At 39.9% G+C, this 132346-nt stretch overlaps 7 protein-coding genes across 16 annotated transcripts; 6 read left to right on the top strand and 1 right to left on the bottom strand.

The window, feature by feature from the left end:
• Positions 1 to 7748: 7748 nt before the first annotated feature.
• Positions 7749 to 9362, top strand: LOC131235548 (uncharacterized). The gene is made up of 2 exons (XM_058232740.1): positions 7749 to 7947; positions 9004 to 9362. Exons 1-2 carry the CDS (start codon positions 7903 to 7905, stop codon positions 9319 to 9321), a joined length of 363 nt encoding a protein of 120 aa, XP_058088723.1. The 5' UTR covers positions 7749 to 7902; the 3' UTR covers positions 9322 to 9362.
• Positions 9363 to 13040: 3678 nt separating this feature from the next.
• On the top strand, positions 13041 to 17838 carry LOC131234835 (beta-glucosidase 44-like). Its single transcript, XM_058231814.1, has 11 exons — positions 13041 to 13232; positions 14554 to 14612; positions 14788 to 14863; positions 14988 to 15059; positions 15274 to 15361; positions 15718 to 15970; positions 16211 to 16326; positions 16648 to 16862; positions 16954 to 16985; positions 17238 to 17340; positions 17505 to 17838. The coding sequence occupies exons 3-11, from the start codon at positions 14803 to 14805 to the stop codon at positions 17786 to 17788; spliced, it is 1224 nt and encodes a 407-aa protein (XP_058087797.1). The 5' UTR covers positions 13041 to 13232; positions 14554 to 14612; positions 14788 to 14802; the 3' UTR covers positions 17789 to 17838.
• A 30972-nt stretch (positions 17839 to 48810) lies between these two features.
• Positions 48811 to 58761, top strand: LOC131234316 (beta-glucuronosyltransferase GlcAT14A). Of its 3 annotated transcripts, none has more exons than XR_009165676.1 (5): positions 48811 to 49767; positions 55475 to 55550; positions 55645 to 55760; positions 56181 to 56771; positions 58412 to 58761. XR_009165676.1 is itself a non-coding variant. In XM_058231102.1 (4 exons), exons 1-4 carry the CDS (start codon positions 49266 to 49268, stop codon positions 56693 to 56695), a joined length of 1209 nt encoding a protein of 402 aa, XP_058087085.1. In that variant the 5' UTR covers positions 48812 to 49265; the 3' UTR covers positions 56696 to 56913. The 3 variants fall into 3 exon arrangements, 1 of the variants encoding a protein (XP_058087085.1); XR_009165675.1 differs by having other exon boundaries at positions 48812 to 49767; positions 58426 to 58761; XM_058231102.1 differs by lacking the exon at positions 58412 to 58761 and having other exon boundaries at positions 48812 to 49767; positions 56181 to 56913.
• A 1414-nt stretch (positions 58762 to 60175) lies between these two features.
• LOC131234314 (pentatricopeptide repeat-containing protein At1g71060, mitochondrial-like) lies at positions 60176 to 62847 on the top strand. Its single transcript, XM_058231100.1, has one exon. The coding sequence runs from the start codon at positions 60768 to 60770 to the stop codon at positions 62475 to 62477; it is 1710 nt and encodes a 569-aa protein (XP_058087083.1). The 5' UTR covers positions 60176 to 60767; the 3' UTR covers positions 62478 to 62847.
• A 1520-nt stretch (positions 62848 to 64367) lies between these two features.
• Positions 64368 to 75429, bottom strand: LOC131234315 (ATP-dependent Clp protease proteolytic subunit 3, chloroplastic). Its single transcript, XM_058231101.1, has 5 exons — positions 75088 to 75429; positions 71154 to 71268; positions 68067 to 68242; positions 65074 to 65169; positions 64368 to 64967 (listed from the first exon to the last, which is right to left on the bottom strand). Exons 1-5 carry the CDS (start codon positions 75358 to 75360, stop codon positions 64674 to 64676), a joined length of 954 nt encoding a protein of 317 aa, XP_058087084.1. The 5' UTR covers positions 75361 to 75429; the 3' UTR covers positions 64368 to 64673.
• Positions 75430 to 78158: 2729 nt separating this feature from the next.
• LOC131234396 (uncharacterized) lies at positions 78159 to 96472 on the top strand. Of its 5 annotated transcripts, XR_009165700.1 has the most exons (15): positions 78159 to 78293; positions 81633 to 82718; positions 82813 to 82847; positions 82934 to 83012; positions 83160 to 83238; positions 83402 to 83485; positions 83653 to 83843; positions 83953 to 84009; positions 86072 to 86234; positions 87657 to 87879; positions 90510 to 90638; positions 91258 to 91383; positions 94383 to 94434; positions 95897 to 96202; positions 96299 to 96472. XR_009165700.1 is itself a non-coding variant. In XM_058231241.1 (14 exons), the coding sequence occupies exons 2-14, from the start codon at positions 81798 to 81800 to the stop codon at positions 96047 to 96049; spliced, it is 2292 nt and encodes a 763-aa protein (XP_058087224.1). In that variant the 5' UTR covers positions 78159 to 78293; positions 81680 to 81797; the 3' UTR covers positions 96050 to 96472. The 5 variants fall into 5 exon arrangements, 4 of the variants coding, with proteins under 4 accessions (XP_058087224.1, XP_058087226.1, XP_058087225.1 ...); XM_058231241.1 differs by having other exon boundaries at positions 81680 to 82718; positions 95897 to 96472; XM_058231243.1 differs by having other exon boundaries at positions 83677 to 83843; positions 95897 to 96472.
• A 5903-nt stretch (positions 96473 to 102375) lies between these two features.
• On the top strand, positions 102376 to 110365 carry LOC131235135 (peroxisome biogenesis protein 3-2-like). Of its 4 annotated transcripts, none has more exons than XM_058232274.1 (7): positions 102376 to 102866; positions 102960 to 103106; positions 103607 to 103839; positions 104933 to 105063; positions 107155 to 107282; positions 108073 to 108312; positions 109940 to 110365. In XM_058232274.1, exons 1-7 carry the CDS (start codon positions 102853 to 102855, stop codon positions 110184 to 110186), a joined length of 1140 nt encoding a protein of 379 aa, XP_058088257.1. In that variant the 5' UTR covers positions 102376 to 102852; the 3' UTR covers positions 110187 to 110365. The 4 variants fall into 4 exon arrangements, with proteins under 4 accessions (XP_058088257.1, XP_058088260.1, XP_058088256.1 ...); XM_058232273.1 differs by having other exon boundaries at positions 102379 to 102866; positions 102945 to 103106; XM_058232275.1 differs by having other exon boundaries at positions 102387 to 102866; positions 102945 to 103106; positions 103607 to 103806.
• Positions 110366 to 132346: the final 21981 nt, after the last annotated feature.

Genomic DNA, 132346 nt, shown 5'->3' with positions numbered 1-132346 from the left:
ACTATGAACTTAGTTAATCCAAATTTTAATTGTCGTGCACATGAAATTATGCCGCCTAGTTCATTTTAGAAATGCTCTAATTAACTAAACTAGCTATATACCGCTCGTTAGTAGGCCACTAAACCCCAGGCTATAGAAAGGCGTTCGTCTTAGCGGGTTTAACGTCCATCGCGGGACGGCGAGTTAAAATCCCTTTTTCGAATTGCTTAACTTGGACTTGCAAGGCTAATGCATAAAATGTGTGAATATTTTTGAAATTAATTAAAAACTTAAGTTAATTGTCTACATCTGATTTTTGTCAAAGTTGTGGCTTTCGGACCGTTAGATAATGACCAAAATTAGGGAACTGATTAAAATTAATACATTGCTCATATCGATATAGTTATAGACCCGATCGACTCTCGGTGACCATCGATTTGAGTTAAGGCATTCTCAATTGATCGGCACGTTCGATCATCAAATGATTGTGTCTAAACATAGATCGCCTAGTAGGACACTAATCCCCTGGCTTAAATTGACTTGTACACCTCATGTTGGGTCCCATTGGTTGGGAACAACCTTCCCTAGGGTTAGTATAATGAATAAGTGGCCATTGAAGCTATTTGTGCATATTCTGGCACTATAAACCCCATTTTATTTCACACACCCTTTCCCCATACGAATTTGCTTTTGCCAATGGAGAGAAAGAGAGAAAGAGAGAGAACGAAGAGAAGAAGAGTGAGAGTAGGAGTGGAGAAGTTTTGGTTATTTCTTTCATCAATTTTCTCAAATCAAAACCCAAGTCTCAATTGTTTTTCTCCGCCGAATCCACCCCACTCGCGATTGTGAGGTAAGAAACAAACCATACTTTCCAATCTAGGTTTTTTTTTTTTTTTTTTTTTTTTTCAGGATGAATTGCATGAATCTCACATAGTTATTGGTATTTGTATATGAATTAGTGATTTTCCCTAAAAGCCCTAACCCTAAGCGCGATTAGGCCGTGTGAAACCCTCTAAGGTGCGAACAATTATTCATAAGTTGCCATTTATCAACCCTTGAAGATCTCAGTTAATGATTTGTTATTAAAGATAGCTTGGTGTATGCTAATATGTCCATATTTTGATTTTGATTGCAACATGTATTATTACTTATTTATTGATACTCACATGTTTGATGAAATGCTTAAGTGATTGCGTTGTATTATTAATGCTCACATATTCGATAAAACACCCAAGTGATAGTATTATGTTATTAATGTCCACACGTTTGATAAAATGCTTAAATGATTGTGTTGTTAAATTTATGCTTCATATAAAATATCGTTATGATTGCCTAATGAGTTGTTAGTCCTCAGTGATGTTTAAAATTGCTTACGATGTTGGGCTAGTCGATAAATCATTCGAACCAAGTAGTAGCTCGAATTAGGTCAGTTACTATAGGTTTGTTCGATCGATCTAGATTGAACATGGACAACCAACAGTAGCTGTATTACACGGGATGCTTACACCCAATGTCAGTTGCATCAGGGTTTTCCTAGGTCATTTAAATTAATCTAATGGTTGACTAATCATGTATGTTTACCATGTATGACATGACCAAATTAAATATAGAATACCCGTTCCCATGGATAAGTCCATTTATAACCGTTAGTGTGTTACAATCCCACAAAGACTTATGAGTGAGATATAGTAGTATAGGACACCATGTTTAAGCCGTCGGCCTATGATGGGGTGACAAGCCACCTCGCAGTGACCAGTGAGCACTAAAGGATGTGAAAGATTATTATTTAAATGCCCACCATCAAATACCTGGTTGATGGTTTTATGCCAGAGTACCATTTGAATGACTCGGGTGTGAATGAAATTGAGTGACGAGTCATTTCCTTTATGTTGATTCAATTTTTATGTGACAAATTTATACTTTTGAACTGAGTGATCATACTCGGTGTTTAGGTGACGACCCATCCTGAGTTCATCCTCACACCCTTGGGTATCATGACATACCTTTGGAATTATTAATTTATTAGATATAACGGGTGATACCTAAATTTGGATCAAAGAACACTAGTGATGAGCCGCCACTTACCATAACTAGTCACGCGATCCAGATAAAGACTTGTGATATTATGTCCGTATCCTATCTTGGTCAATCTACTGTATGATATAGAATTAATAATCAATCGACTAATCATATACATCAATCACATTTCACTAGAATAAGATGTTGCGATTTGACATTGAAGTCGCGTGATGAGGGAGTGTTGGCATTTACAAAATAGGCGTTGAGGTCGCTTGCGAGAGAGTACTGAATTGTAAGGCGCATGCATCGTTTCATAATCACATTCATGCATTTAACAAGAGTATTTAGGAAGTACTTGATTTATTGTTTATCATTACCTGCACTGATTGAATTGATAACATATATAACTTAGAACTAATTGAACCATTGAGTTAGTTACTAACTTTAACTTGGGACAATATTTTAAAACATCAACCAGGTAATGTTATTGATGCAGGTGGTATTAAGATCTCCAGCAGGTAGGCTTGCACCGGCTTGCACTTTCACCGTGAAGAAATTAGAAAACCTTATATTTATTTCAATTTTGTGCATGTATTGTTAGTCTCCGGCTAGGTATGCTCTGTATGCTGATTTTGTTATATGTTCATTGTAGCTTATTGAATCTCCATTTTGGTCGATTGCCACTATTGAAATTATACATTTAACTGTTAGCCCTATATTTCTGATATTTGTAATCTCTACTTGAGTTTTAATGTCGCTAATCTAAAATTACTCTGATTATTAATCATGGATGAACATTAACAGGATTGTGCAACACATGAAAACTCCCCACGTGTATTTTTTTGTTAGGTTAATACCTTAAAACTCGATATCAGAATCTCCATACTTGGATGCCAATTTTTCATGTGTTACACTTAGAGCTTTAAATCTATCTCACGGTTTTTAGCTCAAACTTTAAAATAAACACCCACAATATAAGCATATGTGTTGGGAGCGTTGCACAAAAACCTTAGGATCTTGCCTCCCAAAAACACTAGAATTATGAGATATAATAAAGCAATGAAAAAAAATCAAAGCATAAACCACACAACACAAGAGATTTTACGTGGAAAACCCTTGAAAAGGTAAAAAACTACTGGACCTAGTTCAGAGCAACAATTCACTATGAAGTAGAATGTTACAACCAATCACAAGCACACACCGCTTGGATCAAACCTTCTTCACACACGCAGGAGTGGATGAATAATAAAAGAATAATGAAAACTAAGAGATCTCACCGATCACAAGGACGTAGAAGCACTGAGATGTCGACTGCGAAGTACATCACCTCTACGAGCAGAATCCTCCCTTCCACAAGCTTCCTCTCTCTCTCTCTCTTTTTCTCTCTCTTCCTCTTTTTTTCTCTCTCTCACCATGGACGTGAAATAAAAAGCCTTAACATACCCTACAATAGCCCTAGAGACCCTGTAACGTCCTGTCCAACCAGAAAAGTGTCCTAGGGCGTCCACGTAGGATTTGCCACAGGACCGTTCATTTAAGCCACTCGTAGTGAGGTATCACGAATAAATTAATCCAAGATTAGCCCAATTGAATAGACCAGGCGGATTATGACAGGACCAAGTGTGGGCCGTCAAGCCAAATGACCGTTTGCACTCAGCAACAACCCGTACGTGCTATACCGCAACGCGGGAAGGCTAGAAAATTATAAAAATTTAGGGAAGCATAGACCTCACTGGATTTTTAGACCATCACAAACCACGGACCCAGTGGACACCCAGAATTGAAATCTGACACTTTCCCAATGCACCCCACCAATGCTAAGATCAGAATCTGGCACTTGCCCAATGCACCCCACCAATGCCAAGATTAGAATCTGGCACTTGTAAATGAAATCAAAATTCTATGCATTTCAGCTGTCGGATCTCTTCTAAATTTTCAGTGAAGGTCTAATGTATTGTCCTACGCCCGTCCACAAAATCTGGGACCCGATCGTAGCATGGTAGCCGTTGATTGCAAATCAGACCCGTATGACCAAACCCCATATCCGATCGTTCCCAAATTTTGCATGGCCCTTTATCGGGCCATGAACCACTTATCCTATAAGTTTCATGGACAGGGGGCTACCAGGACTGCTTCAATCACCGGAATGGACCCTATAAGGCTATTTAAAAATCAAAATCGTTTACTCAAACCCCATAACCGTTCATCTGTTTGTTTCCAAATTTTATATGGCCCCTCATTGGGCCATAAGGCACCCACACACCAAATTTGGTGGCCAAAGGGGTATTAGGGCCGCCCCAAAGCCAATACGGGGTCCTAGAGGGCCATTGTAGGCATTTGAGGAAACTTAAGGCCAAAGGGTCCAACTCTAGGAAATAAAGCCCTAGCTTTCTCATAACTCCATCCTTTACTTCACCCACCAAAGAGAGAGAAGGGAGAGCAAGAGAGTAAAGAGAGAAGAAAGAGAGTGTGAAGGAGAGATAGGTGAACCTTAGATCGAGGTGGGACCCAAGCAAATCAACCCATTCAACTCCCTACCTCTTTCTCCAAGAAGAAACCCACCACCACGACCGCCCATTCGTCCGTTGAACGTCTAGGTAAATCCCTCATCCCCCTTTTCTTAAAACCCATGTGTTGAGAAGGGAATGGCATGAATTTCTCACATGCAAGAGCTTATTTTAGGGATTCCGGCCGATCGACCCCAAAGCCCTCATTCTTAGGTATATTTTTAAGTCTCCAACGACCCGAATGTGTGGACTATTATCCTTAGGTGGCCTAGCACCAATTATAGTAGGAGTTTAATGATTTTGCTTGCTTGGGATGTTGTATAAAAGAACCTAGAGGAACCTAAGAATGGTATATTGTTGGGATTGTATGGAATGACATGTTTAGTTCTCTTTGATATCGATTTTGCCTCTCACATGATTTAGTATATGGATTATTACACACTCATGTTCGTATGATGTCTTCTCATATGTGTTGCTTCATGTGGTGTATGCTTTATTACTCTTGTGTGTTTGATTCCTTGAGGTGTAGGAAGTTCTTAACTTCCTTCCTAATCCACACCACTCACATCCACCTTGTTCATGTTGTGTAGCATGCTTGTTAGGAATAATTGAACCGTATGATGTGATGTATATAAACATGATACTACTATGCTAGTTGGTAATTTTGATGGTTGGTATGCTATGAATTAACATTGGACCCTTGGGTTAGTCAAGAACATGAGAAGATGCGGTAGTCCCATCGGTAGGACCATGTTAGGGCTAAACCTGTGGGTTTAGGCGGGTGTGTACGGGCGACAGTAGTTCGACTACATAGGTCCCTTGTACTTGATGTCGTTCGTCTCATGCTCGTCTGACTCATGCAGTTTAGCCTATTTACTGTCTAACCCTATTTGTTAACCATGTTTGCTCACTTATATATGAAATCTAAAACACCCTACTACCCTTGTAGCCCATCAATACCGGATGGAATATTGATCGACAGTCTCGTGAGCTGGGTATGGTGGAATAGGACACTGTGTCCGAGCTGTCAGCCTACGCTGGGGTGACGCGCCTCCCCATAGTGATCACGAGTGATCCCTTTCTTTCAGCACTCCCCGTGTGCTTGAAGTCAAGGACGGGGAACCCAACGGGATTAAAGATCGCGGGGTCTTGGCTTCACACGTTGGGAGGTCTTGGCCTCGCAACTCGTTCAGGGCATTTGATACATGGGATGTATCAGACTCCCCAATCTGCTGGATAAAAGGACTTAACTAAGAACTCGGCTAACACTATCGTATTACATCGCATTAGCTAGGGTGGCGACTCGGCAGTCGAGGTCGCTCTGAGGGAGTGTTGGTCATACGTGATCATTAGATGGAGTCACTGAGGGAGAGTCATGGTGAGGGCATGCATCATATCATCCGTCATGCATACGCATTAACAAGATTATTTAGGTATTTATGATTGACTATTTTTTATTAAATTCTTATTATAACTGATGCTTGTTATAACTTAAGACTAATAGCACCCACTGAGTTAATCACTCACTCTCACTTTAGGACAGTGTTTTAAAACACCAACCAAACTCGTTCATAAATGCAGGTGATGCCGAGTATAAGGAGCCTGACAGCGAGAGCCTCGGGGAGGAGGACGAGTTCTCCTACTTCCAGCTGATAAGCGGGACCTCATCGTATCAGTAGGCGGGACGTTGGATTGCTGAGCAGCAAACTCGGTCCTATTCTTTTGGACATGATATTTTTTGTGATTTTTGTTGGGCAACGCCTTGGGCGACCAATCTGTATTCTTTTGGACCTGTTCATACATACATATATATATATATATATATATATATATATATCTTTTTCATTCCAGTAGACTAGTTGTGGTTGTGTTTCATGATCCAAGTAATTCCAAGTTGCGCAATTAAGCTTGATCAATCATAAAACTATAAAATTTATGATAAGTGACACTCGAGAACTCGGGAGTCGAGTATATGCACGACCCTCGAATTTTCAGGGTGTTACAGACCCCTATTCATAGTTTAGGCAATTTCCTTTCCGCACCTCTGTGAAACCACCTCAAATTTATGTAGTCCACACAAGATCCCCACAGAATATGCGTAACCCTCGACTAGTCGAGCTAGGTCCTCGACTGGTCGAATAGACCCTCAACTGATCAAGCTAGGCCTTCAACTGGTCGAGGCAAAAAAATAGAGCTTGCTGAACTTTGATTTGAGCAAGCTTCGACCGGTCAAGCAGCTCCCTTCGACCGGTTGAGTAATGAAAGACATCCGTTTTACGACTGGATGCACCACCTCTCCTCTAAGGGGGAAAATCCCATCAAATCTCCCCCTTTCTGACTCAGGAGGAATTTGCCCTCTTCAAGCCAGTCAGGTTTCTACAAACCTCAAACTTACCCTTGAGTAATGCTTCAGTCATCATGTCTGACCCATTATCGTTCGTATGGACCTTCTCTAGTTTTAACACCTTCTGTTCCAAAGTATTCCTGATCCAGTGATACTGATATATGTTCACTTTGGTAATTTGGATTCTTCCAAAAATCATTCAAAAGGGAAGGGGGGTTTGACTTTTTGAGCATTGGGCATCTAATATTCAACTTTGTGAACATTGAGCATCTAATATTAATCTGTTCATGCTTTTGAGTTTTTGACAAACTAAACACTTTTCCATCCCTTTTTCCACTTCTGGCTTACAAAATTGTCATTGTAGTTGCTTCGAGCCGAACAAGCAATCGTGATCCATTTCTTAGAAAAGATCTCCTCGGCATTTTATATACACCTCATGAGATGATTATCTATGAATGAGAACGTCTCAAGCCCAACTGGTTGGACCATAAGTAATGGTCTACCCAATTCGATAACTTCACACCTATTTAAGTGCTGGCAGCATTCAAACCCCTCTCAATATGTTGGCCCCCAAATGAGAATTACCAAGTGCAAAATCAGCCCCATCTACTCATCTGGTGGGCCACCATAGAAAACGATATCTAGCCATTGATAAATACAAAAAAAATACAAGTGTTGCTTAATGAGCGGATGTGGCTGATTTTTGCACAAGGTGATCCCCGTGATTAAATGTCAAACGCACATGAAAGGTTGGAAATTATTCCCTGTTTGGACCCAAGGACCTTCTCAGTATCTATATATCCCTTAATCATTGAGCTTATTATCCAAAGTCACTGATCATGTTCTGGTCCACCCCATCAATGGTTGCTTATGTTTCTGTCCTGTTTTTCCAGGGAAATGTGGAGCATGAGCTCAAGGCTAAAATCCTAGTAATAAAAGTACTATGAGAAAAGATGTCTTGCAAAGAGCAGGAACTCGAGCAATTGCAAGCTGAGTTGGCAACAGGAGTAAGGGGGAACGACATCCTAAGATGCGAAATCCAGTGAGCACAAGATGCAACTCTCTCTGACCCACAAGTTGAAGGATCTTGAACTGCAGGTGAGTGTTTTATCATGTGGCTGTTAGTTAGTTCGACCTAACTCGCCCAGCTGGCTTGGGTTGACCTGGAGAATCGATCGAATCTTTATTTGGATTTAGTTAGTATATGATAATTAAATAAAATTACTTGGGACTGGTGCACTGGTTCACAACCTTTGCTTTCTTGGCAACCAAGCGAGTGATTCGGCTTGAGCCACCATGAATCTCATCGAGTTGACTAAGTGATTGAGCTGGCTTGATGAATCTTATTGAGTTACTCTCGTGAGAGAGTTAGTCATTGAGTTGGGTTCGAAATCATGCTAAGTGTTGAGTCGGGCTCTGAGTTTTAGAACCATATGCTGCTGGTTCTTCATCCGAAGATTCCGAGCTAAACCCTTGCAAGCCCTAGGGAGTCTAGGGACTGAGGCTCTTCACAGGTTCGGGTGCAACAAGATATAAAACCAAAGCAAACCCACCCCCGGTATAAACCCACCCCTGGTATCGCACAGGATCGATCGAACAGGACACACTACAAGCGACTGGATGGAATTGCTGGGTATCGGGTTGGTTTAGTTAGGATCATGGTTTTTAGGCTCACAAATTTGGATGAACTTGTTCATTCTCGAGTCGGGAGGTGTATTGGTGTGACCTTTCCAAGGATTGTGTAAAAAAAAGAAGGTAACAATAGCGATGTGATTTGTTATGCAGTACGAGGCTGTAACGCCTATTCTGAAAAAAAAAAAAAGAAGGGCCCATGATGGACCTGTAACAGTCATAACAGGCCGATATGGACCTGATACATTATCTTCCTAATTTTATTTTTTTTAAAAATTGTTATGGCCATTATGACGCATACCCATATCCTAACTGCCACTATTGCTGTTATTGAATTGCTTGCTAGCAAGTTGGGGTTGGTGGTGACCCGCGATATTGGATCAGATTGGGTAGTGCCGAATCTAGGTCGACTCATCGGAGTCACAAATGACTCAGACAAGTCTTAAAACCATGGTTAGGGTTTTTCATCTACCATCTCCTGCATTGTTAATTAACTGTCGGATGAAATTTATTAATGAACAGATGTTGAGGAAGGAAGAGAATATCAACCAACTCCAAAGTGATTTACAGGAGTGTATGAAGGAGCTGACGATCACGAAGGGGATACTGTCGAAAGTGACAGAGGAGAGAGATTTGATGTGGGAGGAAGTGAAGCAGCACCATGAGAACATGCTGCTGAACTACGAAGTGAACTCAATGAAGAAGAAGATGGAAGCTCGTGAAGACGACGTGCTTATCAAGGAAGGCCAGATTACAATACTGAAAGACAACATCAACAAGAGGCCGTTGGACATCCTCTACTCTTCCAAGTCCATGCAAGAACTCACAACACTGCAATGAAATGATGATAGGTGGGATTAAAACCCGTGTTTGATTTTCGTATATATATATATATATATATATATGTCCATACAACTCGTGTTTGTTATGATTTTTCTTCCTTTGTTATTCTTAGGGGACGGAAGGAGTTGTAAATCAACATAGTTTGTCTAATACACATGAAGAATACAAACTCATTGTTTTGGGATGGAACTGTGAATTATTGTATTGAAAATCTGATTTAGTTAGATTGCTTCGATTGATTTTTAATGAAGTTTGGGATCATAGATGTAAGATGGATTTTCAAATCAGGTTTCTGTTGGGTATTGCCAACTGGGTTTGGAAGGATAGATGTAAGATGGATTTTCAATTCAGGTTTCAGTTGGGTAGACTGCCATTCTAGCTGAAATTTGAAGGTGTCCAAAGCCTTATAAGGTGTTACCTTAGGGCCCACCTTGATGATGTGTTGTATATCCACGCTGTCCATCTGTTTTTCCAACTCATTTTAGGGGGTGGTCCCAAAAATTAAGTAGATTCAAATTTTAGATGGATCACACTACAGGAAACAGTGGTGATTGAATGCATACCATTAAAAACTTCCCAGGGCCACTGTAAGCATATCCTCAATGTTTATTTTCCATCCAATCCGTTGATAAGGTTAATCAGACCTGGATGAACAGACGATACAAAGATCAGCTTGATCCAAAACTTTTGTGGCCTGCAAAAAGTTTTTAGAGGTCATTCACCACTATTTCTAGTGGTGTGGTCCACTAGGTCTTTGGATTTACTTAATTTTTTGGGAAACGTCCTAAACTAAGGCCTCGTTTGTTAAATCTGAACTCTAAAGGCTGAATCTGAAATCTGAAGCCTGAACCTGAAATCTAAAAGCTGAATTTGAAAGCTAAAGTCAAAAAACTTGTTTGGTAATTATGGATGAAGTCTGAAAATTAGGTACTAAATTTGAAATAACCTGTTTGTTAAGAAACATCTGAAATGCCTGAAATACATTAATTTGATGCATTTGCCCCTATCTCCTATTTGGAAATGTTTTACATTATAAAGAATTTATTTTTTATTAAATGAGAATAAAATTATTCTATTTAATTCAAATAAACTGAAGTACTTAGAGAAAATTAAAATATCATTATTCCTTAAAAAACGAATAAAATATCATCATTCATAAAAAAATAAAAATAAAAAATAGATAAATTCCTTATGTTGGCCCAGGAATATTTCAAATCTGGATGTTCAATCCTTATGTTTTGGTCCCACTTGATTATTGGATCCACCTCAGTTTTAATCCCATGTTCTAAAATAAATGTTTATAAGGTCAATTTTAGTCCATGTTCAATACTCAAAATGCCCAACGTTGAAACATTCCTACACTCCACCTTGATATTTAAATTCCATACAAACTGTTATAAGGTCTTTTTGACTGAGATGAAGTGAAGTCGTAAAAATGGATGTGCGACGTGGATACACAAAACATTTATCAAGGTGGGCCCCACACGGTAACGGTACCACCAGATTTGACATGCCAACTGATGTGACTCGTATGAGTCAACTCTGACTCGGTATGATAGGACGGAGAGAGAGAACACTTTACTGACTCAGTTGGTACTGAGTCAAGTTGGAGGTGACTCATGAGCCGTACCGAGCAACTCGGACACGTTATGGTCCGGATGGAGAGAGTACTTCATATTATTTTGTATACCACAAAATTGGGCTCGGATTGGGTACAACTTTGGGAGGCCTGCTAATCTATATGGTTTATCCACGCCATCCATCTATTTTGAAAATTCATTTTAGGGCATGAGACAAAAAAAGACGCAGATCGAAGGGTCAAGTGGACCACACCATGTGAGATAGTGGGGATTAAACTCTTACCGTTGAAAACATTTTAAGGACAACCATGATGTTTATTTGCCATCCAACCTGTTCATAACCTCACATAGACCTGTATGAAGGTAAAACATAAACATCAGCTTGATCCGAAACTTTTAATTGGTGTGGATAAAACATATAAATCACAGTGAGCCCACAAAGCTGCAGACATGACCGTCCATGTCTAGATAGGTCCACAATGGGACAGGGTTATAAAAATCAGGCAGATACAGTACTCCTGCGGGCCACACCAAAAGAAACAGTGGGAATGGAAACATACACAGTTGAAATCTTCCTAAGCCGGGCCATGATGTTTATATGCTATCCAAACCGTTCATGTTCATGGGTTATTACCACTCAGATAAACCGTTGGCACAAATATCATCGTGATACAAAATTTCTGTGGCCACACAGTTTTCAATGGTGAGCATTCAATCCCTGCTGTTTTGTGTCGTGTAGCCCCCCATGAGTTTTGGATCTGCCTGATTTTTTATAATCCTGTCCTACTGTGCTCTTGTAAAACTGATGGACGGAGTGGATTTATCATGGAAATATCCGTCACCCCATACAGTTTCTGTCTCCACGAACTTCCTGTGCAATCGGGAGAGGATGACTTACCCAACACTTTGTGATTGTGGGGCCCACTTTCTGATTGTGTTGCTGTGCACGCCGTCCACCCGTTTTTCCAGCTCATCATAGGGCATGAGCTCAAAAATGATGCAGAAACAAATTCCATGTGATCCACACCTTATGAAATAATGGTGATTAAAATCTAACCATTAAAATCTTCACAGGGCCCACTCTAATACTCACCGTAGTATTTATTTTTCATCCAACCTTTGATAAGTACACACAAATCTGGATGATGGGAAATCAAAATATCAGCTTGATCTAAATATTTTTTGGCCCACGAGAAGTTTTCAACGCTGGGAATTCAATATTCCCGACTCAGTAGCCCGTTTGATATTTTGATCTCCTTCATTTTAATGACCATGCCCTAAAATTATGGACGGCTTGGATATACAACACATAAATCAGGGTGGCCCCCACACTAAGGGACTCACCAACTAAGCCGTTACCCGTGCCTCATCTCCTCTCCGAGTCCTATGCCTCTACGGTAGGCGATCCGTGTCCTCAAAAATTGGACGCCATTTGCCTGCCATTGGCCTTGGGGAGATGGTCCTGTGCTTGTAAGCTAGGTGGGGCGCACTGTAACGTTTATAATAAATCCATCCCATCCATACGTTTTTTCTGATCATTCTAAGCCATGAGCACAAAAATGAAGCATATCAAAAACTCAAGTGGGCCACATGACAGGAAACAATGATTATTGAATGTCAACCATTGAAATATTCGTGGGGCAATAAGATTTTTTTTTATCAGACTGATATTTTTATGTTTTCAGTTTATCCCCTTAGGATCTTAGGAACAGTATGGATGGCATATAAACATCATGGTAAACCCTAGGGAAGTTCAACGCTAGTCATTTCTCTACTCATTTTTTCCTGTAGTTTGGCTCACTTGAGTTTTTGATATATCCAATTTTTTGCATCATGACCTAACTTAAGCTGAAAAAAAAGGATAGACGGTGTAGATTACATACAAACTTCACGGTGGGCCCCACTTAGTTTATGAGAACAGGAACTTCTTTACAAAGGTTGATCCATAGCCAACCTCGGAGAAATATAAGGAATTTTAAAATTCAAGTAAGCTGAATGGGTGTTGGATTGGATTTTATCTCTACAGATGGATTTATCTGTCTATAAATACAGATCTAAAACAAAAAGAGAACACTCAGGGGTTTTGCTCAAGAGAGTGAAATATGAAGGTTATTATTAGCTATATTTCTATTTTTCTCATCTTTTCCATCCAGTCTGTCCAATGTCGTGTGTATGGCGACCTTTATGACACTGGAGGGCTCACAAGAGAGAGCTTTCCACCGGGGTTCGTGTTTGGCACAGCAACATCGGCATACCAGGTCGAAGGAGCGGCTGGTCCTGAGTATGGCCGTGGGCCGAGCATTTGGGACGTGCTTGTTCGTTACCCAGGTAATTTGATTAATCTTTGTTTTTGGATCTTCTTTATCTTGTTCTGATTGATTCTTTTTTACATGTATTATGAAATTTCATGATATTATCATATTTTGTAACAGTAAGTGCAACCAAACACAATCTAAGCCAGCGTTATTTTTATTGTTTTGATGTTTTACATGCATATATGATTTTTTGATAGTTTATTTTATTTACCAAGTTGATGGATGTTATTTGTTTGTAAGTGTGGTTGGGTATTATATATTTGTCCATTGGATGGATCCAAATTTTAATTAACCCATTGATCAATGAATAGTGGGCCCCACTTGGGTGAACTGAAAGCTTGTATCGTACAATCAATGTGCCCGAGCATGGTGATATAGAAGTGGTATTAGTGACTGTAAGATGGTGACATTTCATTGGCCCATCGGACATGTCAGAGAGGGGCCCACCAAGTTTCAAAAGGTGTTCATCCTTTCATATGTGTCTAGCGATTCCGATTATCACCCTCTCACGATCAATGTTTATACTAGTATGTATTGAGAAGTCATGTGATGTATTGGCTGAGTGAAACACTTGATATGCCATCAAGTTGTGCAAATCACCATACAAGTCATAGTACCAAAATTGCATTGTTTGAACAATCATATCCTTTAATTCGTGGACACTTATTTGTTGAAATTAGGCATTTGAATATTTTCAATCTTAATCATTCTAAAAATATTCATCAATTTGATCTTTAAATAATCAAATAACTGTAAATTTTGATCCAGGACACATCTAACATTAAATATTCAATAATATGTATCTCATGTATGCAATATCTAAGTGATTCATGTATCATCCATCACACGCCACAAGAGTATCAAAGGTTTGTATTATCCATCACACTCCACAAGAGTATCAAAGGTTTTTCTCTGGTAGAATACATATCCTGATTTGGTTGGATTCTTGTATTCTATGGATCACTCCTATGAGCCCAATGTATTGGAATAATTTAAAATTTGAAAACTGCATTTTGAATGGGAATGTAGATTCGGGTTGGGATTTAGATTCGGGGTCCCACCTTGATGTATGTGTTGCATATCCACTCTGTCCATTGGTTTTTTACCACTCATTTTAATAATTGGAATTCAATCCTTGGCTGTTAGCTAAAATGAGCTAGAAAAACTGATGGATGGTTTGAATACAATAAATACTTAAAGGTGGCCGGCGACCATCCGATTAAAGATCGATATATTATATGAGTTAGATTTATAGATGTTCAATTTCAATCCTTTTATTTTTTTCTTTTTCCTTTTTTTTTCATTGTTAAATTTTAAATTTTCTAATTGGACAGGAGTTGTTGCAAATGGTGCAAACGCAGATGTTTCTGTTGATGAGTACCATCGCTATAAGGTACTAAACGGACAAGATTGTTTATGTTGCCAATGATGTATGCATATGTCTACATCAAATTGGACGTGCTTGTTTGTTGTGTGTCTCATATATATTTGTAGATGAATTTTCAATACAACAAGATTGTTTATGTAGCCAACGATGTATTTTGATAAGTGTTTCATACATGTTGCAGGAAGATATTGATTTGATGGTAGATATGAACATGGATGCGTATAGGTTCTCCATTTCTTGGTCAAGGATTTTCCCAGGTTCTTAAATATAGAAAATCTCTCTCTCTTTATATAAATATAGATGGATGCTCCTACTCACATACATATTACATACACACAACTATATGTATCTCTCATAGTAGGGATTGTTTATGATATACAGAGGGCACGGGTAATGTGAATGAGCAAGGGGTTGCTTATTATAACAAGCTGATCGATTATATGATTGAGAAAGGTACTTTTATCTCTCCATCTCACTATATTTTTAAATTATTCACAACTAGCTAATTGTGCCACTTGATGGAACTTGATACACACCACTACCTTAAATAATTGGTGGGGCCCATTAATCTTTTACAGACCCCAAAAACATGGGGCCAATATATATGCATTTTAATGACATGTGTATGTTAGTGACACAGTTTTATTTTAAAATGATGATAATGCAGGCATTACTCCTTATGCAAATCTCTACCATTATGATCTCCCTCAGGCCCTTGAGGAGAAATACAAAGGCTGGCTCAATAGACAAGTTGTGTAAGTTTCTAATCCTTACAATCTAATGCGCATGTTAATAGAGGGAAAAATATATAATGCTTTATGGAGATTTTCTATGGCTCAAAAGAAACATATTGATCACCAATGTAAACCATACAATGTTAAATGGGAGGCATGCCCAAAATTGTAGTCCAAACCCTAAATCTTTCGGTTAACTCAACACCAAAATTTCAAAATCTTGTTAGTTGAGTTCAGTCCGCCAAGTTTCTAGATAAATTATGTCTAGTGAAGGACTAGTTAGTGACTTTTAAAAAGATCATATGATTTTGGCATGTGTATTCTATGATGGGGTCTATAAAACAAGTGAATTGATCATAGTTTGTGTGGTGTACCAGTAAAGATTTTGCAGATTACGCAGATTTATGCTTCAAGATGTTCGGTGATCGAGTGAAGAACTGGTTTACGTTCAATGAGCCACGTGTTGTCGCAAGCCTGGGCTATGATGATGGGACCTTTGCCCCCGGGCGGTGTTCGGCGCCCTTCGGAAATTGCACATCTGGAAACTCAGCGACAGAGCCATACATTGTAGCCCATAATTTGATTCTTGCTCATGCAGCTGCTGTGCAACGATATCGTCACAAGTATCAGGTAAATGTTAAATGTATAGCTTATCATCATATATTCCTGTCATCAGGTGGGTCTCTCTCTTCAGATGTGCTTTGCTAAAAATCAGGTGACAAAAGCAATGAAAGAAATAAAAAAATGTTGGCAAGTCTACATTAATGTACACTGCCTAATGAATGGCCTGAATTTATGGGATGTTTACTATTTCCTACCGCTTTTTTATAATTGGTTGATTGTTTTGTTTTTATGGCGTTGATATTTCAGGAATGCCAGAATGGAAAGATTGGAATTTTGTTAGATTTTGTTTGGTATGAGCCTTTAACTAATAGCACTGATGATGTTGCAGCAGCCCAAAGGGCAAGAGATTTCCACCTTGGTTGGTAAGTACTATTTTCCTAGTCTAAAAATCTAGTGGGACCCACTAGTAATTTAATAGGTCTCAACATGGATAGCCATGATCAAACTGCCGATCAGATGGGCCCAAGATTGATGGTTATGAAGAATTGTCGATCACCTAGCCATTTTGTTGGACTTCTTTTTTATAGGCCACTGATACAAGGGTTGGGATTCACCTAGTTAATCCTTCTTTACTAATTTAACAATGTTTTTTGGAAAAAGAAGAAGAAAAAAGAAGTCTATTCCCTTTTTAACGAGTTCCTTATTATGATAGTTCTTTGTGGGCCATTGATGTAAATTCACAGGTTTTTGCATCCTATAGTCTATGGTAGATATCCGGATAACATGCGCCACATCGTAAAGGAGAGGCTTCCAAAATTCACAAGTAGTCAGGTGAAGAAGGTGAAAGGATCCATCGATTATGTTGGCATTAACCAGTATACCTCAAATTATATGTATGATCCCCATGTGAAACCGGCCCATACTGATTATGTTGGAGATTGGAATTGCGGATTTGCATGTAACGCTCTTTTTCATCAACTTCAATTTTCTTTGGACTTAAGTTATATATGTAGTGACTTGTCTAATAAATTTTTTGTTTTGAATGGTAGTTGATCGTAATGGTGTGCCGATTGGACCGAGAGTAAGACATTCTTTCTAAATTCATAGCCACTTTATTATTATTATTTTAATTTAATTATTAACTTTTAATTCATGGTTGTGATTTTATTTTAATTTATGATTTTTAATCATGAGAGAACCAATCCACCTAGATGGAAAAAAATTTCATTATCCGACACAACATATTATAAAATAAATAATAAGATCATACTGAATTTTATTATAAATTTTGAAGTTGTTAGAGTTGCATTGATGGAAGAATGAACTAATGCAGGCACACTCAAACTGGCTCTACATTGTTCCTTGGGGTATGTACAATGCTCTCACCTATGTGAAGGAAACATACAACAACCCAATCGTGATAGTATCTGAAAATGGTAAGATTTACACCATCTTTTAAAAACTAGAATGGTCAAGTTAACTCACAAAGTTCAACTCTCCGACACTATATAATATTTATTATTGTAATAAAATGGAGCCGCACTTGGACTTGGTAACTAGCTTTTATACATGCACCTAATGTTTTTTAATGATTTGCCAGGAATGGATGATGCCGCCAACCTTACACGTTCGGATAGTGTGCACGACTGGACTCGAGTCAGTTACTATAGAGATTACATGCTCAATATGAAGAAGGCAATGAACGATGGAGCGAACGTAATTGGCTACTTTGCATGGTCAATGGTTGATAACTTTGAGTGGAAATCTGGCTTTACGTCGAGATTTGGACTACACTACATCGACTATAACGACAACTTGAAGCGAATTCCAAAGATGTCAGCGCATTGGTTCCAGCAGCTCCTTGACAAGAATAATAAGAACTAAGCATAGGCTCCACTATTGCGCCCTTTCTCTTTTTATGCATGCACCCATTTTTTTAATATATATACTATTTTTGGTGTACATTATATTAGTGTATCACCAAAAAGAAAAGAATATAGGGCGCAATTGGATTAGGAGTTAATTAGATTTTCTTATGAGATGATTAGAAGTTAGTTCTTTAGATGGTTTCTAATAGTATTCGTTATTGAAATACTTATGCACATTTATCATTTTCATAATTAGTATAGATATTTGGTTTTTTTGCTTTTGGTATGTGGGCGTTTCTACATCTCTGATTTATCTAATATTTACATTAGCTAATGTGACTCAGTCCATCCTTACTTTGAGAGTTTATACACCTTTGATTTCTCTATAACGGTCCATTTTGATGGGCTCAAGATATGGATCCACCATAGACCCAGCAATGGGCATAGCTAGCTATTTGGTTTTGAGCGTAGCCTACCCCACTTAAATGGGCTCAAGCTTGATTTTCAGCACCCCTAACTATGGATTTGAGATTGGTCCAAGTAGCATTCAGTGCGAATGATCCAGTTCAACACAACCAATCCACCTTCATCCTTAAGAGTCATTTGACTCATAGTTGATCAAGTCTAAAACTAAGTCATTGAGTCATTTAACCATTATCCCCTACTTATTTTTAAGCTGAAATGAAATAGCTCCAAGTTGGGCTGAAAGTCAGGTGGGTTTAACCCAACCGACCCAACATTGGGTTGGGCTCAGGTAAGATGTATCAGATTTGTTCTCAGGCTTAGGTTATACAAACACCAACCTGATAAAACTTGGATCAGGGAAGGGTTGAGGTCTCGGGTTGCCCAACCCAACCCAAACCAAACCCAATCGATATAGAGGTTACTTATAAATTATAATTGAGTGCAGATCGCCTATGTTGAAGGCACAAAAAATTCCAGTGCCATTGGATTTCATTGGTCCATGTCATTTGCGATGACTTAAGCTAACAAGATATGCCAAATTTCTCTCTCCCAAATAGATTGCATTCTACATAATATGACTTTTAAAGGAGTAGTTATCTTATATTTTAGCATGTATCAAGCTGGCCAACCCGACCGAGCACGATTGGGTTGAAAATTCCCAACCTTAGGTTAGGTTGGATTGGGTTAAGGTTGAGGACCAACTTGACCCAACCTGCCCGACTTTCAGCCCTAGCTTCAGGCCCAAGCTGTATCCAGTACCATTTATGGTTTTCACAGTTTGGGATGCCTGGCTCTATTGAACATGAAAGGAATATAATCATAATTTGAGAGCTACTTATATGCTAAGGTAATTAGAAATTTGGCCATTTCCTATCTATTGAACTCAATACTGCAATTCAATCAAATATTGGTGACCAAAGGCAGCCTTTAGTATTGTTCTTAACTTTACAATACTATTTTTTTTATATAGAGAAGATAAAAACAGGTTCACTACTTTTAGAACTACTTTTGAGAAATCTCATTTATAGCATGAGAGCTGAGTTCAAGGATGGAGTAGCCTTTTGGTTGGGTAATGGGGAAGATGCATGGAGGGGTGACTTGCCTCTTAATATTTTTTTCTTGACCAATACTAGTTTGGCCTAGACTGTAGCATTATGAACGACAAATTTTATGAGACATGTGGTGAGTCAGCAGTGTGGACTCCGCCTTGTTGGCACTTCAATAGGGACGATGAGGTGGACGAGTACACCACTCTCTTAGAGTGGTTTCATGCTTGTAGGTTGTAGATTGGTGAATGCGTTGATTTGGACTAGAGACAAGTCGGGTTGCTCTTCAATTGGATCCTTCTATGTCATGCTTTAGAAGGGTGGGGAGAATATATGATTGACTCACATGTGGCACTACGGGGCCTCTCCTATGAGTAAAAACAGAATTCTGATGATCGAAAATTTCCAAAAGCACTCTATAGTCATTCCAATGCTTAGTTCGGTTAACCATCTTCTTATCCATTATCCTTCCACAAGCCAAGTATGAGCTTATGTTCTTGACCTATGTCGGCACCTTTTTTCAATGATCACCATAGTGTTGATTGGGTTGTATGTCATGTTTGGGATACTATTGTAGAATGAGCGGGGAAGTAAGAAATGGGTGGAAAAGATGCAATTTCCATTTTTATCTTTGCTTGATTTCTTTGTTGTTTTTGTTCTTGGTGCTACCTCAATGCCTTTTTTATTGAAATCTATTTTTACATTTCCAAAAAAAGAAAAAAAGACAATCAAACCAAATGGGAGTAAGAATAGGTTGGTTTTGAGCTTAGCTTACCCCATAATGGGCTGAAGTCTGATTTTCAGCACCCCTAATCATGGATTTAAGACTCGTTTAAGTAGCATTCGGTGCAAATGATCCAGTTCGACACCACCAAATCCCCCTTCATCCTTGACACAATGAGTCATTTGACTTAGAGTTAAGTAACGGAGTCATTTGACTATTATCCCTTACTGATTTTTAAATCACCTTGAAATGAAGTAGATCCAGGCCCAATTTGCATCCAGTACCATTTATGGTTCTCATTCATTGAACTGTGATAGTCCCATTTATCATATTTCAATACTTCGAGATGTATTATCTTGAAGTACTTCCCAATATTGTACTCTACTAAACCTCTTCTCTTCCATCTCTAAGCGGATTGTCGGTGCGCAAAGTGATTTTGTGACAAATCCACTCAATCCATCGGTTTTTCAAGACCACAATGGGATACGGTTCTAAAAATCAGGCAGATCCAATACTCCTGCGGGCCACACCAAAGGAAACAGCGGGAATGGAAACATACACCGTTGAAATCTTCTTGGAGCTCGACCATGATGCTTATATGCAATCCATACTATTACCACTCAGGTAAGGCACAACAAATATCACTATGATACAAAATTTCTATGGCCCCCACAAAGTTTCCAATGGCAAGCATTCAATCCCTGTTGTTTGGTGTCGTGTGGCCTACAGGAGTCTTGGATCTGCTGATTTTTTATAATCCTATCCTATCATTACCTTGCAAAACTTATGGATGGAGTGGATTTATCATGGAAATCTATGTGAGTCCTACATAACTTTTGACTCAACAAACTTCCTGCCAAATAGGGCATGAGATTAAAAAAAAAAAATGAAGCGAAAACAAATTTCATGTGAACAACACCACATGAAACAAGGGTGATTAAACTCTAACCATTAAAAACTTCCTAGGGCCCACCTTAATACTCACCCTATTGTTTCTTTTCCATCGAACCTTTTGATAAGGACACACATATAGATGAAGGGAAAAACAAATATCAGCTTGATCCGAGTATTTTTTGGCCCACAAGAAGTTTTCAATGCTGAGTATTCAATCCCTACTCAGTAGCCCATTTGATATTTTGATCTGCTTCATTTTAAGGACCATGCCCTAGAATGAGCTTGAAATACTAGTGGACGGTTTCGATATACAACACATAGTTCATTCTCGAGTCGGGAGGTGTATTGGCGTGACCTTTCCAAGGATAGTGTAAAAAAAAAAAGGTTACAATAGCGATGTGATTTGTTATGCGGTATGAGGCTGTAACTAGGGCTGTACACAAACCGGGCTAGCCCGATTAGCTCGCTCGACTCGGTCCAACTCGGAACTGAGTTCGGGTCGGGACGGGCCATTTTCTTCGGCCCGAAACTGAGTTCGGGCCAAGTTCGGATAGGTTCCAGTTCGGCTCGACTCAGCCCGAAACCCAACTCGGCCTGGCCCGACCCGGCCCGACTCGGCCTATATATATATATATATCTAAATTCTTACCCAGTTACCCTAACCATTTACAGCAATCCAGACCATCCAAATCGTGGGTCCCTTTGTAGATGGAGCAAATTCCTAAAAATTTATGACAAAAACCCTTCCCAAAAATCAAGGTCATTTAAGTTACCTGCCTAAGCTCTTCCCATGGAGTATATGGAGTAGAGTTAAAAAATCAAGGCTGTCCAAATCGTGGGTTCGAAACTGGCCCGAACTCGCCCGATTGCTGACCGGGCCGGGTTCGGGCCGGGCCAAGTTCGGGCTGCTTTGGCTGGTGAGCAGGCCGGGCCGGGTTGAGCCCAGTTCGACTCGGTTCGGCTCGATGTACACCCCTAGCTGTAACACCTATTCTGGAAAAAAAAAAAAAAGAAAAAGAAAAAAAGAAGGCCCATGATGACCTGTAATGGTCATAACAGGTTGATATGGACCTGATACATTATCTTCCTTAAAAAAAATTTAAATAGTTATGGCCATTAGGATTTTTCATCTATCATCTCCTGCATTGTTAAGCGTCGGATGAAATTAATTAATGAACAGATGCTGGGAAAAAAAAAAAAAAAACTCCAAACCAATATTTACAACTGTGTGAAGGAGCTGATGATCAAGAAGGGGATACTGTTGAAAGTGACAGAGGAGAGAGATTTGATGTGGGAGGAAGTGAAGCAGCACCGTGAGAATAACATGCTGCTGAACTACGAAGTGAACTCAATGAAGAAGAAGATGGAAGCTCTGGAAGACGACGTGCTTATCAAGGAAGGCCAGATTACGGTACTAAAGGCAGCATCGACAAGAGGCCATTTGACATCCTCTACTCTTCCAACTCCATGCAAGAATTCACAACACTGCAATGAACTGATGATAGGTGGGATTAAAACCCGTGTTTGATTTTCGTATATAAATGTCTGTACAACTCGTGTTTGTTATGATTTTTCTTCCTTTGTTATTCTTAGGGGACGGAAGGAGTTGTAAATCAACATCGTTTGTCTAATACACATGAAGAATACAAACTCATTGTTTTGGGATGGAACTGTGAATTATTATGTTGAAAATCTGATTTAGTTAGATTGTTTGGATTGGTTTTTAATGAAGTTTGGGATGATAGATGTAAGATGGATTTTCAAATCAAGTTTCTGTTGGGTATTTCCAACTGGGTTTGGGAGGATAGATGTAAGATGGATTTTCAATTCGGTTTCAGGTGGGTATTGACGGGCATTCTAGCTGAAATTTGAAGGTGTCCAAAGCCTTCTTAGGTGTTACCTTGGGGCCCAGCTTGATGATGTGTTGTATATCCACGCCGTCCATCTGTTTTTCCAACTCATTTTAGGGGGTGGTCCCAAAAATTAAGCAGATTCAAATTTTAGATGGATCACACTACAGGAAACGGTGGTGATTGAATGCATACCATTAAAAACTTCCCAGGGCCACTGTGAGCAGATCCTCAATGTTTATTTTCCATCCAATCCATTGATAAGGTTAGTTAGACCTGGATGAACGGACAATACAAAGATTAGCTTGATCCAAAACTTTGGTGGCCTGCAAAAAGTTTTTAACAGGATCCACCACTTTTTCTAGTGGTGTGGTCCACTGTTTGGATCTGCTTAATTTTTTGGGAAACATCCTAAACTGAGCCATAAAAATGGATGGGCAGCATGGATACACAACACATTTATCAAGGTGGGCCCCACACGGTAAGGGTAACACCAGATTCGCTCCTGCTTTTAAGACGTGGACGTGTCAACTGATGTGACTCATCCGAGTCAACTCTGACTCGGTATGGTTCGATGGAGAGAGAGAACACTTGTACTGACTCAGTTGGTACTGAGTTGAGTCGAGGGTGACTCATGAACCGTACCGAGTCAATTCGGACACGTTATGGTCCGCATGGAGAGAGAACTTCAAATTATTTTATATACTACAAAATTAGGCTCGAATTGGGTACAACATTGGGAGGCCGCTAATCTATATGGTTTATCCACGCCGTCCATCTATTTTGAAAGTTCATTTTAGGGCATGAGATGAAAAAAGATGTAGATCAAAGGGTCAAGTGGACCACACCACGTGAAACAGTGGGGATTGAACTCTTTCAGTTGAAAACATTCTAATGCCAACGGTGATGTTTATTTGCCATCCAACCTGTTCATGACCTCACATAGACCTATATGAAGGTAAAACATAAACATCAGCTTGATCTGAAACTTCTAAGCTGTCAAGAAGTTTTCAACCATAGGCTTTAAATCGTCACTACTTTATTTGGTGTGGTCCGCTTGAGCCTTCAATCTGCTTCATTTTTGCCTTATGGCCCTAAAATGATATGTCAAAATAGATGGACGGTGTGGATAAAACATATAAATCATAGTGGGCCCACATAGCTCTAGACATGACCGTCCGTGTCTAGATAGGTCCACAATGGGATAGGTTTCTAAAAATTAGGCAGATCCAATATTCGTGTGGGCCACACCAAAAGAAACAATGGGAATGGAAACATACATAGTTGAAATCTTCCCGAAGCCGGGCCATGATGTTTATATGCCATCCAAACTGTTCATGGGTTATTACCACTCAGCCGTAGGCACAAATATCATCGTGATACAAAATTTTTGTGGCCCCACATTTTTCAATGGTGAGCATTCAATCTCCACTGTTTTGTGTCGTGTAGCCCTAAGAGTTTTGGATCTGCCTGATTTTTTTTTATAATCCTGTCCTATTGTGGTCTTTAGGGGTGTACATTGAGTCAAACTAAGTCGAGCTAGCCTCAGCTCGACTCGGCTAGGCCACTAGCTGACCTCAGCTCGAACTCAACTTGGCTTGGTCCTCGAGCCTGTTGGCCAGCTCGGCTCAGTTCGGTCAGCAGCTCAGGCCAGTTCAAGCCAAGTTTGAGCCAAGATCGAGCCGAGTTCGCCTGTGCGGCATTTTCACAAACACCTGAACTACGCCTTCAAAATTTCATTGTATTTAAGACATCAGCAATGATTTTATAAGTATTTTATCAAACACTTTCTAAACAACATAAAAGTCAAGAAAAAAGGGGTATTGGTTTCATATACATACCTTCCTTGCCACCAGCCACACTTCGTTGGGTCATTTCATCAAACACTTGGTGAGCAACATCAATATCATTATTACTAAGTCACCGAACTGGTTTAATACGAGTTCGATTCGAGCTGGGTTCTATTCGAGTTGAGTGGAGCTGGGGCCAGCTCGAACTTGGCTTGAACTCATTTTCGAGCTCAAAAAATCAGCTCAAGTGTATAGCACTTTTATTATCGCAATAGACCACGTGTTGCTCCTGCTTCAGGTTAAGTTCTTGTAGGAACTTCTTCATCCAAAGCATCTCTTTACATGCCTCTCTGACCACAATGTACTCGGCATCTGTCGTCGACATGAACCCCTATGTAGAGTTCCTGGACTCTATGTCACTTGTCATATCTGCATTTGTGTAACCTTCTAACACAGGTTTTCCGTCACCATAACATAGGCTCAACTCGGATGAGCCTCTTAGATACCGCAGTATCTGCTTCACCGCTGCCCAATGTTCTTTACCAGGATTGACAAGATGCCTACTGACAACACTAACCGCATATGCTATGTCTGAGCATATACACATCATAACCTACGTTAAACTTCCTACCGCTGACGCGTAGGGTATCTTCCTCATCTCATCCACCTCTGCCTTCGTCTTTGGACACTACTTATCAATCATTTTGAAGTGACCATTCAGTGGAGTACTGACTGGCTTCGCTGCATTTATATTAAACCGTTCTAAGACTTTCTCAATATATCGCTCTTGTGACAACTAAAGCTTTCTGCTGCTTCTATCACAGGTTATCTCCATTCTTAGGATCTGTTTAGCCGAGACCAAGTCTTTCATTGTAAACGACTTGTCGAACTCCTGTTTTAGCCTGTCAATCTTCTTGATATCTTTACCTATGATGAGCATGTCATTAACGTATAACAGCAGAACTAAGAAATCATCATCTGAGAACTTGCATATAAACATACAGTGGTCCGACTCTGTTCTGTCATATCCATGTTTTAACATGAATGAGTCGAACTTCTTATATCATTACCGGGAGCTTGTTTCAGCCCATACAAGCTCTCCTTAGCCTACACATCATATGCTCTTTGCCATTGACTTCGAACTCTTCTGGTTGGTGCATGTAAATCTCTTCTTCCAAGTCACCATTGAGAAATGTAGTTTTAACATTTAACTACTCTATCTCTAGATCCATGCTAGCCACCAACCCAAGCAACATCTGTATGGATATCATCTTCATCACTGGTGAGAATATCTTCTCGAAGTTTTTACATTTCCTCTGACCAAACCCTTTCACCACAAGTCTGGCCTTGAACCTCGTTTGTGAATTCTTCTTTTTAATTTTCTTTCTAAACACCCACTTGTTGCTCAGAGCTTTCTTGCCCTTAGGCAATTTCACCATATCATATGTGTGGTTCTTATGCAAGAATTCTATCTCCTCTTGCATAGCTTTCAACCACTCCCCCTTATGCTTGTCGATTAGGGCTTTAGAATAATCTTCTGGCTCTCCCCCATCAGTGAGCATAATATACTCATGTGGCGAGTACTTATTGGACTAATGTCTGTCCCTAGATGACCTCCTCACCTATGGCTCAACAGGTGGATCAAGTGGGGACTGCTCCCCCGGTCCATCTTCTATAAGAACTCCCTCGTCCTCTATACCGTGTTGTACTCCCCCGTCATCAGGCACCATAAGAGGAATAACTAGATCTACGTCCTCTAACTCACCTGAACTAGGTTGGGTCTTCTCTGGCTTACAAATGTCTTCTATACATTGATCTTCAAAGAAAACCACATCTCTGCTCCTAACGAGCTTCTTATCGGTCAGATCTCACAATCTGTAGCCGACCTTTTCATCACCATATCCCAAGAACACACATTATCTGATCTTCATATCGAGCTTGGACCTCTCGTCCTTTGGTACGTGAACGGATGCCCTGTATTCAAACACTCTAAGATGATTGTACGATGGATCTTGTACAGTCCACACCTTCTTAGGTACTTCTCGATTTAACGAGGCTGATGGAAACCTGTTTATCAAATACATTATCGTGTGCATTGCTTCTCCCCAGAACGTCTTGGGCAACTTTGCATGGGATAACATACATCTGATTCTCTCTACAATGGTGCCTCACATCTCTGAGAACCAATGTGCAGCCCACATCGGTCTTCACACAAATATCACCGACTCTTACGATCTTCGATACGCTAGAATTTTCCATTTTCACGGTCCCAAAGTCACATGACTTGTAGCTTGTGAAGAAATCCCTGCATGGAGTCACATGAAATGAGGCTCCCGAGTCTATCACCCAGTCGGTGTCCTGACTCGTAGCCATGAGACAAACATCATGATATGTTAAAAGAATAACTACAATGTCGCCATCTGAAGCGACTGCAATGGAGTCTGATTCATCTTCATTCTCCTTTCCTTTTCCTTTCTTGTCATTCTTCTTCTTATAACATTCATACTTATAGTGGTCATTCTTACCACAATTTCAGCGTTCAACATCCTTCTTGGTACTCCACTTGCCTCTTGATTTATCTCGGGCCTTCCCACCCTTTCTGTTCTTTCCTCTCCCTCGAGCTTATGTCACAAAGACCTCTTTTTAAGCAAACCCCTGAGACTTCCTCCTTGTCTCCTTATTAAAGAGACAACTAGTTACCTGTTTCATGGACACCTTTCTGTTTAGTGTGGAGTTACTTAGAGACACCACCAATGTCTCCCAACTGTTAGGCAATGAGCTAAGTAATAGTAAAGCCTGTAGTTCATCGTATAGGACCATCTTTATAGTAGAGAGTTGGTTCAATATGTTGCTGACCTCATTCATGTGTTCAGTCATAGAACCACCATATATGAACTTGAGATTCACAAGTCGTCTTATCAGAAAAATCTTATTGGTGGTTGTCTTCCTTTCATACAACCCTTACAATTTCAGCCATAGGCTAGAGGCTAAGGTCTCCGTAAACACATGCTAGAATACGGAATCATCCAGCCATTGTTTGATAAACCCCACCGCCTTCCGGTTCAACTTCTTCTAATCATCATCTGACATGTCCTTTGACTTTACTGATATGCCTAGAATTGTAGCATACAAGTCCTTACAATAAAGCAAGTCCTCCATCTCACCCTTCCATATGGTCCAGTTAGAACCATTGAGACTGATCATCTTTGACGAGCCACCACCTTCCATAATTTAGAACTAATCCCACTTCGTTCAACCAACCTGAACGCTTTGATAACACTTTATTGGGAGCGTTGCACAAAAACCTTAGGATCTCGCCTTCCAAAAACACTAAAATTATGGGATATAATAAAGCAATGAAATTAATCAAAGCACAAACCACACGACACAAGAGATTTTACATGAAAAACCCTCGAAGAGGTAAAAAACCACGAGACCTAGTCCAAAGCAACAATTCACTATGAAGTAAAATATTACAACCGATCACAAGCACACACCGCTTGGATCAAACCTTCTTCACACACGCAAGAATGGATGAACAATAAGAGAATAATGAAAACTGAGAGATCTCACCGATCATGAGGACGTAGAAGTGTCGAAATGTCGACTGCGCAGTACATCACCTCTATAAGAAGAATCCTCCCTTCCACAAGCTTCCTCTCTCTCTTTTCTCTCTCTCTCACCTTGGACGTGAAATAGAAAGCCTTAACATACCCTAGAATAGCCCTAGGAACCCCTATTAGTAGTGTAGGCAACTCCCTTTCCGCACATCTGCGAAACTGCCTCAAATTTACGCAGTCCGCACAAGATCCGCGCAGAATCTATGTAACCCTCGACTAGTCGAGCCAGGTCCTCGACTGGTCGAGCGGACCCTCGATTGGTCGAGGCTAAAAATAAAGCTTGCTAGACTTTGAGTCGAGCAGCTCCCTTCGATCGGTCGAGCAGCCCACTCGACCGGTCGAGCAGTGCGGTGAAAGACATTCATTTTACAACCGGATGCACTACCTCTCCTCTAAACTGAGGAGGAAAACCCCATCAATATGAACAAATGACGTGAATAAAACACACGTATCATGGTGGGACTCTCGTATCTTTTTTGGTGCCAACCAATACCAAGCTGGTACTTAAGGGATCAGTACCATATCCAAAGCCCCTTATGTGTGGGTTTTATCATTCCCTATCATTTCAGGATACAACCCTAAAAGTAAGGCAGATACAGGACTGAAGTGGACCGCCATTATAGAGGCATCACTGATGATGACACCCACCTTTGAAACCTTTCCACTTGAGCCTTGGAACTGCCTCATTTTTGGTCTTGTACCGTAAAATGATATGGAAAAATAGATGAACGGTGTGGATAAAACTCATACATTAAGATGGCCCCTCAGAGCTTCTTTACGTTAATGGCTAGGGATGGGAGGGGCAGTACCAAAATCCACTCGCTCAGTTGCCATCCCAAAATCACATTAAGCAAATTAATAATCGTTAGCTTTGATTCATCCACACTCATTTGTGGACGGGAATAGTCTACAACAGCGTGCAAAACACGCAAGCTGTGGGGCCTACCATATGGTATATGTGAAACCCACTCCACCCATCAGCCGAGAACCCTTATTCGCAGTGCATAAAAAAATCGGCCGGACAAAAACTTATATGGGCCACACCAATGGAAATATGTAAAATTGTGCATTGAACCTGCAAGTTCACGTGCTATGGTCCATCTGGGTTTTGGATCAGGCTTTTATTTTCCCTTCATTCTTATGAGCCATACATGATGGACGACTTTGATGAAAAATTCACACCATGAAGCCCCTCTACAAGCGTGGGCACCCCATCCCCATTGTTGCCGTTGGTGTGGTCCACTTAAGTTGTCTATCTATCTGATTTTTGTACTCGGGGCCTACCATGGAGGAGGGCACGTAATGGACGGAGTAGATGTGCCGTAGCTGAGATGCAGGGTCCACAGAGCTTGAGTGTCTTGCGCCCTGCCTAAACTGGTGTTTGCAGTGTTTGTTGAACAAGTTCCTTGGATAGTTTTAACTGTCCAGCCAATATCCATCAATCCATGGTTGCCAATCTAGATCTGTACACAAGTTGAGTTTGCTAGGTCAGCTTGCTTGACTCGACTCGGAAAAGCTAGACTCACATCGGCTCAAAATTGGATTCGAACCGTGTTGAGCTGGTTTTTGGAGCTCGAAAAAATTTCGAGCCGAGAGCTTGCCCGAGCTCGACTCAACTCGGATTGAAGCTCAACTTGAATCAACTCAGATCAAATCAGCTTGGTGACCCGATTATTTTGCTATTGACGTTGCTCACCAAGTGTTTGATAAAATGACTCAATGAAGTGTTGTTTCAGTTGCATACGTTCTCTATGCGACCGGTTGGTGGCGAGAAAGGAATGGATACGAATCAAATCACTACAAAAAATAAAAAATTTACATTATAAAACCACCCCCATATCTTGATTTTGATGTCATTCATTGCGTGTTTGATGAAATACCTTTAAATTGCTATTATTATTTTGCATTATGTGAAAATTGAAAATGCACTCTATATGTTTGAGAAAATGTCGCACCAGTTCGAACTCATCTTGAACCGGCTCGAGCTGCTTACCGAACCGAGCCGAGCTGGCCAGTCAAGCTCAAGGACCGAGCCAAGCCGAGTTCGAACTGGGATTAGCTACTGGTCAAGCCGAGTTGAGCTGTGCCAAGCTCGACTCGTGTACAACTCTAATTGTGATTGCATGAGGACCCTGAGTGTTACTGGGCTACAACCCTAGAACTAGCATGTGGGTGAGACCCTGACCGTAGGGCCAACCTTGATGTATTCGTTGTATATCTAAACCATCCATATGTTTTTCTAGATTATTTTAGGATATGATCAGAAATGGGGAAGATAAAAAATTTTGGCCACATAACAGGAAACAATGGTCATTGAACTCCCACCATTAAAAACTTTATAGAGTCCACCGTAATGTTTATTGACCATCCAACCTGTTGATAAGGTCATACAAACCTAGATGAAATAAAAAATAAATAAATATCAACTTGATCCAAAACTTTCGAGCCCACAAAATGTTTTTAATGGTCATAACCACATTTTCATATGTTGTGGCCGGCCTAGAATTTGTACATGCATCATTTTAAGACTATGGCCTAAAATAAGACAGATGTACGGTATGCAAATACAATGCATGCATTGAGGTGAGCCCTTATGGTTAGGGCCCTTGCCATCCCAACCACAATATATCAGGATTTGATTGAACAACGTACCTCACTACACAATGCATGTTTGAAAGTTGTTCATGCAAGTACTCCACCTAACACCATCTCACACTGGCACACATGGCCAATCAAATCCCACCAAGTTGGATCACCACACACAACGGTGGTGGCAGAGTCACCATGGAATCCACATCCCAAATAATCTAAAATTTCAGTTAACGGTACATCTTAGTTGGAACCAATTATTCAAACGGTTTAATTTGAAATATTTAGTAATTTCTAAGTGCCTTCTTATCATCCATCACATCTAGAGGGCCCTACCTTGGCCCATAATCTCAAAATCATTCCTTGGACAATCTAAACCGTCTATTGGATGAGTTTTGCCAACTTTCTTGTCCAGAGCCCTGATCTTCCAAGTTGGCATTCTTCATTCTCATGCTAATTTATATCGCCAGGCCAAGCGGGCCTTCCGACCTAGTTGTGAATAGCACATGGCCCAGCATTTTATATTAATCCGATTAAAACGATTTAAATACGAAGGCGTATAAATAGACAATAAGACCATTTTTAGTCTCATTGTCGGTTGTTCCTTTCCTTATATGTATTGATTTTGACTATCCAAGTATGATTATTTTGTGGATTACATGGCCTTTCTTAATAATGCGTGGATCCAGTTCACTCCCACATAGAATCAAGAATCTTTAATTTGGAGGGAAAAAATAAAAAATTTAATAATAGACATGATCGGATGTTCCCCTGTCACTATCTTTGAGGTAATATTTGTCAAATGCCTGTAATAAAAGGACGCGGATTTCCTGCTAAAGCCTTTTGCAGGAAGTTCCTGCGCATGGATGCTGGTTGGGGTCCACCGTAATGTATGTGATAAATCCATTCCGTCCATCCGTTTTGAGAGATTAATTTAGACGTAATATCGAAAATGAGATGGATGAAAAACTCAAGTGGGTCACACGAGTGGGAAATTTGGGGAAAGAAATTCCTACCATTGAAACCTACCTAGGCTTCACCTTGATGTTTATATGTTATCCAAACCGTTTATAAGGTCATTCCTGATGGAATGAAGTGAAAACACTAAAAATCTAGCCTGTTACAAAACTTTTATGGTCATAAGAATGCTTCAACGGTTCTTACTGAATTCCCACTCTTTTCTCTCGTGTGGCCACTTGAGTGTAGTATACACCTAATTTTCTGTTTCGCTTCCTAATTTGATCTCTCAAAAAGGATGGACGGAATGGATTTATCACATACAGTGCAGTGGACCCCACCCAGCATGCAGGAACTTCCCACGAAAGGCTTTTGCAGGAAATCCGCGTCCATAATAAAATGGGTTCATAAGATATTACAAGTCCAACCGTCCGGATTGAATATATTGGAATCCGTTACTGTTTTTATTTTTCATCCCCCAAGAGATACATCTCCGTGAGCATGTTGAAATGATTTCATTTCCATATACCAATAAACTGACCTGCCAGAAGTATTTATTAGTAAATGAAAACTAATGAAAAGTATACAAAATGTATGAGGTTATATGGATGAAAAGTATACAAAATGTATATGGTTATATGGACTCAAACATTAGGGAGCAGATTGGCTGTTATCCTGGTAACAACTTAGAGGTTGTTACCTTACTCATGTGGCACCCTTTTTTATGTATTTGTTGTCTATCTATGCCATCTGTTTTTTCAGATTATTTTAGGGCATGACCCAAAAATAAAGTAGATCCAAGTTGTTAAGAGGACTATACCATAAGAAACAGTGGTGATTGTCCATTAACAGGCTACTAAAGTTTTTGATCAAGTTGATATTTGTTTTTTTCCCTTTGTCCAGGTTTTTGTGTCCTTATCAACGGTGGGCCCTGTAAAGTTTTTAATGGTAGGGCATTCAATCACCATTGATTCCTATGTTATGGTCCACCTGAGTTTTGCATCTGCTCCATTTTGGGATCATGCCCTAATATGATCAGGCAAAATGGATGGACAATGTGGATGTAGTATATATATGGAAAAATGGATGGACGGCATGGAGGTAGTATACATACATTAATATAGGCCCACTGCAAGGGCTGCATCGTCTTTGGTGAGACAGTGGGCCGCACTGAATCACCTCCCCTTGCCACCAAGTCATGCCATGGAGCGGATTAGGTGTGGCCCTACCTCACCGAAGATGATGTGGCCCTGGCCTCACCCAAGATGGTATAGCCCTTATTGTGGGGCCCACTTGATGCATCTATTATATATCCACTATGTCCATCCATTTTTCAAGATAATTTTAGGACATGACCCCAAAAATGAAGCTGATCCAAATCTAAGATAGACCATATTATAAAAAAAACAATGGCAGTTGAACGCTCCATATTATCCACTAATGTCTATTTTCCATACTAGTAATGTCTATTTTCCATCCGACTTGTTGATAAGGTCACATAAACCACGATTAAGGGAAAAACAAATATCATCTAGATCCAAAACTTTTGTAGCCCACAATAATGGTTTAAAGATAAATCACTATTGTTTCTTAAGGTATGGTCCAGAAGAGATTTGGATCAGCTTTGTTTTGGGGCTCATGCTCAGAAATGATATGACAAAACAAACAAATGACATGGATATAAAATACATGGATCCATGGCAAGGCCTACAAAACAAGAACAACAATCATTTAAAATTATAGACATCAGATAGATATCAAACTCTCTGAACATTTGAGCCGTGCTTGGTAGGCTCAAGTAGGGGCGTACACCGAGTCAAACGGAGTCGAGCTGGCCTCAGCTCGACTTGGCTCCACCACTAGCTAGCCCCATGTCAAACTCAGCTCGGCTTGGTACTCGAGCCTAATTGTCCAGCCCGGCTCAATTCAGTCAGCAGCTTGAGTCAGTTCGAGCCGAGTTCGAGCCAAAATTGAGTCTCTGCAGCATTTTCATAAACACATGCAGCGTACTTTCAATCTCTCACTGTATGTAAAACAACAGTAGCTGTTCACATGTAATTCATCAAACACCTTATAGGCAAGGTCAAAATCAAGGAAAAATGGCATTTGTTTCATATACATACCTTCCTTGCCGCTAACCGACACTTCGTTGAGTCATTTCATCAAACACTTAGTAAGCAATATCAGTATTAGAGTAACCGAGTCATCGAACTAGTTCGATCCAAGTTTGATTCGAGTTGGGGTTCGATCCGAGTCGAGTCGAGCTCGGGCAAGCTCGAACTCAGTTTGAAATTTTTTTCGAGCTCAAAAAATTATTTGGACTCAGCTAGAACTCAACCTCGAACCGAGTTGACTGCTTTTTCGAGTCAAGTCAAGCGAGCTAAACGAGCTAACACAGTTCTTGTACACCCCTAGGCTCAAGCGATGTTTTCGACTGTGTTTTGTAACACATCTGCACTCAAAAGGTGCAACGTCATAAGCAGTCATAACACCCCGAGCTTTGTGGGGCTCACTCTGTTATTTTCATCCGTCCATCAGGTACCTTATCATTTTCATCATGCCTCCAATAAGCTTGATGCAAAACTTAGGTGGGCCACACCGAGGAATGTTGTAAAATCAGACCTAATATCTCTAAACCGACATGGTGTCTGACCCAGCATTTGGAAGGTTTACATGATGTCTGTTGCCATTGGATTGAATACTACCCCCACCAGTGCCTCTTAGAGATGGACGGTCTTATCACAGGTTTTGTCGGCCCTATCATGATGTATATGGTTTGTCCATGTCGTCAGTCCATTTTAAGATCATTCTAGGATATGAGCCAAGAAGGAGACAGATCAAAGTTCAATGGACCACACCATATGAGGCAGTAGGGATTGAAAACTTACCGGTGGAAACTTCTTAAGATTATAGAAGTTTCAAATCAAGCTGATATTTATGTTTTTTGCGTACAGTTGATGTAACATTGTAAATAAGTTGGATGGCAAATAACCATTATAATAGGCATTAGGAAGCGTTCACTGATAGGAATTAAATCCCCACGCTTCAATTTGCATCCTTTTTTAGCTCATGCCTTAAAATGATACGTAAAAATGGATAGATGGTACGAATAAAACATGTACATGATGGTGGCCCCATACATCCCCTGACAGAACCTTTCCTCTCTAGCTAGGTCCTAGCAGGAGTAATACCCAATCTGCACTGTTCCCATCCTATTATTTTCTATTTATTAACTATGGGAGTAATACCCAATCTGCACTCTTCCCGTCCTATTATTTTCTATTTATTAACTATGATATGGCCCATTTAAGTGATGGATGAAGCTAATTTTTGCTCCCATGCTTAATATTGAGGTCCACACCTAATGGACAAGGTGGATTTTATACACCCAACACAATAATCTAAGTCATTTACATGATGGGACATGATGAAGGATATTATGGAAAAAAAATTCTTAGATATGATTAGTTTTTCATGGTGGCGTGCCTTCTGAGGTATGAATTTTTAAAATTTACTCGTTGGTTTTTCCTTAAAAGTGATAAAGTCTAGAATTGTGGGGCCCATATTGGATGTGTATGACATCCAACCGATCAAACACCTAAATTCTATCGCTGCCAAAAAATCAAAGTTCACGTGTTGCTCATCTGATAATTCTATCGATTATATTATTTGTCGGAGTGATCACTATGCTGGGGTGTATATGTGGGATAGATTGCATGTTATATACATATCACGTAGCCCCAAAAATTCTCAACTTCATCACTTTTAAAGGAAAATTTTATACAGGTCAATTTAACAGATTGAATGGTAAGTAAACATTAGGTAAGTATTAACGTGCACCATAAGAAGAAGGTGGGCCGTAAACCCATGGTAAAGGCCTCACGTCTTGTGTGTGTGTTGTCGTCACCAAGTTCTTTGGGCCCACCATAATGTATGTATTATATCCACACCGTCCATCTATTTTGGGAGATCATTTAAATGCATGATCCTAAAAATAAAGATACAAAGCTCAAGTTCACCCATCAGTCCATCACAGAGAGCAGAGAGCAGCGGAGATTGAATGCCTATCATTGAAAGCTTCTTGGGGCTATAAAAGTTTGAATTAAGTTGATATTTGTGTTTTCCCTTCATCCAGGTCTGAGTGACCTTATGAGCAGGTTGGATGACAAACGAACATCATTGTGGGACCTGGGAAGGTTTGAACGATGTTATCATTGTCCTCACCGCTGTCTGTGGTGTGGTCCACTTGAGCTTTGAATCTACTTCATTTTTGGGCCCATGTTCGAAAATGATTTCTAAAAATAGATGGATGGTGTGGATATAACACATACATCATACTGGGCCCACAGAACTTGGTGAACTCAACACAACACCGAGGTGGGTGGTGTGTTGCCCACCATGCAGGAACTACGAATTCTCGATGTCTACAATTTGAAGAATGAAAATACATCCTCGGTCCCTTACCAAACGTGTGACACGTGTCACGTGAATCCATATTTGAAAATGGCTATTTACCTACCCTGGGCTGGTATTAGGCCTACCTATGATTATTTTACCAATGCATGTAGCTCGTTGAATGATGAGAAAATCTCTGGCACGCTTTCAAAAGCCTGATGGTTGATCCACAGGTATTTGAAAATGACTTAGAAAAATGTGTACGTGGCACGCAGTTAAGTCGAATGAAACTGCTTAAACTATGGGGCCCACTTCAGATGTATCATGTATCAACAGCTACGCTTACTTGATCATCAGAGCATTAGATTGGTGAACATTTTTTAACAGTTTCAAACAAAAAGATATCCAACGGTCCTATTGCAACAAGCAAGTGTCCATGAATCAGAGACTTTGATTATTCAACGAATCTGATTTTGGGAATGTGAATTAGTAGAAGTGGGTTCCACAATATAGTCGGTTTAGTGTAGTTAAAGTATGAGGCGTGTATGATTCTGAGTGCCTGCATATCAAGCGTCGTACTCTGCCAGAGTATCAAATAACTCCCTTGAATTATTGAGTAATTGCGACCGCTCTCCCTCCCTCCGGCGAGGACGTTTGTGGCACTGTGCATGCACCCAAATGTAAGTGAATTTAAAGCCATTCGTCAAGTGAGTCCCACCATAGATCGACCACATTGAAAAATTGATGCATCTGGACCCTCTATCGTTTGATCAGATATTGTCCATTTTGGTTCTTAACCATCCATTTTAGTGCCATAGATCAGGAGGCTATGATTTTTGGATTATTTCCATATTGGTTTTTTTTTTTCCCAATCCTTGTTGACATCTGCAACATGGACGGTCCACATTTCCTTAAAGCGATTACCAAGTGTGGAGGGCTGTGATTGCATGCATATCTTGTACATGCTTTGGGAGAAGAATGCTATTTCTACATCCTTTTACATGTGAAATCCCACGGGCACGCATGATAGAGGTCTTGAAAGTTCTAGAGATTGTGGACAACTTGTCAAGTGCGCCTCCACGACGCAAGTGGGGACATGGCCCAAAAATCAGACCGTCACTCGGACTGATGATAGTTGAATCGTACCAGACGGGTAGGAGGTGATTCGTTCACGCTCTTAAATCAACTCTAAGAACTCCAGTAGAGAAAATGAACAAAAGAAAAAAAGAAAAAGTAGCCGACACCATGTCTTCATAGGAAAGAACGTTTTTTATTTTTTGGAAAAAAAAAAAGGCTTCAATACACGTTATTTCGATAAAATTGTCTGTGGTTGACCTATAAATGATTGAAAATCTAAATGAATCTAATAGTAAGAATCTGATGCCTCTCAAAAGTAATTGACGGACTGAATTGGTAGATCTGGAACCTGACTAATCAATTAACAATCGATCTTCTAGTCTCTTTGAAAACCCTAATCATACATCGCTTAGATAAAACCACTTCTTGTCAATCCAGTAAACATTTATAAAAAAAGAAAAAAGAAAAAAGAAAAAAAGAAAAAAAGAAGAAGATTGAATAAAAGGGGTTCCCGACGCTTCCCAAAAACAATTAATGAACCCGATTTGACAAAGCCCAGATCCAACGAGTTAGATCTTAGCTAAACATCTGAGCTTACTGGAAGTCCAAATACTCCCTTGTATATAACAAGGGATGCATAGAAAAGAAAAAAAACGACCACCTCTCATGTAAAGACCAATAGTCCAAAAAGATGTTTTTAGGATTTGGACTCTTATCACTTGGGCGTGTTTAGACGGCCCCATCCCATGGGATTAGATTGTATTAGGGTGGATGGCAGGTAATAATGGCTGCGTCAGTAGATTGCTGGTAATCCCATGGGATTGTTATATCCCAGGAATCTACCACTGAGTATGTTTGGCCTGCCTGGCCAATCCATTCACCCAAACATGTCCCAGGCAAAATAGATGGGATTAGGGGAGGGATTGGGTGGATTTCAAGGTAATGATGGCGATGTCAGTGGATTGCTGGCAATCCCATGGGATTGCTCCAATCCAGAGCCCTTCCAATCCCTTCCAATACAATCTAATCCCATCCAGTCTGCCTAGCCAAACAGGCCCATCTAATAAGATCACGAGGTTAAAAGCAAGTATGGCTAACCCGACCACTAGCCATGCAAGGGCTAGCCTAGCAGTCCGTAAAAATGGCTCAACAGAGAACCTTTATAGATGGTCTAGAGAATTTGGAAGATGTGAGTCCAGAAGCAAAGGTGAGTGTGTGCAGGGGCTACACGAGGTTTCACGGTACCGTGAAAATTCCTAACAATGTTGACATGCTACCTAATCTAAGGGAGATGAATAGGGAAAAGATAGCCTATTAAAGAAGTCATTAAATACAACGGTATAGGTAAAATCAGGGGTATCCAACTATCCATTTGTAAAAGATGGTACTTGGTTTCCTTTTTTCCCTCTTACATATCAATTTAAATTGCATTATGCTCCACACATTCTATACATATCAATAATACTCATTGGCTTCCTTTTATTTTATTTTGCAATGTTTATGTTCTTTTTACTTTATTTGCCTGATTAGAGTCTTCAACTCTATAAAGCAAAGCAATGTGTTTTTTTTTTTTAAAAAAACTTTATTTATCTACCCAAAGTCCTCAACTTTGTGAAGTAGTGTTGATTTTTTTAACTTTATTTGCCTACCTTGGTCCGTTGGTTATGTGAATCAACGTTAAGTTCATTTCTTCTTATTTATTCGCCCTAATCCTTATGGGCTTTGCAAAGTACGGCCTAATTTAGTAGCACTAATGTTTTATCAAATTTCTCAAAAACTTTGAAATCTTGTAAAGTAAAAAATCGCACATCGATTGAATAAAAATTTATGTTTAACCTAGAGATGTATACGAGTCGAGCCGAGCCGAGCTTTGCCCAGCTCGTGCTCGACTCGGACAGCTCGAGTCTCAGCTCATGCTCAGCTCAGTTCGGCTTTCGAGCTTGGAACAACAGCTCGTGCTCAACTTGGTCCAGTCCAAGCTGAGTTTTCGGATGTGTTCCACTACTCTGACGGACGCTACTCGCAAGAAAAATTGGAGAGAGTGGAGGAGAGGATTCACTTTGGAAGAGGAGATCGTCCGTACAGACACTGGAAGAAGAAATGTCGTCGAGCAATGGAGAATAGCGAGTGTATTAGGCGAACGGATGGCCGATTTGGGTGAAAGGGGGTGATAAATGGGTTAGGGTCGGGCAATTTGGGCGAAAGGAAGGGAGAAATGGGTTAGGGTTGGTGGGTTGGGTGAACAGGGTCGAGCGAATGAGGGTTTTTTTTTTAAAAAAAAAAACCCTTATATATTCACTTAAAACTCGATCCGAGTCGAGTCCGAGCCGAATCAAGCCGAGTCGAGCTCAATACTAAATCGAGCCGAGTCGAGCTAAGTCCAGCTCGGACTCATGTAACACCTTAAAATTTCACTATTTTGGGTTGACCAAAAATACTTAAAATTTTTTTTTTAAATAATCAGCCACGTCATCACTTACGGACCATTGACGTTCGAGGTGAGCTTATACGCGGCTGGTACCAATAAAGAACCGTACAAATAAGATTGATCAACCGTATAAAACCAATGAACCTAACCGATCACTTGAACATCAAGTTTAGCTCCACGATTTGTTCACATAAGGCCCAAATCCAACCGACCCATCGCTGATTAATTAAGACAATCGTAACTAAATTAAAGATCCATCTAAAGCCGAGACAAGTGGGGGTCAAATCTTAATTAACAAATCAAATCAATGCAGTTACTCCTTTAGCCTAAAAACCGACGATTTAGGGTTATTAAGACTGAATCGTCATTTCCACTAATTACGAATAAACCACAATATGAACATAGTTAATTCAAACTCTAATCATCACGCGCAAGAAATTTTGCTACCTAATTCATTCTAGAAATGCCTTGATTATCCAAACAAGCTTTAATCCACTCGTTAGTGGGCCACTAGTTCCAAAACTATAGAATAGTGTCCGTCTTATAGGGCTCGACGTCCATCATGGGAGTCGAACCTGGGTAGTATCTAGAACTGCTTAACTTGAGTCGGGGGACGAGTGCATGAGAAGTACAAATACCCTAAAGGAAGAGGCTAAAACTTAAGTGAATTAAGTCGTCCACTTTTATACAAAGTTGAGAATTTCGGACTGTCGGTTTACGACCAAACTTCACATATAAAATAAGGATATTTCTCCACATATATCCGTATAGCCACGGCCCCGATCAACTATTAGTGACCGTTGAACAGACTTCTGATCATACCCGTCGATTAGCACATCCAAATGGCGGGCCGATCATATCCATACGTAGATCGTCATTAGGGCTAACTATCATACGGTGTATATCGATATATACATCCCATAGTGGGTCCTAAAGGTTAGAAAAATCCTCCCATAGGGCTAGTATAGTAAAAACTCAGCCCTTGGGACCATTTACACCAAATCTGGCACTATATAAGGGCCTCATTTGGGCACTCCTTTCTCCCATACGAATTTCATACCCTAGCTTAGGTGGGGGAGAAGAGAAAGAGGAGAAAGAGAGAGAGAGAGAGAGAGAGAGAGAGAGGAAGCTTGGGAGAGTGAGGGTTTGTGCACATTTACTCTGTCATCCCTCTCTATAGCCACATTGCCACTCTCATATCATTTATAGAGTTCTCTCGATGACGATTGGAGGTAAGAAATATAATCTACTTTCTAATATAGTCTTTTGGGTTAGATTTTCTAGTATTTACAATGGTTTATGTGATTATTTAGGCTTTGATGGATTTTCTCTATAACCCTAATCCTAGGAGCGCTTTGAGTCGGACAAATCATTGCAAAGGTGCGGATCATTATCCTTAGGTGGCCAAGTACCAGTTTCAGGATAGATTTAATGATTATGGATATTAGATTCTTGTGCATGCATGTATAACTTAGAGGAAAATCTTATTAGAATCCTGTCTGATAAGTCTACGTAACATGCATGTGCTGAAATTTGATGTTCGATTTGTCTCCAACTTGTTTAGACCTGAAAATTTGACTGTATGTTGTTTGTGCATCTAATTTTCTGCATCCTCCCTTATTGCATGTATGTTTGTTTTCCCCTGCAGTATGTTTGACTTGCAAATTCCTTGTCCCTCCGGCAAATCCGACACCGCATGCACACACAACTATTTTTCCACTGCTAGGAGTAGTTTGCATTATTTTTATCCTAAATTTTATATTTTGACTAATCACATGTTTGTTTCCATCTGTTCTTGAGTATGAATATTATTTGTTTAGAATTGTTATTGAATATATCTCCTCTCTGGGTTGGTCAGGAATCTACGAATTGTAAAGGTGGACCAGTTGATTGGGCCGTCTTATGACTAGTCCGACTGATTTGGGCGGACGCGAACGGGTAACGATAGCAGGACTACATGGGTTGCTTGCACTCGTTGTCGTGCGTTGCATGCTCGCCTGAACTTGGGTGATCTAGTCCACCGACTGACCAACCATGTTTGTTAACCATGTTTGTTCACGCCTGTTTAGAACCTGGAACAACTCTTGCCCACTGACGCCCAGTGACAACAACTAAAAACTGATCCACAGTTTTGTGAGCCGGGCATGGTGGAATGGGACACTATGTCCGAGCTATCGGCCTACATTGGGGTGACGAGCCTCCCCGTAGTGACCGTGAGCTATCCTGCTTCCTAGCACTCCCCACATGCTTGCAATCAGGGGTGGGGACTCCCGATGGGATCAATGATCGCGGGGTCTTGGCCTCGCTTGTTGAGGGGTCCTGGCCTCGCAAATGGATGATGGCATTGATATCGTCGGGGTGTACCAGTTTCCCTAACCTGGTAGATGAACGGAATTAACTAAAAACTCGGCTAATACATTATTCACGTATCGCATTAGTTAGGATTAAACGACTCGGCAGTTGAAGTAGCAATGAGAGAGTGTTGGTCATGCGCGATCGTGAAACGAAGTCGCTCGAGGGAGTGTTGTGGGTGAGGTTATGCATCATACATAACTCATGCATATGCATTAACAAAAACTAGTCAGTGATTTATGAATTTATGCTTTTCATTAAATTTATCACGGAATTCTTATTTGATGTAACTTACGGCTAATGACACCCACTGAGTTAGCTACTCACTCCCACTCTAGGACGTTGTTTTAAAACATCAACTAGACACGTCATTAGATGCAAGTGAAGGGGAGCTCGAAGAGCTAAGCGAGGTGAGCATGGATGAGGAAGAGGAGCTTCCCCACTTCCACTCTTTTGGTGAATCCTTCTAATCTAAGTTCGGGCTATCGCAGGGTATGGGCCAGGGCTTTAGTTACTTTGAGTCATATATAGGTAGGACTAGTTCCCTATTTAGATGATTTTGGATTTGTGGTTTAGATATTTTTATATTTAGTGATACTTGATACTGCTTTATAACTTATGCTTTATGCCTTATTAAACTCTTCATTGTTTATGAAATCATCCAAATGTAATTAAAATCTGAAGCCCATTAGAGCACTCGTGGCACCTAGGAATTCGGGAGCCGAGTTCTTACACAGCCCCTGAAAACCCGGAGTGTGACAACTCAACTCGAAATATTCTGATCTCCTAAAAAAAGGCTTAACTCGGTTCGAATAGAGTTTTGATTCAAGTCGAGTCGAGCTTTTTCGAGCCGAGTCAAGCAAGTTGCCAAGCTAACTCTGCTCGCATACAGCTCTAGTTTAACCCTTTCGTTTTCTGTCATTGGATACCTTATTTAAATCCACTGCTGCAAATTAATCATAGGAATCACTCAGGTTGAGAATGTTGTGGTTCCAAGCTTTAAAAAGTAATTTCACGATTTTTAGTTGACTATAAATTTTAAGCTTTATTCAAATAGTGACAATTTCAATTAAACATAACATATATAAGTTGATATATATCACTAACATTCGGTAGTCTATGGTAATTGACAGTAATGTGGCTCTCAAGCCATTTGGGGTCTACTCAGAGGTTACTAATAGAATCCATTCTGTCCATCCATTTCAAAATAAAACAATAAAGCATAATAATGATAAATAAGAACATCAAATACTCAATCAAAACACACCTACAAAACAATGGAAACAACAACAAATAACAACAACTAGTTGAGTACGGTTCATTACCGTTTCAAATCAGGAACGGCTTAGAGTCGTTTCCGAACCAAACTCCCTACCGTACCAGATAGACAATTTTGGTGTAGTGTATCCTACCTACAATTATGGGAGGGATAGAAAAAGAAATGAGAAAAGTAGTGGGCCCATGTTCCATGGAGTTCATAATAAGAACATGGTAGGATTATAGATTTACAATGTAATAGAGTATATGACAGATTGCAGGATGAAAAAGCATCATAACTGTTGTGTCACTAAAATGTTAAACTATTCCTTATAAGTCATATTTTAGAGTAAGAGGTTCTACCTACAAGAGTGTAAACAAAACTTTATACATCAAGAAAATCTCATACATCCCTTCCACGTCTGTGACCTGCTAGAGAGAGAATAGAGAGAAGAAGAAAGAGAGATTATCCATCCCCTCTTAGGTATGTGATCGTGTGCATCTCTTTATGATTTATTAAAAGAGTCTCTCCATATGAGACAAATGGAGAGACTTTCTATGTTAGAAGATTGATAATGATAAATTTAACTATTCATCTATAATATTTTGATCAGATAAATCTTAGCCCTTAATTATTAAATTCTTCTTTTCACTTTTTTTAAAAACTTATAATGTCTCGAAGGGAGGTCTCAGGATCGTGTAATCTTCTAAGTTTTTAAAACGTTTTACTTCCCCTTCTAAATCTACATAAAAAGTTAAATCAAATATGACAAAACAATGAACGGTCATCCTATTTTCCCCAAGGACCTAATTCTATGGCTGCGGTTCTTCCTGATCGGTTCGCGTCATTTCCACCGGCCATTACATCTCTTGTGGAATCTTGTGTAGCAAGAGCATCTAGCAAGAAGCCGTGGGATACTTGCATTCTTATTTTACTTAAAAATGAAAATGCATCAGCGAGTACCTTGCTGGGGTACTTACCATACTTACGTGTTAAAATCAGACAAGTGTGATCAATCCAAGTCGTTCATCAGTTGATCCCCGATATTGATATTTGATGGATAAAAAATCTAGCTGGTCTGTTAATCAAACGAGGTAAACACGTGTGGTGAATGTGGACCATTGGTCAATTTCTCTTAACCGTCCACTTCCTTCGTACATGTTTAACCCATCAGATGCGTGTACGGGCCTGAATTTGAGGCCAAGGTACATATAAGGTGGGATCCAATCTAGGGACGGCTGATATCTCGCACATGTGCAATGTTAGAGCGTGTGATCGTTGAGCCGCTCGTGCTCTCGTCGTTCCCAAAGTTAAACGCCGTCACGAGTTTCACGTCGTCTGGAAGATGGTACAGTAGATCCGGGAGATTAGTAATATGGTAGCGCCATCTCTCTTAAGCACACGCTGCAGGGCGGCCTATCAATCGGGACCGTCTATCTAGTTTCACTAAATGTTACAAAGTATTCATCCGTCGGTGATCTTCAATGATACTGTAAGAGGTCCATTCAGCGATAGATAGTAAAGATAAGCAATGAACAAGATTGTCTGATATGTTTGAATTTTTTAAACAAAGGCCGTATATTGTAGGTCTCACTAGATTGACGGTTCCGATTGATTCATCAGCCTGACACTTGTGCTCTGGAGAGACTTCTCTACAATATTCCGGTACTCCCGTTTCTACTCTATCAACCGCCAGCGTCGTCATGGCTAGCGTGTCCACGTCTCTCTACCGTCCATGTTAGTTGGCCGGAAGATTTTTAGTCAAGATTTAAACTACGACATTATTAAAGAGGAATCGACGGCCAGAAATCGGCATCGAATCAAAAGCTTTCCGACTCCCTTTGAAATAAGAAACGTAAAATGAAATCTTGAATGAGATAGGACCAACCAACAATTCAATCTCAACCACCAATCACAAATGGGCCACATTTACACTATGACATTACAAGGAAACGGGAAAAGACAACACTGCAGGCCACGGACGGTGGATGTTGGACGACAAAGGATAAGGCGATTCGCGCAAGGATAAATTGAACAGATGATTCGTGCCACACGTGCCAGGAAGGATACGAGTCTGAGATCTGGACCATTCATCAGGTGCTGCCTTTCGTGAACATGCTCTGTCATAAATAATCCATTTCATTTGTCATGTGGGTCACACGTGAATGAGAAAATACTGACTTTGTATACTCATTGTACAAGTTTGACCAGCCTGATGATTGGACAGTTCTAATTTTTTTGGAATAGTATATATCTGGATGAGGTCCACTTAACAAATGGATCGGATTTCTCACGTACGAGTCGTACTGCCACCTTGGCTGCAAATCATCTCATCCATGGCTCAATCTGTACGGGCCTAACCGTTTCTACTGATAGATTATGGCATTCGCGGGCGCGGCTTCAGTGGATCCGCGGATCCACCTAGATGGGTGAGATCCCTGACTGTGGGGCCCACACTGACGTATTTCCTCATATCCACGCCGTCAATCCGTCTTATAAACTCATTTTAGATAGTGATACCAAAAATGAAGCAGATCCAAATCTCAGGTGGACCATAATACAGTAAATAGTGGTAATCAACCATTAAAAACTTCTCGTGGGCCAAAAAGTTTTATATCAAGATGATATTTATGTGTTATTTTAATTCAGGTATTTTTGACCTTATCAACAGGTTGGATTGAAAATAAACATTCCGATGGCCCCATGTTGTTTTTAATGGTAGGATTCAATCGCAATTGTTTTCTATCCCATGGTTTACCTAAGTTTTGGATCGACTTCATTTTTGGGGTGAAGGTCTAAAATGTGATATCAAAATGGATGGACGGTGTCGATGGAAGGAATATATATTACATTGGGCCCCACATTTAGGGATCCACCTACCTCGGTGTGGATCCCGGGATCCACCAAACAGCGCCCGGTATTCACACCTACGTTTTCTACAGTTTCACTAATCGGACAGTTCGGATTCTTCGGAATATCTGATCTAGTCCATCAGTTTTTTTTTACTGTGGTCCAGCGTAGTGACACGTGTATGTTAATCACATGCATAACAAGTTTACACATGTATTCTCCCACGTGTGATAATTAAGAGAGCCGTAAGGGAATGTATAATCCGGAATTTCAACATGAAAAGGGATTCGATGTGCGTCCCATACCATTTAGAAAATGGCATCAATGTTACAAACCTGGGTTGATCCACCTTGGTAATGAATTTGGGCCATCCAATTAGTGGGCCAATTCTTGGATGAGCCATATTCCAAAAAGGGCTACGATATAAATGTCAGATCCATCACTCATTTTTAGATGGCCAGAAAATGTTTAGATCAATGATCCAGAATAAAATGCGTAGATCAAACGGTTAGAATCACCCACAATCAGTGGGATTCTTAACCATTGGTCCCTCGATGAGGTGGCCAAAGGTAAATGGTGTTAGTTACACGGTTCAGAGAGTTAGATAAAGCCATACACTAAATGGTTTTAGACGCACATCGAACTCCCAAAAGGTTCGACGGTTCACGAAAATCGGACTGACCGGTCCGTTTTGCCTGAATCCATGGTATTAACGGAGAAAAACTTCGATACTCTGACAGCGAATGATGGATGATGCGCATGGACGTAGAAACTGCATACATGGCATAGGGAAATCCAAATTAAACTGTTCAAATTATCCGGCCCACTTTAGATGCATAGATAACCAAAACTTAGGGTTATTCGGTTATGTAGCCACCAGATTGGAGGAATTTATTGAACGGTTAAAATAGAAAGTATCTAATGCGACATCATCTCAACAAGCAAGTGTCCACGAATCAGCGGTTAGGATAGTTTGCGTTGCGCAATCTGACGTATTGAGTGGAATCCGCATCTTAGACGGCTTACGTTGAGTTAACTTATGCCACTTGACCCAACAAAAAAATTGTCCGACACGTGTACAATTTGTGAGTGCCTGCGTATCAAGCGACAACGGAACCAGAGTATCAAAGCAGTCCCCTAATATATAAAAACAACGGCTGCTAACTGTAGATGCCCCAACACAAAATAGAAAAGTGGCCCACAAATGGATCTAAACCGCCCATATAAGTTACTATCTGACTGGTGTACTTTCTGACTGGGGACCATCAACGGCCATCGTTTTCAGATTTGCACTCTAGATCTGCGAAGTGCCACCTGGCGCCCGATCCTAAAGAAGAAAAAGAAAGTGGAATTAGGAATGATATTCTAATCCTACACGCATGCCCATTAGGGCTAAATGTCGGTCGGGTCGGGTCGGGTGGGGTCCGTGCTCAATCCTATCCCAATCCAAGGTTCCTTTGTCTCAATCCCAACCGAACTCATCCTTGGGTTGGGAATTCTCCACCCAAGCCCAACTCAAGTGGGCTCGAACGGGTTGATTAGGTTGATTGGCCAGATATGATAATATTTTCATTATTACATTAATCTATTTTATTTCAATACATGTCTTTTTCTTAATCTATATTTTTATTAATTATACGTGCAGTTAATTATAATAAAGAATTTCTTTTTTTCTTTTTCCTAAACAAACAAATTAAATTGTATGACAACTCTTTCTTTAAAAGTCATGCTATATAGTACGTAATTTATTTGGGAGAGAAAAATTCGGCATATCCTGTTAGGTTAAGACATTAAAAATGATGCGGACCAATGAGACTCAACAACATTGAAAATTTTTATGCCTTCGATACAAAGGATTTATGTGTAATTATAATTTATTATTAACTTATATATTAATCAGATTTAATTGGGTCTAAGAACGGGTCTAAGAACCCAAGATCTCAACTTGACTTAACCTAAGCTTTACTGAGTTAGTGTTTGTACAGTACAAGCTCAATAACGGCTAATATATCCTGCTTGAACCCAACCTAATGCCAGGTCATTCACGAGGCAGCCAGGTTGGGCCCACCCAACTTTCAGCCCTGATACCCACATGAGTGGACAGTTGCTAACTCAACATTTATATACAAAATCCAATCCGTTCCCCACCTGCACTTGTCCTGTTTATAACTCAATACGCCATCCATCATCATGGCTGCAACCTATTCATCAGTTCTAGACCATCTTACCAAAAAACGGCCGAGACGATCAGGGAACTTCCATAAATTTCCTCTAACATAAAATAAAAAGGTGCCCCACCTGTTAGCAGCTTGGATTATTTACACGTGTACCATGACCGCATGTCTGCCTGCCTGCAGACGCGCGAGTAGAAAACACCTGTCCGATTGCAAAACATCCGTGAGGCATCGTCTCGTAAGAGCGAATGAGGTTGCTCGAATGTATTCCGACGTACTGTAATACAGTACATCGAGACTTTTTCCTTTGAATCTGGATCAGTCTTCAAATGATCCAAATCGTCGATATGACGAGTCTCCATTTTTATATATGGAATTCATCAAAGAAAAGGGTATTATTTCAACCTTTAAATAATTTGGTACTTTTCTTTAAATATGAACGGTCAATATAAACAAATATAATCAAAGTTTATGTTATTTAATCAGAGATTTATTTTCATTATATCCCTATCCATATGCGACCCTATCAAATAAACGGTGTGGATCACTTAGAAATCTTAAATCCGAGTCTCAATGTGTCTTATTTCGGTACGTGAGGATGTATTCGAGCAAACCTCAGAGCGAGAAAAAAAAAGGGAAAGAGGAGAGAGAAAAGAAACCGCTCCATTAATTCCCCACCGATCTGCTTCAGCTGATCTTCTCTCCTTCTCCAAAAATCCCAAAATCCCAAAAAGCACCACGTCCTGACACGTCATCAAAATCCAAGATCCCTGCAAATCTCGACCCCCTCCCTTTGAAATTCCTAGTACAAATCTGTACCATCTTCATTCCAACTACATCCACACCATCCATTATACATCCATACATCATACATCATACACATTCAAACCCTAACCCTAATCCCATGAAACACAGTAGAAGTAAAAAGCTCAAACAGATGATGGAATCTCCACCCACCTCAATTCCGTGCTCCTGCTCCCTACTGTAATTCCATGCTCCTGCACCAGTCACAGCTCCACCTCCCATGGCAGCAGCTGAGAAGAAATGGCTCTTCCTCCTCCTCTCCTCGGCCTTCCTCTCCCTCTTCCTCCTCCTCTCCGCCATCTCCGGCTTCTCCGCCTCCTCGGCCTTCTCCTCGCGCAAGCCGTTTGCTTCGGTGGTCCATCGCGGGCCCAATTCCCTGCCTGCCTTTGCCTACTACATTGCTGGAAGCCGCGGGCATGGGAACCGCATCCTCCGGCTCCTGCTCGCCGTCTACCACCCTCGGAATCGGTACCTCCTCCACCTCGGGACCGAGGCCTCCGATAAGGAGCGGACTCAGCTGGCAGCCGCTGTGGCGGGGATCCCAGCTGTGCGCGCTTTCGGGAATGTTGATGTGGTCGGGAAGCCGGATGCGATGACGTACATGGGGTCATCGCAGCTCGCCGCCGCCCTCCATGCTGCCGCGGTGCTGCTGAAGCTGGATGGTGAGTGGGATTGGTTCATCACTCTGAGCGCCACAGATTATCCTCTGGTCACGCAGGACGGTATGCAATCTTAGTTTCTCTCTCTATTATCTTTTTGGTTCTTGATTTGGAATGAAAGTATATAATTTTATGATTTTATGCAAATTGGGTCTAATTTTGTTGTTTGGAATTTGATTTGAAATATCCGAGTGCTTGATTTACTGGAAAGTTTCGGTTTTAGTTTGTTTCAGATTCTTGATCTGGAATATCTTATCTAGTTGTTGATTCAGGGGAAGAAATCAGATTTAAGAGAATCAATCTTTTCTTTTTTCCTTCTCTTTTATTCTTTCGATTTTGATTTGGGATGCCAAGTTTTGTATTTATTTGATAATGTCTGATTTAAAGGGAATTGGGTCTTTCTTTACTGTCTGGATTTTTTGGAGCACCATGATTTTGATTTACTGGATAATGTCTGATTTTAAGAGATTTTGATTTTTCTATATTGTCTGGAATTTTATTTGGAATGCAAAACTATTGATTTATTGGATAAAATGTGGTTTTAGTTGATTTGGGTCGTTTTTTTTTCTTCTTCTTTTTTAAATTCTTTGAATTTGACTTGGAATGCCAGAATCATTGATTTATTTGATAATATCTTTTTTCAGACATTCAGATTATGGATTTTGATTCCGAAATCCAAGTTCTTGATTTGTTGGATAGTATCTGATTGTAGGAGAATTTGTTTTCTTATTCCTTTTTAAAAAAATTAAAAATTAGGTGAATGGATTTTCTTTTCTTTCATCAATTTTGCTTTGGCATGCCAACTTCTTTTATTCTTGATAAAATGTTTCTATCTTTCTTTTTTCCCTCCTGTGACTTTAGAAGAACCCGTCTCTTTCTTCAGTTTTGGTTTTGAATGTTAAGTTCCTGATTTATTCGAGGCTATCTGATTTCAGGAAATTCAGTCTTTTATTTATTTATTTTTTGCAATTTGAATTGTTGGATCATTGTGTAGGAAATTTCTTTGCTTCAATTTTGTTTCAAATTTGCAAGAAGTTTTTTTTTTTTTTTTTTACACACGCACACACCCCACACACTCACACTAGTGGAATTTCACCACCTATGGGTACTCGAACCCTTGACCGGGAGTTGAAACTCCTAAGAGTAATTCACAGAGAGAAATATGATTTTGAGACTAGTATTATTATTATTATTAGTAATTTTTATCTTAAATTTTGGTCAGGAATGCCATGTTCTTGCTTCATTTAAGAAATTCGATTTTGATAATTAGATCCCTCTCATCTTTTTTTCTTTTTTCTTTTTTCTTTTTCCCATTATTAATGTTTGCTTCTTTTCAAAGAGAATTTAGAGCTTGCAGTAAAAGGGATTGAGTCTTTACAAAGAATGGAAGTCATAGGACGCCTTACCCCCTTTTGAGCCGAAGAGTGGGCTAAGACGTAATATCAAGTAAAACAAGCTATTTAACCCAACGAGTAAAGCTCCAAACCTCACAAAAAAGAAAAGAAAAGAAAAGAAAAATAAAAACTCTTAAGCGCCAAGGATCAGAACACTTTTTGGACACATGCATATCCGGATAGACAAACTTGACAATTAGGGAACCAGCACTAGTATTCATGAAAAGGCCTTTCTTGTAGAGTTACAACTTATCTCTAAATGACTGATTATGAAGCAACACCAGAAAAAGGAAATTAAATATTCCCTTCTTTGTCCCAAAGAACACCACTAACACCAGTTTGCACTCGTCTGTGTTGGCTGTACCATCAAACTTCAATTCCCAAATTCCCATAGGAGCAGCAGCCCAACGAGATTTCCATGTGTTAGCTTTGATAATTAGTCCACAAGAGGCAATTCCCTGGCGAAAAATATCTCTGGTGCAGAAGTTCCTTTAAACTCTTTTCAAGCAAGTGCCCAATGTCAAAGAGATCCTTCCATGTGAAAAACCTCTTGCACCAAAGAAGTCAAACCATAAAAAATGCACCTGTTCCTTTGCATACACCCCACAAAATGAAACCACGAATAATCTTCCTCAAGATGCTAACTTTCCCTTTGAAAGGGCCTCCATCCCTTTGAATGGCTAGACCATTGTACCTTGCATCCCAAAAGGCCTAAAGAAAGTAGGCCATACTTCCCTGGCAATGAATGCTATAATTATCAAAGAGACGATTCACCATTTCTTTCTGAGGTTTTGCACATGAGACACATGTTGAATAGGCAATGTTGGAGATGATTGAGGGTTAGGATTTATCAGTTGCAGTGGTGGTCCAACAAAAGCTGCTACTCTAATTGATTTCTCACACATGAGCCCTCAAGGGGAGTCTCCCTTTATTTGTCAATACCTAAAAAAATACAGAGAAAGAGGGAGGGAGGGCCTCCAAAATCATTTAGTACTCCTTTACTCTTGCCTCCTTTCTGCTAACTACCCTATAATGGTATGGGAAATGAAAGGGCTAATAGTATTCTACCTAACTCATTTTTAACCCTAGTTTTATTGGATCAAAGTTTTTGATTATATATTTTTTGGAGAATGAGTCCTGCTTCTCCTAGGATTTTGATTCAAATACCAAGCTTTTGATGCATTGGAAGTTATCTGATCTTAGGAGAATTGGACTTTACTTTTCAGAATGCAAAGTTCTCACTATAATTAAACAGTTTTTTCCTATCTTGAAGGTTTCTTTGGGGTAGTGACCCATAATAATGGGGGGTTCAATACTCCCAAAAGATGGATTCTGTAAACTCTTGAGTTTCATATTAGATGCTATCTGATATTCTGATCTTAGGAGAATTGGGTCACTTTTAACCCCAGTTTATTGGATCGAGTTTTATTATTATTATTGATTGAATATATATATATATGTGTGTGTGTGTGTGTGTGCGCGCACGCGCTCGGGGTGCTAAGTTCTTGTTGTAATTAAACAAGGTTATTCTACTTTCAAGGTTTCTTTGTGGCAGTAATGCATCATAACGGGGGGATTGATCCTTTTAGGTGTTAATATCTCGTTTTGTTGAATTAGAAGAAAATATTTTTAGAAAAGATTATAATGCAGAATGGCTTCTCGGAGGTTCTTTTACTGATATTAGTGTGAGGTATAGTTTGCGAAATGTCACTGCTGAAAAATACCCCTATCTACGCCTTTCTTCAGTTATCATTGATGAATAAAGATCTTGGTGAGAAAACCAAGTCATATTTGTTGCTATGCTTTTGCTTATTTGATATACAAACTGGTGCTCTTGATGGTGGGACTTCACATCACAACCGTTGGGCATGAGGCTCAATCCCAAGCAGAATGGAGCATGTTAATGAAAGATGGATCTTATCCTAAAATTTGAGAGCTCATTGCGACACTACATGGGTCTTCTCTTGTTCAGTGATGTCCGAACTTTTTATAATATTCTTGAATGTACCTAGGTTATGATTAACTAATTGTGTTATGCTAAGTTTAGTTCTGGGAAAATCTTTAATACCTTGCTATACTTAGTTTGCAACATTTCCATTCTTCCAATAAACTATCAAATAGTGGACAGAGTTCTTTGAATCAACTGATACCAATATAATGACCATTGGTCTAGAAGTTGATGCTTAGTTGCAGGATGCTTCCAACTAGGTGTTGTGCCCACTTTGATTCCCCACTCTAGACTCTAGCTTCTCCTTCCAACTTATATATACTTGTTTACAGTTTGAAAGAAACACTTCCCTGCTTCCGCACAGGAATTTGTTGCCACTTTGCTTCCCGCTTCGTGCAGCTATTAGTTGATGTGAGACGTTAGTGGTAGTGATGTTTAGTAAACTGAAGTTCTTTTTATCGGAAAATGGAAATTTAGGGTGGAAGAGAGTATATTGTTGGACCTGTGTGGCACAGTCATGTAACATATTTTCACTGAGTACCAGCAATTTGCGGAAATACTAGTTGGAGTATTATGTATTTTGGATGAGTTTCTCGTAGGAGATACTGTCACTGATGCTTACAGATGCTACTCATCCCATTTCATTTCTCAAGGATGTAACTGACCCACATAGTCTTTTGATTTGTTTCTTGATATGCCAACCCAAAAAGCTGGAAAAGATTGACAATGATGGTGGTGGTGATTTGTTTTGTGAATCCCATCAGGCATGTATGTCATTTAAATTTTATTTACTTTGGGCAATACTAATTCTCTCTTCAGAAGAATGGATGAGGTTCTTTGCTTCTCCAAATGCTTGATATTCAATATGTTCCCCTGCCCCCCATATTAGAGATTTCTTTCGATTCCCCTCAATCTTCTCTGACATTGGACTATTACATTGGCATTCTTGCTCACTCCATTGTACAATCTACATCAGCCTTGTTAATACATACAGGCCACTCTAGGTCTTGTTATTACCATTTGGTTTGGTGTTGTTATGGCCATCCCAGACCATATGATGTGTCAGATACAGAATATTTATTGATGAACGGTGCCAATTTCGTATAGAAATTCCCCTCCGAAAGAGACTACAGTTAGGATATGTTTGCTTGCACTATTGAATTATATTTGCAATAATTAGTTATGTAGAGGAAACAATGTAATTACAATTGTCTTAGTATTTATATCAAGGAACTAGGCTCTAGATTACAGTTATTTTTCACGCATGTTGGACTGTGAAGGAAATTGAAGGCAATTTGATCATTTCCACTGCACTGATGACTGAACTACTCATTGTCCCAATTTTCAAATGCACCCAAAGGCAGCCATGGTTGAGAAATGTTAATTTGGTAGACAGATCTAGGTGCGGGATTTGCTAAACCCCAGATCTCATGGTGTAGGAATGCTACTGTATGTTTATTATTTCAGTATTTTTACCAGGGAAAATCTCATATGGTCCTGGCGTGCCATGATGCTATTGGCGCACTTGGGGACCACATGCTGCAGGGACAGTCTAATCATTGATCCGGACCATACATTGAGTTTGCATGATGCATGGGCAGTCTAATCATTGATCTGGACTGTCCATTGAGTTCACCCCACCATTCATTGGCCATCATGAAAAAAACATGGTGATCAGAGGATGCTAACCTTCAAAATCTTGGCCTTTCTTTTTATAACCATCAGTTTGCCAAGCCAAAGATGGGATGGTTATGATGATCCAATCAAAGTTTCCTTGGAGACATGTTATCCAAAGAGGACTCAATTGAATCGACTGACCTTCTTTGATTCAGAACATCCATTTTGTATGCTGTTGTCATGTGTTCCTCTGATGTGTGTGAAATTTTCGTGTCCCATGAAAAGCAGATCGCTTTCAGTTAAGAGTTGCATGGCGGGGTTCTAACTTGCAAGTGAAAATGAAACCTTGTTTAGAGGTTGCTCTTGGTTGCAATACCCATTTATTGCTTTCAGTTGCCATTGTGATTTGTAAATGCGTCATGTGCATATGGTATTCCAGCCATGTTTTCCATCCACAAAGATCACCTCTAGCAAAATCAGTGTCATCAGACTCATCAGGTGGACCACTCTGTACACGTGTGGCGAACCTGATGAGTGGACCAATCTTATCCTTGCATATGGTGATCTTTGTCACAGTGGGGCAAAACCTTTTGCACGGCGCGAATGTCATGCGCATGACATGTTTGCATGTGTACTGCGATGGATGGTTGACTTACCGTCGATCAGGGTGCATGTGATCATTCCTCATTTGACCTGTCTTCATTCTCGTCCTGCCCATTATTTGCCTCTCTTTACCAGATAGAAGTAGACTTACAAACTGCCGAGGAAAAAGAAAATCATTCAGCTACTCTTTTGTTGGTTCCTATTTCAGATTTGTTCCATGTCTTCTCCTCTGTGCCGAGGCACCTCAACTTCATTGAGCACACCAGTGATCTTGGATGGAAAGAGTAAGCAAAATGTTCACATTGATGATTTTATGCTTGTAGATAAATCCAAAACCCAGTTCAAACCATGTTGGGATTTTTTATTGTATTCTTGCAGGTTCCAGCGTGTCCAGCCAGTTGTAGTGGACCCGGGTCTTTACTTGGCAAGGAGAACCAAAATCTTTCATGGCACGGAAAAGCGGCCAACCCCTGAAGCTTTCAGATTTTTCACAGGCAATCTCCCCATCATTGTTTCCAATTTCTCCTATTTCAATTTCTTCACCCTCGGCTTCCATTTCAAATGCTTCCAACATGGAAATTGAATGCTCAAGACAGTGCGCTTATGGTTCACACATGTCAATGTTGCACCCATGTGGTGGATCCCATACACCAGTCATGTGGGGAGAGCTTCCTAGATGCTCTGGCCTAAAAAGGAGGCAGATTGGCTCATCAGGTGGGTCACACATGTACAAAAGAAACGGACAATAAAAGGATTTACCAATGGTCCACATTCAGCATGTGTGTAGCACATAAAATGGCCGAATGGCTCTAGCATATTTCAATACATGAGCTATGCAACATGACTCCTGTTTACTTCTCTTTTTCTTCCTCCTATCATTTGTTGTGATAATCTTCTCCTTTTCTCTTGAACAGGTTCGCCATGGGTTATTCTTAGCCGACCTTTCATGGAATTCTGCGTCTTGGGTTGGGATAACCTGCCTCGGACACTCCTCATGTACTTCACCAATGTATTGCTATCTGAAGAAGGCTATTTCCACTCCGTCATCTGCAATGCTCCAGAGTTCCAGAACACGACCGTAAATGGTGATCTAAGATACATTGTGTGGGACAATCCGCCGGGGATGGAACCCCACTTCCTCAACTTAACCGATTACGACAACATGGCCCGGAGCGGGGCAGCCTTCGCGAGGCAGTTCCATAAAGATGACCCAGTGCTGGACCAGGTTGACGAGAAAATCCTCAGGCGTGGGCCCAACAGGCCCGTCCCAGGGGCTTGGTGCTCGGGCCGGAGGAACCGGTGGATGGATCCGTGCTCTCTATGGAGCGATGTCAACCTCATGAATCCCGGCCCACAGGCACAGAAGCTTGGGAATGTGATGGCTGGACTTATTGAAGAATGGAATTCGAGTTCGAGCTCGTGCAAATAGTGTATGCGAGATGAAGAGTCTGGACACAAGATGTAGTACTGACTGAGATAGATGATCATGATCATCGATGACAGAGGTATATTCTTCAGTCTGTAACCTCATTTTCTTTTTGAAATTGCTTCTTTTTTTTTTTTTTTCTTTTTGCTCTGTTTTGGGTTATGCTGTATTGGGTGTAATGAGGGGTAGGAGTTATGGGGAAAATGAGTGAAATTCTTTGAGATTTTGAGGCTGGTTTTTGTGGCTTGAATTCCCAATGTTGTTTATATATGCAGTGAGAACGTGAGAATCTCCAAGGGCCACTAACAGTCTTTGAAAACCAATAAAGGGAAAAGATGGAAAGAAAAAAAGAAAAGAAAGAAAAAAAAGAAAAGAAGAAGCTCATATTCTCTTTGAGAGGCATATCTTGTTGATGGATACTAAATCAAGGGTGTCGATTTTGCAAAGAGAAGTGCAGGTGGCCCTGAAAAACAGCCGTAGTCACCTTGCACATGGGCGAGATCGTGGCCATTCATCAAGTGGGCGCTACTGTTTGTACCCCAGCTTGGGAATAGGGTGGCAGGTTTGTCAGGTTTGGGGGCGGGTACTTCAAGTGTGGGGCAATCTTTTCTTGTTCCACTTCTACTGTATTTGGGGCCCACCTGATGAATGGACTTGGCTGGCCTGTTCATGGGGAGTTGCTTGCGCAATGGGTAGCACAGCCATTGTTCTAATACTGGTATGATTCGACTCGATACTCGGGTTGATGAGATTTCGAGGTGAGTCACTAACAACTTGCACATCGAGCTGAGTCACTAACAACTAGCTGATGAGAGACTTGGACTTGGACTTAGACTCGGACTCGGACTTGGACTCCGTCAAGCTGAATCACTGAGAAAGACTTGACTTAAGACTCAGGAAAATTCAAAGTGTATGGTGAGGAATGAATGGTTGCCTTTTTATTATAAAAATTCGAAGTGGAACACGCCTTTGACTCAAACGGATGACCTCACGAAAAAACACAGGCACCACAAGCTGTTATTTTCAATACCTGTTTTTAAAGTATAAATGCCTTATTGTTAACCTAAACCCCTTAATTTCTTGATGAGGTCTCAATTCCAACTGGTTTGACTACAAGTTAAAAAGTCTGCTTGGTGGATAACTTAAAACCTTTCATGGGCATGCCACATCCATACCATCCATTAGGTTGGGCCCACCATGAGGATCACCTTGTGCTAAAATCAGCCACATCCACTAGGTTGAAGTTAACTCTGAGCGGACCGTAGCTGGTGGTCCAACCAGTATTTAATTGTTAAATATCAAGTCTTAAGTCTAGTAATTTGAGGTTTGCAAGATTCACATGTGCTTTTTGCATGTAGGATGTGTTCATAAGTGGGTCCCACCTTGTAAGTGGTCCAGGGCGACAGTTATTTGGGTCCCACCATGGTTGGCAAGTTGCTAGACCAAGGGTTGAATGCAAAACTCTTAAAAAATTGTTCATTATCCAAGTGGAATGGAAGTTGACAGATATTTAAAATACATGGGATGGGTTGATGGCTTAGAAAGACAGGCAATTTTCAGGTTCGTATGTGGTGGATCTTTGGCACGTGGAGGTGGCAACGTTGATAGGCTCCCCTGCAAATTGCCTTCACATAGTGTGGCTTGCCTGAGTTTTGTGTCAAGCTCATTTTTATATGTATTCCCTTCTTTCCATCTTTGTGATTCATACTTAATGAGCAGGTTTGCTAAAACAGGTGTCGTGGACAATTCGGGTTTGATATATTGCTGCATGGGAACTGTGAATCGTGGACCCCATTCTCTAAAATGACACTGATCAAGCAATCGTAACAATGTCTCTCGAATGGATGGTTAGAAGCAAAATAGTGAATGTCCGGAGGGAAGAAGCAAAATAGTGAATGTTGGAAGCTAAAAATCGGATGGAAAATATAATCTTCCTAGTGCAATTTGGAAGCTTGTGTTTTGAATACATTTTATTTCACCACTCTAATACAGTGGAATTGGAGTGATTTCAAATCCTCATTTGGCAACCTGTAACTGGAATGCATTAGAAATCCAATTCTCTTATAGGTTTGGGAACTTGTATTTGAAATATACTGGAATTCTTTAGTATATTCATAGGTTTTAAATTTTTGATTAACTTAATTATATATATATTTGATAGAATGATTGCAACAATTCCATTAAAATATATACTTTGGCCAAATTTAAGAAAATTCGAGCATTGGGTGGGCCACGAATGTAATGATCACATATGAGCCACTCACTAACATTTTTAACCATCCATTTAGATGGCCAATCGTTTGGCCCACTTAGATCATTCTATTGACGTGATTTTAATGGTGCCTTAGTTTATTAGATTGTTTCGGGGTATCATCAAGGTGGCAGTGTACTTCACACCTGCAACTTTACTACATTTAGAGAGGGAGTAAAAAGGTGTTTTGCTCCCTATTCACTCAAATCTGAACAAAAACTTAGATTTCAAGTAACTTCGATTCCGATTACCTCCAAATACTGGCGCCAAACAGCTGACTATATTTGGAATTTTTAATGGTGAGGCACTCAAACATCACTGTTTCCTGTGGTGTGGTCCACCTGAGATTTGGAGCTTATTAAGTTTTGGAACCACATTCTAAAATGGGCTGGAAAAACGAATGGACGGCGTGGACATACAACACTTCATCAATGTGGGCCCACGTTAAGTGTAACACCTAAGCCGCTTCCCTTTCCACTGGTGTGGTTACAAGTACAAGCTAATCACGCACTTATGTTGCCAAATGGATTTCATTTACCTCGAATCTTCGGTGGCCTTAAAGAAGTTTTCAACGGTGAGCATTCAATCCCCACTGTTTCCTATGGTGTGGTCCACTTGAGCTTTTAATATGCTTGAATTTTGGGCTCATACCCTGAAATGAGCTGGAAAAACGGATGATTAAAATTCATACATAACGGCGGGCCCCACAGAGTCCTGACACCATGGAGCTACGTGGTGTTGGGGTCACTACGCAGTCCGCATCCCTTTCGCGTGCAAAGCTCCATATATTCTTAGCAGCAACTGTAGGGTCCTCACCCGCCCATTCAACACAAGTAGCCACATGATTTGGTGATCCAAACCGTTGATCTGATCCAGAAAATTTCTAACATCCTAACCCTTCATTTGATCTGATCCAAACAGATTGACCTTCCAAACTTCGGGCGCATCTCCGTCATTCCATCAGATGAACCGTCTGGATCCCAGCAATGGACTGTGCTCCTTTGGCGCATCAGATTCAGGGAAAGCGGATTGGGTGTTAGCCGGGTAACACCTTAGTGGCTTTCACCCTCCCGTGGGCCCCACGTTGATGACTTTTTGTATATCCACGCCGCCCATCCATTTTTCCAGCCTATTTTAGAGCGTTATTCAAAAATTTAAGCGGATCCAAATCTCAGGCGGACCACACCACAGTAAACAGTGGTGATTGAACGCCCACCATTAAAATAATTATAGGTCCACTGTAATTTTTACTTACCATCCTACATGTTAATAAGGTCAAAAAGACCTAGATGAAGGTAAAATATAAGGATAATCTTGATCCAAAACTTTTGTAGCTCACAAAAAGTTTTTAATGGTCATTCATTACTATTTCCAGTGATGTGGTCCACTTGATTTTTGAATCTGCTTAATTTTCTGGAAAACGTTCTAAAATGAACTGGAAAAACGGATGGACGGAGTGGATATATAAGATATTCATCAAGGTGGGCCCCACACGGAGTGGGTGTTACCCTAGGACCCTATAATTCATCAAAGAGGAAAAGAAAAAAACTGCCTCTTTGTGTAGGCATGGCAATGGCGGCCCTCTGAGCAACAACATCTTCAAAGTGTACGGTAAGGGCATTTTGGTCAATATTCACGTTCAGATTGCTCGCACTTCCTTTCTCATACATAGGTTGGTAGGACAATCCTATCCATCTGGCACAAAATATATGTTTTCTTTTTACGATTTTACCCCTCTTTTCTCCACCCTCTAGAAATCCAGAAGAATCATGAAAATCAATCCCTTTTCCCAACATATTCCAATCCAATCTTGCTAGATTCGAAATGGGTTTTTTCCAATCTCTCAGTCGACTGCTGAAAACAGTCGAAAAAGCTAAGATTTCCATCGAGAAACCCATGAAAGTCACCCCCAAGTTCACCCCCTTTCAATCTCTCATTCCAAGCTTTGAATTGGGTTTTTCCAGCTCTTTCCATCAATTAGAAAAAACCCAATCATGCCCCGAAAAGGCCGGTCAAAAGCCAATCTTTATTGCCAAACAGGTCCGTCATCGCCGGGACCCATCTCTTCTTATCGGATTCAGATTGGGTTTTTGCAGCTCGATCCATAGTTCCCGTAGAACCCATATTTGCATTGAAACCACAGATGAGAACCCAATCCACAATTGTCAGAAAATATCAGAAGATGCAGAAAAGATATGCCAAACGCTCTTGAACAGGGCTAATTCCAATATCGAATATTCTCTCGACAGTTTGGGCATTCGGGTCTCGCCGGAACTTGTCGAGGAAGTCCTCAAGAAGCTCAGCAATGCCGGAGTTCTTGCCCTTTCTTTCTTCCGGTGGGCCGAGAAGCAAGAAGGATTCAAGCATTCTACTGAAAGCTTTCATGCTCTGATTGAAGCTCTGGGCAAGATCAAACAGTTCAGATTGATATGGAATTTGGTCGATGCTATGAAAGTGAAAGGTTTGCTGACAAGAGAGACATTTGGGTTAATTACTAGGAGGTATGCGCGGGCCCGGAAGATCAAGGAAGGGATTGAAGCTTTTGAACAGATGGAGAAGTACGGACTGAAACCAGAGTTATCAGATTTTAATCGGTTGATAGATACGATTAGCAAGTCCAAACATGTCAAGAGAGCTCAAGAGATTTTTGACAGTATGAAAAAGGGAAGGTTTTTGCCGGATCTCAAGACGTATACGATTCTCTTGGAAGGGTGGGGACACGATCGGAATTTGCTGAGGCTGAAGGAGGTTTATCAGGAAATGAGGGATGAAGGGTTCGAAGCTGATGCTGTGACATTCGGGATTCTTATTAATGCTTACTGTAAGGCCCGGCGATATGATGAAGCAGTGGAGATTTTCAATGAGATGGTATCGAAGAATCGTACACCGACCCCACATATATACTGTACTCTGATCAATGGGTTAGGTTCCGACAAGAGATTAAATGAGGCATTGAAGTTTTTTGAGTTGTCTAAATCCAGCGGATTTGCACCGGAGATACCCACTTACAATGCGGTTGTCGGGTCTTACTGTTGGGCAATGCAGTTTGATGATGCTTATAGAGTAGTGGATGAGATGAAGAGATGTGGGGTCGGTCCGAATTCGCGGACCTACGACATCATCATCCATCACCTGATAAAGGCACAGAGAAGAAACGAGGCATATTCGCTTTTTCAGAAGATGGGCAATGAGATCATTTGCGAGCCTGATTTGAATACGTATACAATGATGATAAGCATGTTTTGTGTCGAAGCGCGGGTAGACATGGCTCTGAGGGTGTGGAAGCAAATGAATGGTAAGGGAGTGATTCCTTGCATGCATATGTTTTCGGCTCTGATTAACGGTTTGTGTGATGAGAATAGGTTAGATGAGGCGTGCAAGTACTTTCAGGAGATGCTGGATATGGGTATTAGGCCGCCGGGCCAGCTGTATGGGAATTTGAAAGAAGTTCTTCTTGATGGGGGGAAGAAAGATTTGGCAGTGAGCTTTGGTGAGAAGCTGGATAGATTGAGGAAAACGCCATTGGATGAATGAATGAAATGCAGATATCGATGGGGTGATGGATCACGGCCAATGGCTTGTGGTGGTATGTTGGTTTCTGTTTTTTAGATCGACGATGGAGGAATTGAGCAGAACGGAATCATGCAAGTGCAGTGAGTTTTTGCTGAGAAGCTAGATAGGTTGAGGGAAATGCCATTCGATGGGTGACAAATGCAAACAACAGATGGGTTGATGGTGATTTTGGCTAATGGCTTTGCAGTTGTATGTTTGTTTCTATCTTTTGTAATCGATGAGGGAGGAATTGAGCAGAATGGAATGATGGAAGTGTAGCCTCTCATACCTTTGCAAATGTACTTTCGTTTGAACTCTAATATTATGGAAAGAGAACTGAGATTTTGAAGCCCGTCTCATCTCATGAATGCACCAGTAGCAGTGAAACTGAATTTTCTATAGAGTCTGTTGGCAGCTCTTTTTAATCTGAAGTTCATGTTTGAAATCATCTAAAGGCACTATCTTGTATGACATTTATCTACTCCAAAATTCGTTAGCAGTGAGTATGAAAATTATGGTTGCATGTATGGCATTTTGATCATATTAATCATATGTTGAGGAATGCAGTATTCATGAATGGTCATTTTCGAGACCTTGCATTGTAGAGCATTTAGTACTGCTAGGGCTGGCTGGCAGTTGCCCTCGTTTGAATCTCTCCAAAGATTGGTGGTAACCACAAAGTAGATGAGGAAAGGAAAAAATGTTACATTTGAGATCTTTGGTTTTTTAGGTGTAAGAGTAGAAAAGGATATATAGGTCTAAGAGTGGAAAAGGAACTAGCCCTTTATAGATGAAATCTAACAAAATATAGGAAATTGATTTCCTCAATCCTCCATGAGGAAATAGATTTCACTTCCTCAGTTTTTTTTTTCTTTTAAATTCATTTCTACCAATCCAAACGGCCTCTCAAGGCAGCAAGGCAACCAATGTCGATCTGACACAACTGCTACTGATTCAAGGAGGAGAAAGGCAGAAAACTAGCATCCTACCCAATCCAGTTCCAGTTTTCACCTCCAGTTGGCTACCCAAATCATCCATTTTGTAGTGAAAATAGAGAGTGGAGAGAATCTCAATGCAAAAGGCTAACTATTTTGGAAGGCATGGCTATGGCACTGCATATGTTCTCCACTCATCAAGTGGCATAGGCATCAATTAAGGAATGGATATGGAATCTTGGCCTGTCCCTTTTAGACGTCCATTTCATTGTATATGTTCGTGGTTCACCTGATGACCGGATGGGCCTATTTTGTGTCAAAAAATGGTGGGGCACGCCTGATGAATGGCATAGATAACCGACACACGCGACGTTGATTTGGGAATAAAATTGCTACTCAAAATCACTCTTTAAGCCTACATGTGGAAGTTGCTTCCTTTGCATTGAGTGGAACAGCCATTTGCTGAAATGGCCATTATGGATAATTCAGCTCTTTGCTGCATTGAGCTGACTCGCCATTCAGAGCTGGTATGACAGGCTTTCTCCATTCCACTCAAGTGTAAGTGTCCTCCATTTTTGGTGATCCACAAACCATTGATCTGGCGGTCCCCAAAGTGAATGATTAACCAGACAATCCAGATTGGAGGATCCTAATAATCCAATCTTCAGCCTTCTTTCCAGACTGTTGCTGTACTTTCTTTAGTCTGTGTATGCCACTGCTGAATGACTTTAGGTCTTCCAACTAAAAAGGAAAACCCCATCCACTCTGCAGACAGTTAGATCAACGGTCTGGATATTCAGCAATGGGCCCCACTTATCCGAAATGAACAAATCCATGTCCTGATGCACTGAAACCCAATAATATATCTTACATTTCCGCAACCTGGCTGCCGGTGCTGTTGATTGAGAAAATGCAGAATTTGAGGTCTTATGAGACATGAGGATGCAATGGCATGACATTATCATAATGCATATGTGGACATATCAAGCTTCATAGCTTAAAATTCTTTTGAAATGTATTTTTGGACACTAAGATCAGACAGTGATCCTTGTATAAGTTTGTACCGGAATTTCAGCCATTGTTATAGACAAGGATCTTTCTCCCGTCCGTCACTCATTAGCGACTTTTACCCTTTCGTAGATGGCCAAATCCAAACACTCCCAACCTCTGAAACCTCTGCAGCTTTGCAGATTCTTCTGATCATAGTGATACAAGATGGAGGAGCATGGCCCAATTACGCACCTCACACTGGCGTGGCCGCTTCCTTTTCTTGTTCTGATCCTTTCTCCCCATCGCCTTCTTGGCTTCCTCCAAAGCCATTCCGCGAAATCTTCTGCTCTGATGGCAAATTCTTCTTACCTTTCCGGCTCCCTTCGACTTTCCACAAATCCCACACACGAGTTTTTGGCGGAGGTGTTGATTCTGCAATTGGGGCAACCAGACCCGGTTTCCCATCATCGATGATTGCATCTACCAGACCATATTCCTTCGCCTCCCAGGGGTTCATGAAATAGTCACGATCAGTGTCCTCTTCGATCTACAATCACGAAAATAAAGGCAAAAATGAAAACAAGATACAGACAGTAACATCAAAATGTAAAAGAATGCCATGATCATGATAGGCTTGAGATGTGCATGCCCACCTGCTTCTCAGGCTTCCCTGTAATTCTTGAGAATATTTTGTTCATCTTAACCTTGTGGTATGCCATTTCTCTGATCTGTAAGCCCATTTCTGTTGCCTGCATTCAGATAGAACCATGAGTAAAATTTTCGAGGGCTGTGCATGAATGACCTACCACAATACTAAGACCTTGAAGCAACCAATCCCTTAAAAGGGATGAACAACCAGAAAAGTGATGAAAATTTAGAGTACGACAAAGGCCTTTCCTTCCCAATTCAAGATTATATCACATATCCAAGAAGATATATCAGGCGAGCAGCGTGGTCAGAGAGAGAGTCTGATGAAGAGGAGATCGGCAAGATCGTTTAGGAGATGTATGGAGATAAAGAACTAGGTCCAAATGAGTTCTCAATTACTTTCCTCCAAGATAGTTGGGACATCATCAAATGGAATATCTTCTGTTTCATGATAGTCATCTAAGTGAAAACCCTAGCAGTGAAATTAAGGAGGTCCTTAGCATGGTTATTTCTCTATTTCAAGGAACTTTTGTCAAAAGAGGAAAACTTAGATGGTATTTTGGTGGCTAATGAGGCTATGAATTCTGCAATCAATGGTGAGTGATCCCGGGACAGTCTGCATACTAGATAAGGAAAAGGCCTAGATCATGTTAATTGGAACTTTCTGCTTTACTCTCTTGATAGGATGTGCTTTGGGAGGAAATGGATGAGTCAGATAGGGGAGTGCATTAGCACAACATCATTCTCCATTCCGGTTAATGGCTCTCCTTCATGCTTTTTCACTAGTTCTACAGGGCTCCGGCAAGTTGACCCTCATTCTTCCTTCCTCTTTACCATTGTGGCTGAGACTCCAAGTATGTTGATAATTAAGGATTCCTCCTTGCATATTGTTAGAGACTCAAGAATCAGAAGACTAGAGGTGATCATACCCCACCTTCAGTTTGCAGATGACATGCTTATTTTAGGTGAGGCATCTGCGAATAAGTTACGGGGTATCGAAAGAGTCCTTTGATGCTTTGAAGCAGTTTTGGGTCTTCAGGTTAAGTTAAGGAAGAGCATGGAGCAGGCGCAGCCATGAACTGGGAGGTGATTGATTCCTTTGCCGAGCTTTTGTGATGCAAGAGCTCAAGTCTTCCAATGAAATATCTCGGTCTCTGTATCGGGGGTTATGCAAGTATGATCTCTTTTTGGAACATGATCATTGAGAGGATAGATAAAGGATTGGCAAGGTGGAAAAATTCTTAACTATCCTTGGGGGTGGAAGGATCTCTCATCAAGTCTGTTTTCTCTAGGGCTCGTTTGGCAGCATGGATTGTAAATCCTGTGTCCAGTGGATTTTGTGAATCAAATTTGAGGTGGTAATGCAAAAAAGTTCTTTTGAGGTATATTGATTCCTCTAAGATTTGGATCCCTCAAAATTCTTGCTACCAAACAACCACAAAAGCAAAATGAAATCCCCACAAATCACTCCAAATCGCTGCTGCCAAACAAGCCCTAATTTTCTGGTGTATTTCCTCTCCTTGTTTAAGATGGCAACAGCTGTGGTAAGGAAGATTGAGAAGATTCGGAGAGACTTTTGTGGGAGAGAGGAGAGGGGCATAAGTTTCATCTTATCAGGTGGGCTATTGTGCAAAGGCCAAAAGCGGAAGGTGATTTAGGATAGGATTATGGGCAAGATAAGCCTATTTGGGCATTACTAGGAAAATGGTGGCGGAGATTTGAAGAAGGGCTGGAAGCTTTGCGAAGAGAAGTCATATTTTTAAAGTATTTGTGCATGCTTGAGTGCGAATGCATGTGTGTCTGCTGTTTGCAGATGACAGTTTTGATTGGTGAGACGGGGCAGGGAGTAAACACACAAAGCTAGAATTATGGCAGGATGTTTTAGAATCTAAAGGTTTTTAAAATAGTCAGACTAGAACAAAGTAAATGGAATGCAATTTTAATAACAACAAGTAGAAACTAGAAATTAAATTTAATTTTTTTGAAATCTTTTTTGAATTAGTTAAGATTGCTGACAAAGTACCCAAAATTGACCATTTTTTATATCTTGGGTCAATAATTCATGAGAGTGGAGAGATTGAGAAGGATGTTGCCCATAGAATTAGATCTGGGTGATGAAGTGGAGATGTTCGTCTGGAGTTTCTGTGATTGCCTCAAACCAATCAAACTGAAGGAGAAATTTTATAGGATAGATATAAGACCTGCCACACTTTATGGGACAGAATGTTGGGAAGTTCAGGAACAACACATTCATAGGACGAGTGTAGCTGAAATGAGGATGCTGAGAAGGATGAGTGGCAAGACGAGGAATGATATAATTAGAAATGAATGCATTCAAGGTAACTTGGGAGTAATGCCAATAGGTCGTAAGATGGTTTGGCAACAAAGATCAAGAATTACACCAGTTAGATGAAGTGAGTTGGTTCAAGTTGAAGGCTCTAAAAGGGAAAGGGGAAGGCCCGAAAAGACATTGGTGGAGGTGGTAAGAAAAGACTGACCTGTGGTTTAACTGAGTGTGTGGATAGTTTCTGGGCATGCCATTCCATCTAGTTGGCCTATTGTTAGTTGATCCAGAGTGTTGATATGAGGGGTCACAACATGGATGGAGATGCATACAAAATCTCACAGATTGGAACATACTGACCCATGGATCAGTCACCTACAAGTGGATTGTTAAGCAGAAAATATACACAGTACAGAAGAAAGGCCACCGATAGGATGACTTGGATAGTTCCAATTTGGAAGATATTCAAGATACCCCCATCCACTGTGGGGCCCATCAGACAAATGGTCATGATATTCAAACCATGGACCCACTCATTTGGAAGGGGGAGAACAGGAACTATTCATGAAATGATGCATCAGGATCCAACAATCCTCATTATAAATGTAAAAGGAGAGTAAAGCACCTGGGGAAAGAAAACTTCCTATCTGAAATAAAATGCCAGCATCTTAAAATAAATGCCTATGAGCTACAAAATAATGAAGTAGTACTCACTTTCCCTCCAGCAGTTCCCAGCGGTTGATGGATCATTACTCTGGCATTTGGCATGCAAAATCTCTTTCCCTTTGTTCCAGAAGCAAGCAGAAATGCGCCCATAGATGCCGCAAGACCCAAGCAAACTGTAGACACATCTGCCTTGCATAACTTCATAGCATCATATATTCCCATTCCTGCAAAAGGTAGTAAGTAATATGAGGGTCACACCGTCACGATAAAAAAACAAGTCTGTCATAGAGTGCAACAATTATGAAAATCAAATACACCCTGGTGGATGGTTAACTTCTGCCCAAAGCACATGCACAAACACATTATGTGTGTAGGTGAACTGACACGGGAATACAGTGGGCCCCATCATTACGATCACCAGGTGCACAAAATCAAGCTTGTCCACTCGCAAGGCAGGCCACCATGTACTAAAAAAAATGGACGGATTTAGTTAGTCCCCCCGATGGTCTGATTCAATCTATAAGTGTGTCTCAGCTTGCATGTTTTTTAAATTATCAAAGGATTCTTGCATGTTTTTTAAGGTAAATTTCTTGAACAACAAAAAATAAAGTAAAGACGAGAATCCTTGAACACTATCATGATATAGTGGTATTCCTTGGTGTGTATCGATGGAAAATGGATGATTGATGAGTTTTATTTTCTGATTTATTTATATTTTCTCAGTTTTTTTTTCCCCAATTTTAAAGAAAATCACAAAAATCTTAGGTTTTAAATATGAATTGTGATTTGATGCAATTCCACCCTAATTACGATTTATGATACGATAACCATTTTGGCAACATTACAGTATGGTAGTAACCATGACACCAACAAATAATGAGAGTGTTGCTTTACAAGTACAAATGGGAAATTATATGCTAGTTGTAGTAAGGATATCACAGTATCCTTGGGTTTTCATTTTGTGCTAGTGAAGCCCATTGTTTAGTAAACTGGATGATCGGTCCACTGGTCCCACCATGGATGGATCATGCCCCAAAATCTCATCAAGAGGGCAATCCTCCCCTTTCACTTTTGTGGATGCAAATAGATGGTTAAGAGTAGAAACAAAGTGACCATCCACATTCAACTAAAAAAGTTCCCAAGATTATTTGCCATGATCTTTCCCGTCTAGGAGTTTTCGAGTAGTAGTCAATCCATAGTGGGTCTCACGACATCAACAATCTGGATCACAGACCATGGACCCTGATTGTGCAACTGAAAGCCCGAGCATGCTATGCATATCCTTGGATGAGGTGATTCATCAGAACAGAAAACAGGGGAAAAGATCAATTACAAAAGTCAGCTTGCTTCCACAGGTTGGGATAAGCCCTGTCTGTGGCTTTTTCATCCTAGTATCTGTTTCAACAAGGACAATGGTGTATTTTAGAAAATTTGAGTTCCAAACAAAAACAACAGGGAAAACAAACTCTCCAAATTCAAGTTTATGATAATTGCAAGCTGACTAAACCATGACGTTGAGCCTGTAGCTCAAATGGATGGTGCACTGTGTTATAACCATGAGGTGACAGGTTTGATCCCCAGCTTCACGTCCTTCAAATCAAATAGTGCAATGCCAATTCCATAATTCATCACCAACATATCTTCTTCTTTTTCCCTTTTTCCTTTTATTTTATATTCACCAGTTCATGGGCATGATGTAATAGCAAAGAAGTGCATCGTCTTGATGCAAACTGATACAATTTTCTGGTTAGTGCTGCAGCCAATGTTACCTAAAACAAATTGTCCCCACATGTTCCATTCTGGATCGAGCGATCTGGATTATGGATCATTAGTGATCTAGATTGCTATTTTTAGTGACCAAAATCACAACTCTATTCTTACTATTGATTAAGCTAGTGCAAATTTATATTGACAACGGAGATATTTATAATTTAGTTGTTTAGTAATAATATAATGCTAAGTATGTAGGGTAGGTAATAATAGCATTCACCATTTCATATATAAATTGCAATATGAGTTCATATGTAAAACTATATTCCATACACGATCTATGAATTGGAGTGAAGGATGTTATCCTACTAGCATTCCACGTATTGGAGGACGTAGCATACCACGTAACAAAATGACCCACAATCTAGGTAATATTGGCTACAGCTTGTATTCACCCAGAAGGACAAACTCTAAGACTAACGTGCGACGCTCGGAAATGAAGTACAATGGGCGTTCTGCCCAATATTCACAGTGAATAGTGTTCCAACAGGCACGCTACCAGGAAATACTACAAGCTCGGTCTGTGCTAGATATGGTTTTTCTGTCTAAACAACCAGAATGGGAAGTGAGCTAATTTCTTCTATTCGAGGAAACAAGAAGAAATAGCAGGTCAGGGGAATGGTGGTCACACTTTCCCAGTGAAAGCTATGTACCATGCATTCCCCTTGCTCACAATCCTAATCTTAGCCTTTCTCCCATAAATCCAGGTTATCCATCAACCTTCCTCTTTAACCCAGCCTCTAGGAACCAGCATGGCAAAGGCTCACATCGACACCACTCACACGCCCACAATGCCTACCCAGTACTACCCACAACAAAATTACATGCATATCCTAAATAGCGAGCAGGCAGAGTAGGGTCTTGGTGGGGCAGTTGCCAAGCAATCCACTAAGCACAAAGCACCGTCATCTACGAAGAGCCATCCTCTAGTAGTTGGCTGCACAGAATAGCAGGGGAACCCACTGATACATGATTGCCAAGTGACAATATCACTCGCATGCTAACACAGTCACACCCCACACTGCACCTTAGCAAAACTATCGTGTGCTACCCACAAAAGGATATTTGCGAATATTCAATGTCTAGAGCATGCAGTTTCAAGGCAGCGAGCAGAAATCACAGTGTGAGCATTCATAGGGACCATCGCAAAATGCTTTGTTTAAATTAAACAATCAGATTCCCCATATCAAGAAAAATGCCAAATTTTCATTGTCAAGATAAAGCTGATTTAAACATGTATAGAGACAAAAGTAACTGAATTGAGTCAACTGACAACATTCTACTGACCATGAACCCAAAAAACAGAAACCTTAACAGAACACCCAAAATGAAAATCAATTCCATTGAGTGAATTTAAGTGCGCACCGGCAGTTACGGAGCCACCCGGAGAATTTATAAACAATTTGATCTCTTTCTTCTGGTCTTCAGCATCCAGAAATAAGAGCTGGCTGATAATCAGATCTGCGGTCATGGTATCCACCTACTCATCAATTAAAAAAAACCCAAGTCAACTGACAATCTTGAATGCTCAATATTCAAATTCTTAAAAAGGAAAAAAAGAAAATTATGGAAAATTCTTGCAAATTTCATATTGAACACCCAATTAATGGGTGCAAATTATGCAGCTTTCCACACCCTTCGAACCATCTGATCAATTTGGTTTATGGTTAGTGGTGTAAGCAGTGGGCAGTCATTCCAACAAATTAAATGAACCATCTGAATCAATGAACATCTCCACCAATGAGTGTTGGTTGTGTACACACTTTGCACATGTGGCAGCTCAAGTTAGCGCGGAAAACATCAGTAGTGTATATATATATATATATATATATATATATATATATATATATATATATATATATATATATATATATATATAAAAACCTCAATTTTACATTTATAAGTAAAAAAACAACAGCAAAAAAATGGAAAAAGAAAAGCCAAATAAAAATTCAATCTTTAAGGGGCTGTCTCAGTGCAAGCAAGGTCATGCACTGCACATGTTACACCGGTCATGCAATGCAGGACTACCTGAGATGTGCCTGCTTGTTGAGCACTTGGGACATGTAGTGGTGGAACATGTGGGGAGATTAAGATGGTTGGAAACACACATAATATTATGGTGCATGTGTACACCAATTGGCACATTTGGCATATGTAAAGCGCTTGAATATTGATAATGGCACATGTGGGTGCTTAAACATAGATGGTTGCACATGCAACACATTTTTCACACATGATGCCTCTTCACAGAACATTATGTTCCTGCATAGACTTTTAGCAAGTACAGTCTATCTGACCCTTTGAGCAAGAATAAGCTATCCTTGAGTAATAATCATAATCGCTGTAATGTTGTCCTCATTTTCCTCGAGTGCAAAAAGGGTGCTTCACTTCCCTGTAAGTGACTTACAGGCCCAACGTTAGCATTTTTGAAAAGAGGGAAAGGGGGAGAAATGCACCAACAGCCTACCTGCAATCAGCTTCTCTCTCTCTCTCTCTCTCTCTCTCTCTCTCTCTCTCTCTCTACAATTGCTAGGGTTACAAGCTACACATACGTAGATAAGGGAAAACATAAATAGAAGCTTGATCCAACTCCTTTGCGGCCCACAAGAAATTCTATTGGTGGGCATTCAATTACCGTTGTTTCTTGAGGTGTGGCTCATCTAAGATTTGGATTTTTTATTTTTATTTTTATTTTTTTTCGGGCCATGCCTCATAATAAATTGTTGAAACATACATCAAGGCGGGTCCCATGGTCCAGTCCATCATGGTGGACCATTGCTCTTATATTTTTAATTTTTATTATTTAGCTATTGCCCATTAAAATGGACCATTTTATTTTATTAAACCATCTTGTGTGTGGTCCCAGAAGTCATACAATGATCAGGCTCTATTAAGGCTTTCAAGATTGGCATTGGGTGAGAAAGTCGAGTTGCTTCCAACAATTTGAATCATATAAGATCCAACTCTATAAATGAGTTGGTATCAACATCTGCTTCTGGAGTTCTGGCTGATCTAATGTCTTCAATGGTCTCGAAAGAATCCTTAGTCTCTTTGTTGGATGTTTCTTTAGTATGTTGCACTATTTTCTTATAGTCATTCTTCTTGTTGTAAATCCGGCAAAGAACCCAATCATCTAGCTACAACAAAAAGATTTCTTAATAAGCCCAATTAAAATTTTCCCATAGTTTCCTACCAATTTTTATATTAAGTTATTGCTCTATATTATAAGTATTTTGAATCAGTGGGCCCACTTTTATGGCTAACTTATGATTTTTTTAGCTTAATAATTGGCTTAAATATTTATCTAGATGGCCTAACAAAATTGTATATTTGGTGCCAAGTTTTTTTTAATGTAATCATAACATATTGGAATGATTCCCTATGCTAAACTTGGTTCGATTTGAATATAAAGCTTCTTACCTGTAAGTAACTTACAGGTTACCCAAACACAAAAACCAACTTACCTGTGAGTGACTTACAACCTACATCCAAACAGGATTACCTGTAAGTGACTCACTTACCTGTAAGTCACTTACAACTTAGGGCCTGTTTGGATGCCTGTAAGTTGGGTAAGTGGGAAGTTACTTATAGGGAAGTCACTTACAGGTGGTGTTTGGGGGAGAAAAATCACCTGTAAGTAACTTTCAACCTGTAAGTCACTTACAGGAAAATCTACCAAAAAACTGCAGGGGGATGAGGGTGGGAAGTCACTTCCATGTAAGTCACTTACAGGCTCAACGGTCAGATTTTTAAAAAGAGGGGAAGAGGGAGAAACGCACCAACCCACCAAATCTCTTTCCGTCTCTGCAATCTCTCGCTGCAGTTACTGCCTTCCGTCTCTTCTCCTCCTAAAACGGTAGGGTTTCATCTACCCTTTTTTTTCTCCTTTGAAAACGGAAGGGATCGCGTGCTGAGTAATCCGTAAAATCTGTGGGATCCACCATGATATATGTATTTGATCCACACTGTCCATCCATTTTAATACTTAATTTTAGACGAAGAAAGAGATGGACGGATTGGATAAACCGTCAGGGACTGTGGCCTGTGGTTGGTGATCCTGTAGATCGTTTATCTGGATGGTCTCACTGTGGCCTGTGGTTGGTGATCCTGTAGATCGTTTATCTGGATGGTCTCACTGTGGCCTGTGGTTGGTGATCCTGTGGTGTACTCGCAGTGTTGGTGAATCTCTTAGATTGCATAGTTAGAATGCAAGTAATTTAACGATCTACGTCAGTGTTGGTGAATCTCTTAGATCCTGAGCATCAAACTCCTCATTAGAGAATGAGAAAAACTTTGATGATAGAGTGGGATTGATGATGCGCTGGCCCTTGGAAATTACATCAGATTGCACAGTTGGAATGCAAGTAATTTAATTATTAGATTTTCTATTAATGTTTTTAAGTTTATTCTCAATGCTTAAATTGAGTTATTACTCCATATTATAGATTTTTTGAATTCGTGGGCCCACTTTTATAGCCCACTTGATGATTGGTTTAGCTTAATAATTTTCTCAAATATTCATCTTGATGGGCTTAACAAAATAACATATTTGATCCCATGTTTTTTTTATATGATTATAACATTTTAGAACGATTCCCCAATCTAAGCCATGCTCGATGTGAATATACAGCTTTCTACCTGTAAGTAACTTACAGGTTATCCAAACAAAAAAAGTAACTTACCTGTAAGTGACTTACAACTTACATCCAAACAGGTTACTTGTAAGTAACTTTCACCTGTAAGTCACTTACAGGTAAGTCACTTACAACTTAAAAGAACTTACAGGCATCCAAACAGGCCCTTAAAGAACTTATAGGCATCCAAACAGGCCCTAAGGGTGTATTTGGTTGCAGCAAATAGCATGGAACTTCATGATTAATCAGTCTCATCTGGTGTAAATTTAATGATATTTCATGAAATTTGGTGCAACCAAACACAACTTAAGCTGATAAAGCCTAAATATTTATAAAAAAAAATAAAACAAAATCCAACATAAGAAACCCAATTGCCATCTTACATCTCTGAACTTGAAAAACATGAAATTGGCATTATACTAAAAAAACAACTGGCAGAAAACATCTGGCATAACAAAAACCCACATGAGAAGAAAATGTAAATGATACCTGCACCCATGATTTTAACAGATAACCCATTATTGTCTACTTCTTGTCACATAGCAGTACAAAGTTGTCCTACTGAATTACCAAAAACTACGGAAAGAGGGCCAATCTATCAAAAAAGAACACCTCAATTTAAAAATATGAGAAGGGGTAAAATAGTAAAAAAGACCCAAAACCTGAGAACCCAGGAAGACGATCCTCTGCCTGAGGAGCATGTTGGTAGTGTCAAGCTCATCCAACCTAGGCATCCAAGGGCCAGAAGAAGAGGTGGTGAGGGCCCAATCAGAGGAGAGGGTTTTTCTGTAATTTTGGACGGATTTGAGGGCGATTGGTTTTCTTCTATTGAGAGTGTTAGGAGGAGGGATTGGGTTGAGATTGGAGGGTGGGAAGAGGCCATGAGAGAAGGAATGTCTTGGAGATATGGTGGTTAACGGTGTACTGATTTCCATGCTCCTTTTTTTTGTTTTCCCTGGATTTGAGAAGTTTTGTTTCGGTTGATGGCGGATTTTGATGAGGGTGAAACGCGAAGGGAAGAATGGGGCGCATGTTATTCGCTGGACCCATGGAGCGTACTTTAGACTTTGCAAGCTGCGTTTTGCTATTGTGAACCAGGGTGTTATCGAAGGCAGGTACCCTCCCACGTGGAAGCAGATTGGGTGGTAACCCCAGCTCCCTCTAGCTAGGTGATGTTCGGTGGTGTGTGGCCCACCATAATATTTTTTTATATCCACTCCGTCCATCTATTTTTTAATTTTATTTTTGGGCATGATCCCAAAAATTAAGAAGATCCAAAGCTCAAGTGAACCACACAAAAGGAAACGGTAGGGATGATGATACCCACCTTTGAACCTTCCTAAGGCCCACCATAATGTTTATTTATCATCCAAACTGTTGATAGGGTCTAAAATAATTGGATGAATGGAAAACACGAATACCAGCTTCATCCAAAGCTTTTGTAACCCTCGGAAAGTTTTTAATGGTAGACGTTCAATCACCACTGTTTCCTTTAGTGCTTCACTTGAGGTTTTAATCTCCTCTTTTTTTTTTTTCTTTTTTTTTTTCTAATGCTCTAAAATGAGCTGGAAAAACAGTTGAACGGTGTGGATAAAACACACACATCACGGTGGGCCCTACAATATCCAACACCACCTTGATGGGTGGTGCTGGGGTCACCATCCAAACCGTTTCTTTGCTCATTTGTTTTACACCATTCAAGGAAGGGGAAGTTATTTGAATTTGATTCTCTGGCTGCATGTGACGCTTGATACGCAGGCTACAATAAATGATACAAGATGTTAAAATTAAATTAAACTAAGTAAATTGTAGAACCCTCTGTTGCTAAGTTACAGTCCAGAATTCAGTTTGGTTGGACCACTAATATTAATCTGATAGTCAGATAATTAGGTGTGGATATTGGGTTATTGCACATCTAATCAGGTTCACATATTTTGGACGGTTTGATTTATATTGACTGTATGCTGCTTCTTGCAAATTTGATGTAATTTTTAAGTGCGTGCGTATCATCCATCACACTCTGCCAGAGTATCTTGGATTTTCTCTTTGCGAAACGGGAGTGTTTATGTATGGCTATCCACACCATCAAATTGTGGTAACATAGTGGATGGAGCTTTAGGGTTGTAGGGGGCCAGGTTTGGGCTGGCCAGGCTAGGCCTGGCCCAACCCTAGCCTAAATAGTTCAAGACCTTATCTCCATGCCCAGCTCGCTTCAATTTCTATTTTTAAAATATGAATATTTCATATTTGTTTCATCTTATTTATTGATTGGGTGGACTGCAATTGCACAAATGAATGTTTATCCCTATGGCCATCATTTCTCATGAGAACTAATTAAAGCAAGTTATTTATTTACTTGTGATGATCTTGTGGCTTCATATAGTGTTTTTAAAGATATGCAAGGCTATATGGAGATAATTTTTTGATAATACAATTAGAATGCATCAAGTGATATTGGAGATGGTCGCTCGCAAAGGAACAGTTACAAAACAGGTGATAAGAAAGTCTCTAAAAAGTTATGCATTACCAACAATTTTATCAACCATTAGAATGTCTTAAGAATTTGAATAGCCATGACGGAGCTACAGATGTAAGAGAAATGCACAGGAAAATGGCATTTCATGCCAAACAAATCAAACTAATCACTATCCTTCAATTATAACTTTCAGTTATCAATTTTTTAAATTTTACATTCATAGTGTAATCTTTTATTTATTGCCAAGCAAATTATATTTCTTAGTATAATCAATTATTTTAATTTGCTATTTACATTTCATAGCGTAATTCATAATGTTGATCAAGTACCTAATATAACCTTAGCCCTATTTTGAGTCTATGCTTGTAAGCCAGATTTAGTTCTCCACTCCTTAATGTGTTTTGGAGTTATTACTTTCAAATGATTATAAGAAATCATTCATTATTTTCATTTATTTGTAATGAAAAGTTAGTTTGTATATAAGTTAGAGGTGTGACTCATCATCACATGATAAACTATTCATTTTGCATATCGCCATATTATATTTATACATTAAGTAAGTGGTTGAATAAGCATCCAAATCTCATCGTACCTTGGTCATACTGTACGTGTCTATCTAGCACCTGCACACTAACACCCGAAAATAAAACATCCCCTGTAGTAGAAGATAGTAGGTGTAACAAATCCCATGCACTAACAATCCCCTATACTAGATGACCCTCAGTTACAAGGCTTACTGTCAACCTACCATGTGACGTGTAGTCCACTTTGAGATTCGGCTCTAGTTCATTTCTATGATCATGCCCAAAACTGCGCTGGAAAAATTGATGGACGGCGTGGATATAAAACACATACACATACATCAAGGTGGGCCCCACGGTCACGGGCAACATCCACTAGCATGTTACTCGGGTCACACCTAATCCGCTCTCTCCAAACTCACACTGATTATGTAGGACTCTGACCATTTTCTTTTCCACCGTCCATTATATGGCCATCAATTATATAGCGAGAATCATCCAATATGCACGATTGCCAGGATATCATCCATCCACAGCCGTGGACCAAGAATGGACGGTCTGAATTGACTAACATGTACGCGCCACTTCACTGGATAAATCACCACACTATAAGAAGCGGCATGCGCTGCACAAAATCCACGCAAGGGGTACGCCCGTAGTTCCGGGCAGAACAGAGGGGCATTAAAGTCATTTCAAGGCACACAAGTTTTTCATTTTCTCAGATTTCCTCCCGGGGCGGGGAGAAGAGCGACGCTGCAGCTTTCTATCCGAGAAGCTGTAATATCTCCCGCCTCTAAAACTACCCTTCGATTTCCTCAAAATCTCCATCTCATATCCGGTTACCTCAATCCGTACTCCATGATGAAATCAGGTCGGTTGATTCATTCTCATTCATCCTATTTCAAAATCTTCCAAAATCATTTACTTTCTTCTATTATTATTATTTTTAGTGGTAGACTCCTATCTTGGTTTTGCACTATTTAAAAATGGTGGTGCTTATCGTCCTCATAGTTTGCATTGATATACAGCCATCCAGACCGTTCAAATTGTGGGTCCATCATTGTGGATGGAGTATATCTGTAAAACCTCACTAATCAAGCAATCCTAACCATCCAACTAATTTCTTTCAAATGGATGGTTGAAAGTAAAATACTATCTTCTCCATCGCAATTTTTTGGTTATGCTCCATCCGAAGTTGGGCCAGCGAATTGGACGGCCCTGATTGCCGGATGACCACGCCACTTTTACTTTTTAACAGTCGCTGTGACTATCTAAATGGTGCAATACTAACATAGGAGTCTGGCCTCTTTTGATAATTTCGCAATTTCATTAAGATTGCCGAGTTAAGATGGACTCGGTGGGGACTCGGCCGGGTCAGGAGCATATTACCGACTCAGTCTGTCACCAAGGTGGTGTTAACAACTCAACAGTTGGAGAAAAGCATTGATAGTTACCATCCATACACATACGGACCACTACAGCATGTGTGACATATATGTACCTCAAAAAGAAAAAAAGGTTCATATGGTGGGCCCCACAAAAGATGAAAAATAACCCAAAGGTAGCACTCAAAGATGATCCTAATTGTCCAATTTGTGACCATCAAATGGATGGTTTTGAAGCAGGAAAAGATCCAAATTTAACGAACAATGTCTAGTTATCAGAGTCTAGGATTGTCTAATCAATGTGATCTTGTGTCCTCATCTACTGTGAGGCGCCTGGTTTGGATAGTTTGAATTGAAGTACATCTAAGTTCCTTTTAGGATGCAATGCTCACATGTATGATTGATCATATTACGCCATTGCATCAATAGCTTTCCTAACACTCGTGCATAGGCTTTAGTTTAAGGTTCAAAAAACTAACATATATCACATTGTATCATCGTTCAAATTAGATTTGTGGATTGAACAATTCACTTGACAGGAAAAAATGAAGGATTTGGCTGATAGGACAACCATAATCCGAACTAAACTATAAAGGATTACAACAGACAAGAAAAATAAAGGGAAGGGACTTTAGCATAAAGGGGGTCTCTTTGTTCAAGAATAACCATAGAAATGATGGAAACCACTTTATTTATCAGTGCATGGACAACTATCTCTTGAGCATTAGTTTAGGTTTGGGCGGAAAATGAAGCACTTAACAATGCATCTTCACATACTAAGAACTACAAGATCAGCCCTTTTATTTCTGGGGTGAGGGAGGGATCATTCAAAAAGCAACTTTTGAACCCCCTCCCTGGAAGGAATTTGGGTTCTTAGACACATTAAAATTCAAGATGAGTCCCAAAAATGAAAAATGAAAAAGGGAAAAAAGACAGGGAGGGGTTCAGTTTTTTGTCTGGGAAGTACGGAATAGGTTTAAGAGATTAGAGAATTAAGGACTGCTATTAGAAAGACTAATCCAATCCATAATGATGGACTGGCACAAGGGATTAAATGTAGACTTTGTCGGGGATCAAATGACTATTAAAATACCTTTATTTTGGAACCTCAAGTAGGCTTGCTTTAATGCAGGGGCATTTTCACACTGGGCTCGAGTGGGGTCGCCTGTTGGATGCAGGGGCACACTCGAGGTGGGTGACCCATGCGATTTGGGGCCCACGGGGGAGGTCTCGTGTTCGAGACTCCTTACCAGGGGTGATTAATGTGCATTTCACACCGGGCTCGAGTGGGGTAGCTCGTGGGATGCGGGGACACACTCGGGGTGGGCGGCCCATGTGATTTGGGGCCCACGAAGGGGGTTCGGCCGAGGTCCTAACCCATGAGATGTGGGGCCTGGGCTATGAGATAAAGGGATTAATTCGCCATACTCTAACAGTTCGAGCTTCTAAAGCAAGTAGTTAATTGTCCTACATCAAATTGGTATCAGAGCGGGAGGTCTCGTGTTCGAGACTCCTCACCGGGGGTGATTAATGCAGGGGCATTTTCACACTGGGCTTGAGTGGGGTCGCCTGTTGGATGCAGGGGCACACTCGAGGTGGGTGACCCATGCGATTTGGGGTCCACGGGGGAGGTCTCGTGTTCGAGACTCCTTACTAGGGGTGATTAATGTGCATTGCACACCGGGCTCGAGTGGGGTAGCTCGTGGGATGCGGGGACACACTCGGGGTGGGCGGCCCATGTGATTTGGGGCCCACGAAGGGGGTTCGGCTGAGGTCTTAACCCATAAGATGTGGGGCCTGGGATATGAGATAAAGAGATTAATTCGCCATACTCTAACAGTTCGAGCTTTTAGAGCAAGTGGTTAATTGTCCTACATAAAATTGGTATCAGAGCGGGAGGTCTCGTGTTCGAGACTCCTCACCGGGGGTGATTAATGCAGGGGCATTTTCACATTGGGCTCGAGTGGGGTCGCCTGTTGGATGCAGGGGCACACTCGAGGTGAGTGACCCATGCAATTTGGGGCTCACGGGAGAGGTCTCGTGTTCGAGACTCCTTACTAGGGGTGATTAATGTGCATTTCACACCGGGCTCGAGTGGGGTAGCTCGTGGGATGTGGGGACACACTCGAGGTGGGCGGCCCATGTGATTTGGGGCCCACGAAGGGGGTTCGGCCGAGGTCCTAACCCATGAGATGTGGGGCCTGGGCTATGAGATAAAGAGATTAATTCGCCATACTCTAACAGTTCGAGCTTTTAGAGCAAGTGATTAATTGTCCTACATCATGCTTGCATATGCTTTCTCATATGAATCTTGTCTCCAACTATTGAAGATCCCATTTTTGTACCAACTCAAGATATGCCGATTGGACTCTATATATTAACGATCGGGAATTGTCAGGGTTAGAACTCAACAGGACCTTACCCCTTGAATCAAACATTAGAAGTGTTTGTCAATGCATTCCTATACAATGCCATGGTATAAATTCCTCTCCATATAATTTTAATACAAGCCATCATTGTACTGAAGCTGATAATCCCGGAATTCATCGTATCACATCGGGAGTGTAACATTCTAAATTCATATGGCAATACATTACTTTCAAATGATTTTTTGAACCTTGATTTACATTGAACTTGGACTAAGTTATCTCATGCTTGGCTAGATGAAGTTTGTTGGAAGATTTGAACTGAACTTACCATGCTCATCTCGAGTTTCAGCTGACTTGAGCTGACTGGTTTTATGCAAGATTCTCAAATAGTTGAATTTCTTGAGGATGCAAGGTCATCATGTTGTGAAATTGATCTTTAGCATTTGGTTTGTGCAGATTTATTCCATATTTACATGAGGATTTTCATTTTCGTGGTTTCTTAGGTTCCTATCAAGCTTGCTTCACCTTTCTCAAGATCATCCCCTTTCTCAAGATCATCACCTTAAATCACATGTGTGATTAAAGCAAAGGTAGTTCTGTTTTGTACACTTAGACCTCTCAATGGAGAACTTCCGTGAACAGCCATCCCCTCCAGGTGTCATGATGATGCCAAACATTGCTTCAAATTCGGCTCCATACGTTTCTCCCAACTCATATACTCCCCAGCCTTCCGAAAACATTAGTAGACCTCCGCACTCTTCTGGAAACATTCCGTTTTCCATTCACCCATCCAATGCAACCTTTCCTCCTCCTACTCAAAACTTCTACCCGCATTTTCATTCACCAACACAATTTCAATTTGCTCCAGGAAGAGCACCTGCACCATGCATGCCTCAGACACATGAACAAAGGCCTAGTAACTCCCAACCCATTGTCTTTCCTCAGCCCAGCATGTCAGCCTATCCATATATCACACAAGCACCGAGTTCGGTATCTTCTTACGGCGCTGTTCATGGTACTATGCACCCTCATGTTGACAGAAATGGTTTTCAGTTTTCCCAAGAAAATCTTCATGGTAGAGCTGCTCCCCATTTCCCTGTATCAACTCTCAATCATCAAAACTTGCATCAGTTAAATGAATCCAGGGGTTCGGATACACGGGATAAGGTGGGAGATGCGAATGAGCAAGAACAACACACAGGACAGAATGGGTCAGGAAGATCCACCCAATACGGCACAAATCTCGTGGACCAGCAATCCAGGACACAATCTGAATTGGGTGATGGAATTGGTCAGCAAAACAAGAAGCAGAAAATGCAACAAGCAGCTGACGAACAGAAGCTGACTTCAGAATGCGTTGTTGATGGGAATGTTCACAGCAAATCTGAACATTCTTTGCCGTCGGTCTCAGGGGAACGTGACCTTCTCCAATATCCGCATAAAGAAGCCATCACTGCAGACATTGCCAGTCAGACAAAGTTCCCTAGAGAAGATGCTGATGATATCGAAACTGCTACTCAAGATGCTATATTGCGTGAACAAGTATCTTTCTTTTTTCTTTTTCATCTTTTGGTAATTCTTGTTTGGCATGCTTTCATTTCTTTTGTGGTTCTTGCTGAAGTTTTTTTATAACCAGGAAATTGCCACGCAACAAATCATACAAAATCAAAGGTCAGCCTCACTTATTTTCCAGTCCATTTCAGTTATGTTTTTTAGAAAATGGATATTCATTTTACAATTGACATTTGTAACCTTAGGCAAACAAGAGGCGCAAGTGAACCTGCAGAGGATGATAAAGACATTCTCTCTGGACGTCATGATCCCAATGCTTTGAAGGTGGGGATACCTGCACATTTCCTTTCAGCCCCTTCATTTTCTCTTGTTTCCAAGAATATCATCTTCCACGCAGATGCAATCCTCATCACTGTCTAGCTTTTCAAACTTTATTAACTGAATTTGTGCTATATGCTACCTTTATTTTAGGAGGTTTTACTTAAGATGACGACGGACCATCGTGCGGAAATGGCCTCCAAACGCGGGAAGTCTAGTCATCCCGATAAAGGTTGCTTTTTGGCATATATTAGTGTCTGCTCTTTGAGTATTTTGGAGTTCCTTTTTTCGATATGGGTACATCTATTTCCATTTCCATGCTAGGTAGATTGACTTGTTGTACTTCTCTAGGAAAGTATGCATTGGTTTATGTTAACACTTTTCTCTCATCTTAGGCAACATTGAAATTGGCAATGGGTATGGTGTACCTGGTGGAGGTGCTTATTATGGTGCCTCAAGGCCCTCCATGGTTGCATCAAGTAAGACCGATGACCTCTACACTACTACCTGACTGAAGGGTGTGTTTGGTTGCACTAAATTTCATGAAATATTGTGAAAATTTGCATCAAATTAGACTAATCAATCATGAAATCTCATGATATTTGGTGCAACCAAATGCGCCCAAATGCTTTCCAAAGCATAATAGCTATATTTATTTGTTATGCTCCAGGGAAAACTGGAGATGAAAATCATGAAACAGGCCCCAAGAACTCCGAAGTAAACAAGGGGTCAGAATCAATGCGAAAAGAGTTGCCTGAGTACCTGAAGCAGAAGCTGAAAGCAAGGGGTATTCTTAAAGATAATGTGACAAATGGCCGTCCTGCAACAGATGAGAATGCAAGTTTATCTTTGATTTCCTAATTTGTAATTTTATGTTTGTCCTTTTCTTATTATGATGTCCTGCTTATATGTTTTATTGATAATTCCCTGGTTCCCTGCATTTCAGAAGTTGGAGATGCAATCTACTCACACTGCAGGAGTCTTAAAGTTGCCCGCTGGTTGGGTCAGTAGAATTTTCTATTTCAGTCGATTTCTTTTCCTTTCTCTTCTGTTGTCCCCTTTGTGTGTTTGTGTGTGCGGATGCATGTGGGTGGGGTGTGGAGATTGATTAAAGCAATCTTGCATCAGTACCCAAATTCAGCCTTTTTAATTAATTAATTTTATTTTATTTTCTTTACTATCTGTCTCCTCAACTGGTGTTTTTATCTTTGTACATTTGGGCATATGGTGGGGCCAACTTGATGGTTCTGTCCTCTTAAGTTAGCAGCCGTTTGGCCTGGTTCTGGAGTTACTTATAGGGACTGGAACTGTGACTATTGGTTGAGTCCATAGCTCAACAGAGAACATGCTTTGGTGCAACCTTGAGTATTGGGTTCAATCCAGCTTACCCACCCAAAAAGAAGAAGAAGAAGAAGAAGGAAAAAGGTGATTAATTGAGTCTCATGAGGTTTGGTTCAGTTGGCATCTACGAAACAAGATCACTTATGGAGAGAAGTGATAGCAAGGAAATATGGCATTGAGACACTAAAGATTTGTTGTTATATGGGGCCTCAGCATTGTGGAAGGCAGTAGTTAGGATGGGGACCAAGTTTAAGGAGGAGATATGGTTCTCTTTAGGTGATGGAAAGAAGATTTACTTTTGGAAAGATGTCTAGACTGGCAAGAAGGTGTTTCAAGAACATTTTCGAGAATAGCAAGGTTTACCGTGGAAGCAAATATTCCCATCACTCAGTGCTTTTTCTATTTCTGGTAGCAGGCTGGTGTGGTCGCCGCCATGTTGGAGGAATTTTTTTGAAGGGGAAATTGACGATATCATTTGGCTTTTGGAGCAGCTTCACAGTATTTGTCCTTCTTTGGGAGACATGGATACGATGGTGTGGAATAAAGAGAAGTCTGGTTGTTGTTAGATCTCTATATTGGTTGATCCTTAGTTGCTCTCTTGGAGGGCTCATTGGTCACAATGTCTTCATTTGGCAATATGATGTGCCTTTGAAGGTAGCAGCTCTTGCATGGTTGGTGGGAAGGAATAAGGTGCTCACAGTTGACAATTTCCAGAAGAGAAAGTTGGTAATCCTAAATCTTTGTGTGATGTGCATGAAGAATGCAGAGTCAGTTGATCATCTCTTTATCGAATGTTCCTTCGCTAGAGAAATGTGGGAGAGATTCTTTGCAATTTTCAAAGTGTCATGAGTGATGCCGGAGTCTATTGAGGGCTTCTTCATGGCTTGGTACAGGGGTGGAGTAGGGAAAAAAGGGAGGGATGATATGGAGGTTATCCATGTTGGCAGGTATATGGGCCTTATGGGAAAAAAAGGAATAATCGGTGCTTTTGTAATCATAGTGAGTTGGCCTCTGAGGTTGAGCCCTTTAGAAGTGCAAAATCGGATGTAATTGGTGGGCCTCAAATATAAAGGTTCTTGCCGAGTGTCTTATTTTGTATGTTTCTCGGCTTGCCTTGTAGTTGTTTTGTTTTCACTTTTCTTTGATAAGAAAATTGTTACTTTCAAAAAAAAAAAAAAAATATATGAATATGTCAAGTGAAGCCTTTTCCAGTTTAGCTTGACTACTCAATTCACATGGAAAAATGCTGATGTTGGCTGATTCTTACCAGGGAAATGCCCATTGTTTTTTGTTTGGTTTCGTGTTTTTGGTAAAGGTAAAGAAGTTTACGAATTATGGTTTCTCGATGAGGTCCACTTCTCTATGTTTTCTCTTGCAATTGGATTTAGTTCCCTTCATTCCAAGTGGCTAAAGTTTTGAACAGTTATCTTCTTCTTCTTTTCCGATTTTCACACGCTACTATTTGTTATCTAGAATATGATTGTCTATGATTAACATAACGGGTTCATGGTGGAAAGGGTGAGGAGAAGATTACCATCTTCCTCTAAGATAAAGTCCTTGAATCCATAAGTTAAAAAAACATCTAAAAGAGAAAATGTTATTGAGAATTATGAATAGAAGTGAATGAAATGTTTCTAATGCACTTGATATGACTTATGTAAGCCCTAAGTTCGTAACTTTCCTGAAATACTGACTTATGTCAGCTATTATTTTTTCTCGTGTAGGTTGAGGCAAAAGACCCTGCAAGTGGTTCTATATATTTTTACAATGAAAATACTGGGAAAAGCCAATGGGAGAGACCTGCCGAGAGTGTTAGTAGTCCACAACAACCTCCCTCTCTGCCACCCCTGCTGCAAGATTGGGAAGAGGCATTGGACGATTCAACTGGTAAGTTCTGGGATCCATTGATTTCTTTCCTTTCCAAAAGGTTAATGATATGAACAAAAGACATAAATAAGGATTGCAATGCATCTCCATTGAGAAGCAATACAAGACCAGCATTCTCTGAGGGATGTTATGTCCATCTCCGTGAGAGCATTCACTTGATGAGTAAATAGATCAGATTTCTCATCCTTGTCAATTTGAGGTTCATTACATTCTTCTGCCTTTAAAAAAGATTATATTTCCATGTAAATAATGAAATCAATCTTTCCGTCAAGTCAGCTACCCAAATTCCTTAAATATTGTCTTCATTGATAATGAATGTCCACTAGGTTTTATAAAGTTCAAGAATGAAGTCCAGCAGTGATAGCAATCGGCTCCTGTAATTGATTTTAACATCATATAGTCATTGTTGATCAGTCAAATATAAACGCTTTTGCTGAGTGCCCTCTTTTGTCTTTTTCTTGGTTTGCCTTGTGATCATCTTGTTTTTGCTTTTCTTTGATAATAAAATTGTTAATTTTCAAAAAAGAAAAAGAAAAAAATGTCGTTGGGTTTATTGCTGATTTGTCTGGCATTTTCTCAACCTAAGTGAATGAGCTTCATCTGGATAAATTCTTGACATGATCTTTTCATGTTATTCCTAGAAGCATCATTCATTTTGTGTATGAATCTCATGGAGGAAGCTTGTACTGCCACCTGAGAAATCTTCACTATTTGTCTGTTTGCCATCCACTCCTCTTGCCAAGTGTACATTATGGGAAATAACCAAAGAAGAGAGTTGAGTGCATAATGGGTACTAGCATGCTACCACGTGTGCCAACCTGGAAAAACATGTGTAAGATCTAAGCCGTCCGCCAGGTGGTTCCTACCTCGTAAGTGCCTTATCCCAGAGGCTGGTCAACCCATCAAGTTGGCCACATTGTATGAACAAATGGGTGGCCAAAGAAAACTTGGGCAAGTTTTGAAGCCCTTCATTTGTTTCAAACATTGTGGCCTACCTGATGAGTGGGTCGCCTGTTCTGGGAAAAGACATCTACATGCATGACATGTAGATGGGTTGCCTTAAATAAGTGTGTAGGCTTAGAAAAGCTCTTCTATTCAAGGTACTCCATAACAGTATCGGTGGCCATAATGGCCTCCGCCTTTACCGTTACGATACGGGCCATAATGGCCATTACAACTTTTTTTTTTTTTTTTTGCTTCTTTTTTTCTTTAACCTATTTTGGCCTATTATGGGACCACTATGGGTCAATTTTCGGTAACGGCCATTAAGACCCCGTAACGCATAATGGTTGCCGCTGTTACCATTATGTAATGGCCCTTACGTAGCCGTTTTGGGATGCCTTCTGGTTTTTATTTATTTATTTATTTATTTTTATAAAACATTCTTCTAGTACATTGCTAATATTGTTTCCTTTCCAAAAGGTCAAAAGTATTACTACAATACAAAGACACAAGCATCACAATGGGAGCGTCCACATTTGTTGGAGCAGGCAGCCTCAGAACAACATGTTGAAAGTATAACTTCCGGAGAGGAGACTGCTGGAAAGGGAAACTGTCAATTATCCGTAATGAAGAAATGCATGGGATGTGGTGGATGGGGGAAGGACCTTGTCCAGGCATGGGGCTATTGCAATCATTGCACGAGGTATATCTAGAGCAGATCACATCCAATGCTTTCCATTTGGTTCTCTTCGCATTATTAGAGAAGTCACCATTCCATTACAAATATAAGCTATATAAATATATTTTGAAGCGAACAAATATAAGCTACATAAGCTATCAATGACTTATATCATGTAGCAATTGTTTTAAATCAGACTGTGGATGGTATTCCTTTTTATTGCACCTCAAGTGCATATTCTTTCGAGTTGATTGAAATCTCATTTAAGATGTTTAAACTGGAGCTTCTAAATGCAGTGATTTGACACCAACATCAATCTTTAGTTACAAGAGATTTTATTTTTTTTTCCTGTGTTATTAAATGTGTCTACTTCCTCATTTCATATGAATTTTGATTCCTCGAAGCTTCTACTAGTTACTGATTCACATCTCTTGGCTTGTAAACATGCTGGATTGCTTTGGTATCTTTTTGAAGAGGCATGCGATCATCATCATAGGAAGCCAAGAATGCATAGTTTCTTGCTCGGGTACATACAATAAGACTTCAAATAATTGTCCCCTCTGGTCTTGAATATCTCTCTCTCCAAGTTATTGAGCTTGCAGCAGTCTAGGGTACGAAGGAACTTTACAAACTTGTCCAAGAACCTCATGTGGTTGTAAGTTGTAACTAATTTTGAAATGCTTCCTAATCATTACTGCAGGAGATCTGGAGCAACCCCCCCTCCCTTTTTCTTTTCTTTTCTTTTTCTTTTTCTTTTTTTTCTTTTCCGATAAAAAGATTCATTCTCTTCATAAAAAATAGGAGGTAGAACCCATAAAGATTTCTTTTTCACTTCATCCCTACAGTTGAATACCTCGTTCAAGAATTTCTTTTGATCGAAGCAAAATAAATTTCATAGTGAAGCCACTTAGTGATGAGTCCCATTTATTTGTGTTTTTCACTCGAAAGTCAAAATGAGAGAATGGTCATAGTAGAATATTCTAATTGGCCATTCCAAATCATGTTTGGATCATAATCCCTTCACTTGTGCCCATTAACAAATTTATCAAACAGAAGTGAAACTGATAAATGGTGGTCTGCTGTGGTGCCAGTGTCGGAGTGGATGCTGCTTGGCATACAGATGCTACATCACCACAACCAATTCTTCAAGTCACTGGTGGAAGTCTCAGGCAAACTTTTTATCAAGTTCCTCACTCTATTTTTGGCTTTAACGTTGTCATAAACTCCCAAATGAACTTAATAGAGAGGAAAATCCAATAGCAAAAAGGAGACTTTTTATGAATAGAAAGATTGTATTAAAGAAGGTAAAAAAAGAAAAAAGAAAAGAAGAAAAGAAGCAAGATGTACAGCCTGAGCTCGAAAAAAAAAGGATGCTTAGGTAGGGCACAGTCTCCTCAGCTGAGCAGCAAAGGGAGCATCTATTTGGCAACATCACTCATCTCCTTTGCAAGTGATTGATTGTGAGCACTTTGTCTAGACTATCCAGCCATGAGAATGCCTTCACTTCAAAGACGTACCCCCTGACCAGGCCGATGAAGCCCATGCACATGAACCAACATGCTCCAACTGTAGCTTTGCCGATAGGGAGCAGACAGAAAAATTCCCATCATGTTCTAGATCCCAGATGACACGATCCTCCCCTCTACTTGGCAAGAAAACTTCTTCAAGCTGCCGGAGCAGGCCTAATAACAAGGCAATTATCATCATCTTGAAGGCTTCTCCTAAAGGAGGGGGTCCATATGACCTGCTCCCTACTTCTTTGGAATTGGGAGGCAACTGATGGCAAACAGATTAAAAGATGATTTCGTCACGGTGTCTGAGCCCCACCTATCTTCCTAGAAGCCTACACAAACCCCGCTCAATAAGAGGAGACTTGATATTGACTTAAGATTGTTGAACTTGTGCAATACTATCATCCAGTCAATGTTGCATGGATTGCCAAACTTCCTATTTTTCCAATCTGGATGCCACTATCCAATTCATGGGGTTAGTTGTTGAGTAAGTTGTGATTCACATCTATATTTAGAATATAAAAATTTATACTTCAATAGATAAGTGCTGCCCCCAATTAATTAGGATAAGGCCGAGATGATGATGATACTATGATAATATTAGTAGGAGTATAACAATTTTTTGGGTCGTGCAAACATATTTCTTTTATTTTTTCTCATTCACAGAAGAAGATAATTACATGCAAACAAAGGAAAAGATCATCCTGCCCCTCAAGTCCAAAACCAACTTAAACATCATATTAATCTCATGCAAGGAATCCCCAACCTATCTGGGGTAAAAAAGCAGCTTTAACCTTTTTCTCCCCTGCTCTAGGTAACCTTTATTACATTGCAGATAAGCAAATGAAATGTTTTGCCTTGAAGCTAACTCTTGAATCTCATCAATAGTAGAGGACAACCTCGACGGATAGGAACTGGCATAGCTCGGTCACATATTTCTGTTAGCCAAGTTAGCCTCCCACTTTCATAAATTCACATCCACTTCTAGGTGGCTCTTTTGTTATTCTTGTATTCTCCTGCTTCGCTTATGCTGCCTATGTAATGATTCTTTTCATACCATTGTGGAAATGTTATTCTGTTTTACCAGAGCTGCATTCTAGTTGATATTTTTTCTTAGAATGCTATGATTTCAGTGCCTCTAAGGTCTCCTAAATGCAGGGTTCTCAAGCTTCCTTATCAGCAATATTCAATTCCCAATTTAAATTATCAGCAGCAAACAGGCAATGCTGCAGGCTCTAAGGAGGTTTCAAGCAAAACAGCGGCCAAGCATCGGTATCTTTACCTTTTCATCGTACATACTTTGATCGCAATAATGCTTACTTTTTTATCGTACATACTTTGACGAGCAATAATGGACCATGCAGCAAGTCTCTGAGAAAACATATTTCTTGCTGCACCAAAAACTGGAGATTTACTGCTGCAGAAAGGCACTCACAGATAGTAGTTGAAGGCTTGAAGCCAACAACTTATTTAAACTTAAGGAATGCTATGATCAGAAAAATCATGCGCACTCTGTGGGACATGTGACACTCATGTTTGGAGTCCAAGCTACTCATTCGGCAGGCTCCAACATGGATGGGCATATCTTTTAAAAAAAGACAATGTTGGATGATCCTAAGTGCTTGGCGGACTTGTCCACTGATTTTGGATGACCGGTCAACTTTCTTTTAGCTGGCAATTTTTCCCTCAGAACCCCTTTGAGCAAAAGGTTGGATTATCCTGCCAGCATGATTTTAGTCTATGGTCCTTCCATCATGGGGCCTGATGGATGAGAGCTCTCATGTCATCCTTGTGGGTCTCTTGCCCATGACATGTGTGGTATGGGCATTTTTTGAGGCACATATAATCTAAATTTGCTCTGCTGAGTGCTGATTGATCTTTTCTTTTCCAGGTCAAGTTCAAAACCCCCAGTTGGAAAAGGCAACAGAAAGGACCACAAGAAACGTACTTACAGTGAGGATGAAGAGTTGGATCCTATGGATCCAAGCTCATATTCAGATGCTCCACGTGGTGGATGGTATGTTATAAATATTCTATTCAAGCTTGCATGCTCTTACACCTGCACTCACTTCCCTACTCAAGCTGCCATGGACGTCTTTGTATCGTACACGGTTTCCAGATCACATTGCAGAATTTTGGCTGGGCAGTGAGTAGAGATGCTCTCATATTGGACTTACAAGCACCATGACAGATCTCGTTCTTGATAATTTCTCGGCCAGGAAATTTATTGGGAGAATTTTCAGTTTTTGATGTTTTTTTTGGGATGTTATCGAGAAAATATCACAGAAAATAAAATATTTAAAATTATTTATTATAAGTTAATAAGTAATTTAAAATTATTTATATAGAGATTTTGTCCAAAGTTGGTCATACACTTGGGGAACATTTATACGATCCTTGGCCTTGAGGATATCTGTAGTACACTTGGGGTCCTTTGTTTGTATAGGCAGCACATGTGGCTTGTTCATCTAGCTTATTGATCCGATGGACCCCACAGTAGGTGGGTCATGGCCCGACATTTCCTATGTGGCACTGTCCTATCCCTTCTGTTGGTGGCATCAAATGGTTGCTTACAGTAACAGTCCCCCCCATTCATCTGAAAAGAAGTCAAAAGATTGCACGGCCAGGATTGTAATCTAGGAGGTTTTTGGGGCATGGTCCATTGAGAGTGGTAGCCCACCATATCAACAATCTAGATGACGTAGCCATGACTTCATGAGCCCCTCATGTACAAACTAAGAACCTAAGGATCATTTTTATATGTTGGAAAATTTTCATATATTTCGTTCCATTTTATAATTTTTTTGTTGAATTATGGATCCTTGCAAAGCCCATGTGGGTGTGCAATAAAGCTTAGGTACACAGCAAACCTGTGCCATCATGGCATGGGAGATCCAAGATCCAATCCATCTTTTAGAACCAAACCACTGTATTAATGCCCTAGCCCAAGAATTTGATTGATCCACTGGTTAGGTGGGCCTAAGTTTGCAAAACAAATGTACGGCTCTGGAAAACTTGGCCGAAGTATTCTAACCCATCGATCTGTTTCCAATATTTGGGTTCCCATGCTGAGTGGACCAGATTTCCAACATGAATGGATTGAATCTTGCACCCATGTGCCATGCAGGCATATGTGTGGTGTGCAGAGCTTCATTGCATGCGTGTGCGCTTAGCCAAGCTCTGAATTAGGACAATCTCCTTGAGAGAGTGCTTTTTGTAACTGATTTTCATGCCGCAGTTTTAAAACTGTAAAACTTGACTCTACACACCTGTTGAGTCAAGTAGCTCGGTCGAGGGTTTTATTTATTTATTTATTTAAATCTTGATTTGTCGGGAAAACTAAGATGGAATGTTGGGAAATGGACAACAATTAGGAATAAATCCTCCTTCCTTGAGTCATGAAATTATCACTTTCTTTAAGGTGATAATTGCCCCCTATCTACACTTTTATCTGTATATTATGGATGGATTTAGGCAATTCTGCTCCACGATTCAACAAAGCTAAGACTCTTGTGCATCAACTTTACCGTTTAATGCAACTGGAACACAAGGGCTGTTTGGTTGCCACTTAGAAATGAGTTCATCCTATTTTAGTTATCTGTATTTACATATTAGAGATCATTTTTTAAAGTTGGGATTAAAACCTTATAACCAACCATTTATTCAAAGTACAATCTTAACACATAATTATGGTTAACTAAAATGAGATGCACTCATTTTCAAGTGGCCACCAAACAGGAGCTGAGAAAGAGATGAAGCAAAATGATGCAAAAGCATTGAAAGTGATTTCCTACTGTCCCAGAGAATGCTACTCTCTGATATCTCAAATCCTCTCATGTGAATGCTTGCTCAAAGATCTCAGACATCTCATGTGAATGAGAATGCTACTCTCAGAGATCTCAATACTCATGAGAATGCTATTCCAGAATATGTTTTTGGGTTATCTCAAGACATTTTATAGGCCTAGCAGTGAGCTGGCCTGGGGTTTGTTCAGGCCCGGATTTTGAACTAGTAGGGCTGGATCTACATGCTGAGCCTATTCAAAATATTGATTATGCCCATTGCCAACCCTACTTTTTCTTATCTTAGTTTCATGCCTTTTCATTTCTTTTGAATTTCAACCATTTCTTTTGTAAGTTTCTTAATTCAAAGTCAGTGCCAGATAAGCATCCGCATGGAGCTCAAATCACTGTTGGCACCAAATAACTGTCATGGGGTATTGATCCAGATTGTTCATTAGTTTCAATGCACATTTCATGGGCTACCATACAAAACATCACACACCAATCTGACAAATGTGAACCATTTGATCAATGGTATTTAATGTGAATGGTTGAGATCACTTGCACAAAAAGGGTCCAATCAACAAGTTGATCCATCTATTCGTTGGTGCCCATCATGGATTATTTATGATTCTAAAGAATCACTTTTGTTAGGCAATTGTAACCATCACATCCATGGCTTCGAATGCAGATGACTGTAGAAAATAAGACAAAATCAAAGATGGATGGAATCATTCGATCAGTATGATTTTTGTATAGTAGCCTAAGAATTGTATTCTGGATTTAATGGACCATTCAGATCAATTGATTGAACTGTCCAAGTGAACTAATGCAATTAGGAGTACTATAACTTATAGTGCTCTGAGAGCTGGAGCAATTCTCTTTAAAATAATATTGTCGTCTTGGCGAGTCAAGTTGTGTTTTATTGAGTTTTCCGAGTTGTGTCAAGTGTCTGAGTCAGTCAAGTCTTCAACAAATTTTGGCGGAGTCATGACCAAACTGATTTTTTTTCCTAATTCTTGATGAGGTCTAATCAAGTTGAATTGAGTCTTAAAATTTTGAGTTTTTGGCTTTTCGCACATCTGTGAATTTGGCATTTATATTTGGGTTTGATGCCATAGCTCAATGGTTAGTGGGCTTGTCTCAACATTGAGATCTCGGGTTCAATATCAACTAACCTACCAAAAGAAGAATGTCAAAATTTATTATCTCAACCATGCCGTTGATTTTGCAGGGTGGTTGGCCTTAAAGGAGTGCAGCCACGGGCAGTAGATACCACGGCCACTGTACGTATTCTTATAATTTAGGAATTAGTGATATATCCATACCTTTAAAATATATATATATCAATACTATTTATCTATATATCATCCCCAAATAGCTGGGACAAGATTATGATGATGGTTTCTCTCAGCTATTCGGGGTTGGCATATTCAAATTTACTGATCTTATTTTGCCAAAAAATTGAAACAAGAAGTCTCATGATTGCATGTAAAAGGTTAGACCGGCTACCCACCCGACATCAGGCCTGCTTTGCCCGTTTCTTGGGACTGGCTGGCATGTGGCGTCCGACTGGAGTTGGTCATGATGGCTTATCTACATATCCCCACAAATGTCATGCATGGCTCTCGAACCATCCTCCCTCAATATTCAATGACTAGTCCAATATTTAACATGGGTAGGCACATCGCCATCTTTTGAGAACATGAGATGGGATGTAACTAACGTCAAAGACTGGCAATGGAGCAGAATATTCACGAAAGAAGCTCATAGCCATCCACACATCATCTCCATCATCACCACCATGTGTGTTCCCCTTGAGCTTGATGTGCAGTACTCTGGACATCCAAGTAATTCAGCTCTGCGTGAGGAATTGAATGATATTTGCATGGGACGAAGTTGTACGATCAGTGGCCCATGGACATATAATGTCCTCATGCCTTGAATATGTACAAATGGGCCCATGATTTGTGGAGCCAGACCATTGTTTTGATGATCCCATTGTTGGATGGTCTGTGTGCCAAAAACTATCCTGGATTAGAAGATCTTACCATCCTATCCTTGGCCCTTTTCCAGTGAATGTGGAAAAGTGGGCCCATGATTCACTGAGCTAGACCATTGATTTGATGGACACGTCGTTGGACAGACCATGTGCCAAAAGTCTCCCGGATTAGAAGATTGTAACCATCCTATCCTTGCTGTATTCCAAAGAATGTGGTCCATTGCTTTATTTCTTATGCCTTGAATACGTACAACACCACATTGCTTTATTTTTTATGCCTTGAATACGTACAACTGGGCCCATGATTTGCTGAGCCAGACCATTGATTTGATGGACCCCGCCATTGGATGGCCAAAAGTCTCCCAGATTAGAAGATCCGATCCATCTCACCCTTGGCCCTTTTCCCTTAGAAAGTGGCCATTGCTTCTTCTTTTTCTTTTTCTTTTTTTCTTTCTTTTTTCTTTTTTCTTTTTAAATCCTTTACCATCTATTTGCGGCAAGATCCATGCAGGAGGGGTTTGTCAATCCAGTGGTCTGGATCACTGAACCATTGCCCCTACTCGTACTTACTCAAGTCTCCCGTACACTGCATAGCTTCAGGCCAATAACTGCATAATACTAAATATATTAATTTTATTGCATTTTCTTTATATTTCTTGCATAAATCAAACAGAGGTCTTGAACAGCCATTATAAGATATAGGGCGGGCAGGCTATAACTAATGTTTCCGCCATTCTGCATTTCAGGGCCCTCTCTTTCAGCAGCGGCCATACCCATCACCTGGTGCTGTTCTGCGAAAGAATGCTGAAATCGCTGCACAAACAAAGAAATCAAGCTCCCATTTTGCACCTATATCTAAGAGGGGTGATGGTAGTGATGGACTTGGTGATGCGGATTGAAGGCCATCTAAACCAGATTATAGAGTGAATTTCTCTTGCCATGACAGAACGGGGTGGGCATATATACTGTAAGCAGCTGCATTGGAAATAGATAAGCAATAGCAATGAAAAAAAAAAAAAAACCCTGTGTGGATGAAAGAAATGATTCAAAATGTAAGTGAGAATGTTGTTTGCAGAATCACCACACGCAATTCACATGCAACTCATTTGCATCAGATGGATGATACCAGCTGTCCATGTGTTCAACAGGAGGCTTGCTCCTTTGGACTCGGCAAAGGGGTGCTCGCCCCAAACATGGTGCAGATGTGAGATCTAGGCTGAGCTTTTGGGCAGGTCCATTAATCAGGTGGGCTACATGTGTTTGTGGTTGAAAGTGAACGGTTGCTGTATTATCTTTTAGCAGTCTATTCATTTTTCTGCCCAGTCAAGAGTTTGTATTCTTTGATTTAGGAGATTTTTGGTGCATCAGCCATCCAAAGTAGTCCTCCATGCCAACAGTTTGTATATCCGAACCATGGGCCCCACTTGCACATGTTATGGGATGCTCTGGGCCACGACATGTTTGCATTTTTAGACTGCGCAATTTTTTAAAAAAAAATTAATTTAATTAATTAATTTATCTATTTTTCTGTTAGCTTGTTAGTAAACCCCACTGTCAGTTCACACGTCACTGTTAGCCACCCCCATTAGGGATTGATACCAAGACCTCGGTGTTGAAACGAGGTATCTTTCACTCAGTCTACCACTTTGAGCTATGGATCAGGGTGTGACTGTGCAAGTTGAGCCTGTGGTTCAATAATCAAAACCATTGACATGTTCCCCACACTGCATGTCCTGTCCATGTAGATTATCAACTTCATGTGGTCCACATCTTTGTCTTTCCAACGTAGGCTGAATCCTTGTTAGCAAATACTCCGTTTTAAACTTATTATAAAAACACATTTAAAACTGCTTTTGTTTTTTCATTTTTTTTCCCATAAGATTGGATAACAAGTTTGCTTTTGGGGAAAATTGAATTAAACACATTTTTTAAAGCATTATACACACACACACACACACACACACACACACGGAAACGCTCACCTGCGAACCAGTTCTTACGTACTACGTACGAACTTTTTTGAGAACCCATCATAAGTGATGTGGATCCAAAATCTGAACCGTTCATGTGAAGCAGCACCTCCTAAAACCCCACGGGCTCAAGTTTTACTTTGATCTAAAACTTTGATGGGCCATGAAGAATGAAAACAGTTTCCTCCCTTGATTTGCATTTCTCTTTTCTATGGCCCACCAGAATATTAGATCGAGATGAAAATTTGTTACATGGGGTTTTATGGGATTCCGCATCACATGGACCGTTCAGATTAGACACCCATGGCACGTGTGCAAAGGTGCGCACGTGCGTAGGTGCGCAGGGGAGCATGACTCTATATATATATAAAGAAAAATTGATGGTTGCCATCATTGATACAATTGAGAAAATGGTGGAAGATTTAGTAGCCATGGATCAATTTATATTCGGAATACTTGATGAGGAAGAATGTAAGAGAGGCAAAGGATAATGTTAACCTACATATTTATATGATTGCTTGTGCATTTTCATTTTGATCCAAAACTCTAGTGTGCAAAGATGTGCACGGGTGCTCACGTAAGAAGGTGCGCAGGTGAGCATTCCCCTCTCTATTTCCTCTGTATATATAGAGAGGGAATGCTTACCTCCTCACCTTCTTACCTGAGTACCCGTGCGCACCTTTGCGCATATGTCATGGGCACAAAATCTGAATGGTCCACGTGACGCGCACCCTTTGAAACCCCGCAAGCCCAGCTTTCAGCCCAAATACAAAACTCTAGTGGGCCGTGACAAAAGGAAATAGTTTTCTCCTTTGATTTGCATCTCTTTGCTATGGCCCATTAGAGTTTTGGATCAGGCTAAAAGTCAGGCTTGTGCGGTTTCAAAGGGTGCCACATCACGTGGACCGTTCAGATTCTGTGCCCATAACGTGTGCAAAGGTGCACACTGGTGCTCATGTAAGAAAGTGCACAGGTGAGCATTCCTACATGGCTGAACTGGTTGTATGGTATCTTGGCTGTTCATGGCCTACCCACTTCCTATGGCGAAAAGAGAAGCATTGAGAACTTAAAATAGAAATGATGCGGCAAGGTGAAGGCACACATGAACGTAACCGTTCGATTTTCACAACTGATGGCAAAGGCCGCCATTTCATTGATATGGTTGGGAGCAGCCATGCACCCTCGTAGGTCACACTCTTCAGGGGTAAGAGGTTTTGAGGTCACAAACGGCTATGATTTCATTGATCTGGGAATGTGGATACTGATTTCATTTTAAAAAATATAGTGTTTTTTCTTTGTAATATAAGAAATAGCTGTGGAAGTGGATTATCATGATTATGCTTTATCTTGAAAGATAGTGAATTGATATCTCTTCTTAAAGTTAATCTATGGATTTCATGATAACATGAGACACTTCCTGATGTCGACCATTGACTTGAAAGCATTTTTATGAAAATCAACCTGAAAAAAATAATAATGTAATTACTGACCTTTCAATATATCTACTGTCTTTCCATGTTGATAGGTGGATTGGATTAAATCAACTTGAAAAATAAATAATGTGATTACTGACCTTTCAATAGAGGTGGGCATCGAGCCGAGTCAAGGTGGGCCAAGCTCGGCTCGGCTTGTCCATGATGTACTCGAGTTCGAGCTTGGCCTCGAGCTCAACATTAAAGCTTGGCTTGTTTCCCAAAGTTGTCGAGTCGAGTTCGAGTAGAGCTAGTGGTTCGAGTCGAGTCGAGTAATCGAGTTCGAGCTTGTTGGGTGAGAGAATAATGGATTCTATTCTTGATTCTCCTTCATTGATGAAAAATTCAAAAATCTTAAGAGAATTAAAGCAAAACCCGATAAAAAAACCAAACGAAGCTTCGAATCAGATGAGAGAACCTCTAAGAACCTATTTGTTCTTGATCTTCTTCCACCAGCAAAAATTCAAGTACTAGAAAAGAAACAAAACAAAACACAGATCAGAAACCCAAGTGAAGAACTCTAACCAATCAGATCATTGGATTTCCTTGAAGCTCTAACATATCTGAGAAGAACCCATCTCGGATTTCTTGGGTTTCCCTCCCAAGAAGTAGATCTCAAGAGATTGAAATTATACTATTGTGGAGCTGAAATGAAAACTGGTGGTGGCTATCCGGGCAGGCATGCGGCTAGTAGTGGGTAGAGAAAGAGAAGAAAGGAAAAGAGTGTGTGCGGTTGGGTAGAGACTTTAGGGTTTGTTTGTTTTTTTTTTTAAAAAAAAAAAAAAACTTGAAACTTATATTAATATAATATATATATTATATATAATATATAATATATATAATATTTAATATATTTATTAATTGAGCTGAGTCGAGCTCAAGTTCAAGTTTCGAGTCGAGTCGAGTTGAAATGTCCCCTGGTCGAACTTGGCTTAAACTCAACTTGAGTTTTAAATAATTAGCTTGGCTCGGCTTGAATCGGCCATTTAAGCCAAGTCAATCCGAGCTGACTCAAGCCGAGTCGAGCGAGTTTTTCGAGCTAGCTCGACTCGTGAACACCTATTTTTCGAGCTAGCGAGTATATCTACTGTCTTTCCATGTTGATAGGTGGATTGGATTTTCCATATCCATGTTTAGAAATCTTCTTGCCCAAATACTTTTTGTTTGGATAGAATGAAGAGGAAAATAGTGTAATATTTAAGAAAGTACATTATATATATATATATATATATATATATATATATATATATATATATATATATATATATATATATATATATATATATATATATATATATATATAAGGGAAATGAAGAGGAAAAAAGTTTACTTTTATGATGTTACAATCCAAATAGGTGCAAACGCAAATGGAAAGTACCTCTTAAGATTTCTTCTTAGCAAAATAAATAGGTATAAAGGGTTTGCTTTCCTTAGCTTTTATGTCAATTTATCTCTTTCTTATGTTATGTTTTTCTCTCTTCCATTTTTATAAGGGATTTTTACCTTAATAATAGTTAGATTTATTTTAATTATTAGCCTATGTTGCCTGTACAAATGTTTATTTTTTGACAAAAATGTCCCTGGTGGTTGCACATGGAGGATATCCATGGGCCCTACAGTTATGTTTGATGTAAACCGTTGAAGCCTCTATTGAGTTTATTGTTAGAGCTACCTGGCATGTTCATAAGGTTGCAAATATCTGGATGAAAGGAAAACACAAATTTCAGCTTGATTCAAACCCTCCTTAGTTCCACAAAAGTTCTAAATGGTGAGTTTCGTGTTCTATCAACATCATTTATTCATTTTGGCTTTTAAAGCTATAGCACTGGAAAAAAAATGAGATATATTCAACTCATAAATGGACCACAACCTTGGAAACGATAGGGATTAAATACTCACCATTTAAAACTTTTATAGGCATGGAGAATTTGAATCAAGCTGAAATTTATGTCTTCTCCTCATTTAAATCCATATGATTTTATAAATGAGTCGGATAACTTTCACATTTGACTGAAAGAAGGTTTCAACAGTCCACATCAAATATAACTACAGCCCATGAACATTCTTTGTAAGCCTTTTAATTGCTAGGATAATTATAAGGCTATATGTTTTAACGGTTTCTTCACATGATTTTAGATGGTATGGCTCACCTGAGTTCTGTATACGGCTGATTTTTGGAAAATCCAATAATTTAGAGGGGACCCATCAAATGCATGGTGTTGATGGTCGACACGCATCACGGTGGGGCCCACATAGCTCGACCTCATGGTAACTTATCGTGAGGTCGAGCGCATAGTACCTTCCTCCCACCCGCCGCCCCCCCCCCACGCACGCACACGCGCACACACACACACACACACACACACACACACACACACACATATATATATATATATATATATATATATATATTTCTTCTATGCAAACGCACCCTTAATTACATCTTGGGATAGGTATCCTCAATATAATACACCAACTCTATTACCTGTTCCAACATCTTATTTTTGCCCAACGGCCTAATTTTTCTGATGCATGTGTAGCCCACCTAGCAAGTGGACGCAGGGGAGGACGTGAGGTTGAGCACCGTCTTCCTCAAGAGGATAACTATTCCGAATCCACGGAACTTCTCTGGACTCCTCACAGAGACTTCTCGAATCCACGAGAAAAGAAAGCAGAAAATAAAAATAAATTCTAATAAATTCGAAATTGATTGATGAATGCTTAAAAATGAGTTCACAACCCTTTAAATAAGGGTACCAAGCAATGGGAAAGAAATTAGAATCAAACTACAACTCAAACTCCTAGAATCCGCGACTTAATATAAATAGTAAACTTACTATTTATAGACGGTCGTGATGTCTACTAGTGCGCAAGGTTTTCGGCCAAAAATAGTAAGTGTCCTATTTGGCTTCATCAAATCGTTCTCCTAATTATTCTAAGCTCTTTTCACGTTGGGCGCAACTCCTAAAGCCCAACGGATGAAGAGTTATAATCAAACTAAAACTTACTATTTATAGTAAAAACGAAATTAAAACAGGGAAACGACCATCGATTAAGAGGTTTTTCGCAATTCTGGGCTGCGCAACCCCGCGTAGCAGGGTTGGTTGGCTAAAGTAGCTCGTTCTACCCCAAAATCATATATTTTACGTCAGATAACTCATCCCAGATTGCAAGATATGCCCGATCTAAGGTCCGATGGTCCAGATCACTTCTGTCGTCGACCGGGCCTTTTCTTATCCATTTTGGCCATGAAACTGTCCGTGACCCGCTCTACATCAACCGTCCTGATCCTATGCTTACCATGGTTGTTCTCCTCTACATCTGTATCCCACGGAGGAAAGCAAAATACACGCAGGGCACATTTGCGTATGATCCTAGCCACTGATCAGATGGCCCATCATGTGGATGCCTTCCCTGAACGATCTGACTGATCTGATCGCAGCGCACATCAAGAGAAGAAATGGAAAGGAACACCGACCAACGACCCACATTCAATATACGCATATGGCCCACCTGATGATCAGATCGGCCTGACCGGGCCTGGCATGCCACTCTGTCGCATGTGAAACATTACCAATGCACCCAGCTGGTATTTATATTTTCCCTTCATCCAGGCCGGTGTCACCTTATCAACAGGTTGGACGGCGAAGAAACATCATGGTGGGCCCTTTGGAAGGTTTTAACGGTGGACGTCATTATACTCACTGTTTCCTGTGGTGTGGTCCACTTGAGCTTTGGATATGCTTCGATTTTGGGCGCATGCACTAGAATGAACTGGAAAAATATATGGACGGCGTGGATAAAACACATTCATCAAGGTGGGACCCACAGTCCGGTCACCAGGGATATCGGTGGTGCTGGGGTCACCACCCAATCCGCTTCCCAGAACATTAGCCAGATAGTGTTATAAGATAGAATATATGATAGGTCCACCCACCATTGGGCATACGAGGTTGATGGTTCTGATCACCTAACAATGGGCCCCACTCCAATCAATGAATCTGGACCCTATAATTTCTCTTCCTCATGAATCATTCCTCTGCCGGTTAGATGGCCTAAAAACTGAGACAGCTTCTCAGTGCACTCTCTCAAATCAGCTCTTCTTTCTTCTTCATCTTTTGCCCATAACAAACGCGAGAGTCTCTCTTCAATAGAAACGCTTCAGTCTCCTTCCTTTCCATCTATGCTGTTCAAAATCCAAATGGGTTTTCAGGAAATGAAGTTCTAGCAATGATTTCCTGGCTTTCCTGACATTCGAAGATGCTCTCTTTAAGGTCAGTTTGGTATTTTTCCATTTATTTTATTTTATTTTATTTTTTAAAATTTGGATATTTGATTTTTTTTTTAAATAGGGATTTTTGGAGTAGGCATAGAAGGAAGGCTTTTGTTGCTGCGGGAGTTTTGGGAAGTGGGTATTTTTTGTATAGGATTTATGCTGCTCATACGCAGAGGATTTCTGATTTGGAGACTCAAATCGACAGCCATCATGAAATCGATGAGCTCATTAAGGCCCAGTTAAGATCAAAATATTATATATCCTGCTGAAATTCCATTTTTCAGTAATACTACTATGATGCATTCAGTTCATTTAGTTTTGTGAAGTGTGCCACCCGACATCTCCACTGTACACGTGGCACTTGGGATGGTGATTGACAGTGTTGGTTTGGTGCATCATCATATGGATGGGCCGTAGCCAGAAAATCAAGATAGTCAGGCTATGGTGGCCATCCGATTGGCAACCTGAGGATGGGTGTTTAACTCTCAGTTGAGCTAAAAGTGATCAATGGTTTGGTGGGTATACAAGTCAGATTGGCTAGTCGGTCACGTATGTCCAATTTCTGCAGTTTTTGGAACTATGGCCCACCCAACATGTTGCCTCACCAAATGAACGGTATTGATCGCAAGACATGCTTGTCACGTCATCATGTGTATTTTGGGGAGCACACTTCAAGCATACATCATAGGGTTCCTATATGTTAATCATTTTCTTGCCAATGGTCTCTTGGTTTGATAGATTACAAACCCATTTTGACAACATTCAAAGAATATCGGATTCGACAACACTGCCTTATGCAATGCAATATTTGCGGTTCCGGATATCCGAAGAGTTGGATCTTTCGCATTTAACAGAGAGATTGATGCAAGGGAAGGGTCAGCCCAACACTCTCACACCTAAGGAGAAGCTTGAGCTGTGGGAAAGACTGAAAATTCTAAGTATGCTATGGTTTTATCTTCTTCGAAGTATTTGTGAGTTTAGATTTTGTGGGTTCTATACTTATCATTTCAATTTCAACAATGACCTCAGTTTTGAAGTTTCCATACTCAAGTGTAATGTGGACTTGAGTAATGACCAACTATTCAAAGGGCTAGAGTTATCTGCTCAGCGTGTTTTCTATATCATGGCCTACTATAGTGGTATTGTAACAAATGGACAGGTTGGATTGATGATTGGGTGCCCCGTGTGTAATCCAAAGCTTTGGGGATGCTACTAATGTGGTATTGTCCCCATGAAGGTGGGGACGATAGCATTCCATTATACTATACATTCATGCATGCATGCATGGCATGAATACATGCACGCATATGTATGCATACGTGCATATTGGACCATAATTTATGGTCCATCCAGCAAATAACTTCCAGTCTGTCATGTGCGTGCAACATCCAACCCTTCCATTCAAGGTATTCAATAACAGTAATGGTGGCCGTAACAGTCACTGTAATTACTGTTACAATATGGGTGCATGGCCATTTTTTCATTTTTAAAATTGTATCGGCCCTGTAATGGCTTACGAGCCAATCCTTCCCCCCCCCCCCCAAAAAAAAGGCCCATTATGTAACCATTTTTGAATACCCTGTTTCCAATATGTGGGCCCCAGTCTCACCACTAGGATCACCTCACGCAAAATTCAGTCCCATCTACTCGTCAAGTGCGTCACATCATTTAAAACATTGTCTAGCCATTGGTAAATAATGAAATACAAGTGTGGTCTACTTGATGACCAGATGTGGCTGATCTTTGCACAGTTTGGTCTTTGTGTGTCTGTGCATGCACGCTCTGGGGCATCATGAAATTATCCATGAAGCTAGCAAATGGAGCCTTAAACTAGCTGTTGCTTGTGCATGCATGTGTGCATGTCTATACATCCCATTATAGCATTACATCATGTAACACTTTCGAGATTTCAAAATCATGCTACTAACTGATTACATTCAGCAAGACATTTCCAGCTTTCAGTCACTGTGCAAGATCTATTGCCTTTTCTTTTCTTTTCCTTTTGGGAAAGGTAGATTTATTGCTCTTTTTTGAGCTGCTTCTCATTGGATTTTAGCTTACCAGGTTTCACGAGGACAGCATTGTCATTGTGGGCAATGACGGTGCTTAGCTTATACATAAGAGTCCAGGTCAACATCTTAGGGAGACATCTCTACATCGATACAGCCCGGAGTTTGGGAACCTCTCAAGTACTGGTGAGGTTTGCTGACTAACCTCTCAATGGGCACACATATGAGTATGCACTAATTTTCAATAGGCACACATGAGTATGCAGTATTTCAACTCAGCCCGGAGTTCTTTTAGCTGATAAGTATTAAGGGTGATCTTCCATTCAACTTCCTCATTTATTTCTTTAATATACTGTGCAAAAGCTTCAACGTCCTGGCTCAATCAAATTGCAATAGGAAGTGGGACTAAGTCAATAGGTTATCGAGGTCGCATACTAATCGCAATTTTGAAAGAAGAGCCCAGTAGTTCGTTTCATAGTATGAGTATAGGCAAACTCAGCTTGTGATAACACAATGTCCCATGAGCTAATGTGACAAACAAAATATTGAAGCAAATTCCTAATACTGCGGTTGATGACCTGAGCATATCCATTTGTTCTCATTGTAGACCACAAAGTTCGTCAAAAGTAGCTCTTAAACTTCATGATTAGACATAATTGTCTTGGGAGCACCATGCAAATGAACCAACTCTTTAACGAAAACATTGACAATGTGTAGAGCATTCGATTGCTTCTTACAAGGGATGAAATGGGCATCTTAGAAAACCTGTTGACCACAACGTGAATAGAGTCATAGCCACGTTGAGTCTTAGGTAATCCCAGGACAAATTCCATGTTGATGTCTTCTCATAAAGCATCTGGCACAGGAAGCGGAGTATAAAGATCAGTATTCTGCTTGCTACTTTTGCCTAGCTGACGTGCTTGATGATAGATGTGATTTCCGACTAAGGACATCTGCTATCTTATTTTTTATCCCAATCTGATGCTTCAGGTTGAATATGAACTCTTGAATATAAGCATTATGCTAAGTGTGCCTTTGGCCTAATTTCTTTTGGAAATTCAAATAATGTAATGCCTTGTGATCAGAATACAACACAAACTCCTAATGAATAAGGTAATAAACCAATGTTTCAAGGCTTATACTACGACATAAACTCCACATTGTATGTACTTTCGTGCCCAAGGTATTCCGTGATGGTAATGGTGGCGGTGACAGCCACCACTGCTACCTTTACGATACGGGCTATAATTGCCGTTACTCTCTCTCTCTCTCTCTCTCTCTCTCTCTCTCTCTCTCTCTCTCTCTCTCTGTTTTTTATTTTTTTTTGAAAAATAAAAACCCGAAAAACCTGTATCGGCCCCATCATGGACCGTACTGGGGTTGTTACGGTCTTTACGGGGGGCGTAACGGGGGCTGTAATGGTCTTTACAGGTCATTTTTCCATAACAACCATTACAGCCTTTACGAATCATAACATGTAACAGTTGCCACTGTTACCTTTACAGCCTTTACGGTTATTTATTTTTCTTTGGATCCACATTCAAAAATTCTTAGATTATTTACAACGTTCGGTTGGAACTTGGAAGTTTTGAAATCGATGGTTATTATGTTAGTTGCTTTCGTAGATTTGAAGAACCTACCAAGGCCACTTGGGAGAGTAGGATTTGAAGTCCTGATCTCTGACATGTGTGTTTGATATCTGGAATGTTCATCAGGTGAGCCTCACCCTGCCCTCGACTGAATATTGGGCTGCTCTAGTAGGTGGGCCACATGTCCATCGAATGGGGAACATTGGTCATTTTCTTAACTGTCCATTTTCTTATACATTTGTGATCCACCTGATGGCTGAACCTACCTACTGGGCTATGGCTACCTGATGAATATGCCAAATGCGGAACATGTGAGGAAAGTACGTGAGCTTAATTGCAGGAAGTTTCAACTAAGGTGCCCTCCTGCTTTTAACTCTCGCTCGGGACTTGCTCTACTTTATAGGCTTTTACAGTTTCTAGTATCTTGAAATGGATCCATCTCACTCCAGGTCTTGAATTTGCTCCTGTTTCCACTCATGCTATGTGCAACTAAGAGTCATCCTACTCTTGCAAGTAACCTTTGCGTTTCTCTCATCTGAATTTCTACGGGCTAAAGAATCCTTTATCATTACACTATTAGAAACTCTCCAGCCTTTTTTCCTCGGATAATTTTGTTACGTGACATCTTTTACTCTGGCGCTTCTGTTGTTTCACGTCACAAAAGATGCTCATCTCCTGACTTGTGCAGGACGAAGCTGGTCCATTCGACAAGCGTGGCCAGCAAGAGTTTCTGGCAACTGCTGATTACTTTTCCAATTATGGAATGAGCTCATTGATTCCCAACATGCAAAAAGCAGCTACAGAAGTTCTCAAGGAGTAAGTAGAAAGCTTGTGCATGCAGCCAACGTTCTACTCTTCTCTGATTTCTTCAAACTTCTGAATTATAAACTCCCTCATATAAATGAAAATGAGTGACTGTTTCAAAATTTCCTTGTTGGGTTGTTGCTTTTCTCATATTTTGTGGTGGCCCCTGGCTCAATGGTTGGCAGCCTTCACTTCAGCATTGAGGTCTCAGGCTCGAGCCCAACTACCTACTAAAAATAAAATAAAATGTATAACACTCTGACCGAATTACCAGTGTTTTCATTTGGGCAAGACATCTGTAATTAGGGCCCAACTTTCAGTAAATTGGACTGTCCATTAGGTGATCCACACCACTTATGGAAGATGCTGCTCAAAGTTCCCCTATTGGAAAATCCTAGAAATATGTTAATTGGCCTTCAAATGGGTGGTTAGAAAGGAATATAGCCAACGGCCTATACGCAATGATCCCGTGATTAATGGAGAAGATCTTTGGTCCATCGCCCATAAATGGTAGGGCCCACTGGATGAACAATCTGGACCTCTGAAATTAGGCTCTACCTGGGCAGAATGCTTTGGCTAAGTAAACGTGCTGGTAATTTAAGCTGAGCATTGGATGATACTTCTGTGGTAGGACGCCTCATGTCTGCATCTCGGACTTAACGTGTCTATTGGTTTTCCAGAGTTTACAGAAATGGTTATTCTGTCTCTATTGGTTTTCCAGAATTTACAGAAATGGTTATTCTGTGTCTGTCTATGCTAGGGTAAATCTGTTATGATGTATTGCAATGACCTTCATGTGCAGTAAACAGCTTAGGGATCCATTCAACACAGCCCAATTACATGAAACCATCATACAAATACTGGAGTCATTCATGAGCATGGGCGGTCGACATCACTGGGTGAGCCACTTGATACCTGAAAATGCTATTGTATACAAACAGCTGGTGACCACATCCTCCAATGATTTCGATGGTTCTGCACTGCTCGCGGACATCAGCAAACTCGATCAACTCATGGCTGAGACACGTATTGTTGTATCAAGGTAGGAAGATCGTTCTTTCTTTTTTCCCTGGAAACTAAACATCAGAGTTTAGCTTGTGATATATCTTGTCAAGTTGAACTCTTCTTCTTCTTCTTCTTCTTCTTTGTGAAATTATTGAGAGAAATCTTGATAAGAAAACAAGATGCAAAGATACTTCTTGCAGATATATCTCTTTCTTATGAGTCCCCATTTGAACAAGGATATCCTATTTTTTTAATTTTAGAAAAGAAAAATTGTGGAACTGGGCCTGTTTGGATAGAATCCAAAACATTTGAGACATGGCAAACCCTTAGGAATCCTTGGGAAATGGAAAACTGCGGAATCCAACAGTAATTCCGCTGTTTGGTTTCGAATGCAGTTTTCCATGGAAAAAGGTCAACAATCAATTGATGAGAGTTGTTTCGCTTGCTCATAACCTTGGAAATCTATATCTTACAAAATTTTCAAAGAAAATGGTTTTCGCTCTTTTTTAGTAAAACCTTGGATGTGGAAATTGATTTCTGTACCTACCTTTTTTTCTCAGACAGCGAAAAGTAGATATCCATGGAACGATTTCTTTTCCAAAGTTTTCATTGTTATTAGATAGGCCCTAATTGATGTTTTTTGGGTGAACACTAATTTATTGCTTGCTTTTGGAATATTATAGCTAGAAAAGTTTTCCTTTTTCCATCTTTTGTGAAATCTCAATATCTGGACCGTAGTTCTGCTCAAGAAATTTCTTGTCACTATGAATATCAAAAAATGGTTTAGTCTAACACTAAACATCAAGCAATTCCTTTTTACTATGTCTAAAAATGGCTTATTCTAACATTAAATCTCTTTTGCTCTTCTCTTTCCTCTCAATCAATCCAAGGGCCTCTCTTTTAGAAGGTTCCTGGTTTTCAATGTATGAGATGGGCCTCTAAACAAATTGCAAATGAGATAATAACAACACAGAATATCACACTTGCTATTTGAAGTGCTGAAGGACGGAAAACAGGAGCCAATCTAATGCATTCCCAATTTCCTAGGCTGCTCCAAGTAGACAATGCAAAAGCTGGAGCTAATCCTGATTTCCAAGAACTTACCAATATATTCTTAAATTCTTGGCCGAGAACTTGAATCTATTGCACATGTAGTCACTCATGCAATGCATTCCGTTCTTAAATCTAATATGGCACTTCCACAGCAAAAGCTTATCAGCCCGATGATCCTAGCCATCAATTAGTGGCTTTTTCCATTGGACTTCAACCGTTGGGTGGAAAGCTCTGAGCTACCCATTTGTGATCCCCTGTAAGAGCCATCTAGTGTCACTTGACTGATCTTATTTTTGGGCTAGGGCCCATACGCAATAGGGCCTAAGAGAAAGATTTAGATCTTGGACATGTACTTGTGCATTCAATTCTTGGTAGCAAACTTGAATAATATTAACAACACTGGATCCACTCTTATGATATTTTATTTGTGACAGTTATAGTTCTGCCTTTTTGCATCTCTAACATACGTGTCAGGAAGAGAAGCTTGAGTATATTCAGCCAATCTTTATTATAATAAGTAAATGGGATTCTTGTGCTAAACCAATCATCTTCATTTCCAGTGCTCTGCCGACATATTTGCTTTCCTAAATGCTGAAGTACTTCTATTGCAGTGATGATTTTAGAAACATGGCTGAGACATCGTTGCAAAAGGTGTTGGCTGGATTAATGGAGGAGGTCGGGACACATGTAGAAGGCAATCCTGTGTTGGGGGTTCCATTGGCAAAGCTCTTACCACATGTCGCACGGTTGGGTCCACAACTACTTGAGGAACCAAACCAAAACAGGTATATTCAGATTATTAGAAGCTTACCGGAAGTTGAACTATTCTACACTCTTCTCTATGCTAACATGCCTTGAAAGCCCGGAAAAAGAAAGGGAAAAAAAAAATCTATTGTGCAAATGGGTGAAAAAGATTATTTCATGCAAATATGCATGGTATTTGATTGCAATGTAGAATTTCATGTCTGGGTCATGAAAATAGAAAGTTGAAGATCCAAAATAGGGAGATAAGCTTCAACCTAGAACAATTTTCTTGAGATTGAAGAGGCAATTTGTGGCACATGTGATATACGGGCCACTTACGGGAGCCATGATAAACATTCTCTAGCTGAAAATTAGGCGAGTCCACTCATCAGATGGTGAGATGTGTTTGAGAGAAATGGACGGTTAGGGAAAAGACGGCTAGTTGTTTATATTCCACAACAAGTGTGATTCACTAAGTGGGTAGATTTTGGGTTAGGGCATGTATTTTCCACATCAGTTCACTGGGACAGTCCAATCAATAAATCTGAACTGTCCATTTAGTATAGAACTCATTTCATGATTTACCCAAGCAATACTTGCACTGATTTGGTGATCCAACCCATCCTTGATTAAGCCTTATTTTCTATAGCCATCCTTTTTCCAAGCCATGGATGCGTTGGTTATGATTGCATTAAAAAGTAATTCTTTAGAATCATAAGCAATCCATGATTGACCATTACTAAGGGTGGCAATGGGCCAGGCTAGGGACGGACTGTGCTTGTGATGAATCCTACCATATAAATGGTTTGATCATAGAAAAATGACCCCGAATCTGCAATTGCATTTAAACTACACATGTTCATTGAATGGGACCATTCACAAGTGTCTTGAAATTGTCCATTTTTTATATAGCAGTGATCCACTTGATGATTAGACCAGGGGTCATTCATCATTGGTTGTCTCCTGGCCCAGCCCAAACACGTAGCCTAGATTTCAAGCCCAAGCCTTGGCCCTATAGAGTTGAGCTGCTAGGGCCTGGCTGGGCAGCATGGCCATTGCCACCCCTAGCCCTAACAAGTAGATGGATCAAATCGCTGATTGAACCTATTTTTATTTAAATGATTTTTTACCATCCATATTAAAGGCCATTGATCAAATGGTTCGTATTTGTCACGGTAGTGATATTGGCATGGTAGCCCATTAAATGTGTGTTGGACCTATTGACCAGTCCATATCAGTGGATTGTGCTAAGTATCCCACTGCATTCTCAGAGTATTGGAGCATTTCTTAATAGAAAATTATGTATTATTTACATAGTATGGATTCCACGCACAATATCATATCGAAGAATGAAAATATGTAAACATTCAACATTACTAGCATCTCAACGGGGAGACGTTACAAGACTGTGGTAGATCTGAACACAAAAGAGCATCCAGATGTGCTGGTCGATGGGATCATGGTTAAGTGATAAAACATTTTCGTTAGCTGCCTTTGAACAAACAGAAAAGTAGAAAGAAAACAAAACAGGACCATCACTTGATCTGATCGCAAAACAGGGCCACTCGTTTTACACAAGTACACTATTTATGATCATACAATAAGACCACTACATTTGATCATGTAGTATTAAGATGTAATATATCTTTGTAAATAAATAAATAAATAAATAAAATTGCATAATGCTTTGAAGTGTAAGCAATATATTAAATTGATTTTCTCAGTAAGATGTTTAAAGTGAAAGATGTCTTTTATGGGAAGAAATTAAAGACGTAAATTGACTTAACCAAAAATTTTCTTTTTTAGATTTATATTAACTTTAAATATTGTGAAGTAATTTAATAAATCCAACTTTTAGGTTAACAAACTTCAAGAGGAGGTCAAGTGGTCTAAAGATGCTAGACTCGAATTTTCTTACTTGAGAGGAGACATGGTTTACATCACATTTCTGACATTTACATCTAATTATTTTTTATTACATAAAAATAAAATCAAACATGTTGCAGCTCAGCTAATAGGCGACTCAAATTTTTGAAACACAGTACGTAAACATACGTTGCAAAACAAGATGTGTTTTTATTAATCATTTTTCTTTCTTGGCATGCTTTAATTTTTGATTTCCTCCAATAATTTTCGATTTTCTCCAATATCTTAATCATCCTTCAGATTTACTTTGTAAATTCATTATATTGAATGAGTGCTTAGGAAGTGGAGAAATTATATTACACATTACGGTCACAATATCATGTTAAACCAACTAATAAAGTTCTCATAAGAAGTGCATGCTGTCAAATGCAAGTCTCATGAAATTTTGATTCACCATCAACAGAAAATACCACAAGTGTGAGACTGGGCATTAAAATTTTTAAGTTGTTTACCTCAGCCCTAGTATGTAGTAACCATAAGTGGATTACTTAGCATGTTGCAAATGTATTATTAGGCTTATGATGTCCAATGTTGTTGATTATCATTGGATTGAGTGTCTTTAAATACTAGTGTATGGGTTCAGTACCCAAGAAATAGGTGTTGTGTTTCACCAGCTTTCGGTATCCATCACTGTTTACTAGCTTTGCACCACATTTAAATGTGTAAGCCTATTAATTTGAATGCCCATATTAGAAATTGCAGTACAATTGTAAAGGATGAGATGGCTGATCACCTAGTCCGGTTGTATATACCGTGGTTCACATTGTCGAATAATGCAGGGGCATTTCACACCAGGCTCGAGTGGGGTGGTAGCCTGTGGGATGCGGGGACACACTCGGGGTGGGTGACCCATGTGATTAGGGGCCTACGGAGGAAGTCTCGTGTTCGAGACTCCTCACTAGGGGTGATTAATGCAGGGGCATTTCACACCAGGCTCGAGTGGGGTAGCTCTTGAGATGCGGGGACACACTCAGGGTGGGTGGCCCATGTGATTTGGCGCCCATGAGGGGGGTTCGGACGAGGTTCTAACCCATGAGATGTGGAGCCTGGGCTATGAGATAAAGAGATTAATTCGCCATACTCTAACAGTTCAAACTTTTGGAGCAAGTTGTTAATTGTCTTGCATCATCGAAGCTGATCACATTGGCTAAATTGATTAGTAGATCTACTTTTGAACCTATTACGACACAATCTATAGATGTGAATTGAAAAATACTTGTTGTGAGTGAAGTTTAAAAGGAAAAAAAAAAGTTTGAATGAACTCCCAATTATGTACCTTGGATCTCTAAGCTCCCCGCTAGACATGGAATGTCTTGGATCTCGAAGTCATTGCTGAATAGCATTAAACCCCGACAGTATGGACCTGCATCTATGTTTGGGAACTCATGTCGCATGGTACCCTGCTCCAGAAAGGGCATGCTACCGAGCATTTGTTTTCCAAACCGGTGCTCTGTGGAAAGTGTGTATCTCAATCCTATGAACACCACCTTTCCACTCCATAGATTAACAATTGCAACTCAATTTGATGGTGCATTCAAACCCAAGAGAAAACCATTAACCACCTCTATCTTTACTAGTATTGGCTTTTCCAGCTACCATGTATATGTATCACTTTATTCATTTCATGAACAGGATGCACCACCACCATCTTTTACTATATCAAGGGTAATGATTCCCAAAGTTTCTGATTCCTTCATTTCATCTATGATAACTCCTTCCACTCAAGTATAGAAGTAACCATTGAAATTGGGGTTTGTCTGGATAGAATCCATGCCAAAATGGAAATTGTTTTTCACTGAAAAGATAATTGGGTTGTTTTGATAAATTTGGATTTTGTAAAATAATCATTATATTTATTCATTGTTAGGATACTCTAGCACAAGAAATTAGGTGATTGTCCTCTAATGAATTAGAAGATTCCACTGGAAACTAAACCTCTAAATATAGAATCCATTTTTGTAGTGTCCATTGAAGTTAGTATTAGGTGGTAATTGTTTTTCCTTTTGTTTCTTCATGTTTTTCAGTTGGATTCGTTGTATCCAAACAGGCAAGCCTGTAACATCCTAGTAGTGACTTACCATACTATCTACTTTATTTTATCTATTTTTATCATCTACGGGTGGCACGTTGCCCCATCATCGTAGATAACTTGCACTCCTTTTCTCACTAGATGTAACTTGCGTTCTTCTTTTTTTTTTTCTTTATCTTTGAGTGTAACCTACACCTTTTTCTTGATGTTTTTTCTTGATGTTTTCTCGCATGTACGTGGCATACTCTAATCTTTGGGGCCAACCATTTTGTATATCTCAAAACCAATCTATCATATTCTTTCCACACCTGATGAACGGAGTAGATTTTACATATGCAACATGGTGGACCCCATGGAGCTTGAGCGTTCCACACACTGGGCAAAGCAGGCGTTCCTGACTATTGGGTCCCAGTCTCTAGTATCTAACACACTCAACTCAACCCGTCTAAGGGTGACCTCCACCTTTACTTGCTCATGACACTCAACAATCACATTGATTGGACGACTCTAAGCAGTCTGTCATAGGCCTAAAAAAATGGGTGGTCACGATTGATCATTTTGGAAAAGGTTCCATCATTAATGTGGACCAACCATCATAATGTGTCCCACCTTTGATTGCTCATCCCCTCAAAATCACTTTGATCCGGTGGTCCTAAACCTCTGATTAATTGCTAAGAGAATAGATGGTCCTTTATTGGTCATACTCGACAAAGTCCAGCTATTGATGTGGACCGTTCGTAATATGAGGCCTGCCTTTGATTGCCAATCCAAAAATCACTCTGAGGGAATAATAGTAAATTTTGATAAAATGATCGTTTGGATTGGTAATAATAGAAAAGGTTATACTAGTGATCTGGATCAGGCATCGTTGGGCCCCTACATCTGATGACCTGCAGTCAATGGTTATGAAAATGGGAGATCTATATTGGATATATACCCAATAATCCAGACCATCCATCATTTAAGGCCCTTCAATTTAATGACGACTTAGACGGTGGATATTGATTATGCTTAAAAGGTCCAATCATTCCACCATGTGGAGCCCACATTTGATTGCCCATCCCTCTCAAAAATGACTTTGAATTCCTAGGAAAGTTGATGGTCCATATTGATTGTGGTAGAAAGGACTCAAATTCATCTGGCCCCACCTCTGATTGCCCATCCCTCTCAATGGATTGCGTTGCCACCTTTAATTGTTCATCCCTTTCGGCGATTGCTTTGATGAGAAGATGCTGACCGTCTAATCAATGGCAATAAAGATGGACGATCCATATTAATTATGGCTAATAACTGACTGATCTAGAATGCACATCATGTGGTCTGCACCTTTGATTGCCTGTCTCTCGAAAAGTAACGTTCATAGGATGATCGTAGCCATCCGAACAATGACTAGAAAATAAACGGTAAGAGACAAATGTCTTGAATTTCATTGCTTTCCACGATTAAAATAACTGACGCTGCCAGTAGCCCAGTAGTGAGAGTTGCTTCTGGACGGTGCTCTGTGGACCCCACTATGCTGTATGTGTTTTATCCACACCGTCTATCCATTTTTTCTAGATCATTTATGGCATGAGCCCAAAAATGAGACAGATACAAATCGCATGGACCACACCACAGGAAGCAGTGGTGATTGAACGCCCACCATTAAAAACTTCTTGGGGACCATAAAAAGCTTTGAATCAAGCTTATATTTGTATTTTCCCTTCATCCAGACCTCTGTGGCCTATCAACGGGTTGGATGGCAAATAAACATTACAGTGGGTTCTAGGAAGTTTTTAATGGTCGGCATTTAATCACCACTATTTTCGTGTGGTGTGGTCCACCTGAGATTTGGATCTGCCTCATTTTTTGGCTCATGGCCTAAAATGATCTGGAAAATGAATGGACAGTGTGGATATAACACATAAATCATGGTGGCCCCCACAGAGCACCAACGAGTAGGCAATCCGCGCCCCTTTCCGGGATAATGCATTGACTGGGAAAGACGCTTATGATAATCACACAAATAATCCTATCCCTTCAATGCGGGGCATCCAAATTCACGTGGATAAAACTAGCAATGGCTACGATTTAGTGAGAACGTTCAGCTAGCTTTCTATCAGCCATCAATCAATGGTCACTCTGCAAGATGGAGTTGGGATTATTATAGACGTGCCATGATCAAACAGATGCGCCACGTGTACGGTAGACAACGTCGATGCGTATAAATGCCTTGCCACGAGCAGCAGTCGGTCAGTGCGCCAACTTCCTACGCAGATGTTGGAGAGAGCCCGTTGTGGGGCCATCACGATGTTTATATGACATCTACTCCGTTCATCATCTGTGTCAGAGATTATACTAGTATGTGAACCCAACAATAAGGCCAATCCAAGATTCAAGTGGGCCACAATACAGGAAAAAGTGAAGATGAGAATGTTACCGTTGAACCCTGCTGATTTTTGGAACTATATTAAAATTGAAGATTTTTAGTTCCTTTAAGTGAGGCTATGTTCTGAAAAATCAGTCCTACGTGTCATGAGACCAATCTCATCTCTCAGACTGAGAAAGATTTTCTGCCACCAATTGATGGGATGTATTTCTATATAAACATAAGAAAACATGGCCACCAATTGGATCGGGTCCTATGGGATACCTACACAGGCTAACCGGGTTCGGTTCTTGTCAAGTCCGGGTCTTGTTCTTGAACACCACGACCCGGATTCAATAGGATATGGGTGCCTGTTAGGTATCCACTCGAACTTGACTAGACCCAAATTTAACCTGGTCTCAAAATGATGGGGTTTTCCTCCTCAGTTTAGGAGAGAAATAGTGTAGTGGGTTGAAAATTCGGAGTATTTTACCGCGCTACTCGACCGGTCGAGTGAGGCTCGACTCAAAGTCCAGCAACCATCTGATGATTTTTTTCCGGGGTGCTCGACCGGTCGAGTGAGTCGCTCGACCGGTTGAGGACTCGTCTCGACCAGTCGAGGTTACGCAGATTCGTTCCGCGATTTTGTGCGGATTGCGGAATTTTGACGCCCTTTCACAAGGGGTGCGAAAGGGAGTTGCCTAAACTATAAATAGTGGTGCCTAGAGCTTTTCTAGGGAACACAAGAGGGTTTCTTAAAGCTTTGCAAGGGTTTGTTAAAGGGTTTAGCGCTATCAAAGGTGTAAGAGAGAGAAAGAGGAAGCTTGTAGAAGAGAGATTATGCTCGTGGAGGTGATCTACTATGCAATCAATATCTCAGCGCTTCTATGTCCTCGTGATCGGTGAAATCTCTCCGTTTTTCTTTTATTTTCTTATTGTTTATCCACTACTGCGTGAGTGAAGAAGGTTGTAGCGTTCAACTTCATTGTGGATTGTTGATTTGGACGAGGTCCCGTGGTTTTTACCTATTTGAGGGTTTTTCACGTAAAAATCTCTTGTATAGTGTGGTTTATGCTTTGATTTATTTCATTGCTTTATTATCCCATAATTCTGGTTTGATTTGGGAAGCTAGATCCTAAGGTTTTGTGCAAGGCCCCCAACAAAGTGGTATCAAAGCTAAGTTCATTGAACGGAGTGGGATCGGTTTTGAATTATGGAAGGTGGCTCATCAAGGATGATTAGTCTCAATGGTTCTAGCTGGATCATATGGAAGGCTAAGATGGAGGACTTGTATTCTTCAATTCAAGGCATATCAGCAAAGTCAATGGATATGACAAATGATGACTGGAAGAAATTGGACCGGAAGGCGATGGGGTTTATTAGACAATGGCTAGATGATTCTGCATTCCACCATATGTCTACGGAGACCTCAGCCACCAGCTTATGACTGAAATTACAAGGGCTATATGAGAGGAAGACAGCCGGTAATAAGATTTTTCTGAGAAGGCGACTTGTGAATCTCAAGTTCAAAGATAGTGGTTCTGTGACCGAGCACATGAATGAGGTCAACAATATATTGAACCAACTCTCCGCTATGAAGATAGTCCTGGATGATGAATTACAAGATTTGTTATTGCTTAACTCATTGCCTAATAGTTGGGAGACATTAGTGGTGTCTCTAAGTAACTCCGCGCTAGACAGAAAGGTATCCAGGAAACAGTTAACTAGCTCTCTCTTCAATGAGGAAACAAGGAAGAAGTCTCAGGGGTCTACGCAGCAAGAGGCCCTTGTGACACAAGAAGGGGGGAGAAGAAAGAACAGAAAAGGCAAGAAGACCCGAGATAAATCAAGAGGTAAGTCGAGTAACAGGAAAGATGTTGAATGCTGGAATTGTGGTAAGAAGGGCAACTATAAGCATGAATGTCGTAAGAATAAGAACGATAAGAAAGGAAAAGGAAAGGAGAAGGAAGATTAATTAGATTCCACTGCGGTTGCTTCAGATGGCGATGTTGTAGTTATTTTTTCAGCAAATCATGATATATGTCTCATGGCTACGAGCCAGGACACCGACTGGGTGATAGACTCGGGAGCCTCATTTCATGCGACTCCACGCAGGGACTTCTTCACAAGCTACAAGTCAGGTGACTATGGGACTGTGAAGATGAGAAATTCTGGCGTATCGAAGATAGTATGGGTCGATGATATTTATGTAAAGACTGATGTGGGCTGCACATTGCTTCTCAGGAATGTGAGGCACATTCCAGACCTTTGCCTCAACTTGACGTTGACGGGAAGGTTGGATGATGATGACTATGAAAGCCGGTTTGCTGGTGGGCGCTGGAAGCTCATCAAGGGTTCGTTGATCGCAACCAGACGAAAGAAGTATTGCACCCTTTACAAGGTAAGTGTCAATGTGTGCAAGGGTGGGTTGAACGCAGCAAAAGATTCAGCTATTGACATGCAGCACAGGCGTGTAGGCCACATGAGTGAAAAAGGGCTTCAAGTACTAGTAAAGAAGCGGCTCTTTTTAAACGTGATAGGTATACCTTTCAAAACTTATAATGATTGTTTATCAGGGAAATAACATAGAGTTTTATTTGTTAAATATGCTTCTCATGTTAATATCTAAGAGGCTCATACAGGTTGAGCCTATGCTATGGTGACGAAAAATTTGTGTTAGAAGGTTACATAGATGCAAATATGGCAGGCGACATAGACTCTAGGAAGTCTACATCAGGGTTCATGTTCACGTTTGTAGGGGAAGTGGTTTCTTGGCAGAGCAAGTTAAAGAATGTCGTAGCGTTGTAGACGACAGAGGTTGAGTACATTACAGTTACAGAAGCATGTAAAGAGATGCTTTGGATGAAGAGGTTCTTACAGGAACTTAGCATGAAGCAGGAGTAACACGTGGTCTATTGCGATAATCAAAGTGCTATACACTTGAGCAAGAATCCAAGTCAGCACTCCAAGTCGAAGCACATAAAGATTCAGTATCACTGGATCAGGGATACTTTGGAATAGAAGGTGTTACAGCTTGAGAAGGTCCACATGGACGATAATGGATTAGACATGATGACCAAGGCTTTGCTCAAGGGCAAGTTTGAGGTTTGTAAAAGCCAGGCTGGCTTAAAGAAGGTAAATTCCTCCTGAGTTGGAAATGGAGTGATTTGATGGGGTTTTCCTCCTCAATTCAGGGGAGAGACAGTGCAGCGGGTTGAAAATTCAGAGTATTTCACCACGCTACTCGACCAGTCGTGGGTGACGCTCAACCGGTCGAGTGGGGCTCGATTTAAAGTCCAGTGACCATCTGATGATTTTTCTCCGAGGTGCTCGACTAGTCGAGGGACGTGCTCGACCGGTCGAGTGGGCCGCTCTACTGATCGAGGACTCATCTCTACCAGTCAAGATTACGCAGATTCGTTCCACAATTTTATGCAGATTGTCGAATTTTGAGGCTCTTTCGCAAGGGATGCGAAAGGGAGTTGCCTAAACTATAAATAGAGGTGCCTAGGGCTTTTCTAGGGAATGCAAGAGGGTTTCCTAAAGCTTTGCAAGGGTTTACTAAAGGGTTTAGGGCTATCAAAGGTGTGAGAGAGAGAGAGAGAGATAAAGAGAGAGAGGAAGCTTGTAGAAGGAAAATTATGCTCATGGAGGTGATCTACTGTGCAATCAACATCTCAGCGCTTCTATGTCCTCATGATTGGTGAGATCTTTTCATTTTTCTTTTATTCTCTTATTATTTATTCACTCCTACGTGAGTGAAGAAGGTTGTAGCATTCTACTTCATAGTGAATTGTTGATTTGGACGAGGTCCTGTGGTTTTTACCTATTTGAGGATTTTCCACGTAAAAATCTCTTGTGTGATAGGGTTTATGTTTTGATTTATTTCATTGCTTTATTATCTCATAATTCTGGTTTGATTTGAGAGGCCTAGATCCTAAGGTTTTGTGCAAGGCCTCCAACACAAAAGTCCAGACCTAAATCTGACCCAATTACTTGACGGGTCCCAAACTTGAAGACAGACTGTTCAAATTGGGTCGGGTCCAGTGGGTACCCATAGGTTTGGGTATCCCTTGACAGCCCTACATCCAAACATTTTTTGAGGCAATCCAACTATAACCGTGTATTAGGAAAGGAAAAGAATCAATATATAAAATGAAATACTTCACAGCCAACATAACCAGAGTTGTAAAAAAGGAAAATATATACATTGAAATCGCTTTTATTATTTACATCAAGATGGGAATAATCACATGGAATGGACAATTGAGCTATCATGCTAACAAATTAGGCCAATCCAATCTAATTCGAGCCATGGAAGAAATGTAAAATAACTTAGATTGCCCATGTTCTCAAATCATACTAGTGACATCTAACTTTTCCATCCTTCACAGAGATTGAATTGTCTTTTCATTTTTATTTTTCATACATGCTTGAAATTGTATTTGTTGGAATGTATGGCCATTAATGGTTTGCTTGATATTGTATCTGTTGGAATGTATGGCCATTGATGGTTTTCTTCTGTAACGACTCTCTTTCTCTCTCCTGAGACGGTTGAAACACTTTAATCTCTAGCAGTAACGGATGAAAACTTCTCTTTCTTAACAGTTTTGCTGATGGGGAAGAAAATATTCAAAATAGAAACGGTGCGAATCTCTCAGCAGTTTCTCCAATAGTGATGAAAATTTTTAAAATAGAAATTGTCTCAATCTCTATAAAAGTGATAACCATGACAGGATTCAAAACACAAAAACAACGTGAAGATATAACTAGAGAATACCTATTATTTTGATGATAGATTTCCTGCTAGCAATTTGTAGCTAAATCGCCCTTCAATCGCTTCTCCACGATCTTTGGTATCCACACGTTCATGGTTGGATAGTATATACATGATCCTACAACAGCTTGACTCTATGGTAAACTTGTTCTTCGATTGATTGATAGGATCCAATTTTATGTCACAACCCAACATCTTGACTAACATCTAGGCTAATTGTTTGGCTGAAATTGGATCCGAACCAAATGCCTATGACTGCAAGTGTCAAAGAAACTATGAGCTGTCATTTATGACCGAAATTGAGGCAATTCCACCGTCTATTCAATCACCCTTTAATGAAACCAAGCGATTGCGAAGGTAATGGTTAATCATTTTAATGATTATTTTTTAAAAAAAAAACCCTTTTAGCCAAAATGATTTTTTTTCTCATTGTGATAGCAGATAATAGCTTAATTTGTGCAATGTGAGAGTAGAAGGAACTCAATTATGTTAAATTGAAATAAAAATAAAAATTTACAATAATATTCCTTAGCAATCTAACATGTCTAACGTAGATGGTGAGGCTTAAGTCTCTCTTGATCTATCAACTTGAGTTGAGACAAGGGAAATTAAACTAAGCAGAAAAGAAAATGTTCTTCCTTATAATGTAATACCCGGTATAGATGGAAGGGAATTATACTACTAATTTAAGTCGGCTCAATGTATCAACATAAATGAATGTGATTATATTACTTTTATGCTAAAGCCAGTCCAACGAGCAACATAAATATGTTATCGTAGTTTAAGATGAGTTACGCTAAGATAAGATAAAAAGTAAGCAACATTGTGTTCTATATTTGATTTGATATGTGTTGGGTTAGCGATAGCTTAGAGTTCTTCAATATTCCTCTAATTTATAAAAATTTGGGACAGTTGCATAGAGAGAAATCTTCATGACTACTTTTCATGTCTGCTGATGTAGAGATAACTGTCTAGGCCCAAAGATAATTGTGGCTTATTAGACAATGCTATATATGCTAGTCATTTGTCAGGAGTTGGCCATTGGTTACACATGTTCTACTCTTATTACATGTATGGGAATTTCTCTTGAGCTGTCACGTGTTTATAATAGTCATCTTATTTTCCAAACGAACGTGAATAATGTAACAAAAATTAATCTAACTAAGCATAGTCATTGCTCCACTCAAATATTTTTTACCATAGAGTTTTTATGTAAAGTCACAGTGCATCGGCCGAACTTACCTAATGCTTTGGTTAAGACCCAACTTCCTAGATCCGATTTCAATCATGAGGCAGCTACGGTGATTAACTAGCTTTACCACATGAATGAAATACGTGACAGATGCATCTTTGTTGTAGCTAGCTAAGCTCATTCTTTTTTTAGCCACTCATGACTTTATTGATTCTGAATGGATTCTTGGGGCTGCCGATACCTTTGATTGAAATTTCACTATCATATAGCATAACATCATTTAAGCTAGTAAATCTAACATAATCAAATTAAAAATAAACACTAACAAAAAGAAATCACTCATAAAACCCACCAATAAGATTTGGTCAATGATATACAATTTGGCTAACAAATATATATATGGAGCCATTGATTATACCTATCTTTACATTAGTTTTATTCTTTTTGTTGGAGACTAGCATTTAGATCTCAAATTAAGGATTTAGAGTCTCATGATCGATAGCTAAACCCACACTTCCCAGAGCGAGGTCCAGCATTTCCTGTGGGTCCACAAGGCCCATTACAAGCAATAGCGTCTTCATCCATCCCAACTTACCCTTGAATTATGGATAAGAAAATGGAAATGATGATCTATATAATTAAACTACCAAAAAAATAGATTATACCTATCTTTGAATAGATTTTCTTGACCATTTTTGGTTCTTTGCTCCCAACGGTCCACAATTATATTGTGAAAGATCATATTAATAATTTGAGCCATATATCATAGTGCCCACCCTAATTGCCCTTCACTCTATAAAATCGCTTTGACTGGATGACCTAACCATCCAATCAATGGCTAAAAGCCTAAAACGGCCTATATTGATTATTGATTATACTAAAAAAGGCCATCACTCCATACAGAGCACAACTTTGATTGCCCATCTCTCATAAAATCACTTTGATTGGATGATCCTAACCATTCAAATTGCTTAGGAAAAAAGATGGTCCATATTGAATATTGAATATGATAGAAGGTTACCATAAGTGATCTAAACCATAGTTCTAAAACTCCTTGCCTCTGACTCGGAACTCGGCCGAGTCACTAGTCAACTCACTCATGACTGCATTCATCTCAGCTACCAGCAACCCAAAAACGCTTTTGCTCCTGACTTGCATTCCCAATTTGTTACAACCGTTCATTTTTTGAGTGATAGATAACATGGTCATAATCACCAAACCAAAGCGAAACTTTGGAATCATAAGCAATACAAAGAGGGATCTATGGGATGGATGGTTGAAGATGATGATTGGGTCAATTTCGTTTATTAGCTCAATCTTAACCGTCCATTTTCCATGTAAGCATCCGATCGGCGTAATTTTTGCACCGTGGATTGTCTATAGTTATTTGAAAGAATGAGAGGTTCAGATTGACAATTTGAGGTCCCATATGTCACTCAAAAGGTTTTGGGACATTGCTAACGTGAGCGTGAAGGAGGGTACCTTAGCAAAATCCACTATTTTATTTATTAAATATTCAGTTAGTCGAATTCAATTCTTCTGAGTCAACCCGACCCAACTGGATATCAAGTTGAGCTGGGTTTCCGAGTTTTTAAACTATGATCTAAACTACCCATCAATTCGGCCCACCTTTGATTTCCCATCCATGTTAAGAATCGTATTGATCATAACGTTGAACAAATGGCTAGGGAAATGGATGGCTCTTATTAACTACACAAGGTCAGATAATTTTCAATCATTGAAATCCCACCTTTAATTCTCCATTTTTTAAAAAATTAATTGACAAGATGATACCAACCACCAATAACTTGCTTAAAAAATAGATGGTCCATATTCATTATCATGGTAAAGGCTTAAAAATTGGATGAACCCCAAATTATTTATAGCTTAAAAGGGTTTCTGGTATATAAGGTACATTGAGGCCCACCTTTGATTGCCTATGCCTCTAAAATTCACATTCACCGAATGATCTTGACCATCAGAACAATGACTAAAAGGTACATTCACCTTTGATTGCCTGCACACTTTACACGTGACACGAATGGTAAACCGAGAGGCAACACAGTATTTTAATTACTGCACTTTTGTTTTGGTGATCAATTAAACTTTCAATTTTGTTAATATTCCTGACTTTCATTGATTTGCTAATTTTCTTCACAATAGAGAAAAAAAAAAAGGCATTTTCAGCGGCTTACAAGATATTGTTTTCTTAATCTCATTCACTGTAGAAGTTGTTTTTTTGTTAAAGTGTATCTTCAATATTACAATCAAGGATTCTCCAATCAAGGTCTAACTCTCTCAACTACAATCAAGGACTACGATCAAGGATTCTCCAATCAATACAGCCCTTGTTTCTATCTTTGGGTGATAGCCATTTCATATGTAATCTTTTATATACGTGTATACATAGGGATTAAAATAATAACAATCAACAAGCTCTCTCTCTCTCTCTCTCTCTCTCTCTCTCTCTCTCTCTCTCTCTTCCTTAGTTTTATCTTGGTATCAAAGCAAGGTTAGTATTTTTTTTTTCTTTCTCAGGGTTGATAATTTGGATTGAATCAACGCCTGGTGATATGATTTGAAATATATATATATATATATATATATATTTCTTCGGTGCCAAGATCTAATTGTTGTTTGTTTGTTTTTGGTGATTTTTTTTTCAATGGAAGACGCCGGATCGTCCGTTGAAAAAATTGTTGTTGCACCTCTATCTTTTACGCAGCCCCTCGTAATTGAGAAAGAGAGTCCGACTCTCCATATTACCACCGTCAAATTCGATGGAACCAATTACTTGACATGGGCAAGATTTGCGAAGCTCTATATTCCTGAACGTGGGAAGATAGTATATATTACAGGGGCAGTTAAGGCACCAGATACATCAGACTTGGCAATCGTTGAACGATGGGAATCAGAGAATTCAATTGTTATGTCCTGGTTACTTCATTCTATGAAGCTAGAGATTGGGAATATATATATGTTTCTGCAGACTGCAAAACAGATCTGAGATCTTATGCAACGGACATATTCTCAGAAGAAGAATGCTTCCCACATCTATCAGTTGGATGTGGAGACCTCCCAACTCAAGCAGGGGGAGAAGACCCTATCAGAGTATTATAATACTCTTCAACAAAGATGGAAAGAACTTGATCAATATCAAACCTTCGATTGGAAAAACCCCACAGATGGAGAGATTTTTTCAAAGTTTATTAAAGAGAAGCGCGTATATCAGTTCCTTTCAGGTCTGAACCCGGAATATGAGACTGCTCATGTGCAGATTTTGAGCAGAAATGATGATTTTTCACTTTTAGGAGATGGGTATGCTTATATTTATTCCAAAAAAAATAGGCGTTACTCTATGGGCCAAGAAATGATCCAGCATAGAGATAAAGTGGCAATGGCTGTAAACAAACAGGGTTGGAGAGCATTGGTGACACCTATAGTATCATCGCCACCTGTGTTTCCTTCTCGCCCATGCAAGAATCAGAAGAACTCCCAGCGTTTTTGTAACCATTGCAAGAAATATGGACATACCAAACAGTTCTACTATTTTCTTAATGGGTTTCCATAGAAAGGGTCGTTTCCACAGAAAGGGTCTACCTTGCCACAGGTGAATCAGAGTGCATCCTCACCATTCGCTCAGACTGCCTCTACTGCTGAGATTCCAGTTCAGAATCATGCCCCTCCTGCTGCACCATCTGATCGTGTTACTATATCTCAAGAAGAATTGGATCGATTTCAGGTCCTAATGGCACAGTTTGACAAAAAGACAGCTACCTCCACTTTTGCACAGTCAGGTACATTTGCTTTAGCTAACACTGTCTCCATTATTCCTTCCCCATCCTGGATCATCGATTCAGGAGCATCTGATAATATGAGCGGTATGCCTTCTCTTTTCCGTGCATATTCTCTTTGTTTCAGTAGAGATAAAGTTTAGTTAGCGGATGGATCTCTTTTTTCTGTTGCAAGGAAAGGACTCATAAATGTTACCCCTCTCTACCACTCTCTGATGTGTTGCATGTTCCTCAACTCAATACCAATCTTTTATCTATTAGTAGCATTACACGGTCGTTAAATTGTAGTGTTACATTTTTTTCATCTTATTGTCTTTTTCAGGATCTGGTAATGAAGAAAACGATTGGCAGTGGACGTGAAGCTAATGGTTTGTACATCCTCGATGATTCGCAAACTCCAACTGTGCTTCAATCATGTACATTGCAAAGTCAGCTCGTAGTAACAAATAAACATCAAATTATGTTATGGTATAACTGGTTAGGTCAGATTTCCTTTTCATTTATGAAACATTTGCTTCCAGCTTTATTTTCTGGTCAATCAGTTTCTGACTTTCAGTGTGAAATTTGTCAATTGTCCAATAAAGTTCTAATAAAGTTAGTAGTTCTCATTTTTCACTTGTTCATTCTAATGTTTGGGGACCCGCTCTTGTACCATCTCTTTTGGGTTTTAGATACTTTGTGTTATTTATTGATGATTTCAATCGTTGTACCTAACTTTTTCTTATGAAACGTAAAGATGAAGTTTGTTACATCTTTAAAAAATTTATTACCATGGTTCAGATTCAATTTGATACAAAGATTCGTGTGTTTCGTTTTGATAATGGAACTAAATATGCGAATTCTGGAATCCAAAAGTTATGTGAAGATCATGGTATTGAGCATCAAACATCTTATGTTAGAAATCCACAACAAAATGGTCGTTCAGAACGGAAGAATAGGCATATCCTTAATTTGGCTCGTTCTATCTCCATTGCGATGAACGTTTTCAAATTTTTTTGGTCTAAGGCTGTCTTGACAGCTTGTTACATTATTAACCGCACACCTTCTAGTGTGTTGAATTTTTAAACTCCTTATTCTGTTCTTCGTCATCGTGACACAGAATTTATTCTTTCACCCAAGATTTTTGGTTGTGTTTGTTTTGTGCAAGATTGGGTCAGGAATGTTCCAAACTTGACCCAAAATCTCTAAAAAGTATATTTTTGGGTTACTCTAACACACAAAAAGGATACAAATGCTATCATCCACCCAGTCGACAAAGGTTTGTTTCCCAAGATGTTTCCTTTTTTGAAAATTAGTCCTACTATTCAGGTCCAGTTTCTTTGTAGGGGAAGTGGTTTGCCACTTGTCGTGACTGTGGTGTCTAACCATCATAGGTCCCTCTTCATGTTGTCATCTCAGATCCGCCTGTATCCTCTCCAAAGTCTTCCATGTCATCTATGTCGGTTATACATCATGAACATGCTACTGATGACTCAGTTGTACATGCAGGACCACATAAGGACTTGCAGTTTTTGGAAGGAAGTCTTGCTTCACAACACTGCAACGTTTATCCTGTATCTTCCCACCTGGTGAGGTAGAATTTTCTGATGTTCCTCCTCTTGCTTCAGACCTTGAGATTCTCATTGCTTTACGAAAGGGTAAAAGACAAATTTCTACTAAATATTCTTTATCTGATTATGTCACATATCATGCCATGTCACCATCTTATCGTGCGTTCTTAGCTTCTGTCTCTTCTGTCACGATTCTCTCTATTGTTCGTGAAACAATGTTTGATCCTAAGTGGAAAGCTGCAATGGAGGAAGAAATGAGAGCTTTGACTCACAATGATACTTGAGAACTCGTGTCATTACCCAGAGGGAAGAAGGCCGTTGGGTGTTTACAATAAAGCATAATTCAGATGGTACCATGGATCGGTACAAAGCACGGCTGGTTGCAAAGGGGTACGCACAAACCTATGAGATTGATTATTATGAGACCTTTGCTCCTGTTGCAAAGATGAATTCCATTCGTGTCTTATTGTCCTTGGCTGCAAATAGTGATTGAGAACTTCATCAATTGGATGTTAAAAATGCATTCCTTCACGGGGTTCTTCAAGAAGAGGTATATTTGACTCCACCTGGTATCTCGTTTCCTGGCCATAAAGGGCAAGTCTGTTTCTTAAAGAAATCCCTATATGGACTTCGCCAATCTCCTCGGGCTTGGTTTGACCGATTCAGTGGGGTGGTTATTAGTTTTGGATATCGACAAAGTGCGACAGATTATACTCTTTTTATTAGACGCATTGGTGATAGTTTTACTGCTCTTATTGTCTATGTCAATGATATAGTTATCACCGGAAATGATCCAATTGTCATTCAGGAGTTAAAGTCTCATCTTCGACATCGCTTCGAGATTAAGGACCTTGGCTCTCTGAAGTATTTTCTTGGCATTGAAGTTGCAAGATCAAAGTCAGGTATTTTTATCTCGCAACGTAAATATGTCTTGGATCATTTATAAGAGTGTGGCAAATTGGAATGTCATCAAGCTGATACACCTATTGAGCAAAACCATAAGTTTGGTGATGTGGAAGGAGAGCCCCCTGTAGATGTTTCACAGTATCAGCGTCTAGTTGGGAAACTAATTTATCTCTCCCTTACTAGACCTGATATTACTCATGTTGTAGGAGTTGTCAGCCGTTTTTTGCATGCTCATCGCTCAATTCATCTTGAAGCGGCCTTTCGTATTCTTCGATATTTGAAGGGTTGTCTTGAAAAGGGTCTAATCTTTTGTAAACATGGTCACAATCGAATTGAATGTTGGACAAATGCTGACTGGGCCGGATCAGTTACCGATAGACGTTCTACATCAAGATATTGCACTATGTTGGGTGGTAATCTTATTTCTTAGAGAAGCAGAAAGCAAAGTGTGGTTGCTCGCTCTAGTGCTGAGGCCGAGTTCCGTGCCATGGCACATGGTGTTTACGAGATGATCTGGCTACAGAAATTGTTGCAGGAATTAGGAGTTGATGTTCCAACTCTAACAACTCTGTACTGTGATAATAAAACGGTGATTAACATTGCTCATAATCCAGTACACCATGATCGCACAAAACATATTGAAGTTGATCGTCATTTTATTTGTGAAAAGCTTCTTTCTAGGAAGAATTGTATGGTGTTTGTTCCTACGACTGAACAACATGCGGATATTCTCACCAAAGCAGTTGGCACCATTCAGTTTCAGTTTGCACTATCCAAGCTCGGTATGCTTGATATCTTCCAGCCGGCTTGAGGGGGAGTATTAAAGTGTATCTTCAATACTACAATCAAGGATTCTCCAATCAATACAGCCATTGTTTCTATCTTTGGGTGATAGCCCTTTCATGTGTAATCTTTTATATATGTGTATACATAGGGATTAAAATAATAACAATGAGCAAGCTTTCTCCTAACTCTCTCTCTCTCTCTCTCTCTCTCTCTCTCTCTCTCTCCCCCGTAGTTTTATCTTTTTTGTTTTTACATCTATTTCTTCTACACTTTAATTACCTTTTAAATGAAAGAAGCATAAGAAAGTGGGATCAATAAATAGGGAGAGGGGTAGCAAAAATGATGTAAAATTGACAGTCATAGAAAGGGGCAACAACAGACTGAGAGAGTGGGTAGCAAAAATGATGTAAAATTGTCATTCATAGTCAAATGCTGTGAAAATCTGAACATCCAACCAACAAACGCATGAAAGTCCTACGAACTTTTTTGAAAACTCATCATACGTGATGAGTCTCGAAAATCTGAACAGTCTACGTGAAGCAAAACCTCATGAAACCCTCAAGTACCAATTTTTACTTTGAACCAAAACTTTAGTAGGCCATGAAAAATGAAAACAATTTCTTCCCTTGATTTGCATCTCTTTGCCCACCAGAAAATTCAAAAAGTCTATAATTTATCGTTGAAATGTTGTGGTGTTTAGTTCGATAACATCAAAAGTTGTTTGATACCATCGAAGTCCCATCATTGCACAAAGTTATGTAGATTTGTATATATGTGGATTTGTTTCCAAAAGCTTTTATATATATATATATATATATATATATATATATATATATATATATATATATATATATATATATATGGGTGTATTTGTGATTATGATGTATCTTAGAGTTTTTTAATTCATGCACGCGATATTCAAGGCTTTGTAAGAGAATATTCAAGACTTGTTCGAAGTTAAATATATTCTCTATCTCTTGTAAATTTTAATTTCATAATGATATTTGTTGTTATTTTATTCGAAAAGATTTTTTCATGTTAAAATTGGAATATTTGTGATTGGGTTTGTTTAAGAATATACTTTGCTTAATTCATTTATGTGCTTCCGTCTTCCTAATATCCTTTATTCTTCTTACTCATGCCTTGGTGCACACTCATTTTCAACAAGAGGTCCATGAGCCCGAGTACCCATCATGGTAAAAGAAGTGGAACAAGTTGAGCATCTTTGATGCAATTGGGGTGCTTCTGTAGGCATTGGAAGTTGACATCACTGGCACCGACTGTAGTTGATCAAATCCGTTGGTGAAGATTGTTATCACTGCCGGTGGATAATTGGCGAGAGTGGATGCGTAATTTAATGAATTTAATTTAATTCAATTTATGCCACGTGTATCTTTTTGAAATGCGAGTATGGAGCGTCACAATAGAGTATCAAATAACTCCACTGTCACGACTGGACGCGGTTTGGGTACTCAACCTGCCTGTCCTAAGCTAAGGACAATCTTGGACCATGCAGGAGGAAGCGGATTAGCTAGTGTACCACACATCATATGGTATATGTTATATCTAAACTGTCCATTCAATTGGCGATCTCAACTTAAGGTTTGAGGTGAAAAATAAGGCATATTGAACTATTAAGTGGACTACATTGGAAAAAGCAGCGGGGGATTGAACATCTACCATTTAAACTTTTTTGAGGTCACAAAAGTTTTGCATCAATATGATTTTTATTTTTATTTCGTTCTTCATACATACAGGTCTTTATGACCTAACAAAGAAATTGGATGGAAAATAAATGTTATGGTGGACCTTACGAATTGTTTAACAGTTAAAATCATTATCTCCGTGGCTATTGGTGGTGTGGTCTAGATGATATTTGAATAATCCTTTAAAATTATCTCTGAAAATAGATGAACAGCATTGATATAATAAATACATCACTGTGGGGCCAACTTTGATCTCCTTTGAACGGTTCATACAACTTGGAGCCCTAGGAGCATCAATGCTCATCCTCTCACGACATGTAGGACCTGCAGCAGCTATATAGCTAGTGTGGTACACGGAGCGGATGGGCTGGTGTACCTCACACTAGCAAGCTGTATTGGCATCAACAAATTTTGCAGGTCTCACCGTGGGGAATGTGTTAAATTCAAATTGTCTATTTGACAAGCTGGTCTTAAGGCTTGAGACAAGAAATACGATAGATCTAACCATCAAATGGACCACACTCCAAAAAAGTAGCGGGGGATTGAATGTCTACCATTTAAACTTTTTTTTGGAGTCACAGAATGTATTTATTCATCCAAAACTTCCATGCACCCCCAAAAAGTTTTCAATGGTAGATGTTCAATCTCCCACTACTTTTTTCATTGTGGTCCACTTGATTTTTAGATTTGTCTTATTTTTTGGTTCAAGCCTTACAACAAGCTCCCCAAATGTATAGATGGTTTTGATACAATCCCATACCTCGTAATGGGACCCACAGAACTTGCTGACATCAATAGCTGGTGTGTGGTACACTAGCTAATCCGCTTCCGTGAATGTATCAATTTTTAACCCCTTCATATATTATCCATTTTCCATTGAAACCTTCCTAAGGCAATAGTAATGTAATGTTTAGTTGTCATTCAACATGTTCTAAAAGTTGTATAGACTTACCAAATAGAAAAGGAAAAAAAAAAAAAAACAAATATCAACTTGATCCAAATTTTAGGTGGCCCACCGGGACTTCTAAGTGGCAGTCGTCATTTAGGACCTGTTTGGCAGGTGGAATTGAATGATATTGAATTGTATTAAATGTGATTAACATTATTATTGCACAATCATTACATATTGATTGCATGTCCGAAATACCATGGCACTGTATCCAACCAATCAAATATTTAGGATAGTATTTATGCTTGGGTAAAATACTAGATTAAGCAAAATTGCATGTTTGGGTAGACCGTGGAATTGTAATCAGCAGAC

The sequence above is a fragment of the Magnolia sinica genome, chromosome 19 (assembly GCF_029962835.1).
Source record: "Magnolia sinica isolate HGM2019 chromosome 19, MsV1, whole genome shotgun sequence".
NCBI classification, from domain to species: Eukaryota; Viridiplantae; Streptophyta; class Magnoliopsida; order Magnoliales; family Magnoliaceae; genus Magnolia; species Magnolia sinica.
The sequence above is the reverse complement of the archived record's forward strand: the minus strand, read 5'-3'. Positions and strand labels throughout refer to the sequence as shown.

What these genes read in the sequence shown, in the direction of transcription:
- LOC131234396 (XM_058231241.1), top strand. Translation starts at nt 81,798, where the DNA reads ATGGAGAACTTCCGTGAACAGCCATCCCCTCCAGGTGTCATGATGATG. An exon ending in ATGCTATATTGCGTGAACAA is followed by an intron (nt 82,719 to 82,812) that starts GTATCTTTCTTT and finishes TTTTATAACCAG; the next exon opens with GAAATTGCCACGCAACAAAT. An exon ending in GTCCTGCAACAGATGAGAAT is followed by an intron (nt 83,844 to 83,952) that starts GCAAGTTTATCT and finishes CCTGCATTTCAG; the next exon opens with AAGTTGGAGATGCAATCTAC.
- LOC131235135 (XM_058232273.1), top strand. An exon ending in GCTACAGAAGTTCTCAAGGA is followed by an intron (nt 107,283 to 108,072) that starts GTAAGTAGAAAG and finishes CTTCATGTGCAG; the next exon opens with TAAACAGCTTAGGGATCCAT. An exon ending in ACACGTATTGTTGTATCAAG is followed by an intron (nt 108,313 to 109,939) that starts GTAGGAAGATCG and finishes CTTCTATTGCAG; the next exon opens with TGATGATTTTAGAAACATGG.
- LOC131234835 (XM_058231814.1), top strand. Translation starts at nt 14,803, where the DNA reads ATGGTAGATATGAACATGGATGCGTATAGGTTCTCCATTTCTTGGTCA. An exon ending in CGATTATATGATTGAGAAAG is followed by an intron (nt 15,060 to 15,273) that starts GTACTTTTATCT and finishes ATGATAATGCAG; the next exon opens with GCATTACTCCTTATGCAAAT. An exon ending in CGTGATAGTATCTGAAAATG is followed by an intron (nt 17,341 to 17,504) that starts GTAAGATTTACA and finishes ATGATTTGCCAG; the next exon opens with GAATGGATGATGCCGCCAAC.
- LOC131234315 (XM_058231101.1), bottom strand. Translation starts at nt 75,360, where the DNA reads ATGGAAATCAGTACACCGTTAACCACCATATCTCCAAGACATTCCTTC. An exon ending in GGGTGGCTCCGTAACTGCCG is followed by an intron (nt 68,243 to 71,153) that starts GTGCGCACTTAA and finishes TACCTTTTGCAG; the next exon opens with GAATGGGAATATATGATGCT. An exon ending in TGGGAACTGCTGGAGGGAAA is followed by an intron (nt 65,170 to 68,066) that starts GTGAGTACTACT and finishes ATCTGAATGCAG; the next exon opens with GCAACAGAAATGGGCTTACA.
- LOC131234316 (XM_058231102.1), top strand. Translation starts at nt 49,266, where the DNA reads ATGGCAGCAGCTGAGAAGAAATGGCTCTTCCTCCTCCTCTCCTCGGCC. An exon ending in AGTGATCTTGGATGGAAAGA is followed by an intron (nt 55,551 to 55,644) that starts GTAAGCAAAATG and finishes GTATTCTTGCAG; the next exon opens with GTTCCAGCGTGTCCAGCCAG. An exon ending in AGCTTTCAGATTTTTCACAG is followed by an intron (nt 55,761 to 56,180) that starts GCAATCTCCCCA and finishes TCTCTTGAACAG; the next exon opens with GTTCGCCATGGGTTATTCTT.
- LOC131234314 (XM_058231100.1), top strand. Translation starts at nt 60,768, where the DNA reads ATGGGTTTTTTCCAATCTCTCAGTCGACTGCTGAAAACAGTCGAAAAA.
- LOC131235548 (XM_058232740.1), top strand. Translation starts at nt 7,903, where the DNA reads ATGCAACTCTCTCTGACCCACAAGTTGAAGGATCTTGAACTGCAG. An exon ending in TGAAGGATCTTGAACTGCAG is followed by an intron (nt 7,948 to 9,003) that starts GTGAGTGTTTTA and finishes ATTAATGAACAG; the next exon opens with ATGTTGAGGAAGGAAGAGAA.